This window comes from Telmatherina bonti, assembly GCF_933228915.1.
Source record: "Telmatherina bonti genome assembly, chromosome: 24".
Taxonomy (NCBI): Eukaryota; Metazoa; Chordata; class Actinopteri; order Atheriniformes; family Telmatherinidae; genus Telmatherina; species Telmatherina bonti.
In genome coordinates, this window is record NC_136633.1 from 22,004,474 (window position 1) to 22,135,822 (window position 131,349).

Here is a 131,349-nt window from a genome sequence, read left to right on the forward strand (position 1 = left end):
ATCAGACTCACCTGTTTGAACACACTGGTTAAAAAGTGGAGCTTCTTACCCAGGCTATGGGGACACATGACCATCAGAAAACCTTTAGAAAAAGAATATGGGACCTTTAACCATTAGACGACTCGGTGAAAATTGGACCAATCAGAGAAGATTACCTCAGTTCAAGTCATCTTTTTTTAAAAATCAGCCTGACTCTTCTTTGCTTCTCACTTATATAGTTTTATTTCCAGCTTTTCGTGACTTTAGGTCCACCTGTAGGAGCCGGTTTGCAATTATTCTGAGCCTGCACTTCCCCATAGTCTCCGTTTGCCTCCATGTTCTACTGGTTTGAAGTGATGAGTTCGTCCCTGTTCCCCCTCTTTCAGACGCAGCTTCGCCGTTTGTTGTTTTTCTGGAGCTCTATAAACAAATTAATCTTTAAAACAAAAGTGAATTCTCAAACTTTATAGACAATCCGTTGCAGGCAGTAAGACTTGATCCAGAAAAGGTTTTCTCCTGCTTGTTGCTTCGTGAAGCGTTGAAGTTGAGATCAGATGATACGACAGAACCTGAAAATGTGCTGGGCCGCTTTCAAAGTAGATTTGGGATCAACTTGGTTGGATTTGGCTTCAGGCAAAATGATGCAGAAGATTAAAATCCAGATGATTAATTTATCGTCAGTAGGGATGCACCGATCCACTTTGTGGGAGTTCCGATCCGTTACTGATATCTGACATTTGAATATCTGCCGATACTGATATTTGCCGATACCAAATCTGTTTATATGAACTTTATTGTGACTATGGTTATTATTGCTGTTATAACTGTGTAAGATTTCATTAGGTTGTAATAAATGACCCATCCTTTCTGAAGTTACCGCAACAATACAAATATAATAACATTACAGATCTGACTATTTCAACAAGTTTTATTTTGATTTGGTACATTTTAGCTAAATACAACTATAAATGTGTGGTTTTGAAACAAAGATCTAGTTTTTAGTGTAACAAAAAATGACACATTTTACCATTCAATGTATTTATTTCTTTTAAAACACGTCCGAAGCATGTCATCATACACATCTACACTAGCTTGCCTAGCGTGGTATCGGGTATCGGTTGTGGTATCGGTACTTTTATTAATACCAAGTACGAGTACACATGCTTGGTTTTGCACTGATACTAATATCGGTGTCGTTGCATCCCTATTTAGTAGTTTTACGTCTGTGCATGTGCAAAGAGCTGCAACATTTCAGTCCAAACACGTGGAGATGATGCCAAATTCACATTTTCAAAATAGCGCAGGTTGTTTCTGGACCTAAAACTATGAAATTCTAAAACAATTTCAACAAGTTTTATTTTGATTTGGTACATTTTAACTAAATACAACTATAAATGTGTGGTTTTGAAACAAGGATCTCGCTTTTAGTGTAACTAAAAATGTCACATTTTAACATTAAAAACATTTATTTATTTTAAAACGTGTCCGTAGCAAGTCATCAAACACATCTGGGCTAAACTGACTAGTGTGGTATCGGGTATCGGTACACTTTTATTAATACCAAGTACGAGTACACACGCTTGGTATTGAGCCGATACTGACATTGGTATCGGTCCATCCATAATCAAGTGCACTTAGACATGCTTACCCTGATTTTACACAACCTAACGACGGTTCATATAAGTTTTATCCTTTCCATCGTCCTTGTCCATAATCTCCTCCTTCTACTTGTATTTTGAAACTCCAATGTAGCATTTCCATGTCAAGCTGTATGTTTTTCCCCCTTGAGGGAGTTTTCTTTGTCACAAAAAGCATCCAACAATCAGCTGCTGTTTCCTGCAGATGTGGAGGACTCATGAGGTTTAGCATCTCCTCTGGTCTTCAGTCCAGTCTGCACCAGAGTGGATTTGTTTCTGCTGCTGATTTCTGACACATGTTCATTGGGAGCTCCTTACAAACTATATGGATTTGATTTCAAGCCTTTGGCACATTTTACACCAGAAGCTCTTTGCATTCATCCAGACTTGGGACGGGCCCTCAGAGAACACCCGTGTCCCCCTCGGCGCTGCAGCATTGGAGCAGGATTGTCACAAGACAAACAAGTTCCTTCACTTACAGTATAATTAGTAAATAAAACATATATTTTGTGACCTGTTTCAGTTGATAATGAAACTAAACTTTCCACAAAGTAGGAAATTTTTCTTCCCTTTAATCCCACCAGCTGGTGGTGTATTATAGTGAGATGCAACTTGTAAGGGTTTCTATGCAAGGAGGGAACACAGCTAGACGTGCTAGTAGAGCCTCTAAAAATATGCAAAAAACACGCTGGTCACATCCCACAGAAGCATCATCCTTGCGAGTTTTACCTCCTTGTAACACTGATGCATACTTTAACACCAACTGGTTTTATTAGAGGAAAGAAATAATTGCCCAAATACAAATCATTTTGCTTTTATTTACAACTATAAATCAGAAAAGATATACAAATAGGTACAATACTTCTATACATATATATATATATATATAAGTATTTACAAGAAAGTGTGGGACTTTGTCAACCCCTCGATGCCTCTGGTTGTAATTATTGGCAGGTTTTAGTTCTTATAAAAAAAAATTTTAAAAAAGGAAATTCCAATCTTGACCATAAAATGCTTTATATATATAAAAAAAAAAGCCTGGAAGAAACAAAAACCATGATGTCTTATGTTCCATGGCGTTTGCGTCCCCGCTCAGATGGGCATTTTGAGGAGGGCGCACTCTGTCAGCAGCGTCAGCGTGGTCGTCACATATCTGCTGCTGGAGATCTGAAATGAAGCCAGACAAACATTACTCCCCGCCGCTCCGTGTTCTCCTCTAAAACCTCAAAACGTCGGCTCGGTACCTTGATCCTTCCGTCTGATTTGGCGGACCCCAGCGCTGTGGAGACCTGCTTCAGGACCCCCGCCGACAGGTCCAGACGGAAGTGCCTGTAGAAGTGGCTTTTCAGCCCCTGAATGAATCTGGTCACCTCCTCGATATCAATGCAGCCCGCCTCCTCCTCCGGAGCATCCTTCCTCACGCTGCTCCACAGCGCCCAGGCGTCGTTGGGGTTAACAGTGTAGGTAACTTGTAGTGGGGGCTCCACTGGAAGACTCCACAGCATTTTAAGATGCTGGATGTTCGACTCTGCGTGGCAGTTGGTCCACAGCGCCGCCAGCCACTGCAGGCTGGTTTGATTGATTTCCAGAGGTCCGAAGCAGCAGTCGAAGCTCGTCTGGAGCCAGGACTTTACCAAAGCGGAGAGACCTTCAGCTCCTTTGCTCCCAAAAAGCGGCAGACAGGTGAAGTCCTTCGGAAGGGACCTCAAGTATTCTGGGTTCGCGTTGATGCAGGTCAGCAGACCGCACCAGAGCGACTTCTGTGGCTCAGAGGTCTCTTTAGAATGGATCTGCATCAGAGAGAGTCACACACACACACACACACACACACACACACGTGAAACACCGATATCTGGGAGTAATCAGATTACTGGAATTATCCTAGTATGTATGTGCATGCTGACATCACTTCCTGTTATTGCCAGATCATGTGTTCTATGATTACCATGGTGACGCTATCTGAATGTTAACTGTTGGTGTTTATATTAGATGTGTGAAGAAATGAGCCACAAAACAACATAGGTTGCCATAGCAACAGCGTTTAGTTCATTACTCCACGAGTAACCATTAAAAAAAAAAAAACTAAACTTTTGATGTCAACGCAGTGACATCATGTAGAAACAAAAGCTAAACAGACTTTAAGTTTACTCTGAACATCTGCAGTGAATAAATGTCAGTTTTCCAGTGAAGATTGTGGAAAATCAGAATCATGTCTGTGAGAGACGTTCATATAGGAATACAGGTGGCTTGTTAAAACAGTGAACTAATCCACCAGAAAACAGTTTCTCCTCCTTATTTTCTCACAGCTTTTAAGTCTTACTTTTAGAATTTCATCGTTTTAGGTCCAGAAACAACCTGCGCTATTTTAAAAATGAGAATTTAGCATCATCTCAACGCGTTTGGACTGAAATGTCGCAGCTCTTTGCACATGCACAGATATAAAAATACTAAATAGGGATGCACAGACACCCATATTAGTATCGGTGCAATACCAAGCATGTGTACTCGTACTTGGTATTTATAAAAGTACCGATACCACAACCGATACCCGATACCACGCTAGGCAAGCTAGCGCAGATGTGTATGATGACATGCTTCGGACATGTTTTAAAAGAAATAAATGCCTTGAATGTTAAAATGTGACTTTTTTTGTTACACTAAAAACTAGATCTTTGTTCCAAAACCACACATTTATAGTTGTATTTAGGTAAAATGTGCCAAATCAGAATAAAACTTGTTGAAATAGTTAGATCTGTAATGTTATTATATTTGTATTGGTGAGGTAACCTCAGAAAGGATGGGTCATTTATTACAACCTAATGAAATCTCACACAGTTATAACAGCAATAATAACCATAGTCACAATAAAGTTCATATAAACAGACTTGGTATCGGCAAATATCAGTATCGGCAGATATTCAAATGTCAGATATCAGTATCGGATCGAAACTCCCACAAAGTGGATCGATGCATCTCTAGTCAGATACATAGATCTACAATTATGAATACATAATGAGCGCTGTGGAGAAATGTGTGAGTTCATCTCTTTTCTCGTAATATAATAACGGCAGCTATCTGATAAATGATATCAGGTTTTGCTTTCTACTTGAATGATCTGGTAACTCCAGAAAAATCAGATAATAATCAGGTTTTTGGTTTGCGTGTAAACAGGCTCAAACACACTTAAAAGTCATGGATTCAGGTTTATACCTGTATGAAGACGGTCTCAGGGTCATCATCTGTGTCCGCCATCCCCTGCACCACAGAGAAGGAAACCTTGAAGCTGTTCTGCAGTCCCTCCACCTCCACTGCCAAACCCTGCTGCTTCTCTGCCGCAATGAACGCAGAAAGTTGCCTGGCGTAACTCTTTAGCTGCGTGTGACGGAAACGGTGGAGAGGAGTAACATACGACAGCTTCCACTCGGTTTTCACCAACAAGGCCAGGTGCTCCGCATCCACCTTCTCCTTTCATATGGATAGAGCACAACATATCAGCTCACCGAGTTTTCCACAACAGAAATAATTATTACAGAAATGACCCAAGTTCAACTTGCCTTTATATCATGTGACTTTGGGGCTTTTCTGCTGGTGTTGAGTCTCCGAGCCGTCAGCCGTGGAGTTAGGCCGAGCTTCGAAGCAGCTCCCAAGCAACTGCGGAATGACTGCCGGTAGCTCCTGCCTTTACTCCTCCTCTGCACCACAACGCCAGAAAGAGGAGTCCGTGCCAGACTGAAAATCATTAAAACCTCATCAGATCAGTTTCAGGAACATTTACTACTCTGGTCTGAGGTACGTGTGGAGGTCCACCTGCTTCACAACAGCTTTGCTCATAAAGTCAGGGGTGTGATAAAAAATTCTCATTATTATTTTGGATCTGATGGACAGAAAAGGGAGAAAAAACACACAATCCTATGGAGTTTTAACAGTAGAAGGGAGGTGTGTGTGTGTGTGCATATCTCAGGAGTTGCCCATCTAAGCGTAATTTGATGTCATTCACTTCATATGCATGGTAACATTATTTTATTATTAATTATTATATTTATTATTATTATTGTTGTTTATGGGGTGGGGAAATCAAATCTAAAAATCGGAAATTGGGATTTTTTTCTTCACAATTTTAATTTTTTTCTTTCAAATAAATAAAATGTACGCATTATAAAATTTTTGTCATTTTTATTGTTTTTTTAAAAAATATATCTTTTTACTTGTCTTCCTGGGCATTATAGCAGCACAATGATGGTCTGGCTACTGCATTGTTTTTCCAAATTGAAATCAAGAAAATTGACAAGGAAAAAAACAGTTTAATACTTTTTTTTTGTTTCTTTGTTTTTAATCTACAAAAATCAGCAATATTGGAGAATTGTGAAAATCGCAATTTAAATCAAATCAGCACCCAGTAAATCGGAATTAAATCGGAACAAAAACATATCATCACACCCCTAATTATTAATTATTTTTCTTTATTATTATTATTATTATTATCTACTACGACATTGAATTTCCCTTTGATGAGTAAAGTTTTTTTGGGTTTTTTTTTTTTTTCCCCATTTCATTCATTAACTGGTAATCCAAAAGAGCAGGGATGTACAATTCCAGTTTCTTAAGGGTTAATATTTTGCAGGTTTTATACATTTCCCTGCTCCAATACATCTGATTAAAATACAATTTATCTTCCCAACAGTTTGTCAAGTTCTGTACAAACCAATAGTTGCAAACAGGTGTGATGAAACAAAGTTCATCTTTATTCATTTAAAATAGAATTTAATATTTTAAAAAAATTATTTAGCCTCCAATCACCTCATGTAAATCATCACTGGAACTTTTAGTTTGTATCTATTCGGATGAAATATATTAACAAGCGGGTGGAAAACATGATACATTATATTTCATTTGATTTAGAGATTTAATGTTTATAAAAAAGCAAGCCGAATTATAAAGTAGAAGCCATCCCTTCGGAAAAGCCTTTCGTAGTATTAAATTAATCGTGCAAATGTCAAGAAGAACGCGGCGATTAAATGTATAATTTACTGAATGTTATCAGGCAGAGACGAAAACGGAGCAGCTCCATTACAAGCTACGGGAACCGTAGTTCCGTCTGGATAAAAAACGTGCTGCTTTTGGCTTCAGGAAGACAAAAATGTTTTAAAAACTACTTTTTTAGTATGAAAGAACACAAGTCAGAATTCTACCTTGTATGAGACTGATCCATGTTTAGCACAGCGACAGAAACTGGGGGAAAAAAACAAACAACAAAATTATCCGGAAGTAAATTTGAACATCGCGCTATCCCATGAGTCTGCGCGGTAAGAATCAGCCAATCACATTCATCCAAACAGGAAGTGGGAGTCTCGCCCCGCCCCCCTCAACCTTGGTCTTTCTTTCTTTTTCATTTGTTTCTATCGCTTTCTTTTTTCTTTCTTTCTTTCTCTTTCTTTTTTCTTTTCATCATTTTTTCTTTCTCTTTCTTTTTATCTTTTTCTTTCTTTCTCTTTCTTTTTTCTTTTATCATTCTTTTTTCTTTCTTTCTTTTTATCTTTTTTCTTTCTTTCTCTTTCTTTTTATATCTTTCTTTCTATTTATCTTTATATTTTTCTTTATTTTTTATATCTTTCGCTTTTCTTTTTCCTTTCTTTCTTTCTTTTTTTTATATCTTTCTTTCTCATTACAAGTTAAGACCAATTCTAAAAATGTGCTGAAATTGACTTTTAAAAGACAAATAAAAGGACAATAAAATAATTATAATAATGAACAATAAATTAACAATAATTAACAATAAAATAGTCTTTCACAGTGTAAATATAATAGAATACAAATGTATTTTACATTAAGATGTATTATTATTATTATTATTATTATTATTATTATTATTGTTGTTGTTGTTGTTGTTGTTTTTGTTGTTGTTGTTATCTTTTTTAAAAAATAAGAATATGCTGGTTAATATACCATACAATGTGTTAAATATGAAATGTTCTCCAGCAAGTTTTCACAATGCAATTTCTTTAATGGGAACTTTTGTAACATCTTGTAAACTGACATTTATCATTCTTATAACATAAAGATAAACCTGAGACAGGTTTCATTCTGAATAAAATAAAATGAAATTTCTACATAAAATGGTTTGGTTTACAGTAAAAAAAAATTGTCTGCTGCTATATAAAAATAATCCAAAATTGTCATGACAATCATACCATGTGAGGCACATTATGTGGATGTGTCGCCAAATGTATTTTTCTCGTGTGCATAGAACCGCTTGAGTAGCTGCCAGTCATTATTTGCGTGACTAAAACTGAGCATGGTGACTGTCCCACCGCATCTTTTTGAAATGTCATAATAATAACTTTAGGTTAAATCTAAATGTCAGATCACGTAGAATGACTGATTGGCAATACTGTAAGCTAGTATAACACTGGTTTGTTGATAAATCTCTATGACAAGGCAAAACATCTGACCAGAAGGATAGAAATTCCCTAACAGATAAAGGGGACGTTTTAAGTGATCTTGCTATGTCAAAACAAAAGTCTGGACAAATGAATTATAATCAGTCAGAACTGCTTCTGTGTGCTTGTGTGTACTGACATGTGCACATTTCACCAGTTGACAGATTCACGTTCTCCTCTGAGTTACCATGGAAACAGGGCTCTTTTCTTTTTTTCTATCCATGAATAAGGGTGTTCTCATTTTTTTTCTTTTAATTTTCTGTGCATGTTCCACCGTTGTTATGCATCGTAAATGCATGTGTTGTTTCAGGGCTCAGATTTGCTCTGTCTTGCCATTTGTGGGATCTTTTGTGCATGCGTGCACCTTTATGTGTTTTACAAGTGACTGTAAATTGAATGGAGGGCTGTTCAGTCGCAGACAGCATGATGACCACATCAACAGCCAATCAGATGATCAGTAGCAGCTGGTGGGCTTCAACCAATGGAAGTAGCTTGCAGATGATATGTGAGGAGAGGGGATGCAGCACCATGGAAACTGCTTAAGGGACCCTAGGAGAACAGCGCCCTCTTGTGGCATATTTTCAAACTTCCCTCTTTCCAAATGACAAAGTACATCCTTATGATTAAGAGGGGAAAAAAATAAGAGGAAATGCTGCATTTATTCTCTTTTGTCATTTATTTGCTTTAACAATTTTTAGTAAAACAATATAACAGCTGAAATTAAAAAGAGAATTAAAATATAATCCCTGAAGAAAACTGTTTGTATTGTTACTTTGGGTGGTTTTTAAATATGTTGGGGAGATAGAAATAAGCACATTGGCAAAGAAAATTCTAAATGATGCATTATATGTATATTTCGCCATTAAATATAAATATCAACTTTTTTTTATTTATGTATTTTTTCTATTAATTTTAATTTCACTTAAAAGTAAAATTTATTATCCAAATGGTTTATTTTTAATATTTTTATTTCATCACCAACAGCAAAATATTGATGATCAGCATTTACTTCTTTATCTATTTATTTATTTGTAATTTAATTTAGTCAACAACAACAGTAAAATTGATTATCCAAATTTATTTATTAATTTTGATTATGTCGATTGTTTTTCTATATGGCGAAACATTTTTATTTTTTAGTGTACTTTAACATGTAATAATATAATATATTGTCTATTCTCACTAACAGGCCACAGAAAGTGAGACTGCTCTCTCAGACGAAGAAGGAGGCAGCACTGATTCCTCCCAGGGATTCGTCAGGTCACCATTTTTGTTCACCCTGTATATGTGTTAGCCTTTAGTCCAATCAATAAATGTTAAAGTTTTCTGATGACACTGTCATCCTCAACTTCTCACTGGGCACTCCAGTGAATTCACCCACAAAACTGCCATGTAGAGGCTTGTGCTTGGTGTAAACATCACATTAACACGAGCAAAACTGTTCACATGCTGTCGAATCAGCTGGTGATTTTTTCATACATAATAACACAATTAGGTGACCTCAATCGTATATATATATATATATATATATATATATATATATATATATATATATATATATATATATATATATATATATATATATATATCTTACAAGGCTACAATCCAATCATTTTGATGTACAAAATGTAAAATTATAGAATCAGATTCATTAGATGTGGCTAATGAGGACAGCTGGTTAGATCACAGGACATACTCCCCCAAACCTCCAGCAGCTTTTTGATCAGGCAGTCATCTCACAGGCAAAAGAAGTATTTAATATGACAGCTCCAATGTTTTGCACATGTAATATACTTTGCTAAAGTCAGGGATGAGATACAGTATAAAACACAACAGGTCTAAACATTCGTTTGTCCCACTGCCCATGATGCTCACTAGTGAGCAAAGCTGCCATTAAATTTTATTTATTTGTGCACATGGACTCTGTCTGTTTTAATTGTGTTACTTTTGGGACTTAGCTGATGGTTTTTGTCTTTTTGTTGTTTTTTTATATTGTTTTTATTTTGTTTACAGTGCAGCGGTGCCTCTTAAGCCAAACTAAATTCCTACGAGGAGAGATACAGTTGTGCTCACATTTATTCATACCCTTTCATTAAAGAAGGAAAAAAACTGCTGCCTGTAAAATAAGCTGAAATTGACCAAAGTAATAATAAATAAAGATTTTATGGAAATCATTACATTATTTTCTAATTCTGGTTCAATAGAAATATTTTTTTAAAAAGCAAAAAAATAAGATAATTCATTACATATTATATCACTCATAAACTAATATTGTGTTGAACAATCCTTTAATGTTTCCGCTCCAGTCAGGTGTTTTCTGTTCCTCTCAGTCAGACTTCTGCACCTGTTGACAGGTATTTTGTCCCACTGTTCAACAGAAAAGTGCTCAAATATGATGAAAAAAAACAGTGTCTTCTATTACTAAATTATATTCTTGCAAATTTTTAGTTGTCTGTCTTTTGTGAATTCAGCCTTTTCTTTAATGAAAGGGGAAGAATACATATGAGCACAACTGTAAATATAGAAGTCTTGTATCTTGAATATGAGCTGCAGGATGGACATTATTCTAATACTCACCTCTAGGGGGCGTTACCAACCAATCTCCACCTTGTCCTTTACCTGAAAAAGTTCCACCTGCATCTTTGCACCTGTGCCCACAGAAAGGTTGGGTGACAGGCTGAATCCTAGAATTATCAAAGCATTATATGAAAATAAATTATTTGTCTTTGGTAAAAGGAAAATAATTACTATAGATAAAAGCCAACACCATCTATCTATATATAAGATCACAAATAATACTAGGGGTGGGAAAATCTAATAGAAAAATCAAATATCGGGATTTTTTGTTAAGACATCGATTTCTTTTTCAAATAAACAAAAATAATCTATAATAAAATGCTTGTCATTTTTAAATTGTTTTTATTGATCTTCTTACTTGTCTTCTTGGGTATTATCGCAGCAGGATGATTGTTTGGCTACTGTGTGGTTTTTTTCTTATTGAAATTTACGTTAAAAAAAAAAGAATAGCAAAAAAGTTTTGGACATTTTTTTTTTGTTTGTTTTTATTCAAGAAAAATCAGCAATATGGAATAATTTGAGAATTGCAACTTAAATCGAATCGACACAAAAAAAAAAAAAAAAAAAAAAAAAAAAAAAAAAGGGGAATCGAATCAAATCGGTACAAAAGCATATCGTCAGAGCCCTAATTAATACCATAGTACAGGAAGTCAGACCTCAGTCATTGTAATTAGAAACCTCCCTAAAGTCCCAGGGGAATATGAAAACCTCTGCTAACTGCACATCTCAACACTGAGTGCGCAATTTATTCCTTTATTGACAAGGCTGTCAGTCAATATATGGAGAATTAATTATCACAGAGAGCAGCTATGATTCAGATGAGAATAAAAAGCATGTATAAGTGATGGAGATAAGAGAGGAGGGGGAGCTGACGTAAGGTGAAGAGGTTCGGCTGGTCGGCGCCTGCGCGGGACATACTATACGCAATCATTGGGGGAGATTAGTAGGAAAAATTGCATATTCACAAATGTCGGTATACTAATCAAAACCCCATTTTCTCTATTTTTAATAATGAGGGCAAATAATATATTAATTCTAGTGTGCCACTAACATGAAAGCCATTAAGACTGCTGATTTGTGCACTCTTTTTTGTGAATTTATGTGACTAAGGAATTAATAACCTCCTGTCGTATGTATTGCTCAGTTTTGTACTTCTCTGTTTACACTGCATACTGCTTGTATAATAAAGAATGTAATAAAAAAAAATAAATAAATAAATAAAAAAAAGGAGAGAGAGAGAGATTAGTAGGAAACTACGCCTGGAGCGAAACCCCCACCCGACGCCATTTTGGCTCAAGCGCTGCTAAAAGACCCCGCTTCTCCGTGGCCATTTCGGCTCTAAGCGGACCAGTTTCCTGGACAGTAGAAGGAGGAGCCTGGCATTTCTGGAAGTCGGAGGGACAGCCAGTCAAAGCCAGCCAGCATCTGAACCAGAACTAGAGCAACGAGGACTCGTTTGTCTTAAAATACGATATCGTTTTACTCTTCTCTTGCACAGACGGTGTAAGCAGCGGAGCGGAGGTGGAAATGAGCCAGAAGGTCTTCCATTTGGGCTCGGGAAGCTGAAGCGCACCGCAGCCCGGACACATTCCGTTTTTTCAGCAGGATAAGCCATCTGTGATACACTGGGTGTGCACAGCGCGAGAGCGGCGCGAGCCCAACCGGTGATCCCATCGACAGCTCGCTCACATTAACCCAGCTAGGCTAACCCACCGTTAGCCTGCGGTGAAAGGAGCATCTCGGGTTAGTGCATGAAGTGTCCGTGGATGCTGCAGAGGGGAAAATCCACTGGAGAAATACAAACACCGGGGCATGCAAAGAGGGGCGTTTTTCTGCAAACGAGCGAGGAAATCTCCAATCTCCACGCCCTGGGGTCTGCTCCGTAGCTCGCTGGCTAGCCAGCCTAGCAGGAGAAGGTGGGGCCGCGGACTGACAGCTAATGTGGCTACCCGGCTAATTTAGGTCTCCTCTGTGACCACCGAACCCCTTGTTTCTAAACACTAGGAGGTTTAATTTACCAGGCGTCTGTAGTCTGCAACAATAGTGACCTCATTCTGCAAGAAAATACGTTGTCATTGATTACTTCAGAGCCCTTGTGGGTGGGATTTCTTGTGGAGAGCATCCTCCTCGCTTACCTGGATGACCATGGCGGACGACGACGTGTTGTTCGAGGATGTCTACGAGTTGTGTGAGGTGATTGGAAAGTGAGTATTGACACATGCCACTGGATGCTGCACAGTATTTATTTACACTATAGAATATAACCTTAAAGAATATATGTGTTGACTTGCTGACACATGCCAATGGATGCTGCACAGTATTTATTTACACTATAGAATATAACCTTAAAGAATATATGTGTTGACTTGCTGACACATGCCAATGGATGCTGCACAGTATTTATTTACACTATAAGAGTGTTTTTCAACCACTGTACCGTGGCACACTAGTGTGTCTGGAGAGATCATCAAGGGTGCCCTGAGAAATTATCCAATTTCACCTGATTTGTCTAAAAAGCAGCTTTATGTTCATCCATTTTCTTGTTTGTTTTTTTTTAAAATAATTTCTATTCAAGACACTTTGACAAGATGACTGTATATTAATAATATGAGCTTTAAAAAAAAAACAAACAACAAAACATTTTGGTCTGTGGTGTGCCTTTTGAGCTTTCAGTGAAAAAAAAGTGTGTATTGGCTCAAAAAAAGGTTTAAAAACACAGCTATAGAATATAACCTTAAAGAACTAAATACATGTGTTGACTTGCTGGCACATGCCACTGGATGCTGCACAGTATTTATTTACACTATAGAACAGTGTTTTTCAACCACTGTACCACTAGTGTGTCATGAGAAATCATCAAGGGTGCCCTGAGAATTGATCCAGTTTCACCTGATTTGTCTAAAAAGCGGCTTTATGTTCATCCAAAGAGGCCCAGGCAAAAGACAATAAGATTAATTTTTCTTGTGTTTATCTTATTTCTAAGCAAGACACTTTGACAAAATGACTTTATATTAATAATATGGACTTTAAAAAAAAAAAAAATGGTTTGTGGTGTGCCTTATGAGTTTTCAGTGGAAAAAAGTGTACCTTGGCTCAAAAAAGGTTGAAAAACACAGCTTTAGAATATAACTTTAAAGAACTAGGTAAATGTGTTGGTTTGCTGACACATGCCACTAGATGCTGCACAGTATTTATTTACACTATAGAATATAACCTTAAAGAAATATATGTGTTGGCTCGCAAGGGAAAAACCTCACGGGTGGGTTAAGTTGGGTTTGACTCGAAATAATCGTGTCATTTAACTTTAACTGATTTTAACAGTAAGTACACAGAAGCCAAGAGGCTAAGACTGTAACTTGACCCCATTACCCTCATTGCCTCCATGAAGGGAAGGGAGTTGACCAACCTGAGTTGCAGAATCACATGTTACGCATCATTTAGAATATTAAAGCAGTCTTTCTTGAAACAAACCTTTCATTTTCATTACTACATTTAAACAAGAAGGAATATAAAGTTATGTGCACATGAAATTAAAACAAGAATAACCATATTCATTTTAGACCAAGTTTAGTTTGTTTACTTTTCAAGTTGTTTTTAATCAGTCATTACAAGAAATGCTTATTATTTACAATAAGCATGTTAAATTTACAGTTACAGTAAGTTACAGTTTAATTAAGACATAAATAGTGTAATGTGTAGTCCAGGAATCACCAACTCTGGTGCTTGAGTCCTGGTGTCCTGCAGGTATCACACCTGATTTAAATGAATGGGTCATTGACAGACTTTTGCAGAACTTGACACCAAAGCTGTTTGGGATCCGTTTTATCTGAATCAGATGTGTTGCAGCAAGGAAACGTTCAATACCTGCAGGACACCGACCCTCGACGACAGACATTGTTGTTCCTTCATATAGTCTGTCGGATCTGGAGATTGAATAAAATCAGAGGCGTGCAATCAGAGCAGTGTTGTTGCACTAATGAGCAATTGTCTAATTCTTCCTTTGGTTCGATATTTCAGTCTTGCAAGTGGTGTTTAAATGCATTGTTTTGGAGCTCTGCTTGCAGTGCATTTTAGTGATGAGCATAAGGAGAATAAGAATTGGCTTTAAAACGCTGAGAGAAGTGAATGACACTCATGAAATCCATTTCAGTGACAAATGAAAAGTGAGTAATACTGCAGGTAAATCTTGCATCCTGGCTTTAAAAATTTCTACAAGCCGATCACTTCCTTATTAAAAAGAGATCAAAGAGCGCTACAAAACGTCTGAGGTGTTAATCTGACCCGCAGATACTCCTGATACTAATCTAACGAGTGTTGATTTGTTGGAAAAACAGCCCAGTCCACATACAGCTCATTACACAACCCAGGAGGACCCAGAGAATCTGTTATATTGGTCCCAGGACATCCTCAGATCTTTATCCTTACCCTGACTGATCAGAAGTATGATCTGTTTAATATTGGTTGCGGTGATCAGAATCTCATGGCTGATAGGCGTACGTAACGTTTTTACAAAACTCTTTGACGTATAAAAGCCTTTTGGTTTTCTCACCACATAAGCAGCTGTTATGATGCCAGAAGGAATCTGCCTCGTAGGTGGGCATGGCAGATTTGTTCATCCTGATGAGTGATGTTTAACCTGGCTGTGGTCTTCCTTCAGACACATGGTTGTGTGGAATAATTGACATTTATTCACCTGGACCAGCCTCATTATCTGGCAACCCTTCTCTTATGTTTGATCTTATAATTTGACTGGCTTTGTATATGATTTCTTAATGTTACAAGCCTTAGCTTTTGAGGGGTTTGGTCCTTTAAACTGACTCCTAGGCTTTAAAGGAGCCTGAGAGAGACCCCTGTCTTTAAGCTGAAAATGTGTTTCCTGTATCATTAGACTGTATTGAGTCTTTATTGTCAGTTTCATACATGTAGTTTGTATTTAGGTCTAAGAAACTAGATGTAAATCTGTTTTCACCTAGAAATCTGTAGCTTTAAGAGGTATCCTACCTATTACAGTACTAGTCTATGATTTATATATTAATCACATAATTTAAAGGGCTGTAATGATATGCTTTTGTCCCGATTTGAGTCAGATTTTTTTTGGGTGCCAATTTGATTTGAATTGCGATTGTCACAATTCTTTGATATTGCAGATTTTTGTAGATTAATAAAAAAAAAAAAAAGAAGTATAAAACTTTTTTTTGCTTGTCATTTTTCTTCATTTCAGTTTGGAAAAAATCAACACAGCAGCCAGATCATCATTCTGCTGCTATGATGCCCAAGAAGACAAGTAAAAGGATCAATAAAAACAGTAAAAATGACAGGAATTTTTTTTTTTTTTTTTATCAAGGATTACTTTTATTTATGAGAAACAAATAGGTTTTTTTTAACAAAAATATCAATGTTTAAAATTGTGAAGCAAAAAAAAAATCCCAATTTTTTTTTTAAAAATTCGATTTTCCCACCCCTAATTATTTTTACCTTTTTAAATGTCCTGTTGAGGGACATTTTACTCCGTTGAGTCTGAATATTTTTTAAGTTCAGATCTCAGATAAGATGTTCACTCATATTTAAGTCGCCTTGGATAAAAGCGTCTGCTAAATGACAGTAGAATAGAATAGAAAAGAGAAAAAGATGTTGATTTTAATAAAACCTACAAGTGTTGGACCAATTTTAAGACCCAATATGCCTCATAAACGACAACAGTGACAGTTTGATTCGGCTTGTCTGCTCTTCAGGGGAGAAGGGGTGGATTCGTTTGGTCCAAACCTAATCAGTAATGTCCCGGCTATTGATAATTGCTGATGGCTGCATGTTACGTTTGAATGGTCCGATGTGGATCTGTAAATCCTCTTGGAAGGAGGCGGGAAGAGCCCCTACTCTGTCCCCTCACCCCCTCTGCAAGCTTCCTTTGCTGAAGGTCTGAGGGTCCATTAAGTTTGTCAAAGGGAAAGAGACAGCTCTCTACCGACCCTCAGGCTCTGGTCTTTATCCAGAATCCTTGTTGCCGCGGTAACTAACTGATGTTTAGTCCAGGACTGCTAACTTTGGCTTCTTCTGCAGATCCAGTGTTTTAAGAAGCGAATATACTCAGGCAGGGTAATGATATCTCTACCTGCAGTCAAAAGTTATCACTAAATGACGATATCCTGCAGGTGTGGACACAAAGTCCAGACAAGGCGGTAGAAGAACAGGAAATGGGTCATTTTCACTGGCGCATATTTTAAGCTCATATTACAAAAAGTGAAATTTCTGGCAGAGAAAAGAGCAGAAAATCCGTCTCATCCAGCCACTTCTTTTGTAAAACTGCATTTGATGGATCAAGTGTTTTGAGCTCTGGCGTCTTGGGATGTGTTGCGGGAAGGCGGTGGGGATCATTTTTCCTCAGCTGGGATGTGGGAGGAGAAGGGAGGCTGAGGGAGATCAATGGAGACAAGTGGAGTTGGGAATGCGATGGCCCCGAGGCCGGGGATATAAATAATGCCAGGAGACACTCACTGCAGCACTCTGCCTTGTTTTTAACGTAGCGTAGTGGACAGTACAACGAAGATGTCGGTAATAAAACATTTTCATTTCAAATTTAAACAGAAAAGCAAAATGGGGGGGCGGGGAATGGTCTCAGTGCTGGAACAGACTCCAGGCTATTTAGTCACATTTATCCTTTAGCCTGTAAGCAGTTTGATAACTTACTACACAAACATCAATGAAATATTTAAATTTTTATTTCTAAATCTGCCTGAATGGAGCATAAACTGATGTAGGGCTGGGCGATGTGACGATATATGTCCTTTGGACGATCTTATCATTACGATAAGATGCTTCACTGCAGTATTTTACGTCACGATGCGCTTTACGGCATGCACGGTGCAATATATAAACAAACATGGAGAAAGACGTAGCAGATGTGTTTCAGAGCAGGATAATTTACTAAAAGATGACCAGCCAACTCAAACCGATGAGCTTGTTTAGGGCTTTTAGTAATATCCCAATATTTTTATGGCATGTCACGATATACGATATATATCTCGATACTTACCTTAGCCTTGAATTAATGCTTTGGTGCATACAGTCACATCAGTAAGATGATTTTGTGTCTACATTAAAATATAATTGTTCATACAGCATTAAGATATGCTGATTTTAAACATTCATGCCAAAAGGATGAAATTGTAATGAAGCAAAATGATCAAAACTGTATTTATTAGAAACATGTCATTTTAAATTTGTGCTACTACGACCTTTGCGACATACTTTGCATACAACAGTTTTTTGGTCAACATCCTCTCTCCGGTATCCAAACCACCGGCAAATGATGGATACTGTACTATTTTTCTTCGGAACAAATTCTTCCTCCATTTTTTGTAACTCGCGCTGCTACTGTTGCCGGAGTTCTCTGCTAGAAAAGCTGCTACACGCTGCCTCTCCGCTTGCTTTAACTCTCTGTGCAAAGCGGTGCAGAGAGTCGAGGACAAGGGAGAAAACCACAGCTAAAAACAACTGCGTGACAACAGGCTACTCAAATATGACAAATATAGACAGTTTCTATATCCCACAGGGGTCTAGCCACGATATCTCGAGTATATTTGATATAAGAGGACATTTCTGTCGTTTAGATGCGGTTTGGATATTAAAAGACCGACGTGGAACCTACAACAAACTAGCTCACTGTCCCAACAACGGACTCAGACACAACATCACCTGACAAGAATCAGGATAAAGAATAAAGTCAACGAGTCCTCCAGATGCAAACACTGCAACAGGCTTTTACCTCTAAAACGTCATATGGTCGTAGTTCCTGCAGATGGAAGGAGATCACTGCTGCCGTTGCACGTCTGACACATAACTGATGACTGACACAAAATTACACCATTTATATCGTTATGTATATCGTTATGGGGATATAAAATGAGCGATATCATGATATGAGGTTTTGGTCATGTCACCATGCCCTAAACTAAGCGGCTCAAGCTAATCCCTGATAACTTTCTTCTTTCCTCTTGCCTTTAAACGCGACGACTCATCGCCGTGCCGTGTCTTGTATCATCTAATATCATTGCTGTTGTACACACACGTCCCACCTTTGGCACCGACTCCATTCAAACTTGTTCATAAACCCTTTCATCCAGCTCGCCCCCTCCTTCACACTTCTATTCTTGTTCAGAGAAGTCGCCTGTTATTGTTACTGATCAGCTTGTGCCGGAGAGGAGCTGCCTGACCAGATGAGATTTAGAACTGTCCAATAATCATCTCATCAAGAGGCAGCCATGTTCAAAGTGATTTCTTCTGAGAGGAGCATAGTAAACGTACATGGAGAGCATGTTTCTCCTTGACCATAGACTTTTTAACCCAAGTCTTTTCTCTGATTTTTTTGTTTTTAATCACTGGTTTTTGTGTGATTGGCTTTTATCAAAACTTAACTGGTCTCAGATGACTCCAAGTCTTTGAGTTGAGATTGTGTTTTATGTGCAGCATGAATGCACACAGGAACCACCAGAGTGTGCCACATTGTCCAGCAGGAGTCTCTGCTTTCAATGTTGCCTCCTTATTAGTTTTGCTGGAATGATCTTGTCTAGCTTTAATGGCAGAACTGAGAGCGCACACACACACACACACACACACACACACACACACACACACACACACACACACACACACACAAAAAAAAGCTCTTACAGGAAATATCTGTCAGGGTTTATAGCTGCATGACAACTGCAGAGGAGAACAAACAAAAAATGGTACTTGGTAGCATTTCTTTTTTTTTTCAACAGTAATTAGATTATAACTTCAACATAAATATAAAATGACAAAGCAAACAAAATTAAGGGGTCACACATGTGATGCAAAAATAAAATATATACATATATATATAAAATATACAAGGGAACAATCTATATGTTCCAAAAGGAGTAGGAAGAAGTGTAAAACTTATTAAATCGTACCACTTTTTCTGATTGTCAATGTTGCACATCATATGATCACACTAACTACATAAACTGCATAAATCCACATGTAAATACAGAATAACAGCTTCAGAAATCAGACGTGCATATTAGCCGATATTACTTTGAGATATTGCTATTCAAGTAAAGAGTAGTCATACGAATAATTACTTCAGTAAAAGTGAAAATGGAAACGGTTACGTTTTGATTGTAACCTCTTTTTTTATTTTTTTATAAACATTTAAAGCAGACTGACAAAAATCTAAAATGATTAGTAAATTTTGCTGTTTTCAGACTAAATTATAACGTCTTTACAGAAAGAAAAACGAGTAAAAATCTTTTTGTCAATATTTTAACAATATTTTAGAGTATTGTTTCCCAAGCATTAGTGTTATATCTGTTGTTACTGATGTTTTAAACTAATCATGGCCAACTTGATTTGCCTCGTGTCGCGGTAGGACCAGTTACCCAGTGTTACATAGCATGACGTTTGCCCCTCATCAGTATCTTTACCGGAACGTCTTTTCAGCTTGTAAAATCTAAAGCAACCTATTAGCAGCTGCTCTTCTTCTCCGGACACGTAATAAGCTTGTCGGATGATCTCGGAAGTTTACCGTGCTCGTAGGCTTAACTAATGAAGTTTAATTAGACCCCACCTCTCTCCCCATCACCGCAGCCTGCATGCTGCGTTCACATGCAGAACAGATGTCCGACAGCAGAGTAGCCTCCCATTGGTGGCAATGCAGGTTCAGTTAAGAAATTATGACGACATTAATGTGAAATGATTTAATTCTTGGCCTTTTGAAGGAGTGGAGCTAACAATATAACCATGGCAACCCGCCACGGTTGAGTCGATGTAGGGGAAACACTGTGATAACATAAAACATTTGAACGTTGCCTACCTACAGAGAGCCAGTATGTTTCTGTGGTTCAGTCTTCCTGTTTTGTGTACTGTATGTTTTCATTTAGTTGTGGTGATTAGTTGTTGAGATAAACAGTGTGATCACAACATTTATGTAAATCCTTATTCAGCAGGACAAATTTCAGAAACTTGTGTTTTTTAGATGCTATCTTATCTGGTCATCCATTTTTTGTACAGCTTACTCCATTTTAGGATGATGGGGAAGCTGGATCCCAGTAATTAGCAGGTGAGAGGCAGAGTATGTCACCAGTCTATTGCAGGCCTCCAGGCTATAAGTTTATTATATTGCTATGCAATGCTACATTAAATAAACAGCTAAACAATGACATGACTTTGTTTTCTTAACAGCGACTTTAACAACATACCTGGAGCAGCATTTAACAAAATGTTTACAAACAATAAAACAGTAAACTAAGGCTCTTTAATTTACTGAAGGTTTGAAGGTTTTGAAGGTTGGGATTCTGTGACAAGAAGGGCCGTGACGATATGCTTTTGTCTGGGATTCGATTCAGATTTCTTTGGGTGCCGATTTGATTTAAATTGCGATTCTCACAGTTCTACGATTATAGCTGATTTTTTGTAATTAAAAACAACAAAAAAAAGTATAACACTTTATTGTTACTCATCGTTCTTAATTTCAATTCGGATAAAAACAACACAGTAGGCAGACCATCATTCTGCTGCTATAATGCCCAAGAACGTAAGTTTTGGGGGAAAAAAAAAAAAAAGACAAAAATTTTGGGAAGGATTACGTTTATTTATTTGGGGGAAAAAAAATCTTTTTTTTTTTTTTAAATTTTTTTTTTTAACCAAAAAATTTATTTTAAAATTGTGAAGCAAAAAATCCAGATATTTGATTTTTCTATTCAATTTTCCCACCTCTAATCATGAGACTAACATCCACCTGACCACAGCAAAAAAGGAAAAGGAAAGTTACTGCGATATGTTTCCACAGCCTAAATGTTTTTGTTTTTTTTTTGTTTTTTTAAATGCTGAAATGGGAGTGAAATATGAGTTTGTTTCACAGATGTCGTCACATTATAGCACAACGGTGTAATCAGAGTAGTCAGAATAACTGTAATTCATTACAATCCACCTCTAGTAACATCTTCATGACGTTACAATCTATGATTATTTTTTAATGCATGCCCTGCGGTCACGCCACACTAATTCAATTGGTAAAAGATAAAACAGCAGTTTCTTTTCACCTTCCAAGGACATTAACTAGTAAAAGATTACTCCAACAGACGCAGACCTTTCAGCACATGGTTAGTTTATATAAGAAATGAGCGAAGAACATGAGGCATTAGCCACATGCCTTTTTGAGATCTCAGCGAGAGTGTTGGCAAAGCACTGAAGTAATTTAATCAGTTCTGTCTGTAATGATTCTGTTTGAATGGGACTGGGGTTGTTGAGAAGCACTATTGCAGTTTTGCTGCTCTTTATTTCTGCCCTGGGGTGCTCATTACAGCCGATATTGTGCTGCGTGACTCACTCTAAAGCAATGAAGTGATCAGTCCTCTGGCTTATTCTTAGTTGGATAATTAAGTTTCTCGGGCAACATTTAGATCTTTGCTATTTTCAGTGATTGTTTTATCATTTTTTTTAGAGTGAAATGATGGTTATTCACCAAAAAGACGCGGCCTTCAGCATGCTAATGTTTGACAAATGCTTTGCTGAGGCAAATTATTCAGCTCCACTAGCGTTTTGCTTTAACTTCATGTAATTAAAGCCTAAGTTTAGTCTCTACTTTATAGATGATTTGTCAGTGTTTAATTTCTGTCACAGTGACTTGTGTCAAATGTAACACAATTGATTACTGTGCCATGTGGCTAATTATGCTTTGAGTCACTGTATTATTTGGTGCAGATCTATTGCAACAGGGCTGAAGACACTCGATTTGGAAAACTGTTCAGTTCCTTGTTTTGGGAAACACGCTTTTAAAAAAGAGCATGGCTGTAATTCCTGCACAGATCGATGAAAGGATCACTTTACTGGTTGAGCCATCTTGCCATTGGTTTTTCAGGGGATGATATCAAGTTTTTTCCCCCCCCCAGAAATAGAAAGTTGTCCACCATTTTTTTCATAGCCAAGTGCTAAATTAAAACATTTATTGAAATGAAATGTGAAATTATTGTTTGAATAGCTGATTTTGAACCAAACATACTTAATAAGGACGGGAAACTTCCTGCACTACAGATTCTTTTTTTCTCAGCTACTGCAAATGGAAGCACTACAGTTTTATAACACTCTGTGGTTTGTTTTTTTTTCCCAATTCATGCTGCAATTTCACCTATAGGATATTTTTATATCGCGTCCTATCATCATCTTGCATGATCGTGTCACAAGTGGAGTGCAAAGTAAGTGTAATCTGTACCTTCCTTCATGGGGACCCCCTGTTGTAACTGTCGCTACATCTTCAATGAGCAGCAGCTGCACCTCATCTTTAATGTATCCTTTTGTCATAAGCCTTTAATAACACATTCAGTGTGTTGGTCACAACATCTTTTGCTGCATGTGGACCAAGCTGGCTGTAAATAATACCAATCAGGTCAAGGCCCATTAAAAGGCAGGATCTGTCCTGTCCAGCACTGACAGGACAGATCTAGAGTTTTAGAGTTGGGCTTACTATTGCTTTACTCGCTATCCTCACAGGAGCAGCAGGTTTTCTGAGCTCAGTTCATCTCAGAGTTTGACAGCATTTTGCAGTGTATGTGTTAGGGATGGGAAAATCTAATCGAAAATCGTGGGTTTTTTTTTTTGCTCCACAGTTTTAAAATACATTATTTTTTTAAATAAATAAAACTAATCCATTATGAATTTTTAGTCATTTTTATTGTTTTGATTGATCTTTTTACTTGTCTTCTTGGGCGTTATAGCAGCAGAATGATGGTCTGGCTTCTGTGTTGTTTTTTCCTAAATGAAATCAAGAAAAAAGATGAGCAAAAAAAAAAAAAAAGTTTTATAATTTTTTTTTTTTGTTTTAATCTACAAAAATCAGCAAAATCGAAGAATTGTGGAAATTGCAATTTAAATCGAATCGGCACCCAAAAAAATCGGAATCGAATCAAATCGGGACAAAAGCATATCATCACAGCTTTAGTATTTGTCCAGGTAACTGGTAGAGTGAGAAAACATCCTGCTGGTCATTCTGTTTGTGTGGTGTCAGATCAGTAGGCAGTCTCAGCATGTTCTCGAGGTCATATTGTGTTTAAAATGATCACAAAATGGACGAAAATGTTCTGGACCATGTTGGAAACACCTATTTATTTTCATTTTTATATTTCAGTTGCAAATCGTAGATGCAATTTCTTTAAAACATTTTTTTTTTCTTTGACTATTTTAGATCTTGTCTCAACTCTGAACCTCCCTCTCCCTGCAGAGCATGATCTCCTTTTAGCTCTTTGCACGCAGCAGATCAATAATTGTGAATGGATGGTGTAAAGATGAGGCTTTCTCTCAGACTACAAGGCCGGACTCTACAGGGAGGCTTAAACGGGATCCGCCTCTCACTTACAGTACATTGAGAAAGGATTTTCCTCTAAAGCTTTAAAACCTCTTGAGGGTATCTCTGCTCTAAATTACTGTTTGCAACCCAAATGCAAATTTTCCTGCTAAAGCTAAAACGGTTGTTTCCCTAATTTGCATGAGGAAGCACTTCAGACTATTGTTGCTCAGACCCACGCAGACTGCAGTGGGACCGCATTGAACTTTGTTGAACTTGTTTAATTGAAAGCTTTGCATTGACAGGCAGTTGGTCAAAAGGGCAAATATCTAAATAAAAATTCTTCTATTGAATTGTGATTAACTTCAGGGGCATCAGCACACATTTGTGCTGATGTTAGCTCTTTCTTTCAACTGAAATACACATCATAACTTGGTATTTCTGTCCAGATTTTTTATTACAGTTGAGTTATGGTAGCTGCTGGTTATTGCTAAGCCACAAATAGCAGCTTTCAAGAGAGCAATTTTAGCAATGTGAGCTCTGCGTTAATGTTTGGTAAAGTAAGGGAGAAAAAGAAATGCATCTGATTGGAAATTTTGCTCGTGGCCTTTAAGGATGGTAAAAATGTATTTGATTGATTTACATGAAGAAGAAAAGTGCAGACGAGCCAAAGAATGGGCTGTGAAGGCTGCCACTTTCGGCTTGTGTTTGATGGCGGCTGCTGTCGGATGGGAACCATGCGTGGGTGTTTTCTATGAGCCCACTCAGCGCAGCTGTGGTGATGTCATTGTGGCATGTGACCTCTGCATCCTCACACTTGTACATACACAACTGAGGACACTTATTTACATCAAGCATTGCTGATGAAATGTTGAGAAGACAAAATGTGACAGAATCAGGCTGATAAATTTGAAAAAAAAAAAATAGGGAAAAAAAAATACAATTAAAAAAAGTAAATAAATACAAAAGGAGAATATATGGCAAGTTGTATGTCTGGGCGCAGGTTGCTTACCACCGTGCAAAGCCAAAGTTTGGTAAGTAGTGGAATACATCTACAAGTATTTTAGCAAAAATGAGCTTTAGCTCCAGAAGTCGCTGCCAGAGTTCTGCAAAGTGCCGGATGGTTGACCTGAAGCAAAACTGCTTCATCTGTTATAGAAGGACAGAAAAAACTTGATCAAAATTATGACCCGGTCACAGATGGGAATAGTCTAATATAATAATAATAATAATAATAATTCTTTTAAATATACTAAATAACAGCGTTGTGTTTTGGATATTTACATTTTAGTTTTCTAAATGATCTTTTCCAGTTTAAGCATCAGTTCCCCTCACATTTTCTCAATCCCATACACCCTCCCCAGTTTGAGAATCACTGCCGTAGCCCCTCAATTAAACATGGCAAAACATCAAAACTAGGGCTTGGACGATATATTTTTCTCTCGATTTGATTTGTAACAATTTTCTGGTTCACTGATCGGATTTAAACTGCGATTTCTCAGTATTGTAGATTTTTAATTTGCTTTTTAGACAGCAGACCATGTGAAAAAAGTTGCATGATGACCAAGTTTACAGACTATATTAAGAGCCAGACTTCCTAAATAGATTAAAAAAAAATGAACTGTGTGTCAGTTTTGAAGATTTATTCAGCACAAACAGCTGTTTGAACTTATACTCTTGTTTCAAAAGCTTGAACTGCATGTAAAAGTCTTGGTTTGAGTGTGTTGGCTACGTTTGGCTGTTAGCTCAGGATGGTGTCTTGGACAGTAACGTTACAGTCTTGTCACCGCGGTACGCGACATGTACAGAGTTTACAAACAGCTTTCCACATGTCTCGCTCTGCTTTTCCCTTCGAAACAAAAAAAAAAAATCCAAAATGTGTCCACACTTTTGACTTAAAATGTGATGCTGGAGGATTTGTATCTGCACATTTTTGCAGGTTGTCGTTCTCTGTCTGTCTCCGTCTGGATTTTTTATCAGCTTGATATTGAAAACATCCTGAAAAGACTGTTATTCTACGTTCACACTACAGGCTGAAGTGACTTAAATCCGATGTTTTTGCCCCTATGCGACCTGTAACCGATCTTTTCTTAACAGTCTGAACGACACAGATCTGATATTTTCGAATGCGACCCAGGCCGCTTGGATATGTGGTCCTGAATCCGACATGTATCTGATCTTTTGCCATGCGACTTCAGTCTGAACGCTCAGGTCAGGTCAGGGTGACACGCGACAAACGTCATTATTTTTCATTTGTTTACGAACTCTTTATCGGTAAATGCGCTCACATCACTCTCCCACCAGCCCTGACTGCGACTCCGAACCCAAACGTTTCTCTCTACAGTTGTTGCTGCCACAGCTCCACAAAAGGCCTTGACCAAAACTTCCGTCAACGTCTCCTTAAAACGAACCCATTCACAACGTTGTGGCTACGGTTGGACAAAACGTTTAAAATAGCAAATGCTCTGCAGCCATCCATATTTACTTCTGCAAACACAAAGACGTCACACGCACGCTCACTGCACGTCGCCGTGTCTTCTACGCATGCGGGACTCTTCTGGTCCGCATGAGGTTCATACAGGAGATCACATACAAGTCACATTTGATCGGAAATGAGAACGGACTTTCGGATTTCACAAAAACATCCGTTATGAGCAGCATGCCCTGTAGTCTGAACATAGCCTTAAAGACTGGCTGTGAGAGGCTCCATCAAGTTCTGAAGAAGCTTCCCGCACCTCTCTGCTAATGCTGGGTAAACACAGCTGCCGCAGCACGTAAACCTAATAGGACAAAGGTCATGGGGGTTGTCGGATCAGCCGCGGGATTCCTGTGGAATCTGAAGGGAGTCGTGTTGTTTTACAGTTCCCTCCGCCCAGCGAGTGCACATGCTACCCACGCTTGTTTGTGGGGGTAATCATTACAGCAGATGTGAGTAAATCAGCTGCAGCTCCCACACTCTCTACATGCACAGCTTTTACCATGCAGTCCTCTTAGTTTCATTGTTCTTCAGTCCAGTAAAGCTTATTAATTGCTATATTTGTGTGTTTGAGCCATCTGTTTCTGTGCCTGTTTTCTGTAGAGGTATACCTTGAGGGATTGTAAGCTTCAAAGATGTAGAGACAGCTATAACATGTCGTGGTTGTAGATGTCTGGATCACTTGCGGCTGGCTCTGAGACTGAAACGGTGCTGGAGAAAGAACTACAATATACAATGATGCATGTGCGAGACTAGAACACAGGAGATCCACGGCCATATACAGCTTTCTTTTCTGAGTTGGCATAGTAGGAGCTTATGTTGTTGTCAGCATTAGCTAAAAAAGATGTGATTTTGTTTACCTGGAGGCAGAATTTCCAGTTGCTGGGAAGTTTTGGAGACTGCGATGCATCTGGCAGACTTTTAGAATCAAAATGCTTGTGGAAAAGATATTACTTACATGCATTGTTGTTATTTACCTGCTTGCACTTTAACTTGTAACTCCTACAAGTCACAGCATCACTTATAGTTACAAGTCATCCTAAAAAAAGAAGCAGACTCTTATCTAAAACTAGTGTGTACATCATTTTGTGGTTATCTGTTTTTTTTTTCTCTTTTCTATACACCGGAAATCCTGTTTCAGAAAGCAGAAAATAAGATCAGATTGTTATCAACGGTGGTAAGTTCAAGTGTTTGTTTCCTAATCATGTATGAATGTGGCTAGGCCTGTCGCAATAAGTCAAGTAATTGCAGGATAAGAAAAAATGTGCGAAATAAGTTTGCCGGATGCAATAACTTTTATTTGACTTTCTTTTCTCGTTTTTCTCAAGTGCCTCATTTATTTAACTAAATAACTACTTAACTAAACACGGCAACACAACAAGCTTACATCTGCGCCTAAAACAAAATCGACTGTTTTCCCAGCTGGGAAAAAAGAACTCACAAACAGGCTAAGTCCATTTTCCAAACAGTCCACACTCACTGGGGCGTTTAACCGACAGAATAAATACTGACAGGACAGTGCAAACTGGTGCGCACTCAGATAGCGTAGTTGGTAAAGCCATGCTGCCCTTTAATATAGTTAAAAAGGTTGTACTTTTATTATTATGTTGAAAATAGTGTCAAAATGACAATAATTGCGCAATATTATCATTTATTGCAATAATTTCTGAGACAATTAATCGCATCGCAAAATTTGTTTCCGTGACATGCCTAAATGTGGTACAATATGTTATTTATGGAGATGTTAGAGATTATCGGCATGTCGATACTGTCAGTCGCTATCTGCATCAAAATGCAATATCGGAAATTATCGGTAAACTCATATGGAACATCTCTATTTATTTATGTGGTTTAAAATGAGAGTTGCACTGAGGATTTTGTTAGTTTTTTGTTTTTTTTTTAAAGGTTTCTAGTCAAAATTACTTTCTAAGAACTAAAAATATTTTAGAATAGTTGTGAGAAAAGGACTATAAACATTAAAAAGCATATATAATTTTAAAAAAAAAGGAGACTAATGTAAGTTTTATTTATTTATTTATTTATTATGCAAGCTATAATTATTATTTAGTAATTTTAATAATTATTATTATTTATTATCAAGCTATATTATTATTATTTTATTATTTTTATTATTATTTTTATAAGCTATCTTCAGGTTGTCAACATATGCAGGAGCCCTACTGCAATAACATTAATATTAATGTCAACATTTCTCTTGAAAACCAACGGTTTTTTTTCTTGTTTTATTTGCCACATTTCCAGCAAACCCTGTTTTCTCCCCACTAAACTTTTACAAATACCCATTTCTGGGTGGTCTTCACTCACTGGAAAACTCGTAGACATCTTTGCCAGGGAATGTCTAAATTGGCTGGTTGGAGCCAATGAAGCTGAAAATCGTCTGATTTCAGCATCTTGCTGATAAATAAAATAATCTCCATTAAAAAATAGCGTTCATTTCTGACAGTTTGCCATTTCTTGTCTTTCCTGCCTGAAATGCAGCATAAAACCCAAATCTAGCAAATGGTGCTGAACTACTTTCACATGCAAGGAATCAGGCATCAGCGAAGCTGTGTGTGAAAGACAACTTTTTAAATCTTATACCTTCTTTGCCTTGAAATAAAGTGTAGGGTAGGTCTCCTTTGCACAGGTCTCTATAATAAAGCTCCTTTTTTTTTTTAGACTTTACAGCTGCGCTGCACCACACAGCTCTGTAATTCCCACTGGCACGAGCAGGGAGGCTATGGAGCGTAGCTAACCACCCACAGTAAATCCAGAATACTCTCAGAACCAACACGACGTCTGCCCATTGCATCTGGCTGGTGCATTTCCATGTTTATGTGGTAAAAGGACGAACTGACCTGAGAGCTATTCCTGTGTTTGAATCTGAGAAGTCATGTACGACACACACACACACCATGTGCTTTTGGAGATTTCATTTCATTTTATTTCATTTTTACAAATCACATTAAAATACAGTGACACACCAATAAGTACATTGTATACTTGTAAATATTTGGACTCCCTAGAAACTATCTTTAGCTCATTAATGGGAGCCAAGACCTAACAGTTTATCATAGACATATAATAGAAAAACTATTTCCACCCCAACCCCCTAAAACTTAGATCCCCAGATTTCCTCAGTTCCACAGATATAAGACCTCAACACTTGGCACAAAGGAAACATTTGTACATATATATATAATATATACAATAGTTACACTAAAAGTGAGTTACGTCATTTAATCCTCAACCTGTTGTTTTTTGGGTTATAAAAGAAAGTGATAACACTAAACATAGTTTAATAGTAGATGCTTTAATCTCTTTTTAAAAATGGACAAAGAGATGTATGGTACTAAGTCAGTGTTTTTGTGTCTTTCAGGGGTCCCTTCAGTGTGGTGAGGCGCTGCATCAACAGAGACACGGGCCAGCAGTTTGCTGTAAAGATCGTAGACGTGGCCAGCTTCACGTCCAGCCCGGGCCTCAGCACAGAAGGTGAGGAACGCAGCGAACCTGGTTTGAACCATGGCTGCTGTGTGTCTGTCTTTATTGTCCGCTGAAAACACCGGCAGGGATGCGTTCAGTCACGTGCACGAGCACATCTAGAGTTAAAACAAAAGCAATAATCTGCAATGCCGTTTGGCTCTGACATCAAACACTAATGCAGAGAGAAAATCCATACTGTCACACATAAATGGATGAGGCATAATGTCATACACGCTGCACCCGGATGAGTAATATGTTGTAACTGCCTGTTTTTTTGTGTGTCTGGGTAGGTTATGATGGTAAATTTGCGCGAGGCGTGATTGCATGCTTTGTCTCACCATGTGGTATCGTGCTTTGTCCCGCTGAGGTCTGTGTGTGTTTGTCAAAGAGGCAGCAAATCATAGGTGTTTGTTGACGGTAGGGTTGGCATGCACAAAGTGCCATCTGTGATGTCTCAGTCAGAGATAAATTTGGCAGCCAATAACAGCAAGACAAGGAAGTGACCCAAAGGAAGTGAAATGGGGTTTCAACTAATAATGTTTCACAAACCAGAATCTACAGCCAAACTCATTTTGGTGCTAAATCTATTCACCTGAAAGAACAAAGCTCTGAAAACAGATGGTTGCTTTTACCACAGAAATATTGGTGTTAACTCTAAAAGCCAGCTTGTGTCAGCAGCATCCTTGTGTAGAGGTGTTTGTAAATCTTTAAATAGATGCTTGTGATTCTTCTCTAGGTAATTATGTCATGGAACTGGTTTCCAGGAATGCTAACAATGGCGGTTGTACTTAAACACGCAGGTTCTTGCTGCCAGATGGACAAGTCATTTGTCAAACTCCGTTCAGGCTCATGGTTTGGACTCCAGCAGGAGTTCTGGTCAGAGAGTTTAGCCAACAGCGAGTCAGAATGGGGCCACAGAGGATGTTCAGCTGAGTTGCATTAGTGGTGCCTGGCTTGTTGGTTACATAGCTGCTACCCGGCATGGTGCTACTTTTACAAAGATTTAAAAGTGTTTCCGTTCTTTATGGGTCTTAATTTGGTATTAAGTTCATTTAAATATAAGTAACAACTAATAGTTCGCCTGCATTGACCAGAAGATGAATGTTCTTCCTTTTATACTTACTCTGACAAATATCTGAAGCAAGAGAGGTGTGATTTGAACATTGTGGTTGGCTTCAGCCACAATGTGTACAAATAACTGAAAGGTTTGTGGCGCTTTAACTTGATTAAAACATTTAATGAACCGCAATGAAATCTTCTGACCTGTTCAATATGTTTTTGACTTGTTTTGATGGTACATAACACTTATCATGTGCATTCTTGGAGCTGTTGTTGCCCTCTATTGTTACACATAAGTTCTATATTATTAAAAATAACTTTATTCAAAGTAGGGATGCAACGACACCGATTTAGGTATCGGCTCAGTACCAAGCGTGTGTACTCGTACTTGGTATTAATAAAAGTGTACCGATACCACAACCGATACTACACTAATCAATCTAGCCCAGATGTGTATGATGACATGCTTCGGACATGTTTTAAAAGAAATAAATGCCTTGAATGTTAAAATGTGACATTTTTTATTACACTAAAAGATAGATCTTTTGGTTCAAAACCACACATTTATAGTTGTATTTAGCTAAAATGTACCAAATCCAAATAAAACTTGTTGAAATTGTTAGATCTGTAATGATATTATATTTGTATTGGTGAGGTAACCTCAGAAAGGATGGGTCATTTATTACAACGTAATGAAATCTACACAGTTATAACAGCAATAATAACCATAGTCACAATAATGTTCACATAAACAGATTTGGTATTGACAAATATTGGTATCTGCAGATATTCAAATTTCAGGTATTGGTGTTGGATAGAAACTCCCCAAAAATGGACTGGTGCATCCCTAATTCAAAGCAATAATATTATAATGACATATATTGTAGGATGTATGTCTGATTTCAATATCTGATATTGGATATCTGTCTTTAAGGGGTGGGGAATTGAATAGAAAAAATTGAAAATCTGGATTTTTTGCTTGACAATTTTAAAATTGTTATTGTTATTTTTTTTTAAAAAATCTATTTTTGTTAAATTAAAAAAATCCATTATACATTTTTTGTCATTTTTATTGTTTTTATTGATCTTTTTAATTGTCTTCTTGGGTATTATAGCAGCAGAATGATGGTCTGGCTACTGGGTTGTTTTTTTCCAAATTTAAATGACGAAAAATGTGAAAATTATGAATAATACACTGTGAAACAACATTTCTAACATCTCTCACCCAGTGGTACCAATAGCTATACACTAAACACAATCTGTCTTTTATGGACATTTTGTTTTATGTCCAAACTGCTGGTGTTTGTCCCAAATGGGCCCCATTTGGGCGTGGGGCCCTGGGCCCATACTCAAGTGACCAGAATGATGAATTGCTGTGAGCTAATCCGTCCAGTTGTCTGCTGGAAGTTTACTTTTCTGCTGGAAAGCTTCAGCGATTATCTCATGCACTGTTTTCACTTCTCTTTTTACCTGAATAAAGTTTTACCACCTCGGCTGTACTAGGGCTGTGACGATACGCTTTTGTCCCGATTCGATTCAATTCCGATTTTTTTGGGTGCCGATTCAATTTAAATTGCGATTCTCACAATCCTTCGATAATGCTGATTTTTGTAGGTTAAAAACAAAATAAATGTATTAAACTTTTTTTTTCCCACGTCATTTTTCTTGATTTCAATGAGGAAAAAAACAACCCAGCAGCCAGACCATCATTCTGCTGCTATAATGCCCAAGACGAAAAGTAAAAGGATCAATGAAAACAATAAAAATGACAAAAAATATATAATGGATTTTTTTAATTTAACAAAAATAGATTTTTTTAAAATTGTGAAGCAAAAAATCCTGATTTTCGATTTTTCAATTCGATTTTCCCACCCCTAGGCTGTACACACGTTACAAGTTGCCTTCCTGCTTTTTTTATGTTTCCAGGCAAAACTAAATCTAATTTAGCAACATGCTAAACTAGCAAAGACAGCTCATTTCCCATCAGACTTGTGTACGGTAATGGGTGTAAACTAGAAACTCGTCTGGTAAGCTGGTGCATTCATTTGTACCAAGCAGCCCAAAATGTGGCAAGAAAGTATCTATACCATCACATCAGCAGCTTCTTATGTTATTCATGCCAAATTCTGATCCCGCCATCTGATTGGTAGCTGAAATGGCGACTCATCCAGTCTTCGGCGAGTCTGTGTGAACTGTAGCCTCAGTTTTCTGTTCTTAGCTGACAGGAGTCGCACCCTGTGTGGTTTTCTGCCTCTGTAGCCCATCTGCCTCATGGCTGGACATGTTGTGCATTCATGTTGTGCTATTTTGTGTACCTTGGTTAAAACCTGCTTCCTTTTTACCACCTCCAACTAGGGCTGGGCGATATGACCAAAATCTCATATCCAGATATAGCTCATTTTATATTCCCATAACGATATCAAATTTTTTGTGTAATTTTGTGTCAGTCATCAGTTATGTGTCAGATGTGCTTGGCAACGGCAGCAGCGATCTTCTTCCATCTTCGGGAACTATAGTCGTATGGCGTTTCATGGAAAAATGCCTGTTGCAGCGTTTGCGTCTGGAGTATATTATGAACACTTTCGCCTCCACTTGACGCTGCTTTTGCTCGTTGACATTATTCTTTATTCTTTATCTTGATTTTTGCGCAGGTGATGTTGCGTCGGAGTCCGTTGTCGGGACTGTGAGCTCGTCTGATGTCTATTCCACGTCGGTATTTTTTATCTCCAAACCGCATCCATGCGACAGAAATTTCCTCTCTTTTATGAACAAGCCCATAAGTTTGGGTTGGCTGGTCATCTTTTAGTGAATTATCCTGCTCTGAAACACGTCTGCTACCATCTTCCTCCATGTTTATGTATTGCAGCGTGCATGCCGTAAAGCACATCATGACGTAAAATACTGCAGTAAAGCACCTAATTGAGGCGTAAACGATAGAGCCTCATATGAAACAATTGACATTTTCTATCGTCCAAACGATATATATCATCATATGGCCCAGTCCTACTTCCAGCCTGCCCGTTTTCCTCTGACTTCTGGCATTAACAATGCCTTTTTGCTGTCTTCACCATGTCTAGAAGTCTAAATGCATAGAGTTGCTGCCATCTGATTGGCTGATTAGCTGTTTGTGTTAATGAGCGACTGAACAAGTGTACCTAAAAGAGTGTCCGGAGAGTTTACATCAAAATAAAATATGATCAGATGGAAAATTTCCCATGAGCCTGGAAAGAGCCCCTTCAACTTTAACACCTAACTTAGGACATTTTTAAAAGTCACAAGCCGTAATAAGCTTGTCAGCCACTAGATCGAGGACTGGAGTACAGCCAGATTTGGAGAGCAGCTTTCCGGAGACCACATACCTTTTGCTTGTTAAGAAAAAAAAACCTGCGTCAGCAGAAATGAGAGTGGAAAAGAGCTGAACTGCAGGACGGGACTGAGCTGCATCCTGAGGAGCAAACATTGAGTTATATTCAAACGTATTTGTGAAAGCTAGAGGATCGATCATTTAGATTGATGCTTTAGACTTTGGGTGTTGCTTTAAGCTACAATCATAAATTAAGTTTTTTGAAGTTTTTATGATGATTTCTATTGCCTGGCTTTATCCTGGTTTGAAACTATCAAGAGAAAGGCTTCTGTTGTTAGATTTCAAAGTTTAATTTATGTCATTACATCACAGACTGGTGGAGAATCCATTAGGAATCGACCTGTAAATGGCATCAGTCTCATTCAGGGTGCTCCAGGCCTGTCGGAGTGGTTTCCTTGCTGCTGTGGGGACACTGGGAATCATTGTTTCTCAAGAACAGATACTCAATGAGAAGGGTGAGGATGAGTGTGAGGAGGAGAAGAGAGAAATAATGGAAGCAGAGGGGCCGGAGAATGGGGCCTCTGTAGTGTGGACACAGCGTCATTTCTCCGTGTTGCATAATGATACTGGTCTGTCACGACACAAAGATCAGTGGGCTTGCAAATGGGGAGCGGAGTGTGTAAATGAGGTTTTTATGAAGTGAAGAACTTAACAAGAGCACACTGTCAGCTCGCTGCAGCGGTCCTCCATCTGTTTTCATCACTTCCTGCCAGTTGTTCATGTCTTTTGTGTTGAATTTGCTTTTCTTTAAAATCATCTCGGGAGCAGTTTTTCCAGCTTAAACTAAAGGATTGCCCCCCCCCCCCCCCCCCCCCCCCGGGGTTATCGTGTCATTTTATAGGAAATATGATTTGAATTTAGTAACAGAAATGAAATAATGAGAGTGAACAAGATGGGAGGTTTAATAAGTGTTAGGGGTCTTTTTTCTGTCTATGTATTTGAAAACCATCTCTGTGCCACTCAGTATATAGTTGCTCTCTATCGCCCTCTTGTGGTTAAATACAGATATGTTTGCTGTGTTGAGCATGTTGTTGTTGACCCATCACTGAGAGACATGTAAGGACTTTACAAAGTGGCAACTAAATGGTGACTGTACATTTTGTAATGCTTTTAACTTTTATTAAAGATTGATTGAATTACCTGGCATATATAAAAATAAAATGTTTTAGTTTCCTTTTTATGTGTCCAGTTTTCCATTTCTGACTCCTTTGTTGCTCTCTGCAGCCGCTGTAACACCAGCATGCCGCGACTCTGAGATCCAACAGCTTCATATACAGCCTGTAATCATAACCACATACTTAAGATCCTGAACATCGTTTGGTTTATTTAAGTCATCTTTATCTGTTCATCTTAAAACTCCTTGTCAGTGTTTCTTGTTCTGTTACATTATTCTGTGCGAGATTGAATAACATACTCCTTTTTGAGGTATTCACTTATTTATTATTGTATTTAATTTTTGTCATCATTGTTGTAATGCTGTTCAACTTTAATCCCTAGTAATGTCATGACTTTGTGTAGTGGTGAAACAAATGTAAGTAAACAAGAAAAAAAAACCTAATTAATTAAAAAAAAAAAAAAAAAAAAAATGAGTAAACATAATTTATTCTCATATTGCTCTTTACATTATTGCCTTTTTTTTTTTTTTTTTTTTTCAATTTTGTGAGAAGTTCAATAATCCCTGATTCTGGCATCCCTAGCTGTGTCATTTTTGTGTCTTACATCTGTCTGAGTGTCTGAGGAGTGTGAAGAGGTGTAGCAGTGAGCAAGTTTGTCTTGTCTTGTTTTGTCTGTATCTTAAATATTGTTTTGCGTATAAGTTGTGTAATTGTTGATTATAATGTATTATTATTATTATTATTATTATTATTATTATTATGTGTTTTGGACCCCCTCGAAAACGAGATGGTACATCTCAAGGGGCATTCCATAAAATAAACTTCTCTATATTATGCCGGAGTGAAGCGTTAATTAAACATGAACCTCGTCTCTCCCTCTTCCAGATCTGAAGCGAGAGGCCAGTATCTGCCACATGCTGAAACACCCCCACATCGTGGAGTTGCTGGAGACCTACAGCTCTGATGGCATGCTTTACATGGTGTTTGAATTGTAAGCCAGCTCTACAAACAGTCTAAAGTGTCTCATTTATTCAAAGATGCGGTGCTGTGGGTCAAACATGAACATGTGCAGGTGCACCCAACATGCACACACATGCATAAATAATGCTGCTTTTGTTTCAAGGGTGAAAAATAGACTTATATTTATCACATCTTTCATCCCATATAATTATGCTGTTTCCTTCAAAGCATTACGTTGCACGCACTTGTATCTACACCTTCCACCAAACTACCAGCCAGCTCGAGCATGCAGTGGTCTCCCACAGACCCCAATGTTGGGAGCTGTGCAGGTTTATTTTTGCACATGTAAATGTTGTGTTTCGCCTTATTAATTGTGCTACAGCAGTTTAAAAAGTGACACCAGTAATGCTTGTATGTATCAATATGTAAATGAGCCATTGCTTTACACTGACAGGTGCGCTTGTGCAGCCCCACAGCCGCCTTGCAGCAGCAACATTGTCAGTATGACAACCTACAGCTTTGCACAAAAGCTTGGAAATGGCTGTTTTAATGCAGATATGCTTCACATTTTCATCCACATTATCCGCGGTATTTTTTCCCCCCTCTTAATATGAACAAAAAAGTAGCAGAGAGTGATGCTGTCCTGTGTTTTGCTGCACAGATGATACATAAATATATATATGAAGTGTGTATATTCGCTGTCACTGTGCCTGCCTAAGAAACTGCAACTTCTTCATAAAATCAAACACTAGTTTCAGCAGTTTCCAGATGGCTTTGGCTGATCATTTTTATACACTGAAGCTAATTACACCACTCCACCTCTCGTCTTTTTGGTTTCACACTTATTAACTTGCTTGGCAAGAGACTAATATAAACATGTAATAAGTAAAGACTTTTATATTTAATGTATGACTCAAGTGATAAGCTGGGAAGGACATAAACTGGTGTCTTAAATGAAATAAATTGATGATTTAATGCAAATTCATCTGATTAATTTCTGGAATTCACAACAAAATGATCCAAACTATGATAGATTTACATAAAAACAAACCTTTTGAAGGTTTTTCAGGGAATGTCTTGACCTCAGCTTCTGTTTTTCTGCATCAGGTTTCCTGTGTGAAAACTTTATCATGTGTATGTGCGTTTGGTTAAAAAGCACCTGGAGAATACAGATGATGAAAAGTACTGTAATAATGTGCTAATGCTTGCTCTATTCTCTGTTTTATTTGCTATGCTGTGAGTTGCCAGTTTGACCTTTTGTGTTATAACCTTTAATCTACAACAAATAGTTCTTTTTGTTCTTTTCCTCAGTATGGATGGAGCAGACCTGTGTTTTGAAATAGTCAAGAGAGCTGATGCTGGGTTTGTCTACAGCGAAGCTGTGGCCAGGTAGGGAACCAGGTTGAGGAAATAATAAATCCTGAAACTGAACAATGTGTTGAGGCCCTGCATGAGCTCTTTGTGTTTCTGTCCCTTTCAGTCACTATATGAGGCAGATTCTGGAGGCTCTGAGGTACTGCCATGACAACAATGTGATTCATCGTGATGTAAAGGTGAGTGTTTTCCTACCGCGTCACAGGCTTGGCTGCTAAAACCACAAAACAGGCTTAGATAAACCCAAAAGACATTAAAGCTACCGTTAAAATCACACTTTATTCACAGAATGTGTGTCTGTGTTTTGCTAGACAACTTGTGATGATATTTACGCTTTATGTTGCAGTAAAATTACCACAGAATGTACATTATGTTGGTTTATACACCTTAAAAGCAGAATGTTTGCAAACTAATACCTTTGCAAGCGTAATGCTAGTTGTACTATATGTTATATGTACATCAGAGTTAGTTGTTAGATTAGAATTAACCAGTGATTCCAGCAGGATTAGCTTTCAGGCCAGGGTTACGGAGCCACCCAGACCAGGTGGAGCAGCTCTGAAGCAGGCCTTTTCTTCCACTCTGCAGCTGTTTATCACTAAATATTTGTTGGCTTCTTCTATGTAGAGGCAGTCTGGCTGTTGTTAAATGAATTGACAGATACAGCGTGTTTGAACTAACCTGGTACTTGTTGTTTAGTCTAAAACGTCTCTTATCGAAGCACACCGAGCTCCTTTCCGTTCCATCTGTGTGTGCAGACAGGAAACGCTTATTCTGTTTATTCTGTTTGCATGTTTTTATACCCATTACAAGCTAATACAGTTCTGCTTTTTCAGCACAGTGCAGGAAAAATGGTTTTAGATAACTTAAATTTTTTTTTTTTTTTTTTAAATGAAATGGTGAAGCTCAAATGTAGATTTTAGGATACAAAGTTTCGGACTTTAATGCTTCAAACAGGGGGAAAAAAAATCTAAATAAAACCAACAGTCTGTTAAAAAACACTTCATTTTGTAGCTGGATTGTAAACCTCCTGGATGAGATATAAATATCTTAAAAAATTACCTAAAGATTAAACTTTTTTAAATCACAATTCATCCCACAGAGTTACACAATACTGTTCCTGAAAAGTGTAATAAAAATCTAAGCGATAGCGGCGCTCAGGAGGCGTTTAGAGGGTTACGCAGCTTCTAACAAGCAGAGTTATTCTAAAGGCAGTGCAGCCAAATCAACTTGGTAGATGAGTTATTTTTCATTTGAAACAAATAAATTTCTAAGCTTCGTAGTATTGAGCTGAGTTTTCCAGTCAGACCATTCACCTCCAGTTGGATCCGGTTGTGATCACTGCTGGACAGCTGGTTGGAGTGTGGTCACTCCTGTATAGTGGAGGGTGGAGGCGCAGATGCTGGCTCGGGGGGTCTGGGAAGGCGTGTTCTGGCTGTGGTCGGCTGCAGCAATCTGCATCGAGGGCCGTCTGGACTCCACCGTTGAGCTGAAGGACGACTGGTCGGTATGGAAGATGGAGCGGCCGCCAAGCCAGCTTCCGATGGCGTGCAGGGTGGTTTTGCGCACGGAGCCAGACAACAGAAAGTACATGACGGGGTCCAAGCAGCTATTAAAGGCAGATAACAACAGCATGATCTCGTTGGTGCGGTCCACCAGCTGTAGGTAGTCACATGATCTCACGTCACTGAGCTGGGAGTAGATATAGACGGGGCGAAAGGCGTGGTACGGTCCGAAGCAGACGGTGAAAAGAAACAGAACAAAGAACGACTTCTTGGCCGTACTTTTGTATTTGTTTGCGTTTGGAAGGTCCGGTTTGTCCCAGGAAACTTGCAACAATTGTGAGGCGATATTAGCGTAGGAGACCACGAGCATGAGGAAGACGAGCCAGAACAGGAAGACCAGCACTGCGTTGAAGTATGCCTTCCCTTGGGAGTGCTGTCGCTGCCTGTACTGGAAACATTTGCCGTTGTCTTCCACGTCCTCTGCTGTGGAGACCATGGCCACAGCCGCCATCAGCGATAGGCCCCACAGCGCTCCACACACCACCCAGCTCCACGGCTTCCTGCGCCCCCACACCACCAGCGTCATCCTCACCCTTTTCCGCCCTCTTCCTTTCCCCCTCAGCCTCAAGTATCTGTCCAGGCTGATGAGGCCCAGTAATAAGATGCTAATATACATGTTCATGTAGAATAGATTCCCCACCAGCTTGCAGGCCACAGGTCCCAGCATCCACTTGTCTCCGCTGACATGGTAGAACACCCTGAAGGGCAGACACGCCAGGAGCACCAGATCGGCCACGGCGCAGTTGATGAGGAACACCCGCACCGAGTTGCGGCTGGAGTGTAGGAAGAAGAAGACCCACAGAGCAAACAGGTTCCCCACGAGGCCAAAAATGAAGAACAAGGAGTAGAAAACAGCGAGCAGCAGACTGAGGGCTGAGTCATTAAATGTGCACTCCTGAGCGGCGGGTGTTGAAACGGAGGGAGCGACGGGGCTGACGGAAAGGAAGGATGAAGTCTGAACGGAGAGAGAAGAGTTAGAAGATGCTGAGGCCAAAGGAGTTGGTGTGAAAGCAGCAGTAGGGTGGATTGTGGTCATCGTGTCCGCTGGTTGACGATCTGGCTCTGCAAAAAAAACAAAAAAAAAAAAAATGCATCGATGCATAGAAGAAGAAGATGTTAGTCAGATCTAAAGGGCAAAAGAAAAGGTTTTTACTTTCAAACCACATTGTGCATTTTATGAGTAATATGCATGCGGGTGAGTAATATCTAGACTGTAGTTCACATTTCAGAGCTTTTATCTACGATCTTACTGGAACAGACTTTGCATAAAAATGCTTTTCTTTGTGTAAATTACAAATGAAACAAATCGTGATTATCTCGCTTCTTATTTGTGAATTCAAAGCTTAACACCAAACTTTGAAATTCAGCTGCATCATAGCGGAGCCTAATGGGCTTATTTTAGATGCACAAACACGCTTCTCTTGCATATGGACACTCGTATGAAGTAGCTGGTTATGAAAGCAGATAATGAAATGACTCACCACCAGCATTCCTTCCACAGGAGACTTGAAGCAGCTTTGGTTTTAAATGTGCAGAAATATTTTCGCCCAGCGATCCAGCTCGGGGTTCTCACCGATCAGACGTCTTTATGAAGGAAGCAGCTTGTTTAAAAATCATCTCCCAGTTCAGACAGAAGGGTGAAGCTGCTCCTGAACGCGTTTGCTCTCTTCAGCTGCAATCCTTGAATGAGTCATTTATGAAGTAGACTTGTGTTTTGTTGTGTCCTCCGCTCGGCTTGTCTTTCCTCAGTCCTTGTCCTTTTTTCTTCGAATCTGCGCTCCCATAAATGTAACTGTTGAGTCTGCTGCTGCTCTCGTCCCTTCCTTTGTGTTTTCTCTCACCCTTTCGCCGCCTCTCTTATCTTGCAAACTGTGTGAGCATCATCCACAGCCCCCAGTTCCTCCTTTACATGCAAAGGGAGGAAATGAACTCACAAACACATATATCTACATATCTCAGCTCTTTTCGTGTCAGTGCGGTCGTGAACGGTCCCTTTCATTTATGACAATAAGTGAACTATCAGGCTGAATTTCTTCTTCTTTTTTTCTTTTTTTTTTACTACAACATGCACAGATCACTGACATTTACCCCGACTATAAGGTACACTCATCCTTTCACAGTTATAAGAGCATCTTCTGTTGTTTTACTTTACACACCACAAAGGGTTCATGTTGGCTTGTGCTGACAGGTTGCATGGTTGTCTCACAGAATCAGTAGAGTGAAAGCAGAATTATTACTTTGTGCAGCTGCTTTATCATCTTATTAACACGTGATCATGAAACACTGGTATCAGCTGACTTAGCTGGTTCTTTTACACCTGATTTAGTTTTCTGTTTTGTGAGTCGTCAGGTTGAAAAATGAGACGTTATTTACAGTAATGTAAGAAGGTTTGGATTTCCTTTTTTTTTTTTAAATTTACATAATCTGATGGAATCCAGTCGAAGCCACGTTAAATGTAACTCGTCCTTGCTCTATAAGTTGATTAATAAAGCAGACGGTTTAGTAATTCAATTGAATCCCCTTTTCAGATCAATACTTTGTCGTCATTTCCATCTTCTTCTGCCATATTTGATTGATTAATCGAACAGGATTCAACATCTTGCTCCACAGTGTTCAAGTTTGAAGCCACATTTTGACCTTTTGTTCAGAAAAAAACCCCCATCTCACTAAAACACATTATCCAGAATGTTCTGATTGCTTCCTGTCTGTCTCAGCATCATATTTATGTGGTTACATTGGCATTTTAGATTTCTTGTCATTCTGAAACCAAAGTTCATTAACCAGAAATTGAACGCACAGAACTGTGCACTTTTGCACAGAAAATGAGAGGCAGTGCCCCACACAGCCAGCAAAAGTACCTGGAGGAAGGATTTGTGCATCTTTGAGATGATGAAGTGGATGTAATTGTCTGAAACCCGACTACAGTTTGACATGTCTGTGTTTTTTGTGCTTTTGCAGCCTCACTGTGTGCTTTTAGCCTCAAAAGAAAACTCTGCTCCAGTAAAGCTGGGAGGATTTGGAGTGGCGATCCAGCTGGGAGAGTCCGGTCTAGTAGCTGGAGGTAGGAACACTCGCATGTCCGCCGAGTATAAATACTCAGAATTAACCAAATAGGAACACGTGCGCTCATTTAATAAAGTCAAATCAGGATCTGAAATGAAATTATCTGGTCATCAACAGGTCTTAATATGATCAATAAAGCTGCTTAAAAGCAGCACCGTTTAACTTCTTACAGTGTAACGGCAGCAGGTTTTACAGTCACTTTTAGCAGCAGTTACAGACATCACCCCCCTTCTTTTGCATGATGTTAACGATGCATCACATCATCGTCGAGGAATTAAGCCGCTTTCCTTTACAACGTTACATCAGTTCTCTGAGGTTTCCTTATTTTTTATTCATGCACCCTTTGACAGAATCACTGAGTAGAGCTGGGCGATTAATCAGATTTTAATCTCAACTACGATCTGGGTTTTCAACGGTCATAAAAATAAAAGGGTGTGATTATTTTTCTCTTTCCAGTTTCCTCTCCTGCTGTCTTCAGCTGCTAATCGAGCGTCTCTGGCGTTGCAGCGCTGTAATGTAAACTCCTCCCACAGCCGCTTTGCTTTCATTCAGACACTGTTGCCAACTTGGCGACTTTTATTGTTAAAAGCGACAAATCTAGCAACTTTTACTGGAGTTATTAGAGACTTTTCTGGTGTTTTGGTGACTGACTTGAAGGCACATATTGTTCTGCAGTTACTGTAAGGAAGGAGCAGCGGGAGCCTCTCCCGTCCTAAAGCACTCCCAGGCGGCCAGTCTCAGTCGGCTCCGGCTGCAGGTCAATGTAGAATAACTGCAGTAGGTTGTGGAAGTTCACCTAAACATAGTTTATACTGGGCTGTGACGATATGCTTTTGTCCAGATTCGATTCCGATTTTTTTGGGTGCTGATTCGATTTAAATTGCGATTCTCAAAATTCTTCAATATTGATGATTTATGTAGATTAAAACCAAATAAAATTTCTAAAACTTCTTTTTGCTCGTAATTTTTCTCGATTTCAGTCAGGAGAAAAAAACACAATAAACCAGACCATCATTCTGCTGCTATAATGCTCAAGACCACCAGTAAAAAGATCAATAAAACCAATAAAAATGACAAAGATTTGATAGTGGATTAATTTTATTTGATTGAAAAGAAAATTTTAACCAAAAAAAAATCGATTTTTAAAATTGTGAAACAAAAAATCCTGATTTTCAATTTTTCAATACGATTTTCCCACCCCTAGTTTATACCATTATCTGTGACAACTGGCTGCATTATTTTTGTATAAACACACACGTAATTCCACGAGTTAAACACTGTAATATCCCTCCGTCATGGGGCGTCACCATAGCAACACGTTAATCAGCTGGTTCAGATCAGCTGTCTTTTAACAGGTGAATGAGAAAACCGCGCTGTAGCCTGACAGCGGTTGTTTGGTATAAAAACTACATCCAGGCCAACATGAAATAGTTTGTATGATTTAGTATATTTAGCAAACGTTGTAAAAAAGATTTGTCATAAAATGTTTAGTGTGGGACCATGGTAAAAGCGGATAAAATAACTCGGACCTGTGCATTAAGCGGTTGTAACGCCCGACGTGGAGTCCAGAACACCATGACACGCAGCGTTGTTTAATTCTTACTTATATTTATCTACTCAGTTTACATCAGCATTTGAACTTTGTCAAGACAAAGCTTCATGTTATTTGTTTGTCTTCTAAAATATGTGGAATCCAAAAGACATTGTTTAAAAGCCACGGTTTAATGTTAACTATATTCATGTTAAAGATAACAGATAATCGTGTTAAATAATCAAGATCTTAATTTCAGTCAAAAATAATGGTGATTATAATTTTTTGCCATAATCGAGCAGCCCTTCTCATTGCAACAGATGCTAGCTTACATTGAAGACTTCTGCTGAACTTTTACACATCAGTATGTGAACCCATCAGGAACTTCATACAACACCATTTGCTATATAAAAAACAAAACCGGATGTTTAGAAACCTCTGCACAATGCAGCGAGGTGACACTTCCTCCTAGAGCTATATCTGTCTCTTTTTCCTGTTTAGCTAAACATGACCGTTCCTCACTTGTAGCTTCAACCCAGCGTTACATTTTTCCAGCTGTTCTAATCTCTCACTCCGGGGATTTAAGGTATACACATCCCAGTCCTGCAGCAGCTGAAAGCAAATGCACAAATGCAGCATATGTTGCGGATGTGAAAGCAGAGTTGTGGTTCTGTGCAGAAGGAAGCAGATTGAAACTGCATCAATAAAAGCGGTAGCTTAAAACCGACCCTGAGCTGTATTAAAACGTATAAACAAACGCGGTGTGTTTAAAAAGAACTGAAAGACTGGTTCAGGATTACAACATCCCTCTAAAAACAATTACTTCAAGTTATTGCTGCTGAAGGTGGTTCTAAAATTTACTGAGTCATGGAGTTTTTCCACATATTTCTTCTGCATTTTGGTTTAGTTTTAGCTAAACGTGCAATATATGTTGTATTTGGGGTCATGTGAGGTGTCAATATAATCTATTTACTGTTTATTTTAACTGTATTTTATGTTATGTTATTGCCTTTTTCCACTACTTTCTATGTATTCTTCATCTTGTCTTTTGTACATTCAGCTTGAGTGACTTTAGATGTGCCTGTAAATAAAACTGATGATGATAAATTATCCATTAGTTTTCATACAGTTAAGAATAACTTGTAATGGTTGAACTTTACTGACCCATCCATTCACCAGTAACAATTTTGACCACAAAATTTACCGCCTGGCTTTTCTGCCTTCCTCAGGCATTTTGGTACAATTCTCTCAACTTTTTATTTTTAACAGCTTGTGGTGTCCATTTCTGCAAAAATTCCTCTGAGTCTTGTCTTACAGGTCTCTTTATTTGATACACTGATGATGCATGTTGCACAATCTGGACAAATCTGTGGTGGAAATTAATGCACTACAAAAAAACAGTATTATATATCATTTTATATCAGTTTCTTTTTGCTTTTTATTTTATTTTAAACAAAAGATTTGCTCAAAACCACCAAACATTCAGTTTCTTTTTCTTTTTATTTCCAGCCTCTACATGCCAGTTTATTTATTTTCCAGAGTCATTAGTTTAAAAAAAAAAAAAAGAAATCTTGTAATAAACTGTAGAGGATGAGCTATTGATGGTAAATAGAGCCTTTCGTATAACAAAGATTTGCAAAAAAATTTATTTGATTAATTTTTATTTTTATTCAGTGCCAGTCACCAGGTCCTGAACCAGCAAAATGTGGGACGAAAGTGTGCGTGTGAATCTGTAAACACACACCGATCATTTCAGGAGGTTAAAAAGAAGGATGTTTGTTTTTTATTCATGCTTTAGTTAAAGCGCGTCCTTCTGCCTTTAGCTGAACTCAAAAACAATCGTCTCTTTGTTTATGCATCTGTGCGTTCACATCTGTGCCATGCATCTTAGCATGGCTGCATAGCTCAGTCAGCAGGGAGGGTGTGTGCTGGTCGCGTACAGGCCTAAAAACAGGCGTTCTCACACCTTCACCAAGAATTACCAGTAAATCTGTAAGGAGCACCAGGTCACGAGCTGCTGGATCTGCTGGTTTGCTGCTGGAAATGTAGAAAACTTTACACACATCTGGTGGAATGCGTTTATAAATAATCGTGACTTATTGATTATTATTTAAAATAAGTCATGAATAATAATGCAAATATATATATATATATATATATATTTGTAAAAACAAAATAAAATTCTATAAAAATATATAAAAATTATATATTAAATATAAAAAAATTATATATAAAAAATTTATATATTTTTTTTACTAACCAAACAAAATTGAATTATATAAATATATGGATGGATAAACTGGTATTTAAAGGGTTAAAATCCTTAAATTGAGTGAATGTTTGGTAGTTTTGAGCAAGTCTGAAATTCTTTGTGATGTACGAAACAAGCAGGAAGAGAAAGCTCACACAATGAATTCATGATGGTTTCCAGATTAACACATTCGTACATTTCTTTCAATTTTATCTTGATAATTGATGAAGATTTAGATCATAAATGAGTTAAAAATACCAAAGTGCTGCTGCTAAACTTGGCTGCATGATTGGAAGTGTGGCCTGCGTGCACTGCCTGAGTCTGACAACAAGCATAAGTCCTCGTCTGGACCACATACAGGAAGGGGCGCCTAAAAACCTTTCAGTAATTTATCTGATCAGTCATGGGAGCAACATGTGTTTCCTCCTGGTGTGATGTGTATCAGCTGTTTTTGATAAAAAGGCAGAAATGAGTTCAAACTAGTGTGAAAATGAAAATAAAAACCATCATAAAAACATATCAGTCGTCGCTCATGTCAGTCGGTTTCTGTGAAACTTTATGGCATTTGCTAAATAAACCAAAATATCAGGCCTTTCTTTTTTTTCATACCAGCTTTTCACTATTTTATCCATTTTCATTTCCCAGTAGCTACTCATTCACAATTTCACCTCCCTGCCTGCTGCCTTCAGGTCGAGTCGGCACCCCTCACTTCATGGCCCCAGAGGTTGTTAAGCGGGAGCCATACGGGAAACCAGTGGATGTGTGGGGATGTGGAGTGATCCTCTTCATCCTCCTGTCTGGCTGCCTGCCTTTTTATGGCACAAAGGAGCGCTTGTTTGAAGCCATCATCAAGGGAAAATACAAGGTTTACAAGCTTTACCTGGCTCACCATAGCAACAGCTACATGTGTATGTTAACTTCTGGTCCCCTGTGTGCATATTTATCCAGATGAATCCACGCCAGTGGGCCCACATCTCTGAAAGCGCCAAGGACCTGGTGAGACGGATGCTGATGCTGGACCCTGCAGAGAGAATCACAGTCTACGAGGCCCTGAACCACCCCTGGCTGAAGGCAAGATCGCTCATACGGACTTATAATGTTAAAAATGTTTTAATCGCAGGATTTAATTCACAAAAAACGCAAGTAATTTAAGTCATTTAACTACAGGAGAGGGATCGGTACGCCTACAAGATCCATCTGCCCGAAACGGTGGAACAGCTGAGGAAGTTCAACGCCAGGAGGAAGCTGAAGGTAAGTTCAGCAGAATTATCTGATGGTCGATGAAGCAAAGTTTGCTTCTGTGTTTATCAGCAGAAAGAGGAAATGACACTTTTCTTGCACTGTGCAGCTGTTTATAATGACCCAGATGTATATCTGCGAAAATGTTTTCAGAGTGTTACCAGGTCACCACGATCACACTGATTACTGGGGCTTCGACATGTAAAAGTTATGGACGTACAAAAGGTTTGGCAGCGACTCAAACTCACTCTGCTGCTTCAGCCTGTAAAAAACAAACTTATTTGCTTTAAAATCAATCAGAAACTTTTCTTGTTTTTAAATATTTTTACTGACAAAATACTTCAATGATTGCAAAAGTCAGGACATTCCAACTTCTTCCTCAGATAAGCTATCAGCTTTAGAGGCAAATGCTGACTTAAGGCGATCACTTCTACAGATGTAACAAGAACTTTAATTCACAATTATTCTGTTTTAAAAGGCACAAACAATTCATTGCAAAAAATGACTCGATATTGTCACTTTCCACAAAGAAATGTGTCTGAAGCACATCAGCGCAGCTTGCGCACGTAACAAAACAAAGTTGCACAATGCCTGCGTGTTACCACTTTGTCGTTCCATGCCAGTGTCGGAGGAGGCGTGTTGGATTGGGAAGAGTTTAGTGACTGACAGATTAAGTCATTCATGTCAAATTTCCTTTATTTAGTGAAAATCAGGACTGCGGTGTCATTATGTCCGATAGCATGTAAAGTCGCTAGAAAAAAGGTGCAGTAAAAGGACAAAATGGGTAAAAATTACGCTAAATTAAAAGGTAAACACGCAGTAATTGGGTTTGATTAACCTTCATATTCATCTAACGTAACACTGGTGTGATTATTATACCATTTGCAGTTTTATACTCATCAACGTGTTTTACTAAATGTTGTCTAACTATTTACATGTAGCTAACATGTAGGATTTAGTTATTGTTCACAGAGGAGAGGCTCAGGTTTGGCTTTTCTTTGCATGTTTTTCTCTTTGCACCAAAAGATAGAAATAAAGTTTAGCAACCTATAAAAAACTGTTCATATGGTTTTACATAATAAAGTGAAAATTAATCCATAACAACTGTGATTACTGGAATTTTGCGATTAATTCATTTACAATAATTATGTCAAGAAAGTCTATAATCGTGACATCCGTAATCCGTTCTCACGGTGTGTTCAGACCAAACGCGTTTTGAGCGTCAAGAGCGGCAGGTTTCTATGTAAAGTCCATGGGGAGGCGCGGCAAGGGGGTGTCGAGCTTTCTTGCGTTTTGGGTGTCGGCGTCAAAAGCCAGAGATGGACAAAGCTGAACTTTGTACGCTCAACGCGGGGCGTCAACCAATCAGAGCGATCAGCTCGCAGCTCCTGGAGGATTCCTGTGGTGAACCCAGACACGGGGCTGAGACGCCATTACTCCGTGCAATATTTAGGATAACCATTTCTTGCTAAAAAGCGGAATGTTACTGATTTGGCAACGTAGCAGGATACGTTGCCTAGCAACGCTTTGTTGGATTAACACTGACTATTACTGCCCTACGACAACGTCCTCTAACTTTATTTATTAAATAAAACCATGCCATCTCTCTACTGAATCCGCCATCATTCAAACTGACTGAAAGGAAAGCTCCGCCTCCCTCCTCTCTTTTCCACTGTGTCTGCCGCTCACTCCAGACCAGCGGCAGACGCGGCAGGAGGGAGCATTTTGGGCGTCGGACACAAAAGTGGCAGTTCAGTGACCAGCGTCGAGCGTTCAGCGTTTTGAGTGTTTTCGACGCTCAAAACGTGTTTGGTCTGAACACACCGTTAGTGCCTCAAACTGATCCCAGATTGCAGATTTTCTGTTTGTCCACCAGCCTTTTGAGAATCAGCCTTAAGTTATTGATCAGATGAAGATCTATTCAATTCAACTTTATTCACATAGCGTCAAATCACGGCAATGCCAACTCAACACGCTTTACAGACAGGGAAAAAAAACATAATGAAAGCCAGTTCATAATAGCCTGTATAAGGAAACCAACAGATTGAGTTAGAGGATCCAACTTTTGAGCAAGCACAGGGCTACTCTATTAGATATTCAGGTGGGCCATATTTACATTTTGAAAAATAAGCAGTTTATTAATTTTTCTATTCTAAATTCAGTCCCACATGACAAGGGCAAATGCACAAAATAAAATAATGGAAATTCCAGTCAGAGCCCATTTTTCTCCTAACTTTTAACATTAAAAGATCATATCAAACTAAACTTCTCAATATGGTGCCTCCTCACATTATAATCTTTAAACACCGCCACACGCTCATTGGATATTAAACACATCGGTTTGGCGCTTGAATGTGACGGTAAAATAAACAAATTCTTATCAGTCCAAGCGGGGCTAAATCTGCGGTTTTCGTTGTCACTTTTGCGTTTTGGGACAGAGAGCGACTTGCTTGCTAGCGCTACTCTTACAAATTTAAAACACAACAAAACGCGCTGGGTTAATGTTGCTAGGCAACCAAGTGTTGCATTCATGGTCTTCACAACTGTAGTATTGTTGGCTACTTAATCAGCATAGGAATAATATTGATTAATATCTTTATTCTTTTACATGAGCTGGGCCACATAGAAGTTGGTTCCATTTGAAGAGGCCTGGTTTATACTAAATATGGAAATGCAGCTTTTGTCCTCTTATGTTTCCCAGTGAAGCCATTTTAAAGCAAAGCAGCGATGGCTGTACAGGTTTCTTTTTAAGGAACCCCTACCAACAGAATAAGAGGATGTTTCAACACGGATTAAGATGTTCAGTATTATTTAAAGTGGTCATGTGATTTCAGCCGTCTCGTATGCGTTCTGTGCTGATGATATACCCAAGTGATTTGTTTAACTTGAGTAAAACTGTGAACAACAGCCTTCTCCTCTTCATCTCTGTCTCTACCCAGGGTGCCGTGCTGGCCGCCGTTTCTAGCCACAAGTTTAATTCCTACTATGGTGACCCTCCTGAGGAGCTCCATGATTTCTCAGATGATCCAACCTCCTCAGGTAAAGCTGGATCCTGTTACTTACTGGCCACCAGATGCACCAACACCTCATCACATTATTTCTCCACTACTGCTGTAACATACCTGATCATGGCACCCATACCGCAATGAAAGGTTGAGTTCTGCCTCACTGTAAATACTCACAGCGACTTAAAGTGAAACACAACATCAATTATCTGCAAAAAAAGAAACACAACGCTGAGGGTGTCCACCCGCAGTTTCTGAGCTCGCGGTTTCTATAGTTGTATGTCATTGCGAGAGGCAGCTGTCTGTGGGGAACTTCCCCTCTTCGTATAAACACAGATGTTGCTCAACAACCTCACTTCCCTGTCTCATCCCCAAACTTTCACTTCCTGTGATAAGAAGGCTGCCACACTTATCAGCACACCCAAGCCACATTTCTTCCTGCTTTCAAAAGAAGGAAAATGTTGCAGCATGTTTCAGCACTGAGCGGCTCAGATTTTCCTGCTTGATGCGGATGGAGTGAAGGTCTGTTCTGCTGAGGCTGGCGATCTGCTGCAGTCATGCTGCCTGGTTTATTTTTGCAGCTCAGCTCCAGACGGGTTGTCGGTCATTGACTTGTCAGATAATTCACAGATTTAGCTGTTTTCTTTATTTTTACCCCCTGTCACCTCTGCCCCTCCCCCTCTATTTCTGACTCCTTGTTCTCCCCTTCACATCGCACTTTGCGGGATGAAACTCTATTTCCTCTGAACTTCCTATAATCTCATTTTCTCTCTCTTTTGTGGTGTTTTTCTGCCGCTCTGCCGCCTCTAGGACTGCTAGCTGCTGAAAGTACGTATCCCCTTCCCCACCCATCATGACCTCCTTTGCTTTGTAGCGGCTTTTTTTTTCTTTTTACTTGTTACTGAATGATGCAAGTCTAATCTCCCTCTGTCTTCTCTCCTGTCTCCTTTTTGTGAAATATAACCTGATTTGATGCATTTACCTGTATTCCCAATAAGCCTCACGTTGCATTACACACCTCTGTAAATGGGACTGTTTTCTCTATATTCATGTCGTTTGTTTTTTTTCAGAGTTTCTGTCTTTAGTTTAGTTGGAAGTTGTGCAAAGCAGTGGTTAAAGCAGAGCATTCTCACCTTTTTTTTTAAATGAAAAGTTTCCGTTCAACAATAACTAAAAAAAAAAAACCTGTACTTTCTAAATTTAGCCTAACCTTACTAGTTGACTTTAATAAGAGACAGAAACCCTGACTTGGTTTGGCTGTGAAGACAATGGAACATTAACACACACCCTCCATCCCTGCCGTCACACTACTAATATTTGATGTTGAGTGCTGGCCAACAATTACAACTAATGATCTCACTGCTGGTTGTTGAATTAAATTAGGGCTACCCAAAAAAATATTTTTCATAATGGACTTGTCACCAATTATTTTTGTGATTAGTCGACTCATTGGATTATATGTAGATTGTAGCTTATAGCACCACCTCATATACAACCATCATTACATTATAGAGTGAAGTGTTATCTCTGTGTTACGTGTCTAGATGTAAACAATTACAATTACAACTTTTTAAAAAAAAATGTATTTTAATTTAATTTTTTACAGTGAACATAGTTACATCATACATAATAATCATGCCTCACTTAAAATTACATATGAGAGTTACAAAATGAAAAGTGAATGTCAGGGGTATGAAAAATCAAATATTAGCAAAACAAAAAAACAATGACAAACATAACAGATTAAATAAAATAAAAAATAAAACAAATCAAGAATAAGAGGATTATTTAAATATTTTTGTAGAGTTAAAAAAAAAAAGATTTTACACAAACACATAAACTTAGATCGCATAGTAGATGTTAAATTCTAAAAAAGGTTTCCTTCAACAACTTTGAATGAACTTTGCAGCTTGTAGTAAAATAAGGAAAGCGAGGCACTGGGCTGAAGGAAACACTTTAAAACACGGCTACATTTTCAGGTTGGACGGTGCAACAGAAATAAACTCTGTCGGCACCTGAAACCAAAAATAAATCACCCACAAAAAAAGTTTTAGCTCAGCACTAGCGTTAATTTTAGCTGCTAAATATGCACTTAGCTTACCAAGATGACTAGTGTTCCTCTTTGACAGGAACTGAATCAGTCACAACGTTCTTCCTTTTAACAAGCTCGTGCATCGCCGTCGTACCGCCATGAAATGAAGTTCAGCCTTGCAGATACTGCATTGCATATGCTTCTCTTGAATTTTTATAAAATGTTCCCGAACTCCGAACTCCGCAGCCGGCTCGCCATGATACCCATGTTTGGGCGTAACTTTCCTGGTGATGTCACGTCTGACCCCGGTTGCTATGAAACTAACCATAGCAGCCCTAAATTCAACAACATTCCTTTAAAGCACATCCATATGGTGGAAGCAAATCATCAAGTTGTTGCACACTAGCAGGTCATTTTAATCTCAAATGACAAACTAATTTAATAAGTCTCATTATCCAAGATGGATGAAAATTTTAGGATTTATATACTTTTCATCGTCATGCTGCGTCACAGGAACTAAAACAAGACTGAAAACATGCCCACAACCTGTTAAAATGAAGGAGTCTAGTTAAAACTTAAGAGGACTTTTGTTAGTTGAATAACCAAAAACTCGTACTACAGGAGAACATCACTGTGTTGTGGTGAAAGGACGAAACATCTGGAACAGCTGTCCTGATGATGGAAAATCACCATCATGTAGTTTTATGAGACTTTATAAAAACAAATTGACTTTGTGTTATAGTACAGAAATTAAGTTGTGTGTTTTCTGGTGCCGATTCGATTTAAATTGCGATTCTCACGATTCTTCGATATTGCTGATTTTTGTAGATTAAAAACAAATTTTAAAAAAATGTGTAAAATTTTTTTTTTGCTCGTCATTTTTCTTGATTTTAATTGGGGAAAAAACAACCCAGTAGCCAGACCATCATTCTGCTGCTATAATGCCCAAGAAGACAAGTAAAAAGATCAATAAAAATGAAAAAATGACTAAAATTTTATTATGGATTTTTTTTTTTTTTTTTTTTTAAAAAAGATTTTAACAAAAAAAAAAAAATTATTTTAAAATTGTGAAGCAAACAATACCGATACTTGAATGATTCGATTTTCCCACCCCTAGTAATTATTAGTATTTTTGGAATTGTAGGTTATTCTTGTTTAGTTAAAATAAAATAAAAAAAAACTACAACCTTCCAGTTTGCTTTTTCTGCAATGTAAACTTGTTCCTTGCCGCTCCGGTTTTACAGAATTATTTAGGAAAGTTCAAAGGCAAAAACATTATTGCAACATTTTTGTTTAAACCTTTACAAAGTCATAAAATAACAGAATAAACATGTCGTCGCATTGTTATTGATCACACATCAGTTTTTCTCCTGAACAAATTAGAAAAGTAAACATAATTGAATTTCCCTTTGGGGATTAATAAAGTTTTTTTCAATTAATTTAATTTAATTTCAAATGTTAGATTAAGAGATTTGCACAATTTTAATGTATATATCTTTAGTTTTGACTGAAAACACCACTCCCCCTTCGCAGTCCTGAAGTACTGAGATCCTCATCCTGCTTTTTGTCGCTTCAGCAGCGTAACACACCTGCTGGCTGGAAATCAATCACACACTTTGTAACAAACATCCCAGAATTTTCATCCTTCTTTTTTGTATTTTGTTATTTAGATGTTTGAGATTTATATGAAACTTTTACTGCTTGTGTGTAAAGAAAGTACTGCTGTTAAAAGCAGCTTGTTGTCAGAAATGATTCAGTTCATATAAACTCGGAGCCCTCCGTCATATTAACGTTCGCAATTTGTAACTTTTAATGACAATTGAACAATTAAATTTGTGAGATCAATTGCAATTAATCACAGTTTTCTGCTTTTAATTGCAACTATTAATTTTGCCCATCACTATTTTTAACCAATAATCTGCTTCTAAATTTAAAGCCATCACTTCTTCAGAAAACGACGACGTCATCAGTGCAAGGAAACGTGACAATGTAACAGAACCACACAGCTCTCTCTGTTAGACTTTTGCAGCCTGTTATCACTCAGAATCTCTAAAGTCTTGCAGGCTTTACCAACACGTGTCCTAAGCAACGCAATATTTAAGATTTTATCTCTTTTTCTTGTCTTGTTTTCATTCTTCTTGGTTTATTTCCTGTGTGTATAACCTGTCATCCACACTGTGACTTTCTGAAGTGACTTTCCTCTGATGTACTGCTATTTCTCTGGTTTTGCTGCATGTGTGGGCGATGCAGCAGGTACTTGGGGTTAAATAGTTCTGTATGTGTTTCTGTCTTGTTTTTTCTGTTGTGATTTTTTTTTTTTTTTTTATTGGTGTTTTTTTTGTTTTGTCTTTTTTTTTTTTTTTTTTTTTTTTTTGCCTGTTTATGGATGTGTCACAGATTGCGTCTGTGGAAAAGTGCGTGTCACGTTCAGTGTTTGCATTTTGCGGTGAATGCTTGCAGGGATTGCTTGGTGTACTTTGTGTTTCTGTCAATCAGCCTGGATTTGTAGGTGATGCATGTGTAACTGTGTTTGCACAGGGGCAGTGTCACAGGTTTTGGACAGTTTAGAGGAGATTCATGCCTTGACGGACTGCAGTGAGAAAGACATGGATTTCCTGCACAGTGTCTTCCAGGATCAGCACCTCCACACCCTCTTAGATGTGAGTTCACAAGACGAGTAGCTCTTCCTCTGTAATACCCAACTCATCCAGGAGGTGTCAGAACCTTGCATTGTTGGGGTTTTGCATCATGCTCATTGCAGCTGATCACATGTTTGTTTGTTGTTTCAGCTTTATGATAAAATCAACACCAGGTCGTCCCCTCAGATAAGAAATCCTCCAAGTGATGGAGTGCAGCGAGCCAAAGAGGTGAGAAAATGAATGACGATTGTGGTTTTTTTTGCCTTCTACCTGAAATGAAACACCTAAATTAAACAGTTAAGTCACATTTATTTATAAAGCAGATTTAAAAAATACTTTGATAAAAATAAAATGAAATAAAATAAGGTATCTTCACAGCTACAGGGCCGGGTTTAAAATAAACCAAATGCATGATTACTACAGAGGTGTTAAAATCAACCAATGTGTTACTGTGTCACAGTTAATTCACCTGGAACAGGGTAGAAAATGCAACGTTATCTCCTCCTAACAGAGAGCCACATTACTGTCAGTAAAAAGCAGAGGATCACAGTCTCATTCATCTCAATGATTAAAGTGTCTGATGCTAACCTGAGCAGTTTTGTCTTAAGAGTGACGCTACGTAGGTAAATATCTCAGAAGCCGTCGGCTGATGTTGAGAATCAACACCTAGAATGAAGAAATAGCACCGAAATTCACCTTGGAAACTACCAGACAGAAGCAAACCCCCTACCATCAGAACAGTGAATACTTCCAGGTTTTTTTATGAATAAGTTCAAACAAAGACAGAATTATAGGACAACTCAGAAGCAGAGTATTATTTTAAAAGATAGAACAAAGATTTAGAGTTTTCACCCAGCAGTGATGAGAAACACACCTCTAATTGTCAGAATTTGTACTTTCATATGACACATTGTTTGTGTGGTTTGCTTGAAGGGAAGCAATTAGCAGAAGCTTTTGAGATGACTGTGCCGTTCTCATGTTTTTCTTCCATTTCTACAGAACTGCTTGTGTGTAGTTTGGGTGTCAATGCGTAAAACAGACCTTCAGTTTCTCACCATGATTTTTGTTCAATTCAATTTAGATTTTAACTATGTAGCACATTTAACACAACCTCCGTTGACCAAAGTACTGAACAAAATTAAAATCAAATTAAAATATGCATTTCAGTGGTATTAATTAAAACTGTCTTTGGTTTAAAAGGAAAATACCACGAGGACAGCAGGTCAAACACAGTAAAACAGGTATAAACAACAATAAAACCCAAGTAAGAGAAAAATATAAAGTCAGTAGACATTAAAATAAAAATAAAAATAGCCAAAATATCCTGTTAGCCAAGTTTTGTACGCAACGTTTCCAGCGTGTGCAAAGATCTTCTGTACTGCGCATTCATAATGAATGAATGAATGAATGAAAAATGAAAATACTTTATTATGAAAAATGAAAAATACTTTATTAATCCCCAAAGGGAAATTAAATATTGAATTTTAATATTCAATGTAAGCATATTAATTGTGCTTGTCAAGAAGAGGTTAATAGTCCAAAATAAGATGGAAAGGTGAGTTTATTTACATAGCACAGGGGAAATGTGTTCTACCGGCCATCTGAAATCATTTTTGGACTTCATGTATGATGTTTTCACAGTGTTTAGTGAGGTGTTTAGTTCTCACACACACTACCAGTCAAAAGTTTGGATGCGCGTTTCCATTAAATTCAGTTGAAAAGTATTTTCAAACTTTTGATTGGTAGTGTACATACAGCTGGAATTGTACTGACTCTAGGATGAGGTGTGGTTGGGATGTACTCCTTCTCTCTATTACCACCCTTCCCTGTCCTATAAAGGTCCCAGTCATCAACTAACAAACATTTTCTATCATATAACACCTCCAGAGAAGGTCAGAAATGCGTGTTTATTAAAACATGACGGCGTTTAGGCAAGGTGCAGATAGCATTAAAAACAAACAAACAAGAAACATAAACAAAAACGATTAAATAAAAACAGAAGGAATGAAAATACTTTGAATAAAAAAAGACAGGATGAGGAATTAACACTAACTTTTTCCTCTTCAGGTGCTGGAAACCATCTCCTGTTACCCAGAGAACATGGAGGCCAAGGAGCTCAGGAGGATCCTCACACAGCCACACTTCATGGTGGGATGTTACACACACACACACACACACACACACACACACACACACACACACACACACACACACACTTCCTCATTTATGGGGATAATGCTGCTTTTCGGGGCAGATGGAGCAGTCTTATTGGTTGCAGCCCACTGTGTCAGAAGTAGGGCTCTTTTGACAATCCACACAATTCCCTCGGCCACAAAGCTGCTTAGCACCTGAGCTTGTCGAGCGCCCTGGCAGGGATAGACACATCCAGAGGAACGCAAGCGGAGACAGAAGTGTTAGAGCGGCAGCAAAAGCCAAAAGGCTCCAACGTAGAGAGTCTGGATGCGTTTTTATACTGCATGTTCGTCAGCTGATAGAGGCTGAAACGGACTGGAGACAAACAGAAAAGGACATGCTTGGAAACAAGAAACTCAGACGGAAGAGTTCAGTGTCTTAAAAAGGTATGAATCAAAGCTAGCATCTTTTGTTTTATTTATTTATTTACTCTTGCTACAGACACTCATTTGATTTGTGTTTGTAGTTTCTCCACACAGCAGCGACATGAACGCCGATGTGGACGCTTTGTAGCCAACTGAGAGGCACAAGGTGTTTGTCTTTGCTGATTCAGTGTGTGACACTTACCGGAGCTGTCTTTCCTAAGATTTGGTTCAATCCAATTAGCCAGCTCTGCTCTCTGACCTGTCTGTCTGGGTTTTTAAAGCTGCCACAGACATTTTAACCAGCACGGCTAACAAGATGAGCGTGAGGGGATTTAGTGCGCTAGCACATGGCGAGAAATGTCTTATTTTGACGTTTGAAGTGTTTCCATTTTCTACTGAAAAATTACATGTGAAGATGTTCCATTGTGCACGTCTGCCGCTAGAAATAAAGCTGCGGACGAGCTTTTGTGCATTTTGAAAGCATCATAAGTAGGTCTATGGTAATACTGCACAGGATTTTAGACTTAGACACTTTCCAGGTCACCGTTTTTGTCTCATAAAATGACATTACAACCATCTCCTTTTAACAGTTGAGCTGCTCTAACGTTCACCATTAGTCAAAAGCCTCTAGTAGCCAGCTGTTCAGTCTCCGCCGGTCATGCAGCATGAGTATGTGATGTTGCTCAGAGCAGATGTGATCATTTGGTAAGCGCAGTCAGTGGGACATGTTTTGTAAAAACAGTGTCAGTGACATGATCAGTACCCAAAGAGGTTTAGTGTAAGCCTTTCTCTTTCTGACACTAGCATCATCAGCACGCACACAGTGCCAGCGTGTGTGGAACCACATGTACCTTCTATTATTCACAGATTAAGTCATTTTCTGGGTCACCACTGATTCCAGTTATAAGGGTCTGATTTTGTGTTTCAGTACAGCAACAATGGCTGCGCCCAAACTGTGGCGCAATGTCTTCAGCATTAACGTTGACAAAGTTCATTTAAAAATTTCTCGCTTGCTGTGTTTGGCCGTTTGAAAAGCTTCAAGTTCTACAAAATGAAAATGAATTTATACAATTTTAAAATCAAGCCAATAAATGAAAAAAACAGACTAAGTGTTTATCTCAAACTCTTACACCAGAAAAACCCGATTGCCAGAAGTCGGGTATCGCTCTAGTTAGGGCCGTGACGATGTGCTTTTGTCCCGATTCGATTCCGATTTTTTTGAGGTGCCGATTTGATTTAAATTACGATTCTCACAATTCTTCAATATTGCTGATTTTTGTAGATTAAAAACAACAAAAATGTTTAAAACTTTTTTTTTTGCTCGTCATTTTTTCTTGATTTCAATGAGGAAAAAACAACACAGTAGCCAGACCGTCGTCCTGCTGCTTTAATATCCAAGAAGAAAAGTAAAAAGATCAATAAAAACAAATAACAAAAAATTTATAATGGATTATTTGTATTCATTTGAAAAAAAAAAAATCAACATTTTTTAACAAAAAAATTTATTTTAAAATTGTGAAGCAAAATATCCCGATTAATTTTGGGAACATAAAAAAATAAGTGCTCAGTATGTGTGAGGTTATATGAGGACCCAAATGGGATTAGAAACTGTTTTAAATATAATGGATAACTAAGGTAGTGACATTTGAAAATTAATTGAAGCCACAAAGCTATCTCATAATCAGATTTATTGTCATTGAACCAGCATCCTGTCACAATCCAGTACAACCCATTCAAGAGTAAAAAAAAAAAAAACAACATATATTGACATAAACAGGAGCAGGTAGACTGAGGCAGCAGCCACAGAGTGGCGCAACTTTTTACACAGTTTGAGGAAGGATTACATGTGGAAGGGTTCTCATGTAATGATTCTCAGCATTCTTAGACTAGGCAAAAACCCAGGGGTTTGTTTGGTCCAACAAGGTCTGCAATCCAGCTGCTTTTGCATGTATTCCTGCTTCAACACATCCGAATCCATTTAAATAGATCTATCAGCCTGTCAGGTTCTGCACAGTGACTCATTTGAGTCAGCTGTGTTGAAGCAAGATTAAACTGAAATCCTGCTTAAAATAGGTAGGACTGAAATGAGTGCTAAAACCCGATCCAAACACTCATCAAATACATTGATAAAGTTAAAGGCTGGATGTGCCAGAACTTATTCTATGAATGAAGACAAAGCAGAAATGGTAGTTTTATGGTCAACTGCTTCAAATAGTAGTGTTAAAAGTACCTAAGCCAGGAATCTGGGAGCAGTCCTGGACTCAGACCTGAATTTCAGCAGTCGCATTAGGACAGTTGTGACGTCAGCTTTTTGTCACTTTAAGAACGTATCGAGGATTAAAGGACTGATGTCTCCCCAGGATTTAGAAAAGAACTTGTCCATGTAATTGTATTTGGTATTGTAGTACTGTTCCTATAAGTCTCCCTAAAAAGTCCATCACACAGCTGCAAGAAGTCCAACATGCTGTTGCTCAAGTCCTTACTAAGACCAAGGAAGTAGATCACATGACTCCAGTCTCAACGGCTGTGTCCTAATGTCCACACTAACCCGACAGTTCTGCACTACATAGTGCGCTCATTTTGTTGCTGATTCAGACACAAAGCTGGTTTTTTCCTCCTCGTCCCAGATCATGTGACTACCGGCTGTCACCACAGCAACCGCCACACGGGGGGGGGGGGGGGGGGGGGGGGGGGGGGGGGGGAGGGAAAGTATTTTCTTAGATTGTATTTTATTGTCTTTGTTGCCTAATAAATCAACAAGATATAAAATTAATGATCTATAGTTTTTTCTAAACCAGCTTTAATGTTTGTATCACTTTGAGCTCCTGCCCGCAATGCATTGTGGTCTATATTGACCCATCTAGTGACCATCGTGCTCACTACTTTAAGTTGCCTTGTGATTAATTTTGGGTGCACTACTTTTTTTCTTTCTGGACATTCGGGGACACCTGTAAAACGTGTGACCACTATATAGGACACTATGTAAGGAATAGGATGGACATTGAGACACAGCCAATGTCTTTAGATGGGCTTCCTGTTTGTCAAAGAATTAACTTCAAAATCCTGCTGTAAGTTTACGAAGCACTGAATGGTTTAAATCCATTCAGGATCTACTGGTTCATTATAAACCAATCAGATCTCAGGTCATCAGGGTCAACTCTCTTTTCTGTTTGCTGCTTTTCAGCAAAGCAACTTTTAATTGTTCACAATGTAACCTTGATTTCTTGTGTCCTTTAATTTATGTTTTAACTTTCTCAGTTTTGTTTTATTCTCTTTAAGTTTGTCATTTAATGCTTCTTCTGGAAGCTGTATTACAGAGCTGCAATGCTTTTAATGCGCTCTGGTTACATGTACTTTACAAATAAGCCTGCCTTGCCTTGCTAACAAGTCCTCCGTTTTCCGGAAAATTGTATCCTTTCCAGGCTCTGCTGCAAACCCACGATGTAGTGGCTCATGAAGTGTACAGCGACGAGGCACTGAGGGTGACTCCGCCTCCTACTTCACCATATCTAAACGGAGACTCCCCAGACAGTACCAACGGAGACATGGACCTGGAGAATGTGACCAGGGTCCGGCTGGTCCAGTTTCAGAAGAACACTGACGAACCCATGGTGTGTAGATGGAAAGCGTTACACTGAAAGTCCACTCCTGCAGCCTAGGATGGAGCAGTATTGTTAGTTATTTTCAAACTGAAGCCGACTGCAACAAACAGCTGGGAAATAAACACCATACCCTCAAATATTTTCATGCAGTATTACAATATCTTTTTTTAATAATCTTTCACACTTTTTCTTGTAGGGCATAACTCTTAAAATGAATGACCTCAACCACTGTATCGTGGCCCGCATCATGCACGGTGGAATGATTCATCGACAAGGTATCTGGTGATCAGTTATATTAAGCTTTAAAGCTGGGGTAGGTAATGTTGGGGAGCAGGTAAGATGTGAAAGTGGAACCCTGTCTTGGCTCCTCCCACTCTGGTTTTGCTCCTTGCGTGATCCAAGACTTTTTTATTCGCAGCTTTTTCCACCAACAATTTTGTTTTTCTCTGCTGTTTTGCGGTAGGAGGGAAATAAACCGAGCCGGGTCGGGAAATCCTTCCTGCATTTTCTCAGCCTTGTTTGCTTTCCGAGTTTCTTCTTCACTACTTTGTATTTTCATCCTAACACGCTATTATTTATATGCAGGGTGTGGCTATCAGGTATGCGCTGCGGGAGGGGGAAGAGAGGAGCCGGGAGAAGAAACTTACGAAATATAAGAAATGAAAAACTTAATTTTGGTCCGAACGTTTGGATTGGTCAGTTTTAACAGATTTACTGGAAACTGGGGGGTCTAACTATATTTCTTATTATTCATGATGACAAAGTGTATAGACTACGATCAGGACAAGGAACCACTTCACCCAGAGTTTAAAAAAAAAAAAAAAAAAAAAAAAGTAGGGTTGGGTCATGTGACCAAAGTCTCATATCCCAATATAGCTCATTTTATATCCCCATAACAATATACATAACGATATAAAATTGTGTCATTTTGTGTCAGTCATCAGTTATGTGTCAGATGTGCTTGGCAACAGCAGCAGTGATCTCCTTCCATCTGGGGGAACTATGGCCATATGATGTTTCACAGGTAAAAGCCTGTTTAAAGTGGAACTATTATGTGCATTTCAGGCTAATTTATTTTTATTTCTGAGACCAGAAGGGCTGGGATTGATCGAGCTATTGTCACAAATCACTTTACTTACTTCAGACCGACCCTCTCCGTAGGCTGTCAGAGGCTTGGGCAAAACGAGTGGATTGAGACTCTTCTGCATTAAGCCCCGCCTCCCGCCAGATATAAGTTGCCACTGATTGGTCAGCTGCCACATTGGTCCCGCTACATCGGGAGCGCGCACCGCAACTGCTTTCACCGTCATTGTAACATCTCATAAACAGGATTAGGCTAACATGAACTCAATAAAAAAACAAAATACAGTGTCAACATAGCATACAGCCCTACATGTTGGAACCTGAATCAGACCCTGAAAACGAAGTGGAAAACAGCAACCCACAGCAACGAATGCAGCAGGATGTCTCTCTTTGGTAAACTCACCAGCCATCGTTGGAAATAACTTTATCCCACGTTTTCCACCCGCCTGATGTATTTGTACATGCCCTTGTTAACCAGTAGAAGGTAACCAATCACCAAACCTTATCCCCCGGGACGTCACAAGGATTTCCAAGTAGAAAAAACTCTCTAAAACGACGCATTTTTCGTCGCCATGGAAAGTGCTGGAACTCAAACTCAAACATTAGGTGATAAAAAACAGTGCCGTTCACATGTCTGATGAGGATTCAACACTGTAACACTGTAGAAAGCTCAGAAAACTCCAAATACCATAATAGGACCCCTTTAAGCGTTTGCGTCTGGAGTTTATAATGAGCGCTTTCGCCACCACTTGATGCTGCTTTTGCTCGTTGACTCTATTCTGTATTCTTTATCCTGATTCTTGCACAGGTGATAAAATGAGTTAGTTGTGCCGGAGTCCGTTGTTGGGACTGTGAGCTAGTCTGTTGTCGATTCCACGTCTGTTTTTTTTTTATATATCCAAACCACATCCATGCAACAGAAATTTTCCCTCTTTTATGAACAAGCTCATCCATTTGGGTTTGCTGGTCATCTTTTAGAGAATAATCCTGCTCTAAAACATGTCTGTAACGATCTTTCTCCATGTTTGTTTATATGTGGCAGCGTGCATGCCGTAAAGCGCATCTTGACGTAAAATACTGCAGTAAAGCACCTTATCGTGGTGTAAACAATAGAACCTCATATAAAACGATGGGCATTTTCTATCGTCTAAACCAGTGATTCCCAAACTGGAGGGCGGGCTCCCCAGGGGGGATCCAGAGTTATCACGGGGGGGGGGGCGTGGCAAGGCTAAATAAAACTTGGGAGTTTTTACACTGGATGAATTTGTAATAGTACTCATAGGAAATTATGATAAATTAACAAGAGAGACTTCAAGTAGTAAAACAAAAAAAGAGAGAACAAACTATGATGGAACATATCTGTCCCTGCTTGACCAGTAATAATAATAATCAATGGTGGGTAATAATGAGAATGCAGTCTTTTGCGTGTACCAAAATATTATCACCTAATATAATGAAGTATGAAGCCAAACAAGTTACAACACCACTTGGGTACATTTCATACTGAACACAAAGAAAAGCCTGCAAGTTACTTTAGAAATAAACTATCACATATATATAGAAAAGTTGTTTTACTAAAGCAGCATCGTCTCATAGTAAACTTCACTCACCTAAAGTCGTTTGCAGAGATTCCTGGTTTATACTTCCACAGAAGAATGGATAATTGTACTGACACAGTTTTAATTATAGATACCTACAATACAGCCACTAAAACTAAAGAGGCATTTCTTAGTATGTTTCTGTGGTCCATGTGACGAGTGGGGAGGCTCGACGTTATTGTCGTTGATGAAAAGGGGGCCCTGCAGAAAAAGTCTGGGAACCACTGGTCTAAACGATATATATCGTCATATTGCCCAGCTCTACCTCTGAGCAAGATTACCTACCCCAGCTTTAACTAGTTGGGACTTCATCATATAGATCAGAGTAACTATTAGCAACAAGATGTGAAGTTACTTATGGCAATGGAAGTCTTTTTACGGTAGTTAGACTTCCTCTGGAGTTTGTCTTGGCATCTGCTTTGTGAAGTGTTTATGTTTCCACACCGCAGGTGTTCATTTGTAGCCTCCATTGATTTGTTATTTCTCCACCTCAGGGACTCTGCATGTAGGAGATGAGATCCGAGAGATCAATGGCATCAGTGTTGCTAATCAGACGGTTGAACAGCTCCAGAAGATGCTGGTAAGTCATACAAGTCAGACTCCCCCTCTTCTTTGATTGTGAAAATGATCCATTTCTTTTGCTTAAGAGCAGCTCTTATTTATTGATTGATTGATTGTCATGACACTTATTAATTCCTGCAACTGTAACTTCACAGAGGGAGATGAGGGGTAGCATCACTTTCAAGATTGTACCCAGTTACCGGTCCCAGTCCATGTCCTGTGAGGTACTGTGTCAATACACTGCTGCTTTTTTTCCCAGAACCTGTTGGAAAAGTAAACCTTTCTGTTCTTTGTTGCAGAAAGAGTCACCGGATTTGTCTCGACAGTCACCTGCAAACGGTCACGCTAGTGTCACCAGTTCCATCCTGGTATGTTTGTTTCTCACTGCGACACACACACACACACACACACACACACACACACACACACACACACACACACACACACGCTTTCACGAAAATAGCTGAAAATTTGTAAATCATGTTAAATATGGTTTCATTTTATTACATTTTAACACACAATGACGACACATGGATAAGTCATAAATGCAAATTCTCCATGTAATTGTCATCACAATGAACACATTAATTGTCTCACAGGACCCACAGAAACTAACTGTCACTTCCCTTCAGGACCTGCCATCAACAATCCAGCCAAAAGGCCGTCAGGTGAGGTTTGATTGTCCTTAAAACACAACTGCACTCCAGTTGCCAGTCTTTCAAATTGCTAAATGCATCTCAGCATGTGTGTACTGTATGTAAAAGCTCACCTGTTCTTCCTTTCCCATTCATTCTTGTTTCCATCAAGTATGGCTTCCCATGGTGGGGCCTTATTGCCCACTTCAAAGGGATATTCTGTGTTTTCTTTCTATATTTTTGAAGTGGGGGTTGTGTGAAGTACATACGAGTAGTTGGTGTGATAGCTGTAGTATGTAGCAGTCAACATATTCTCAGTTTTAAGAATCTGAGAGAAACTTTTACACCCCACAGCCTTGGAGTTAGCTTCTATAGCTAAGACCTGGACTGCCAAGGTCCTTACTTTGGACTGCTTTATGCCCCCCCTCAGCCTTTGAAGTTAGCTCCTATAGCTGAGACTTGGACTGCCAAGGTCCATACTTAGGACTGCTATCTGCCCTCCACGGGAGTTAGCTTCTATAGCTGAGACTTGGACTACCAAGGTCCTTACTTAGGACTGCTATCTGCCCTCCACGGGAGTTAGCTTCTATAGCTGAGACTTGGACTGCCAAGGTCCCTACTTTGAACTGCTATATACCCTCCACAGCCTTGGAGTTAGCTTCTATAGCTGAGACTTGGACTACCAAGGTCCATACTTTGAACTGCTATATGCCCTCCACGGGAGTTAGCTTCTATAGCTAAGACTTGGACTGCCAAGGTCCTTACTTTGGACTGCTATATGCCCTCCACAGCCTTGGAGTTAGCTTCTATAGCTAAGACCTGGACTGCCAAGGTCCTTACTTTGGACTGACATATGCCCCCCACAGCCTTGGAGTTAGCTTCTTTAGCTGAGACTTGGACTGCCAAGGTCCTTACTTTGGACTGCTTTTTGCCCCACACCCACCCGCACTACACCTGACTTCATTGACCACTCCATGGGAAGGTTGGCCCGCCTTGCCTTCCCAGGTGCCAGAAGCCTGGCTCCAAAGGAGAGGCACATGACCCACATCCATGTAAAATAACCCTCTTTGGCAGGGTGTTGGTACCCTTTAGACATACGGTGAGAAGCTCAGTCCTCTGGGAGGGCCTTAAAGTAGAGCCAGATGAGATGGCCTGGACCTCTGGTCAGGATGAGTCCTGGGTGTCTCAACTGGTGTGTTATTCCAGGCATGTCCAACCAGAGGGAAGCCACGGAGAAGACCCAGGACATGCTGGAGAGACTGTGTCTCTCAGAAGGCCTGGAAAATCCTTGGTATCCCCTGAACCTTTATAAACTGGGCTACTGCATTTAACACACTGATAACTCATTACTGTACACATCCCCACTTTAAAAAAAAAAAAACTGGAATATACCTTTAATAACTGGTGGATTCCCACATGTATCTGAGGTTAGAAGCATTGATAGTTGTATTCTTGTGCCACATCATCACACAAACACAGTTATAAAGTGCAGTGCAGACATTTCACATAAGAATGCCATCAATTTATTGGTTCCTCATCACTCGTCCTTTGTTTATACACCCCTACATTTTCTACTGCATGATGTGTGTGTGTGTGTGTGTGATGCTTTAAACCCCATAGATCTCCAGACCAGCTATCAAGGACAAATTGTCCATCAAGGTAAGATGTATCTAAGTGGAACACTTTGTAGAAGTAGATCCTGAATCCTGCCATTCCACACTGCAGTTTGGTTCCTCATCGTAGTGTTGTTTAGACCCCATGTTGGCTTTTAAAAATGACTCTTCATGCTCTGGTTGGTGGACATAAACACACACATTTATTTAGAATAGATGCACCTGTAGGAAAAAAGTATTTTGCTCAATCATTGCTTTCCTGCTTTTCATCTGCATTTTCTGCTTCGACTTATTTAACTTACCACTTTAATGACAAAAGAGCAACACTGTTTTTTAATAACCAGGCTTATCAAACTTGAGCTTGGAACTTCTCTTTGCTTTCATATTATCTCTTTTTTAATTTGTATTTTTGTAACTGTCCTGCACCAACAGATTTACGTGCGTGCTCAGTTTGAGTACAACCCAGCAAAAGACGACCTCATTCCTTGCAAAGAGGCAGGCATCCACTTCCGGGTAGGTGACATAATCCAGATCATCTCCAAGGATGACCACAACTGGTGGCAGGGAAAGCTGGAGAATACCAAGAACGGCACCGCGGGACTCATACCCTCTCCTGAGCTGCAAGAATGGTAAAAACAAAACCATTCATCAGTTTCTTAAAGAAAAACTAGCTGAAAAATAATCCTTTTTGAGTTGATTAGTCCAACATATGAAGTTGCTTATTAAAGTTAAATTTCCAGCCTTTTTTATTTCCCACATACAGTTACATTGGTGTCTAATAATGTGCGGTAAACGTTTGCATCGGAGCAATAAAACAAACAGAAGAAAAAAACAACTTCTGCTATACGCTTGGCATGCTTCCCCCTTCTTTCACTAAGCTCTGAGCCGGATTTCCCGCCACTAAGACGATCCATTCAAGGAGCACTGGTAAAAATGTCCATCTCACCTTGCATCATCTGAAAGGAACCTGCTCGAAGACCAGCATGCAAACGTCACCAGTCTGATGCTGATTTTAGAGCTCTCCTTCCCATTTCTAATCAAGGGTTGTTTTACCAGGCTGTGTAATGTTACACAAGTTCCTTGTGGTCCCTTCAAAAACTTTACAAACTTTAGTGGACCTAGGAACTAACTTGCCTTGAACAAATAAACATATTAATCAAACTGGTAAAGATATTGATTTTTAAAACCTGAAGATTGACTGGGAAACTTGAAACGATGCACTGAAACCAATCCCTACGTTAAACTGCTCTGTTTTAGGCCGTCTCGGGTTAAGTATGGTCATTGCCCCAGCTCTCTGGAACTCCCTCCCACAATACAGCCAAGACACCACAGATACCTGCTACCTTCAAACTCAAACTAAAATCTCCCCTGTTTCGTTTTGCTTAACACTTTTTAAAAATGTATTATTCTGTATTCTAGCTGCTTTTTTATGTGCTTATTGTAATTTTTTGCTTTGTTTTTATTGTATAAAGGGTCTCTTGAGTTCTTGAAAAAGCACTATATAAATAAAAATTATTATTATTATTATTATTATTATTATAAGACTATTCTGGCAGTCTGCAGTTAACTAGCATGAGTTTTAGCATTTGATTGTGAAGCTGCCTGAATATTTTAAAATATTACCCAAGACATCGTTGCTGAGATGTTGCCGATTCCTGCAGTAAAACATTACATGTATATTTATATGGTGTTTTTCAGGCGTGTGGCATGTATAGCAATGGAGAAGACCAAGCAGGAACAGCAGGCCAGTTGTACCTGGTTTGGCAAGAAGAAGAAACAGTACAAAGACAAATACCTAGCCAAGCACAATGCAGGTAAGCTGGCAAACATAAGCTAAGGATGTAAAGGAAGATGGTTGGAAAAACAGTGCTGAGAAAGTTTAGTATTTTTATCATATGGAAGAAAAGACTGATGTGAAAATATACTTTGAGAAAAGCAGGAGACGAGCTTGACTTAATAACCAGCCAAACGTTTTCTAGTTGCCCTCCTGTTCTGTGAATCCCTTGTGGTTCTGCAGTAAACGTAGCTGATCCTGTAACATTAACGTTGCATGTTTGTTGTTTTCCCTCCGATTGCCCTTTTCTACTACTGTCACAACTTGTTTTTCAGTGACTAACAGCTTTTTGCTGTTTGACAAGTTTCATTCTGGTGTTTTTAGTTGAACTTGTCTTGTTTTATGGTATTTTTTATTAACCCTTCCGCTCCCACCCTTTGTCCATATTTCATGCTGTCTCTTACCCAATGACATGGCTGCATGTAAGTAACTCAAAGCTGGCACCCAGCTTCTCTGTTTTCTTCCCTCTTATTAATACTTCATCCTCTCCCTAATGTCTCCTTGACTTTTGGATTCTGACTGCTTGCTATGAGCTGCTCTGCTCTGGTTTGTTATTAGTTGTAATGTAATTCAGATTGAAGAGAGGGTAACCAGATTGATCTGTTTGACCAAGGTTAGAGTCAATAGGTGGTTTTTTTTGTAGTCTCAAAGCATTCGGCCATCAGGTCTGGTTGATGCTTGATTGAACCAGCGGTTGGTGTCCATTTAAGCTACAGGGACACAGCTCTGGAGCTCTTATGTTATATATTTACAAGTATACTTTTTATTCACACTGTTCTGAAGCTTGTACTAGTTTACCAGAGTTATTTTACCCAAATTTCTTGTTTCACAACCGCTCCAAACGTTGATGCTACTTTAAATGTAATTTGCAGCCATTTAATTTGACCTTTAAACCTGAGCTGACCAGTGCTTTCCCTGTGCTGCACAGTGTTTGATCAACTAGACCTAGTGACATACGAGGAAGTGGTCAAACTACCGTCGTTCAAGAGAAAAACGCTGGTTTTACTTGGTAAGTACGCAGCACCCTGTTACTTCTCATGGGCTGTAGCTCTTTGGTTGTTTTCTCAACATTCATGCCTGGTCAACTTCTTGGAAAATATCAACTCTAGATGAATATAGAACAGCCAAATAATCAGGAGCACCCACAGGAAGACCTGGTGCTTTTAAAGTTAACTGGATGTGATGTAAACTATGCTTCATCTTGCAGAAATTGCCTTTACTAACTGGCAAACCACACTAAAATCAAATCAAAGATACTTTATTCATCCCCGAGGGGAATTTCAGAGTTCAAGCCAGCTCGTCCAAGGTTTGACATACAGGCATGTAACATTAATGACGGTTAAAAGGATGTATATGTCACAGCTGATATTCAACAGTGCGTCAACTGAATCGTCCTCGGTCAGAAGGAACAGGCAAACTCCAGCAGTGCAGTGCAGATCAGTTTACTGAAGGTTCAGCAAGGAGGTACAAGCATACAACAGGTTGTTAATGGCCAGCATAACCATATATGTGTACGGGGGTGTATATGGGTAAATGTATGTGTGGTTATCTGCAACAGAAAGAACAAATGGATACATAAATAACTGGAGATTAGCAATCCCATACACATCAATATGACAGAAAATGACCCGCAGTACTACAGAAATCCTACAGAGGGAGCTCCAACCCAACAAATGAAATGTAATGAATCATTTCTCTAAACAATTAAACATAACAGAACCGACAGATTGCCAATGAAATGATCATTTACAGGTTTAAGGTTATAACTGGAACTGTAGTCGATGTGACTGATTATTTTAGCCGACAACTAACATGCACACATGCAGTTTAGCTGTGAGGTGTAGCAGAAACTAAAATGAGGCTTATGATCACGCCAGGTTATAGCTGAAATAAACACACGTTTCATTCAAACCCTGTACTTACATAGAAAGAACGCACACGGAACTCACACCCACAATAACACAGGATGCAACACGGATGGCACTTAATATGCTACAGGCGTGCTGCCGAGTCACAAGACAAACTTATGTGGCGACACTACAAAAAGCCCCGGTGCACTATGGGTGATGCAGTCTCTGTCAGAGCACGGACTTTTAACAATGACAGAAGAGTAATACAGAACCAAGCTTAAGCTCAGGCCATGCAGCCAGTTTTACCAGCGCAGCCTTATAACAAATAAGAACAGAGATACATTAGGATAATGGGGGGGGGGGGTCGAGGAAAAAAGGTCATGTAACTCCAGGCCACGCCGGAATGATGAAATTTTGGATACATATTTGAAATTGTTTTTTGTCTCTTGTTTTTAGACTGTCAGACACCCCTGTACATGTTTGTTACTGCCAAAATGTTTGTTTTGGTTTTTTTTAAATCACATTTCATAATATCTCCCGAGTAATATACACTCAGCGTAACAAATGTTACTGGTGAGTTTGACAGAAACATGGATACATAGAATTTGGTGTCAGATTGGCAGCTGTTTGCCTCACAGTGGCTGTCAACCACCGACAGTCCTTCAGTCATTTCTTTTTCCAGAAAAGTTTTCCACTACTGCGAATGCCCTTCCAGGTTCCCGCGATATCATTAAGACAATTTTAGCTTAAGTTCTTAAATATAACACCCTTAAATATAAGCATTAAGCTTCAGCTTGCACCTTTTAGTCACTATATAATGTTTGTATTAAATACATTTGTTGTATATTCTGTGATTTAATTATGTGACTAAATAAAACCTGCTAAACAATAGTATGATTTTTTTTTTTCTGACATGCACAGAAATGCAACCATAGTAATGTCAGTACTCAGAATTGTTGTCTAAAAAAACCAACAGTGGCAAATGAACCATCTATAAAAGGTTGTTGGAAGAATTTCCTTTTTAATATGCGACTCGTTAATGGATCTCGCATATTTCTCCAAGCATCTTTTACAAACTCAGCAGAGCTTCTGTTTCTATTAGCAGGTTATTTATTCATCTCTACTTTTTCTTCTCTTTCAGGTGCACATGGAGTCGGCAGGAGGCACATCAAGAACACACTCATTGCTAAACATCCTGACCGCTTTGCCTATCCCATTCCTCGTAAGCCCTCACATATCCCTCCCTAAACGCAGCGTCGGGTTCTGACATTGTTGTTGGACCGGACAGTAAATTAGAAAGCGAGGAATCTTAGAAAACCAACAAGCTTTATAAAAGAAATCAAACACTATCTTTAAGATTGTGTCTTTCTATCTGTCTCCTTTCTCAGATACAACTCGGCCTCCCAAGAAGGACGAAGAGAATGGAAAGAACTACTACTTTGTGTCTCATGACCAGATGATGCAGGACATCAGCAACAATGATTACCTGGAGTACGGCAGCCATGAAGATGCCATGTATGGAACCAGGTTGGAGACCATCAGACAGATTCATGCCCAGGGAATGATCTCCATCCTGGATGTTGAGCCACAGGTAATGACACAAGTATGCGCAGTCTTCCAGAAACCTGACAACAGAGTCCAAAACGGACACAGTTTTCATTCAGTTAGCTTCACTCAGAGGCCAGTTAACATGTCTGAGACTGCCTGTAAGAGGCAGCAGAAATATTTCTAGAGCCAATAGGAGTTTAAAGCTGGACAGGTTACAGAAGGTCACATTAACAACGCTGTTGTGTCTTTAATGTTAGTTGTGTTGATTCAACTTTTATTAGTGATGTACAAATTTTAAAAAAAATGAAACTAAGAGATGAGTCAATCGCACTTGATGATCTCTGTTTTTACAGAGAAAGGCACATATCTGATGTAATCATGAGATATGTGCCGGCCCAATGTCTTCCTGATATCAATGTAAAGTATGCTGAAGTTAACCCTGTAGCTGATAAAGGCAGGTTCTTTTATCAGGCTGCAAATTTAGACAAATAAAGTCACCATTAAGCCATAACCTGAAGAATATAAAGGATTCACTCCATCTAAGTGGAGATAATGGCTTAAAAAATTATGTTTAGTCAGCTAAAAGTAGTCAAAATTTAGTCTCAATGCTTGAAAACTAAAGCACAAGTACTGAATAGTTTTTGTCACAGCACCAGCGTTTGGTGAACGATGTATTCAAGGTGCTTTTTTTCACCCGGCTCTTCCAACAGGCACTAAAGATCCTCAGGACTGCAGAATTTGCTCCCTATGTTGTGTTTATCGCAGCTCCCACCATCACCCCTGGCATAACCGAGGTAAAATCATGTATTTTCACTGATTGATTTCACTTTATCTGCTTTTACTAACAGACTCCATCTGAACTGGCTTGAAAGTCTGAATTCAGGCATTTCACCAAGTATTGGCATCGAAACAACATGAACATTGATGCTTTAGTGTTTCCTCACATTTAATAAAAGAAAACTGACTTCAAACAAGCAAAGCCAGCATGAAAGCTGTCTTATTTCCTTCTCTACTCATTGTCTTTCTAACTGCACGTCTCGTTTGCTTCATGCATGTTTGTATTTTCTTTGGCATGCCTATTTTCATTTGCACCTAAGATTCCAAGGTGGTGCAGGAAACTGCCTGTAAGTACATGGATTAAATGCTTTGAGTTTTGCACATTTATCCCCCGAGCTTCCTAGCCGTCTCCAGTCCTTTTACATCTTACTCATCCTTTCTGAATCTCTTAACATTGTGGGGCAAATATTACAGATTTGTGATAACTACCAGAGAAAATGTTTAAGTAAAATCACTCAATGGTAGACGTAAACATGGAACTAGTCCACCAATAAAGTCCTAACCTTTTGTTTCCTGTCACTGAAAGCCAGTCATTAAATGTCATTTCTCATCTTTTGCCATCCATACCACCAGGATGACTCTCTTCAGCGACTCCAGAAGGAATCAGAGATGCTACAGTGCACCTACGCTCACTATTTTGATCAAACCATCATCAACAATGAGATCGACGACACCATCCGCCTGCTGGAGGAGGCCGTGGACCTGGTGTCCAACACTCCTCAGTGGGTTCCCGTCTCCTGGGTCTACTGACATACAGCCAACGGCAATTAGCTGATCGCTCCTGAACATTCCCATCGCCGATCCAACGTGAAATTTAGACTTTTTCAAACCCTCAAGTCTCTCATTAAGGTCACATTTCTGTAGATAAACTGTTGACAAAGAGGGAAATGAAGAAATAATGACTGACGCCTCATTACAGACTTCATCCTCCCCCCGACCCATGTTTTCTCAAAAGCCTCAAAGGCTCATTGTTGTGTACATATATACATATACATGTATATATAAAAGATTAAAAAAACAAAACACTAAGTGAATATAGTTCTGTCCTCATGTAGTTGAAGGGTGGGGAGTGGCGCGGCAGTGTAGTAGATTTTGTAATTTTCCTTTTTGTAATTGATGGATGGCTGAAAATAATGGAAAGGCAATAGCAAACATGACCATAAAACAGTCTTACGGGGTTGCTTGTGTGTGTGTTGACCTTTCAAAGGCACTTCTTGTGGTACTCTGTCCTCCTCTCCAGCGCCCTCGGGTCTCGTCGGCCCCTGTGAAAAACAAGCCGAGTTTTAAAGCACATCAGAAGCTGCTACGGTGACAAGTTAACTCCCTCAGCCCTTTATTTCTCCACTCCTCTGTGCCTTTCAGTTTGTTGAAGGAGCACATTGAATCCCTGTGTTGCTGTTGCCTGCTGTTCTAAGCCCCCCCTCCCCCCCCCCCAACCAACCACTGACGGTCTCTGTTTACATTTCAGTTTGCACAAAATGGACAATGAAGAAAATGTATGGCATTTTTGTTATTTCTCATCATGTCTTGCCTACTTTCTCTGGTTGTCTTCACTCCCCCGCCCCCCCCATAAACACACTAATCAGCAGGTACTAAAAACATTGTTTCTGGGACACAATCAGCTATGGAAATAAAGCACTGATATCAACTACTAAACGTGGTTCCTGGATTGAAAATCACGTAGAGAAAAAGAAGAAAAACTGCCTTTTCAGAGCCTCTGGGGAAGAAGTCCATAACACCTATGCACACCCCTGGTTTCTGCCAGGCAGACCACCACGACCATGTTTTCTTCTTTCCCAACAGTGAGCCATGTTGGTATGGAAGGGTAGGGCTTCGTGTAGGAGGGATAACTCCAACTCTACAGCCACCGTTTCCGAACTGTTAACTGTTGTCTTTAAACAAAAAAATATATCTATATAAAAAGAATATTCTTGTTTTGGGGGAGAGAAAATAAACGTGTGTAAATGTTTCAATGGTGCGTACGTCATGAGTGAATTTTACCAAGAGCCAGTGTATATTAACCCTTAAAAGAAGCTCAGTATGTGGCATAATCTTCTCATCCTTTACCAGAAGTGGCACAACACTCCCAGCTACAGTTGGGTTGAAGGCCTGGGGAGGGAAAAGATTTTAAAAAAAAAAGTTTTAAACTGATGTAGTGGCTGTTATGCTACTTTGAGTAACAGTCTCTTAATTTCAAGTCCTGTGTAAATTACCTCTGCAATGACAAAAGCAGCTCTTCTGTATGAAATGTTGTTCTTTTTTGTTATTTCATTTGTAAAGAAAATATATTTCCTTTTACGTGTTTAAAGTAAATGGACTGGTCTTCCCTTTCCTTTTAAATGTGTGAATGTGTTAACGTGTGGGAGTCATCTCTGCATGCAGTGATCATTTGGTAGGTTTTTAAATCAGTGTAGGGTTGTATGTATGGGGGAGGGTAGGGGTGCATGTGTGCGAAGGTTAGGGTTATGTATGTAGTGAGTATGATGGTGTGTGCGGAGGGGTAGGAATGTGTGTATGGGGAAGTAAGGCGGAGACAGGGGTGTTTGTGTGTGGGGGGTGGGGGTGTGTAGGGGAGAGTGATGGTGCATAAGTGCGTGGCAGGGTAGGGGTATGTCTATGGAGGAGTATCAGGTGTAGACATGTGGGGGATAGGGAGCGAGCTGACCCTGGCTTGTCCTGGTCCTTCGGGGTCCTGGGAATGAGGGCCGTGCGCTTCATGCTGCTGGCAGCTCATCTTCTGGAGGAAAACTCACTTCCCTCTGGACAAAAATCCCCGGTCTCTTCTCCTTCGCTCTCCATCACACACATGTAGGACGTTGGGAGGTTGGCATGTTGTGCTGGGTGGTGAGGAAGGCAATCAAGGTGGTCTTGATGGGAGGGGGCGCTGCTGCCCATGGGGGGTGCCGGGTCGGCTGCATCTGTTGGGGGTGGGCGATGGTCATGGGGGCCTTGGTTGGGGTCCACCGGCCCCCTGCTCCTACGCCACGTCTCACACGGCATGGTGGGAAGTAGAGATGAGGTATGTAAGTAAGTATGAGCGAATGAAGTTGCAAATGGAAGGTGTGTGTGTGTGTGTGTGTTTGGATGGTGGGGCGGTAAGGGGAGCCATCAGGGTGAAATAATACAGGTAAGTGAGTGGACAATGGGAAGTGAATGAGGATGGCTGGGGTATGGAAAGGAGTATGTAAGGGGGGGCACGATATAGGTGTGTGTATAATGGAGTGTGCTTATGTATAAGGAGAATGAGGCCAGAGGGAAGGGGAGCTAGGGGGTGTGTACGTGTGTGTCGGAGGTGTGGGCATGTAAAGGGGGCAGTGTAGAAGGGGAGGTGGGGTAGGGTGTGTGTAAAGCAGAGGAGTGTGTGAATAGAAACTGGGTAGGGGGTGTGTGTTGAGTGTGAGGGTGTGTCAAGGGGGAGTGTGTGGTGTGTGAGGGGGGGATGTTATGTGTGTGTGCATGGAGGGGGGGGGGGGGGGTCTTGGTGCCCGGGGAGTGTGGCCAGTGCACTGGGGCGCCGCTCAGTGTCCTGGCTCTCCACTGGTGCGGGCTGTACCCTCTGCCTGCAGGGGTGGGGGGTTGCCTTCGGGCTCTTGGGGCCCTGAGCCCCGCGCTCTGTCTGCCCTGGATGGCCTGCACCCGGCGGAGCTGGGCTTTGCCGGTCCAGGCCCGCTGGGGCCTGTTCCCCCTGACCATGGGGGGCTCTGGCTCAAGCCCCCCCCCTCTGCTGCCTCCTGGGTGGGTGCGTGGCTGACTCCAGAGTGGGGCGGTTGGGGTGTGTGCTTGGGGACGGCCGCCAGTTGCCCGGGCCCCGGGTCTTTCCTGGCCTTCCTCTTGCCTTTGTGTGGGCGGGGCCACATTGGCATGATCACTCTTCTCTGAACACGTTCCACTCTGTATGTTCTGCATGTGACACAGTCACTGAGGCGTCTGCAGGTTTATTTACTAACAACGGCTGGATTTCTTTCTGTGTGATCTGTCTGATTTAGCTTGTGAGTTCTAGGTTCTCCTGATAGTTGATGGCTTCATCCTCACGCAGGGGGAACGCGACTCCAATGTGTATGTATATATGTATATATAAGTGGGTGTGTATGTGTGCTCATGTATATGCATATGCATGTAGGGAGTTCTCTGTTTCCTTTTTTCCTCTTTCTCTCTCTTTTACTCTCTACAAGGTGTTTTTCTGTTTTCTCTTCTTCTCGATTCTCTTTCTTTCCTTTTGTCCTCTCCAGTCCGGTCTGGTCCAGCAGTACAAACTTTTTAATGCAAAACATCATGCAAAATAAATAGAAAAATAGAATAAGAATCCAGAATATCAAGGGGGGGGGGGGCATTATATCTATCATGATTCCCTTAGCAAAGTAAATTTGCCCAGGAGAACACAGCACCCAGAAAATCATTCCACCTGCTTAAATGCTGGACAAAATAAACAAATAAATAAATAAAAATCTGTTGTACACACCCACTATTGAATGTTTATTTTTTACCAAAGGTATGATCAATTGTGTGAGTTGTTACCTGATGTGGACTTTCATTCCGCTTCAGAAACCAAACCACTGAAAATGCTGTAGTACATATGCCAGGCCTGTGAGTGGCGCTGTCGTACTGCTGAAGAACATGCATGGATTAAGGGAGAAAGCAATAGTAGCCCCTGCTCTGGAAAGAAGTAGTTTTATTATAAAGACAGAAGAAAAACTTATCATGTACTCAGGTTTATTCACATTTATGAAATAAGTGTTTTAATCTTTTTAATGTCCAAATAATACTAAAAAGATGCACCTAACGGATAAAGAAGCAGTGAGTAGTCTAACAGAAGTGTTTGTGTGTATACCATAGCCTTTCATCACTATTGATAGGAAAAACAGAGTGTGGTCGAGCTCCCCCCCCCTTACTAGTACTCAGTTGATTCTTGATGGTATTACACCACTCAGACCGACGGCTCTGGGTGTAGAAAATTTCCATTTTCACCAAACGTTTGTAGACGCGACAGCATCGGGCACATGCTTCAACAACCATTTTTCTCAACTCTTCACACTTCTTTCTTTATCTTTACAGTAATAGTCACAAAACTGCTTTCTCTGCCTGCTAGCGGTAACATTGTTAGACCACATAACTAATAGTGGTTTGAAGCAGATTACTGAGTGCAGCAAACAGAAATATTTCTTAATAGGTGCTCCAATGGCATGACCACAGGTTGCACATTCACATGTGCATGCCCATTACACATTTCACCTTTCCACCTACTTACGACTAAATGTTGCCGATGTTTATCTGTCAAGTCTCTCTGCAGGTATGTTTGATAACAATTGTGTGCATTTACATTTTTTCTCATTGCATATTGTTATGACTCCACTTTTTACATCTTGTACTGTAATACTGTCGTAGTTTTTATTGTTTTTGTGAATACTGTATTTTTAGCAGCTTAGACACTCTTTTCTCTCTTTTTCTTTTCTCTCATTTCCTTTTCTTTTCCCCTGTCAGGTCCAGCGCTGCCATATCAAGTCTGATGATGATTTCAATAAAAAATAATTTTAAAAAAACATTCAGAATATCAAGGGCAGCCATATACATGACATGGCTTCCTTTACAGAACAAATCTGTGTGGCAAAAATATGACAGCCAGTTTGCTGTACTGTATGATGTGATGCTGGACAGGACAGGTTAAAAAAAAAAAAAAAAAAAAAAAAAAAAAGTATGTTGAGGGTTGCCAAAAGTGGAATCATTCTCAGCATAAAGAACCATATACAACCATGTGGGCCACACCTACAGCAGTCCATGTGTAGGAAAGTTCCACATGGTACAACCTAAAATCACTGTGTGGGCCGCAGCTGCAAAAGCACCCAAGGAAAGCCCTAACCATGACCACCTTCATTCACTCAAAGGTTTTTGATCCAGAGTTTTAACACTGAATCTCCTTCTGATGTTTCTTTCAGGGAGCCGCGGTGTCACTTGTTATGTTGGTCCGGTGAACATAAGAAACTGTGACGAACATCAACCACAACATCTGACCACGACAACAGTTGGGGCGACAACGCCAATGACAGAGGAAAGTACGGTTTGGCCACTCTTACACAGGCACCACACAGGTCACTTGCCAGTGTTTCCTGCCAAGTGCACCCACATAGTAGCACCTTGTCCCATGCACCTGATGGTTCTTTTACAGCAACTACACAGGGGGCGGGACCGGTGGGTGGGGGGCCTTGGGGACAATGCTGGCGAGGGACACTGGGGGATGAATTTATAAAGAGATCCTTGTTCTTGATAGTCATGGTGCTGGTTTTTTGTTGGCTTGTTGTGTGTTCCCTGCCTTTAAGAGACTGTGGCTGAAGAGTTTCAACGCACAAGTGCCTTGTGTCATCTGCTCACCTGGCTCGGAAACACCTGAGAATGAAGGAGTCTCATCTGTGGTCCTGGATCAAGACGGGTCAAGAAAGACGACCAGTGCATGGTTTTCAGCAAAACATGCTCTCTCTCTCTCTCTCTCTCACCACAGCTTTGACTAGCCAGGCCTTGTTGAATCTGTTTAAGACAATGAGGAGGTTTGGTTATTTGATGCCGTATAGATCGATGGCATCAGGTGATGTGCTGTAAAAGTGCACCGTGTCGTTACACTATGGCCGTGTTCAAGTTAAGGCACAGGCTTACCTGGGCTGAAGCCCAGGGTCCCCTCGGAGTTTAGGGGCCTATCATTTTGGGAACAAATTTACCTAAAAAGTCTAATTGTTATGTAACTTGGTAAGTCAATCAACATCTTATGCACATTTGAGAGTACTGATTGATCCTAATGAACCTGTTGTTGCCAAATCCAGATGCCAAATCCTGCCCCCTGTGTGCAAACTCAAAATGCAAAGGCCAGCTCTTTCACATGGACGCGCAATGGCGCATATAGTCACACGGGCACAGCTAAAGCTGGATCTGTTATGTTCCCAGTCTGCGTGATATCGAGAATTTTCTGTGGGGCTAGTTTGTGGGTGACTTAGCGATCGTGAAAAAGGTGCAAACGTGTTGCAGACTGTTTAAAAAAGGGTTTGAAAACATAATCTAGCAAAGAAATCTGACACACAAATGAAGGCTGTAAAAGGCTGTCGGTTAAGTGCGAACAGGGGAGGATGTATAAAGACGGACTAAAGACATTAGAAGGTGAATAAAAGAAAAATAGACAAAAAAAATACAGCTACTGGGATTAAAAAAAACCCTTTTTAATTTCAGTTACTGATTACCGCGTGCGTGGAAACCTAATAACCATAACCATTCAGCGACACATAACATTTAGGACTTGGACAGCACATCTGGAGGACCCAAGTTGCGACACGCAACATCTGTCATCTGCAAGTGTGCGTGATTCCTCTCCACATTAATCACAAGTTCTAAAAGTTCAAAAATGCTGGACACGCCATTTGTTTTGATGATTGTTTCCTCGTGTATCCCACAGATCTTCACAGAGGGTGAAGAACACGTTTTCTGCGTCTCTTTGCTTTGTTTCAGTGTCTCCTTGTGACGCTAACAGCCATGTACGCAATAACACAGACTGTCTGCACGTCCTTCTGACACTTATTAAATATTGACTAAGTTTCTATCCCCAACATTGCTCTCAGGTTTAATAAATCACATTGAGGGTGTCTAATTAATATATTTATACTTTCTCCTCCCAACACACACAGAACAGGCCATGAACGCCCCATATTAAACATTACAGTGGACGTCCAACAGTCGCGCTGTTTTTGTGCACCAACAAAGACACAATTCTCAATGCATGCTGTTAATAAATCAGTTTGTAATTTTTTTATTGTGTGTGCAATTACTTTGCAGACGTTTTAGTTCGTGCAAACCTTTAGTTGATCCAGGCATAAGAGTTTCACTGCACACAAAACCCTACTGCGTTTTTATCAAGTAGAAATGTCAGTAGTCGGTGTCAGCTATATGACTTTGATATTCATTTTACAAAAGAAAGGAGGAGGAGGGGGGGGGGGCAGTCTGTGCATGGTGTTGCATCAAGTCAGCTCTATCTTGCCATGTTGACGCTGAAAACATCCAGTTTATGGTACTTTTCAATCATATGTTCATTTTCATTCGAATGGGCCTCTGGGGGATGACTTAGACTGGTCCAGTAAGCGCTTACTGGGCAGAAATGATCTGTTGCTGCTGTTATTTATTTATTCATTATTGTATTAAATATTGTTCATTATGGTCATGTTATTAATATGTCAATACAACTAAATAAAGAAAACCTCAGTGTAAACCTGAATGTTATTTTCTGTAATGAGACTTGGTACATTTGGAGGGCGGGACAGGGCCTACAGAACTTCTCATCCCAGGGGCCCAACAGTAAAGGTGGCCCTGGCTGTGTTGGCTTTATTAGATCCAGTCATGTATAATAGGAATATCTGGTTGATGCTGTGTAAATAAACGGCATCTGGTCACATATGCCAAGGAGGTGCATTTAAGATAGTTAACATTTGGTTGATGCCGTGTAAATATCAGCATTTGGACACATGCGCCAAAGAAGTACATGATAATGGGTCTGATAACAGATCATGCTGTATAAGATGTAGTATAGAATGTGTCAAAACATGTCATTTTATATAATGACACAGGGGATAGTAATTGCTGAGCAATACTTTTTTTCTATTGTAACAAATTGTCTGAAAATTCCATTGCTGACGACGAAAAGATGGTTGCAACTTGGTTTAGTGTTCGCTCAAAGACAAGGGGCGTAAAAGAATTTTCCCTGAAAATGGCAGAAATTACAGTGGAATGTCAAGGATGGGGCAATATGATAGGATTTGATGGATTGTTTAAATGTTTGATTATTCTGTTAAATGAAGTGGTATTATCAGAAGGAGGATATGTGGAAGTTAGAAGAGTTGATCCAAGGTCATTGCTAACTCCTGTGTTGTGTTAAACAACTGTATTCATAACAAAGGCAACAGATGTGTAACCATGGACACTGCATAATTAGTAACGTGTCAGATGAGACATGATATTCCATGTAAGGAAATGTCACACTGCAGAACCTATATAACAATGGGGGCTTCTTCTGAGGGAAGCCTCCCTTGTCCCACAAAAAAAATTGTCAGTCTGTGTAATAAAGTAATCTCTTCTGCCAGCTGCTGTGTCCTGTCTGTTGCATCCAGATAGTATAGTATTGTGGAATATTTTATATAAACATTTTTGACACATATACTGACATTTTTTAACACTATAGTTTTTACGACATACTATACCATGATCATTTTTGACAAATTATATAAAATGACATGTTTTTTTTCAACACGTCATTTTTTTACCACATACTATACTATGACATTTTTTGATACACACAATGACATTCATTATTCTAACCGCTTAGTCCGATGAAGGGTCATGGGGAAGCTATACTATAACAGTTTTACACATAGTGTACTATGATATTCTTTTATACATACTATCATATGTCGTGATATATACTATACTGTGACATTTTCGATGCATACTAATAATTGATATTTGCTATGACAGTTTTTTTTTTTTACTTATACTATAATGTGAATGTTTTTTAACACGTGCCTTACTATGACATTTCTTAACACGCACTATACTGACATTGTTTACACATACTACACAAAGGAACTTTTTGACATGGAATACCATGATTTTTTCACAGGTACCTATGGCATTTTTTGACACATACTATACTGTGAAATTTTTGACATAGTACACTATGACATTTTTTACATAGTTGTCACATAATATACTATGACATTTTTTGCACATACTATACTATGGCACTCTATGACATAGAATGCCATGATTTTTTTCAGTGGTACTAGACTATGACTTTTTTCAACTCATACTATACTGTAATAGTTTTTGACATATACTGGCATTTTTGACATAGTAGGACATTTTTTTACACGTTAGTATGACAGTTTTTGACATAACATACTATGACATTTTTAACACATACTATAGTATGACAGTATTATAATATACTATACTGACATTTTTTACATACTATGACTTTTTAGACATAAAATAGTATGACATTTTTTAAACATAATGTACAATGACTTTTTAAAAAAAAAAAAAAAAAAACATACTATACCATGATATTTGTTGACACATAATATACTAAGACACATACTATGCTATGCTGTGACATGTCTGATGACAGTTTTAACACATACTGTACTATCACATTTTTTACATGTACTATAAGATATTTTTACACATACTATACTATGAAATTTCTTTTGACATTCTATATTGTGAATTTTTTTTTTTTTTTTTTTTTTTTTTTTTTTACATACTATCATATAGCATTTTTAAACAAATAATATACCATATACATACTATAGTATGGCATTTTATGGCATTTTAACACATACTATACTGTTTGACAATTTCTGACGTACAATACAAAACAATTTGGTTACATACTATACTGACATTTTAACATTCTATACTATGAAATTTGTTAGACAATATAGTATGATAGTTTTTGACATACTATGCTATGACATTTTTGACAAATATTTACGATGTCATGACATACTATACTGACATATCTTGACAATATCATGAAATTTTTGACAATATGCCATGACTTTTTTTTGACACATACTGTAAAATGAAAATTTTTGATACACACTATATATGGCTTTTTTTTTTTACAACATACTATACTGTGACTTATATAACATAATAAGACATTTTTGTACAAATATTTTACCCACATTTTTATACATGCTATACCATGACATTTTTAACACATACTATACTGCTACCATTTTTGACATACTATAACATTGACATACTATCATGACATTATTTGACACATACTATACTACGAAATTTTTTTTCACACACTATGACGTTTTTTAAAATATACTATACGATGATGTGATATATGGTATACTGACATTTTTTTTTTTTTTTTTTTTTAAACATACTATGACATTTTTTAACATACCATACCATGAAATTTGTTGACCTGTGAAATGCTAAGACATTTTTTACATAGTTAACACATAATATAACATTTTTTGCACATACTATACTATGGCATAAAACACAAATTATACTATGGCATTTTTTAAACACAGAGTATACTGTAAAAAATTCCATACTATGATAATTTTTAAATAGAATCCCATGATTTTTTTTATAGGGACTATACTATGACATTTTTTGACACATGCTATACTATGACATTTCTTTACATACTATACTATGGCATTTCTCAACACATACCATACCATTAAATCTTTTAAAAACATACTATACTCTGAAGTTTTTTATATACTATACTATGGCATTTTTACAACACATACTGTACCATTTTTTTTTTACATACTATACCATTATATTTTCCTACATAGTTGTCACAGGATATACTATGGCATTTTTATACATACTATACGATGACACTGACACAGAATCCCATGTTTTTGTCACATATACTATGACTTTTTTGACACATACTATGACATTTTTTACATACATCCTATACTATGGCATTTTTAAAACATACTATAGTCGGACTTTTTTGACATACTATATTATGACATTTTTGATACATACTGCAGTATAACATTTTTTATACAAATAATATACCCACATTTTTATACATGCTATACTATGACATTTTTAACACATACTATACTGTGACCATTTTTGACATACGAAATGATGACATTTGTTGACATACTATGTTATGACCTTTTTTGACACATACTGATCGACTACCTTTTTGACAAACTATACTATGACATTTTTTTACACATACTATACTATGATAGTTTTTGACACATACAATACTATTCCATGACATATACTATACTGACATTTTTTTTTTTTACATACTATAAAAATTTTGTGACATACTATACCATGATATTTGTGGACACATGATATACTAAGACATCTTTTACGTAGTTGTCACATAATATACTATGATATATATTTTTTACACATAAAATACTATGACATTTTTTGACACAAACTATACAATGAAATTTTTTGACACATACTATACAATGGCATGTTTCAACAGATCCTATACTGACAGGTTTTGACACATACTATATTGACATTTTTGACATACTATGTTGACATTTTTTGACATTCCATACTATGAATTTTTTTTTACCTAATATAGAATGACAGTTTTTGACATACTACGCTATGCCATTTTGATACATACTATACTATGTCATGACATACTATACTGACATTTCTTGACATACAATATGACATTTTTGACACAATATACTATGACTTTTTGGACACATACGATACTATGAAAATGTTTGATGCATCATATACTATAGTATTTTTTAACATACTGTACTGTGACCATTTTTGACATACGGAATGATGACACTTCTTGACATACTACGTGTATGTCCTTTTATGGCATACTATACTACTACCTTTTTGACACATAATATACTATGACCTTTTTCTAAAACATACTATACTATGTCGTGACATATGCTATTTTGACATTTTTTGACACACTATGAAATTTTTTCACATATTATACCATGAAATTTGTGGACACAATAAACTAAGACATTTTTTACACAGTTGTCACATACTATACTATGAAATCTTTTGACATACTATATTATGACATTTTTAAACACATATGAGACTGACATTTTTTGACACATACTATACAGATATTTTTTGACTAAACTATGACATTTTTTAACTCATACTATACTGACTCTTTTTAACACGTACAATATCATGACAGTTTTGACACAATATACTATGACGCATACTATACTATGAAAATGTTTGATCCATCATATTCAATGACATTTTTAAAACATAATAAACTGGGGCATTTTTGAAATACTATATTATGCCATCTTGACACATACTATACTATGTGATGACATACTATACTGACTTTTCTTGACACATATGACATTTTTTACATAATATACTATGACTTTTTGGACACATACTATACTATAAAAATGTTTGATACATCATATACTATGGCATTTTTAAAACATACTATACTGGGACATTTTTAAAATACTATATTATGACACTTTTGATACATGCTATACTGTGACATTTTAAACACATACTATACTGTGACAATTTTTGACATACAGAATAATGACATTTCTTTTTTAACTTTTTTGATACATACTTTACCTTTTTGACACATAGTATACTATGACATTTTCTAAAACATACTATACTATCATAATTTTTGACACCTACTATACTATGTCGTGACATATGCTATACTGACATTTTTTGACATACTATAAATTTTTTGACATACTATACCATGACATTTGTGGACACATAATATAATAAGACATTTTTTTTACGTAGTTGTCACATAATATACTTTTTTTTAACATAATATAGCATGAACGTTTTTGACATACTATGTCATGACATACTATACTGACATTTCTTGACACATTCAATATGACATTTTTGAAAATATACTATGACTTTTTGGACACATACTATAATATAAAAATGTTTGATACATCGTATACTATGGCATTTTTAACACATACTATACTGGGACATTTTTGGAATGATGACATTTCTTGACATACTATGTTATGACCTTTATTTGACACATACTATACTACTACCTTTTTTTACACATACTATACTATGATGGTTTTTTACACATACTATACTGGCATTTTTTGACATGCCATTAAATTTTTTTTTACATATTTTACCATGAAATTTGTGGACACACAATAAACTACAACATTTTTTACGTAGTTGTCACATAATATACTATGACATTTTTTACACATACTATACTATGACATTTTTTGACACATACTATGCTATGAAATCTTTTGACATACTATGCTGTGGCATTTTTCAACACATACTATACTGTGACAGTTTTTGACACACTATGTTGACATTTTTTGACATTCTATACCAGGGGTCGGCAACCTGCGGCTCTTTAGCGCTGCCCCAGTTGCTCCCTGGAGCTTTTTCAAAAATGTTTGAAAATGTAAAAAGATGGGGGAGGGATATATATTTATGTATACTATATTCACATGCTATACTATGGCATTTTTTGACACATACTAAACTATGAAATCTTTTGACATACTAGACTATGGCATTTTTCAACACATACTATACAGTATTCTGACATTTTCTACATTTCTATTGCGACATTTTGTACACATACTATGCTACATTTTTTGACACATCGTATGGCATTTTTTGACATGCTGTACGATAACACATACTATACAATGAATTTTTTTTACATATTGTACTACGATATTTTTTGACATATGCCATGAGTTTCTTTTACATATACTATATGATAAATCATGTATTATGACTTTTTTTTTTTTTTTTTTTTTTACATAGAATACCATGACATTTTTGACAAATACTTTACGATGACACTTTTTACACATAATATACAATGACTTTTTTTTTTTTAACATGGAATACCATAAAATTTTTTACACATACAATTTTATGACATTTTTTGACACAATACTATGTTGTGACTCATACAATACTATGACATCTTTTGACACATGCAATACTATGCTATGACACATGCAATACTTTTTTGAGACAAAGGACACTAACATTTTGACACATACTATACTATCACGTACTGTGACACATACAATACTATGGCACATTATCACACAAACTATACTATTACATATTATGAGACATACTATACAATGGCATAGTATGACACATACTATGCTACGATATATTATGGCACAAATTATACTATGACATATTGTGACACATACGGTACTATCCTATGGCACAATATGACATAATGTACTATGATGTGTTATATCACTTAATGTACTATGACATAATATGTCATAGTATAGTATGACATACACGATCTATATGACTTACATGACATGACACATACTGTACTATAATAAACTGTTCATAAATTACATTATTGCACATACTATACTATGACATGTTATGACAGAAGATAGTATTCCACATTATGATATACTTTGACAAACTATTGAACATACTTACATCCTTACATACATACATACATGCATAGTAATGTATGTATGTACGTACGTACGTATGTGCGTATGTATTGTCTATATCACTGGGCTATCCTCTCAGACAGCCCTGCTCTGTCAGTCTTTTATTTTCTATCAGACGGTTTAATCCCCCTCAAGGCTCCAGCAGTCTGGACTGCCAAGCTGGATTTTCTCTGATTCAGGTAATAGAGGCACTACTTCCTGACCAATCTGTTCTCTTGAAAAGGCCCCGCCCATTTACTTACTACATTGAGAGACATTTCGGAGAGAAAGTAAGAAAACCCCAAAATAATGCTACACAGCAACCTTGCAAAGGCTGCAAATCTCATCAAATTTCATCACCTGCAGCTTATGCACTAAATACCGTACAGTAGAAAACCTGCAAATCGCAGTTGTTGGTTGAAATTTTACAAATATTGCTTTTATTTTTTATGTTAAGGAAATAAAGGTAGAGTATGTAAGATTTTCAAAATAAATTAACTAAAAAAATAACTACAATCATAATTAGATTGTCTTTTAAACATGTAGGTTCCAGTCTGTCCATATTTGATGCGTTATTAAATTACAAGTTTAATTAAAGACAAAGACCCTTCTTGAATGTTTTCTGACCAGTAAAAAGAAAAGTACTTGAGTATAAGCCCATTTATTGCATAGCGGCTCTGAGCTTCAGCTCAGGAGGAGGGGTGAGGGGTGAGTTTTGCTCATTACTGCCAACCTGTGGTCGTTTGTGGCGGTTGCAGTTTTGTGGTTTTGCTCACGACCTGGTGTTTGCCACCTGGTGGTGGAAAGAATCACCTTGAACTCTTACATACTCTGCCTTTAAACTACTGTTGTGAAGTAGTGCTAAACAAATAAAGCTGAACTGAAGTGAACAGGAAGTGCTATAATCCACCCACCTGTACTCATAGATCTGACAGTTCTTTCTAAAGCTGATTCTCTCAAAAGAAGTATAACTGCAATTTTATCAGGCTTCATTTCACCAACACTTTTAGCTGTTATCCGATTGTTTCATCCTAGAGATTTTCTAGAGTAATGAATTAAAATGACTGATCTTTTAATGCCTTTCAGATGCTTATTATTAAATGTTAAGCTTCAGGGAGGGGGCACTGTTTCAGTCGACTTTTTACTTTCTCATATTATCACTGCAAGGCCAGAAAGAATGGCTCAGTTACTGAAGAGAAGTTTTTTTCATTACTCCACCAAAGCATGGAATTCTAAGACCAAATGACTTCTTTTAACTCAGAAAAAAAACACCTAAAATGGAAAGTTTCCATCTGACTTTATCATCTTTTTCTATGCTTATCTTAAGGTGGAGAATATTCCAGTATTTCAGACACTTTTTCTTGCCCTGCTGATAATCTAGATGCAACAACCTGACTAATTAAAAATGCATTCATCATCTGAGTGTTTTTGTTGATTCGTTTTTCCTTGCCGGTCTCATGTGCCTCTTTGTCTCAGGAGATGAAGGTAACTTAAGCTATAAAAATTTTCATTCAGCTATTCACAAAAGGATTCAGAAACACACCAACTCCCCACCAGATGATTGATTTAATCAAATTCCTTTTTCTGTCTGTAGATGCTGATTTATTTATGAGGCCTCCTTCAAAGAGATGCAGACTTAACATGACGTGAAGACTCCAGCTTTCTGAGCCGGAGTCGACTGGAAATATGAATCCACGTTAAATAAGCTTTACTGGCGCTCAGAAGTACAAAACAGGCCTTTAACTTAGAAATGCTTCCTTTCATTCAGCCTTTTGAGCTCTGCTGCCAGTGGAGGAGTGACAGAAAGAGGTTTTTAACTCAAGACACTTTTACTTCCTACCTGAAATTTATTTTACTACAGAAGTCAGAAACATGTGCTGAAGCGTTACCTGCTCTAAAACTTTTCTTAACTTGTAGTTCATCATAAGAAGATTTTCCACGAGTGACTTGATGACAGCACTTAATCCATTTTAGTTTAGACTCATAAACACTGAATGAAAACTAAAATGCAAAAGACAAATGGACAAAACTACTTCTACAAAAGAAAAAAACAAAAACGTTAATGGTTCGATACAGAGAAAAGGGGAAAAAAAACTGGTTTCCTTGTTCTTTCTTCTTTTTCCAGCTTTATAAACTTTTGGATCAGTGTCCATTCTTTAAATCATGCTTTCTTTATTTACTGAGATCACTTCTTCTGAGATGATTAAAAATAATGCAACTCTATGCTGCATTCAAACCCAACTCTTGCGAGACAGTGCCCTCTAGTGGCCACGAAACACCGCAGACTTGAGGAATATATTAGTATGTATCTATGTATGTATATTCAGCTTTAAAAAAAAAAAAAAAAAAAAACTAGTAACGTTAACGTTGGTAATGTTCTGACTTAGTAACCCTGCTGCTCTGCTGTTGAAAAAAATTCTTACATACTGATAAAAACTGAAAATCTCACATACTCTGCCTTTAAGATCTTGATTTTCATCATTAATTCATCAAGCTGTTTATTTGACCTTGTCCATTGAGAACTTTATAAAATCTTTACAATTGTTCTGTTGTTGATGGAGTTCAGCAAAGTGCTCTTTTTGTACTTGAAGCATGTCTTGAACTTGGATCAGAGTAACATATCCCTCTTCCTCAGATTTAAGATCAAAATTATTACCTTTGCGGTTCGTCATGACAAGCCCGGTGGTAGCCTATGGAGTGTGAGATGAGCCTCCAAAGCCTGAGGCTAAAATAGCCTCTGTAGCTTGTGCCAGGACACTATTCCTTTTTGTCCTGCTAAGAGTACCTTGAGCCTCGCAGCAACTAGGCCTGGTGGATCTGGTGGATCCTGGGCTTGGGACGAGTGGAAGCTTGGTAGATTCTTGGCCAGGTGGCTGCTCAGCTCTGCTGCTGCTGCTGTATGTATGCATCTATATATGTGTGCATTTATGTGCGTACATATGTGTGTATGTATATATTGAACTACCAACCCTCCACCTTGTGGAGAACCCACTCTGCCAGTGGAACTGTTGCTACCAACCACACCACATGCACCCCCGCTATGCTACCATCTCATTTTAAGCTGCTCTTGTTTTATAATGTTTTCTCTCAAAATGACTGAAACGCTGAAACACTTCTCATAAATTCTCCCACTTCATTAATGAAACTGTTTAGCTTTGATTTGATAACTGAGTTGTGTCCAAGTTACCTGCTTCTGTCTGGTGACTCACCAGGAGGATAGACTGAGCTGCTCTGAGCTGAATTACCTTCTGTTGAATCTGCACTATTTACCACCTCTTTCCTGCTTTTATCCGTTTGTTCTTGTCAGACATAAAACTTCTCTTTATTTAGATCATCCTGCTCTCTGTTTGTTTACATCAGAGGTGGAGGACTTAGAGATTTCTGCACCAGGCGATCATTGCAAACTCTCCACATGGTTTTCAGCCCTCAGCAAACTCCTTCTGGCTCAGGGACTTAAACGTTTGACTTGTAGTTTATCTGTGGTCAGAATTAATGTGATATTAACTGATTACTTTATCGCACCATAACAACTGATTTATGGTGTGATAAAGTAGTCAACCCTTACTGTTTTAGCACAATAATATTTTAACCATAACACAATAATATTACAACAATAATAATGTAATAACACAATAATAATACAATAACACTAATAATGTAATATTAACACAAGTGTATTAAAGTAACAATTATGCAATGATATTATATTTCAATGCAATATTAAAGCAATAACAAAACAATAAGGCAAACATTAATAATAACACAATAACAATCCAATAATTATCGTAAAGTAGCCAGACCAAATAGGTCTAGAAAATGGTACTTTTGCATTACTTAGTTTGTAGTAAAGCTGATACAGACATTCATTAAAAAGGTTTAAAGTGGTCGAAACTCACTGCAGTAAATATAAATTTGCATATAATTGTCTGTTAACATGTCAAATCAAAGTGTACTGTTTCCATGGTTACAGCGAGTTGCAAAGTGGTGATATGTTGCTCCTATTTTTTTGTCAATATCTTTTACAGTGAAACACGAGCTTTTAATGTTTGTTTTAATTCTTTCTATTTCTGCTGTTTCTTTTATTTCTGGCGAGTGTTTTATTCATACCTGCTGTAAAACTGAGTAAAATGCTGTTTTAATGAAGGAGAAAAAAACATCATGCTTTAAAGTTTCACAGAATAATACAAAAAGTGGAATCTGAGACTTTAAATTAGACTTCTTTTCAGAATTTAGCTTTTCATCTGCTTCTCACTTGACTGCTTTCTGCTTTGCTTCAGCTCACTGGCTTAATATAATACAGTAGGCTTTTGCCAAAGATGCAAAGAAAATCAGTTGAACCGATACTGAAATGCTTTGCAGCACAAGAAAAAGAGGTAGAAAGCAGCAAACTGCTGCTTTGAAGCTTTGAAGGGAACATGCAATAAATATACACATGCTTTTTCTGTACTGGTGGGCAAATATTTAGGAGGCCACCAGCAAATAAAAAAACACAACCCTGGCTCCGTGTTTTAGATACAAGTACTACAGATTTATGGTGGATTTCTACATCTCAAACAGGGGGAAGCACAGTTTCAACAATTTACAGACTGCTGAACACAATAAGATGTTGGCTTTTGAAGAAGAGGATAACGTGTTGTCAGGATAGAGAAGAGATCCTTTCAGATTTACAGACTCAAATACAGACCTGGATCTGGCTTTAAAGACACATTCTGTAAATTTCAGACTTTAAAACACTATCAAACTTTTACATTCGGGGCATGATGTGATGTTTCACTTCACGGCATAATAAGGACATGTCTGTCAATGTGAGCCATCCGATACTAGCTTTTGCTTTTGTCAGCCTTATTTGCACTGTTGCCTTTTGTCTCAATCAAATGTGTGCAATAAAAGGAAAAATAAAACAATTATTTTGTTGTGTTGTTTACGAACACAAACAACTTACTTTTTTTTTTTTTTGTCTTGTCCAGCATTTAAGCAAGCAGAATAATGGTTTGGAATAATGGTTCTGTGTTCTGCTGAGCAAATTTACTTAACCAAGGGGAGCTTTATAGATATAATGATCCTGGATTCTTATGTATGTTTGCATTTATTAGTATAATTGTTTGTATCACAGAGTTAGCATAATACTACTGGACCGAACTGGAAAGGATAAAGACAGAAAGAGAACCGAAAACACAGAAAAACACCTCGTAGAGAGAGAAGAGAGACATTTATACATATACAGATGCAGCAACACACACCTATAAATGTATGTACACACACACACACACAAGCCAATCACAAATATGTGGTCTCTCTGCAGAAGGACAAAGCCAACAACTGTCAGGAGCACCAGTAGCACTACATTTCCCATGCTCCTTTGCAAGGTGCTGACCAATTAGTGAACTCCAAAGTCTCAGGTGATCACTTCACTTCCTGTTAGCTACTTCATGATAGTGAAAAATGTAATGGCTATATCGCAAAGGCCGTGGAGGGTAATCAATTCTGAATCGGCATTTGCGATACGGCCTTTACGTTTTTCACTATCACAAAGTAGCTAACAGGATTCCAAAACTGAATTTTATTGATTATTTAGAATGTTAAACATCTCATGACACCTGTATTGTTGTGTTCACACCTTGTAGCAGCATTTACAGCGGGTGAGTGCCACAGATCAGGCGCAGTCTGCAAAGAGAGACCCACTCATTGTCTCAACGGTGTGTGAAACTGTGACCCTGATAGCTTACCTGTGAAAAAAACAGTTTATGTTGGAAAATATGACGAGCGACAAGCTATAATCCATAGACTGCTAAATGGCTGTGATAGCTGCCCAATACTCTACTATGGATGATAGTGATGGGTCTAGTAACACCGAAGCATCGGCGCACGTGTGGCACTCACAGAGCGATTGATTTTATTATTTACTCTATTCATTCTGTTCTTCTGAGTTCCTGATTGATCTTTAAGAACTCAAATCCATCTTAAAGTAATAAATTATTATATTTTTTCTTTAGTTTAAATGTCACATTGATGAAACAGAGCTATCATATATAAATAAAAGCACATCCTCCATGTTAAGGCATTACAGGGCAAAGCATGAGAATGAGGTCACAAGTACACCTGGAATCAACGCAGGTAAGCAGACCTTTCACAATGTCCTCACGGTCACTTTATTAATGATGAATACATAGTTTTTATTATTTCATTTTTGACCACCAAGCTTCCAGAAAGCAGGCGTTGGACCAGGCAGTCCTGAACTTCATTATCAAGGACCGTTAACCACTCAGCATTGTTGAGAGTGAGCGGTTCAGGCATGGGCGTAGCAGACATGGGGTACACGTGGACATGTCCCTCGCACTTACCGCATCTCTGTCCTCTGTCCCCCGCACTTTTTACAGCTATTATAACCACTTGATTACTTTTTTTACATGTTGAAACGTGTTTTTCCGAGCCGCACCTAAACGCATCACGAGCAGGCGAAGCTACGGCGGCTAATAACAAACACTGTGTGGTAACAGAGAACTGTCTTTGGTGTTCCCATCTTCAAACATGTTCACCAAACCAGCTAAGAGACAAAAAGACTAAGACAGTTTCTTCCAAACAGATGATTCCTGCTGCTGAATGTATACACTGTTTAGTTGAAACAGAGACATTCTGTAATGTTTATGTCACCATGTGGATTTTAAAGATGACACATAGATGTCAATTAACTTAGCTAAGATAGATAGTTAAGGCAGAGGTAGTAGTATCTACATTTACTTGAATAACTTTTTGGATAAATAGTATTCTTGGGAGTTATTTTGTTGTAAAAAATGTTTTTACTAGAGTATTATTCTAAAGTAATAATAAGCTACTCTTACTGAAGTAAAGTCAAGCTACTATTTAGGCTGCTCTGAGATGACTCACTTCTGGGTAGAAAATAATATAAATTTATTTGTCTTCCCTTTGACTGTAATATTTGCAAAGATTTAATTAAGTTTTGTGGTAGTTAAAGTTTAAAGTAAACGAGTTTCATGACTGCTGGTTATTATTTTGATTGATTACATTAATGTTATTTGATGAATAAAATACGATGTTAGACTACTCTGCATTTCGGTAGTTTTTTTTTTTCTAGATCATTTTTTACTCTTACTCAAGTAAATATTTGGATGGGTACTTTTTACTTCTATGGAAGCAACATTGTTCTAAAGAAGCAATACCCTTGTTGAATTTTTGCTAATTTACCCCCCCAGGAATTAATCCATTCCTTCTTCATTTCTGCACAGAATATCTTTTTTTTTTTTTAATCTTTATACAACAGAAGGAGCAGGGTGAGGGTGGAGACAGTGGTCCAGAGACCACTAGCAGGGATGGACATGGATGGTCTTCACAGGAGGAGAAATTCTAACTAAAGTCCTGCCTTAGAATGACTCTGTTATAACTAAGAGGAAATATTTATAGCATCAAAAGGATTTTGGGATTAAGTTCTACAACAATTTCACTTTTACTACTGTATATATAGTTAATTTTAATTTATTTATGTATAGCCCCCACTCAAACATTAACACAAAATGTTATTTATTTTGATCATACTACTGTTTCTGCTTAAGTGTAAAATGAAATTTAGAGCTCATGATATTATTTTGGAATATACAGGAGAACCTGTTGTCTTTGCTTCCCTTAGTTCAATAAGGAAATACACAGATGTAGTTTAATAATACTTGTTTATTATTCATTTATTTGCAAATATAATTTGACTGCTGTATCAGGCAGCAGACATTGGTCAAAATATTCTGTTTAACTGATTAATTTTACACTGATATATTTAAACAATAATGGTGTTTTACCAAACTTTTTGTTTTCTGTGTCGTCATTTGGCACATATTAATCTGACTACTCTTCCTGTAAAGGCTCCTGAGTTCTTCTCTGTCAACTCAACCAGTTTAGCAGCTTTAGATTTTAGATTTTGACTTTAGAGTTTGATAGTATATCATCCTAAAGACATAAAGTTGGTTTCTGGGTCCTGTGCTGTTTGTATTTATGTAGTTCTGTAGCCGCTAAGGATAGATGCAATTAAAGTCTCTTTTAAAAACTCTTGTTTTTATGTTGACTTTTAACTCCAGAGAGCAGGACCACAAGGTCTTTTCTGTCTTTTGAACTATTTTATTGTCTTTCAACTGTTTTTATTTTTATGCTATTCATGTTGATTTATTTTACCTGTACAGCACTTTGGTCACCTCATGGTATGTGAAAGTGCTGCAAGAATAAGGTTTTGATTGATTGATTGAAAGCGAGAGGAGATAAATAATTTTATAGATCTAAGCAATTTGTCCCCCTCACTTCTAAAATGATGGCTACGCCTTTGGGTTCAGGGAACTGCTTCAGGTCCTTGAGTCATCACATGTATTGCCAACGAGGAAGATTTGTATAGCAAATGTCTAGAAATGTATTCCATATATTCATTTAATATTAGATTAAAACATAATGATTCTCTTTTGGTTTGCTTGTCAGACTGTCAAACAACCGTTGGTCAAAAAATATGAGGAGGAACAAGAACGTGTGAAAATGGAAGTGCAGCAAGCTGTGGCAGTGACAGTGACACAACAGCTGACGTGTGGACATCTGTGAACACGGAAGCTTACCTGGCTCTTACCTGTCACTACATTAATGTGAATATGCAGTTGTGTACATCTGTTTTTGGAGTGCAACACTTTCCACAAAGTCACACTTCTGACAATCTGGCCCAAGTCAAAATGCGGATGATGGATGACTGGTCCATAACTAATAAAGTGTCTCGTGACCAACGCAGTACCAAGCATGATTTCATCAGCAAGAAGTCTACAAATTCGGCATTCAATTTGCATTGCATACACTATTAATCTAATCGTGAAGAAGTCATGTGATTAAATCCCTATACTTAGCTCAATCAGACACAAATCCAGGCAAATCATGACATACTTCAGATCAAACACCACAGCTAAAGAGAAGCTTGCTCAAGTACAGCAACAGATGGGACAACCAACCCTGTAACTCATCAATGAAGTAACAACACATAAAATGCTGAAAAGACTAAACGATGAGATGGAACCAGTGTGGGTATCGCTTGCCTCACTGAAACCAGACATAACTCCACTAACAGCTGATGAGCTAACAATCATAGGAGAAACACTTCTTGTGCTTACTTCGTTCCAACAAGCTACTGTGTGGAGTTGTCTGAGGAGAAGAGAGTTTCAGGTTCAAAGAAAAAAAATTTGCACACCCAGGCAGCAGTACACCTCTATGAACACCTGAAGCGACGAGTCAAAGACACTGCTTCCAGTCTGGAGTCATTAACCGTGGTCATCCCGTGGTCATCCTGTCAACTCTTCTGGACCCCAGATTTTAGTCAGTTGTAGTTCCTCCAACTGCTTCCGCACTGAAGCAGTGAACAGACTGAAACTGTAGTGTGCAGTCGTATCTGGGCACACATCTATTGAACCACAACCTGGACCTTCTTCACAACTGACATCAGCACCCACTTCAGGCATGTGATTTGGTCTCGTCAATTCATATGTGCATTTATTTATAAATAATATACCCATTTGTAGGTGATCTCAAACTAAAATGTCTGGGTTTTTTTTTTTTTGGTTTTTTTTTTAAGATAACATCTGGCAGCAGCTGGATAAAGAAGTTGACAGGAAGACCACCAACGCTACAACCACTTCAAAACAACATTCTGGATGTTACCATTCTGAGCAGGATAAACATTCTGGATACAGCCATCCAGAACAGGAACACCATTCTAGATACAGCCATCCAGAACAGGAACACCATTCTAGATACAGCCATCCAGAACAGGAACACCATTCTAGATACTGCCATCTAGAACAGGAACACCATTCTAGATACTGCCATCTAGAACAGGAACACCATTCTAGATACTGCCATCTAGAACAGGAACACCATTCCAGATACTACCATCTAGAACAGGAACACCATTCCAGATACAGCCATCTAGAACAGGAACACCATTCCAGATACAGCCATCTAGAACAGGAACACCATTCTAGATACAGCCATCTAGAACAGGAACACCATTCTAGATACAGCCATCCAGAACAGGAACACCATTCTAGATACAGCCATCCAGAACAGGAACACCATTCTAGATACAGCCATCTAGAACAGGAACACCATTCTAGATACTACCATCTAGAACAGGAACACCGTTCTAGATACTACCATCTAGAACAGGAACACCGTTCTAGACGCTACCATCTAGAACAGGAACACTATTCTAGACGCTACCATCTAGAACAGGAACACTATTCTAGACGCTACCATCCAGAACAGGAACACCATTCTAGATACTACCATCTAGAACAGGAACACTATTCTAGATGCTACCATCTAGAACAGGAACACCGTTCTAGACGCTACCATCCAGAACAGGAACACCATTCTAGATACTACCATCTAGAACAGGAACACCGTTCTAGACACTACCATCTAGAACAGGAACACTATTCTAGATGCTACCATCCAGAACAGGAACACCATTCTAGATACTACCATCTAGAACAGGTAGGAACTAGTAGAACTAGTTGCACCATTCTAGACACTACCATCTAGAACAGGAACACCATTCTAGACACTACCATCCAGAACAGGAACACCATTCTAGATACTACCATCCAGAACAGGAACACCATTCTAGATACTACCATCCAGAACAGGAACACCATTCTAGATACAGCCATTCAGAACAGGAACACCATTCTAGATACTACCATCCAGAACAGGAACACCATTCTAGATACTACCATCCAGAACAGGAACACCATTCTAGATACAGCCATCCAGAACAGGAACACCATTCTAGATACTGCCATCCAGAACAGGAACACCATTCTAGATACTACCATCCAGAACAGGAACACCATTCTAGATACAGCCATCCAGAACAGGAACACCATTCTAGATACAGCCATCTAGAACAGGAACACCATTCTAGACACTACCATCTAGAACAGGAACACCATTCTAGATACTACCATCTAGAACAGGTAGGAACTAGTAGAACTAGTTGCACCATTCTAGACGCTACCATCTAGAACAGGAACACCATTCTAGACACTACCATCTAGAACAGGAACACCATTCTACATACTACCATCTAGAACAGGAACACCATTCTACATACTACCATCTAGAACAGGAACACCATTCTAGATACTACCATCAGGAACAACATTCTGGATTCTACTGTTCAGAACACGAACAATGCTTTGGATACTACCATCCAGAACCAGTTTACAAGCTTACATGGAAATAATAATTCTGAATAGAGATTTACAGAAAACACATCCTTACTTAATTCCACTCTACATCGGTGGAATGAGAAGAGTTCTGATTGGACAGGGGCGGACATAACATCTACCGGCAGCATTGACATCTACTGGAAATAAACAAAGTTCGCTCCCTGCTTGTTGTCTTTTTGGTCATAACATGGAAAACCACATAAGTACCAGTTTTGCCGTGATTTTGATTATAATTTTGAAGTAGCAGCTCAACACGAGCATGCTTCTTCACTTTTTTCAGCAGTTGAGAAGGAGAAAGAGGATAAACTACTGAAAACAGGGCAACATGCACAATATGTGTGTCATCGGGACGGGACAAGGTAAAGAGCATGTCTAGAATGATCAGAATGAACTTATAACGAAGGTTTACATGACAATAACTCAAGCGGCTCCCGTCTACCTTCACTCCCTAATCCAGGCCTACACTCCCTCTCGACAGCTACGTTCCACCAGTGAAAAACACCTCATGTTACCGCCACTACGTGGGACTAAATCACTAGCCAGACTCTTTTCCTCTCTTGTGCCACGATGGTGGAATGATCTCCCAAACTCCATCTGCTCTGCAGAGTCCCTGTCTACTTTTAAGAGCAAGCTGAAGACTCAGCTCGTCAAGGAGCACTTCAACACTTAGTATAGCTGTATTTATTGGAAAGTTGGAGAACTTAGCCCAGTTCTTTGCAACAAACTTTGATATTAATTCTTTATATTGTAACATAATTGATATTATATGGTGGGAAGGGAGTAAACAAAAAAAAAAAAAAAAAAAAAAAAGCCTGAAGCACTTCATGCAAGGATCTGCATCTAAGTGGACAGTCCACTAGCATCTTCCTACGATATCCTCTACTGTTTGATTTTGTGCTTGTGTTCTCACTCATATGTAAGTCGCTTTGGATAAAAGCTTCTGCCAAATGACTGTAGAACAGAATAGAATAGAATAGAATGACAGGAATTATATAGTTTGGATTTAAACTGCAAATAAACCAGCCACTTCAGGATTAAGCTTAATTTGGTTTTAGGTGTTAATTAGGTATTTACATGGTCATTTTTCACCAGTTTAAAGCAGAATTTGGAATTAAAACTCTCATGTAAACGTGGCCAGTGTGGCTGAACTATGTTACAGAATAACAACCAAAGCCACTCAAATCTTCCCCCTTCTTCATTCTGATGCTCTGCCTCTGACCTTGTCTGCATGGCTAAATGGCTCTCAAATTGCTGCCATGTGATTGGCTGATTAGGCATCCAATAAAGTAGCTGCTTTTGCCATTTTGCAATAATTTGCAAACGAGTCATAGTTCATGATATTATAGAGAAATAATCAGCTCAGCTATCCCGGTTTATATCACGGAAGAAACATGGATCCAAACCAGATCCATTCAGTCAGCTGGTGTTTCAGGTGCTGAGAACCCACTAAGCCCTCTACCTTTTGCTCCTGCGACTCCTCCTCACTTTCCATCCCAGGAGCCCAGTGTCCGTCAGGATGATTGACAGTACACTGCCAGGCAGCTCCAGTCAAAGCGTCTCTGCTGGATCAGTCTCAGAAGGATATTTATTCCACTGGAGATAAATTATGTGCTGTATTCAATGTGACATTGTGGAAAAAATGTGACTAAAACCTCCTACTGCTTTTGTCAAAACGCCACATTCAAGACATTTAAGCTTTGAGAAATGAAGGTGGGTAAAAATATTGACTTAAGTGTATTAGATAACTAAACAGCAGCTCATCATGGGCCCACACAGGCTGTCAAATCACGCTCACTTCCATTTAAAAGACTTATTTTGCTCAGGAATATACAGTAGTTTCAGGTGCCTTCTGTTTGTTTGCTTGCTTTTTGTTACTTTTTTTTTTTTTTAAAGATATCACATCTCAAAACACTCATTTTCATTAAGTAATGACAATAATTTTATACTAAACCCACACAAACAGAATATATACACATATATGGAAAATATATATATATATCACCCAAGAAACCCTGTTAAGTATTAGAGGGAAAAATATTAAGTCTAATTTATTAAATTAGTATATCAGTTAATTTCTAGTATGAGACAGTAGGTCTTGTCCATCTTGTGGCCCCTCCATGTATTTCAGTCTAGCTTCACCACTGATCCAACCCGTGATAATCTGATTATAATCTAGTTATAGAATAAGTATTAAATTATCTAAATTAATCCAGTTGATAATTGCATTTGTATAATGTTTTTCGGGATTTTCCTTTTTGGCTGTGTCTTTGATATCTAACATACAAATTTTGTCCAACTCTTAATTTCCAATATTGATATCAACTGATAGATACTTTTGGAATGAGTTGCACCAAACAAAGTAAATTATCTGGAAAACTATACATGACATATCTTGTGTTTTGTCATTTTGAGTTCAAGGAGACGTAGCTGAATAGTTGTGTAAAGTTGTGTCATTAAAAAGGTAACAACCCATGCCGATAATTTCCAGTATTGCATTTTAATGCTGATATCGGCCAATAATATTGGTTGGCTGATAATATCGGACATCTCTAAGGATCTGATATTATGTCTGATCTGCTCATTGGCTGAAGATTTGACCTGCTCATCCATATTTTACCTCTTATCCAGTGTTAGGTCACAGGGCAGCTCTAATCTGAGCAGGAATGGAAGCAGACACTGAGAATACTTTATCTGAGGTTCCTATAACCAAAAACATGAGTTTGAACTTCAATATTAGGAGGTTAAGAAAAAAACTGTTAATTTTAAGTAAAGATGGACAAACGAGGAGATGGAAATATTTTAAAAAGAATTAAGTATAAAAAATAAAACCTTCATCACTGCTGATGGCAAACAGTGAAATGCAGAGTTTTACAGGGAATTAGAAGGAAATGAGGGAGCAGGGCTTTGAAAAGCCTCAACGGCAAGTGGAGACACAGACACAATGCTACCAAGCAACCTGACAAAAGCTGCAACTCTCAAAGTTTTATTATGTTTTATAGGCTGAACTCCATTCAGTGGAAACACCCAGTTGTACTGTGTAAATATTTCAGAAATAGCATTTTTATTTTGTGAGGCTACTTCAACTACTGAAGGTCATATGCTGGTGTGCATCACAAAACAGCAGTTTTTATCTTACAATATCGAAGCCGGGATAGAAACTACATGTTACAATGAGACGAAAGGTTTTTATCTCACAGCTCCAGGTGGGACCGGACCACCGTTGCAGCAGTAAGATCTGTAAACCGCTGAACTCCTGGTCCCATTTTCAGAAATAACACTAAAAAATTAATCTTTAAAAAAATGCATATTTGTGTTTGTGGAGGCTAGGGACATCAGGAAAAATCTTTCCAGTGTCAGCAATGGTTTTTGTTGCTATGTGTGAATAAGTTGCTATGAAACTGCATTTTTGTGTTGTTAAACACACAGAGGAAATTATCAAGGTATCTGATAATGATCATTGCTCTTTTTGATTCACTAATGAGCCATAAATGAAGCATAAATGTAGTCATTGTATAACCTTTTATACCATACTGAAATTCTAATTTAGCAGACTTGTCGAGTGTTCATTAGATTTGCCAGGCGGTTCGTTCCGGTAATCACTGACATGGAAGTTCTGTTTCTCTCTCCGTGCTTTCAGATGGGAAACTGGCCTCATTCATTTGAAACAACTGCACAGCCCTGTATCTAATATGGCCTCTGTGCTGTCGAGCTTATCCAAAGGGACTTTGCAGACAGAAGCTTGTATGAAATTAGTACTCAGCCAAGGCTGCAAACTCTATTTTCTTAAGCAGTGGAGAGCAAAATCCTGCACAATTATACTGGAGCAGACAAGACCAAGCAGCACAGTAGTGAGCTATTTTAACCAATCACAGTAAAGTAAGCAACTTACACAAATCCACCCCCCCCTACACACGCAAACTACTCAGTAACCTCAGAACTTCTTCAGAGATCAAACGTTAATGATTAAATATTCATCAACCTTTTCGTCTTGCAGCAAGGTTGCGATTCCATCATCGTCTTCATAAGACGTCTTACACACCTCATCAAGTTGTTTGGAGTTGGGAAGATTGGAAGCAAGTAGCTCATCAAATGTTAATATGCCACAAGGAAACTGGCCTTTCAGCCAAACCTGCAGAGTCCTGCCTCATAATCACTCTGCTAACAGGGAAACATCCTGGTGCAGGGCTGTTGCACACCACACCGAGGTGGTTGGCTCAACCATATCTGGTCTGATGTCAGTTGATGGTGGTGGCAGGCTAAGCAGAGAGGCCCAGGCTGTTTCCCCGCCTGGCTACATCTTACAGCTCACCCCAGGGAATTCCAAGTCATTCCCAGATAGACCAGGATGGAAGTTTTCCCCATTCAGGAAGCATGATTCGTCAACTATGTACGTCATAGTGGTGCATCAAGTCCTGTCCAATTTGGCAGGCTCCTCTATATCAACCCTACAAACCTGCACTTGGTTTAGCATGTAACATATAGGCGGATTGCAGTGGATCCTTCACGACATCTTTGCTTCCAGAAGGGATTTTAAACAAAATGGGAAGAAACAAGCAGCAGTTAAATGCAGAGAAGTGCATTCAGTTAATCTATATCGCTATCAATCTGACATTCAGCTTTGCATAGACAAAATTAGCTTGGTGTATGAATCTGTCAGCATCAAGACCACAGTATGAGAGCAGCATAGGTCTACGAGGAGAGCTTGTCTCCATCGCCTCCTCAACATGTTTCAGTTTCAACCCGCAGGTAAATGAAAAACATAAAATAAAAATTTTTGGCTCCATTTTCTTGAGATTTTGTTATATTGTTGTGGTTTTGGTTAGCAGAATGGGCAGTTGCTAGGCAACAGGGGACCTCAGCACTATGGGTTATTTTCATCACAAGGTAGGGTGTCTCATTTCACTAACGGTAAACAGCTTCGGATGGTGACTACATAGGACACCTAGCCTGTGTAGTCTCCACACTCCAAAGTGTGTAGACCCTGAATTGGGACACAGCTTAAGTCCCACCAGTGTGTCCCAGAGAGCCATATACTGGGGGTGGGGGGGATGAACACTTCACCAGGGCGCCCAGTGTATCGCCAAACGGGAAAAACTGCTCAAAATCCTGTTATACACAATCTGCTATTTGTTTTCTTCCCTCTAATAGACACCAGGAAGAAGCAGGTTACACGTTCATCATTATGACCTATCTAGTAGTAATAAGTAGTATAATATTACTGCACTTAGGTAGAGGTCCCGGGGAAATGAATAAGGAGGCAAAAAGGTAATACGAACACAACCTTTATTTTGTACAGTTCATAAGGCAACCAGTCTCAGACCTGTATGGGATTCGATAGTCAGATAGCAGTTTGTATTTGAGCCAGTCACTTGCTCCCTTTAGTGCACGGCCACAGTGGGAGGAGCCACAAGGCAACGCCTCAAACCCACCCACTCCACAACACAGCACTACAACAGAAGGTCCCCACTTTTACACCCACACAGCAAACTCACCAATACAGAGGGAACTCTTTGGACCCACCCATCCCTGGTCTCACCGTAGGGCAAGCAGCGGCAGCATCCAACTCCTAATTTAACAACTCCTACACGGTCCAATACTGGGTGCAAGCAACACCATTGAAACTTTCCTACACTCACACAGCACATTCATACAATTTATAGAATTAAAAAGACTACTTAGCTTTCCCCTGGGTCGAGACCCTCCCACGGGGTCTGAGTTTTGGCGCTGGTCCGACGCAATTAGCTGTCATGGGCAGATGCCGGCCCAGCGCAATGAGGCCTCCACTGACGGCAGGAATACCTCTCCTCTGGCTGGGGAGTGGAAGAGCGTGCTCCTATGTATTCCCCTGACTCCTCCTGTCCCTGCCTGGATGGTGAACGCACCCTACAGTCCCCCTAACTGTCTTCGCCGCCGGCAGCCCTATACAGCTGCGATCGGCACCCTCCCACCAGGCCCACTGAGCACTAGACGGTTGCTTGGCTGGGTAATCACCCGATAGCAGTCACTAAGTTCCTCTCCCCAGAACACCTCACACACACTGACTCAGTCCTTTTGTCACCTCTGCTTGCTCCACCCCAGGTGCTGCCACTCGCCTAATCAACAGAGCTGCTCCAACTCACCTAATCACCAGAGCAGCTCCCACTCACTACAGTAGTAAATATCCCACAAAATATTGTTAACTGATTAAATAAATTTGTTTAAGGGCCAAGTAAATACATTAAAAATTTTTTAAAAAATTGGAGTTTTCTTACCATTTTTTCATGGGTTGGGCTTCATCTGGTTCTACTGTGATCTCCTCCTGGATGGTCAAGCTTCTCATCCCGTCTTTCAAGACGCTCTCAGTAACTCTCCAACCTTGAAAGTTACATGAAGATCTCTTTCATCACATTTTAGTGATGACTTTAGCTGATTGGAAAGGCTCTAAAGACAGTGCAAGATGGTAGCTTGGGTTTGCGATGCCATGAGTTTTAGTTCAAGCGGCAAACTCTGGCGGTTAAATAGTAAAGCCAAAACATGAAGTTCCACCCTCATACACTAGGGGCTCTAAAAGGGGGTCAAACCCATTGACTGTATATAAAAGATGCACGGAGCCTCCATGACATCACCTTTAGGTTTCTGAAGAGCTGAATTGAAGCTCATTGGGCGGTTTCTACCATCATCATTGTGACAGCATCACGCGTGTCATCTCTTCTGAAAAATGTTAAAATGGGAAAAGAGGTGGCGATAAGAGGGGGCTGTCAGCGTGGGGGTGGATGATTGACATATTGCGAACTCCAACCTGCCTGTTGCTAAGCGCTAACCCAGAGCTAACAGGAGCTAACCAGCTAACAGAGGTAGGCATGCTAAAGCCAAATCAAACAGTTAACTGGCTAAAAAACCACAATTAAAATGGCACGTCCCTAAATGTACCAAATTTTGAGAAGAAATTACTTCTAAATGGAGTTATAAAAAATATTCCCTCCCCCTTGTCATGAAGGTAAACCTGACCTATTAAACTGAAAATTGATTTTTGTACCAGATTGTAAACATGTTTATTTCTGCTGTGAAGTTGGTCTTTTTTAACATGAGAGTCTATGCGGATTCGCTCTGTTTTGCAGCCCCTAGTGGATGAAGGGGGAACTGCAGTTTTTAGCACTTTCACATAGGCTTTACTTTTAACTACCTGAGGTTGTGACATCGTCAAACCCCATAGACTCATGCATTCAATCATTCATTTTCTGAAACCGCTTGTAGTATGTAGGCAGGGAGCTGGAGCCTATACCAGCAGCCTTCGGGCGAGAGGCAGGGTACACCCTGGACTGGTCACCAGCCCATCACAGGGCACCCCACAGACTCCCATGTTGAAATGACCAACTTCACAGCAGAAATAAACATGTTTACAGCCTGGTACAAAAATCATTTTAGCTTTAATAGGTCAGTTAACCTTCATGACAACTGTGGGGGGGAGGGAATATTATTTTTTATAACTCCTCGATTTAGAAGTAATTTTACCTCAAAATTTGGCGAATTGATTTTTGTTTACAAGTAATTTGTTTACATTTTATGTAATCTCAAATTCTGCAAAATTCGGGGAGTGTCCTTTTGATTTAAAGGTGTCTGATATCTGGCAGCAAGAAGGCAGAGTGTAGCACAACCCTGCTTTTAAACCGGCTATCAGTGTGCCTTAGCTTACACCCACCTACCTCCAGTTAGGTCCTGTTAGCTCAGTTAACTCTAAGCTACAGGTAGCTCAGAGTTTTATAGGTGTCAATCATCCACCCTCACACTCACTGCCCCCCTCTCCGCCAATCTTTTATGTACAGTCTGGTTTGGTTGGGAAACACTGCGTAGCTAGCAAAGTAGTAATGTGGACCAAGGAAGAAGACACAAACAAACACAGATTTAAAGATAAAGCCCCCTTCCCCTTCTCAGTTCTTCTTGTTCGTTACAACTAGCCGGCATTTTCATGAACGACACATCGCTAGTTTCTACATCACATTTCATACACAGTCAAGACTTTCTAACTTCTGCAAACTGGACACAGATGTGAATGAGTTATATCGGTCATGGCGAGGCTCTTTCTCTGCGTTTCTGTATCCTAGAAACTGTTTGTCTAGTCATCCTCTACCGCGGTCTAAAAATCTACTTATATATCATAATTGGTTTGTGTTTTCTGCAGATGAAACTTAATTTTCATGGCTTTTTAATTTCACGTTTGAATTCAAATGCCTTGAATTCACCAGATGTTTTAAAACCAGAGGATTTTTTGGACTAGAAGTGAAATGAGAAGACATGTAGTCGCCTTGTATTTAATCTCTTAGTATTCAGGAAAAGTACTGCTTTGCTCTACTCTTAATTTTGCCCTGTTTGATGAATGGAAATGTTTGCTGTAAAAAAAAAAAAGAAAAAAAAGAACTCTTATGAGAGGAAGAGACTTTAAGATGGATTATTGAAGTTAATGTGACGATAGATTCACCACCACAGATAAAACACCGCCTGTAATTATGCATTATTAATTACACTGCCTCATATTAGATGGTATTTATTATTAAATTTTAATTCAGCTGCTCAGGAATGAAATTGTTGCCTTGATAGTTCAGACTGTAGTAAAAATCAGCAGTTCAGATCACCTTAGTATCTTTCTTTAATAATCTTTATAAAAATCACTTTTTTCCTGTGTTATTAATTTGCTTTAAACCTCCAAATATACATCCCAGGACTAAAATTCCAAGATTCACCAAGATTCAGCGAAACAGGTTCTCGGGATGTGTCTTCAGGTCGTCTTTAACGTCCAGCAACATAAAGAACCATGTGAAAAGCCTTCATTGCTTTATATCTTGCTTTCAAAGGACCAGACGTTCTTGAAAGTCATTTTGAGGAAGAGTTCTTCAGACTTTCCGATGGTTGTTTACATAAAAACAACAAAGCAAACAGCAAACAATCAGCAGCAGGATTTTAGCAGCAACATGGTTCTCAGCATGGAGGCAGAAACTGGACTAAACACCAGCAAAGACCTGAACCAGGACCGGAGAAATACATCTGGCCCATCTACTGTTGGCAAAAGCCTCATCAGAAACGGTCTCCATGGAAACGAGGCTGTCAATAAGCCAGAAAAAGCTGATTCTTACTCTTAAACATCCATCCTTCATGTATTTGTCCATCCACACCCCCCTCATCCATTCATTCCCCATCCTTTCCTACCAGATATTTATCTTTCCTCCCCTTCACTCCACCGTGGATCCATCTTTCCTCCATTCATCCTTTCTTCCCCTATTCTATTCATCCTCCTTGTCCATTAATCCCTCCTTTTCTCTTATCTGTTAATCCATCTTTCCCTCCCTTATCATCCATCCATCCATACATCCATCCATCCCGTTCACCATGCTTCTTTCCCCATCCATCTTTCCCTCCCTTATAAACATTTATCCCATCTTCCTTCCCATCCTTCCATCTTTTTCCTAATCTATTGATTTACCTTCTCTACATCCATCTTTCCCTTATTATCATCTTTTGTCTCTTCATCTATTTCTCCCTTCATCCTTTAATCATCCCATCCATGCTTTTGGGTCACTGGCATCTCGAGATGGTGCCTCTATCCTGAGTGTCCTCCTCGAACCCATGAGACAAAACCCACCAGATTAACCAATCTTCACCGATACCTTTCATTACACCACAAAACACTCAGTAAACGTTAATTAAACCAGTAAACATTCAGTAAACCAGTGAAGACACACATGTGAGGTATGCTTCTTTCCAGTGAAGTAAAGAAAAGCTCTGGACAGTCCGAAGAAGCCTGAGAACTGCCCCTTTAGACTGGCTAAAAACAGGAAGAGTCTCGGAGAGGGTTCAGACTCTAGCTGGTTTCAGTTATTGAAACGGGTTTTACTTCGTTTCTATTTCCATATTTTTACACAAATTTTTCAATAAACAATATTATCCTGGAGAGGATGAGAATGTGTCTGGAGTTTTGTGAGCAGATTCTTCATTCAGAATAAAAATGACACAAAGTGTTTTATCATCTCTGGTTCAACAACAAGTTTTGAGTCTTCTTTCCCTGTAAAAATGTAAAACCAGCATGTGGTTTCAGTGTCTTCTTAAACAATATTCAGCCTCTAAAAGACACCTGAACCACTAATATGTTCTCATCAGAGGGAAAAGAGGCATCTGATGTGCTGAAAGTGCAGCTTCTTCCTGTTTCATGTCATCAACACCTCATTCAGCTGCTTTGATGTTCCACAGAGCGGAGCGTCCCGCATTCATCTCCAGGGAAAAACGTAAACAGTCTCAACCAGACGAGCTACATTACTTCATCTGAGAAACCTTTCAGAGTCGCATATGCTGCTTGCACCCAAACCCACGTCATTTCAACCTAATTTGTAGTTTAAGAGCATGTTTACGGTTTATTTGCCTGTTTCCTTGCATTTCCAACGTGTGGACAGTGTCCTCTCTGACCAGAGCCAACACCAGGCGGCATCGAGCCACCGTGCCATGTGGCGTGGTCTCACAGAAAACCATTATCATAACTGCATGCCAGCAAGGATGACAGATGATTTCTTCCTCAGTGTGAACTCCAAGATGCAGAATCCTGGCAAACGAGGAGGAAATGTGGGAGATGTGAGCAGCACGTTTCTCATCTCTATTACTGGAGGTACCAGATGTAACACAGGTTGCCTATTACTGCCAGAACCTTCTGATCTGCTCATTGATTTGACCAAAATAACGTGATTCCCTCAGAGTTGTTGATGTTTGTTGAACAGTCATAAAAATTCTGATCTAGTTCTTTATGTAAAGCTTATTTATTTACATATTTGTTCTTAAAAAAAAGACTTTCTTGCTGCCTTTCTGTGCTGCGCTAATTGTTATAACTGATTTTAATGTTGCCTGTGTGATACTGCAAGATTTGGTATCAATTCGATACCAAATAAGTAGAGGGTTAGTGTTAGGGTTAATACCAATACTGACAGGACTGAATTATGCTTATAATGTTGATGCAAATTAATTAATCTGTATAATTTATATATTAGTTTTTTAACACATGAACAACAAAGTTATCGCATCAAAATCTAAATTTTGCATTATCTCGGCAAGTGAAGCTGATTTTGGGCATTTAGGCACCTCGTCAACCACGTCAACCAAATCCTCCATATTTATGAAGTCTGTGATAGTTTTCAAGTCTTACATTTAAAATATTTTGAAACAGGTATCCATAAATGAAACTATTCCATTTTAAAAATCAGACTTGGCAACATCGGGGCAAAAGGAGGTGACTTTGGGCCTTGTTTCTCTATATCTCTCTACCTCACTGGTGTCCAAAGGCGGCCTCACAGAAGGCTTTGGACATGTCCTTCTGCCGGACAGAGACATACTTTAGAGAAATTTGAAACAGGTACATTGGCACCTGTTGTCCTGGCGCTCTCCAGAGACTGAGCTGTTCTCGGTGTGAGCCGCTTGTGTCGCTTTAACTGGCCTCCGTCTCTCAGTCAATGAAGCTGGAAGTGCAGCTGTGTTGAGTAATTACTTTATCCAGTCAACTATACCCAATTAGATCATCTGATGTCCCGGTGGGAATGATTTTCATGGATTAGAAGACTTTCTGGTGAAAACCAGCCCATGCACCTTGCAGACGAGGTATGAACACATTAGACAAGGTATCGCTGCAGAAATAAGCCTCCTGATGTTTCTTGTTATGACTTATAATTACTGGTGCTGTGATGATCCAGTTAATGAAGATCCTGATGACAGGACTCATTACCAGTGATTGAGAAAATCATCTCTTAATGTGCTGCAGTGACTTTTAGACACTTCCATCTGTCCATCATCAGTACTAATTTATTTGTTGCTCATGAATTTTTCCTTCATGGTCATTCACTCTGTGGTGAGAGGTTACACATGCCGTGTGTTACTTTACAATATCAGTCTGACCCAAGTGTACTGAAGACAGCAGGTAGTATCAGAGTCTGGCTGCCATTTGCACATTTTTATTAATTTAATTTTGTCAAACAGCCTTTTCAAGGTTTTGAATCCACTTTATCTTCAAGTAACAAAGCAAAAGAAATGACATGGTGCCAAAATGGAGAAAAAACTTGTCATAAGACTTCCCTCTACTGCAGGAAATTTATGCAGAACTCCCGCCAAGCACCGCAAGCTGCTGGTCCTGGCTTAGAGAACACCAGACCAGTTCAGTCCCTTTTCTGCCGGGTCCCACAACACAGATCAAGGGATGATTTACTGGGGTTTGATCAAGTTCCATTGGAAAATATAAAATTATTTGAAGATATTCTGAGCTAGTTGTTCTAAAGGGACTTTGTCGTTTACCAGCCAGAATGGACGTCGGCATTTCTGTGTGTTACCACTGGTGTATTGTGAGCTCCATTGATAATCTGACACTTATAAACAAAAAAATTTAATTTGTTTCTACATATGATAGGTAAGCCGGTAGGGAAGCGCCAGGATAGTCTGCCATTTTTAAACTACTGCTGCCGTTAAGGGACAAATGTGGAATGGGTAGAGTTTTCCCTGCGAGCAGCGGACAGTGATTGAGATGTCCGAGGAGAAGCTCAGCGAGAAGGTTACTACCCCAACAAGATGGAAAATCTGTTTGTCATTTACAGAAATGCAGGAGCTGTTTTCACCATTGCAAAGAAAGCAGAAAGGGAACTGAGGGTGCATTTACATCAGGATAGTCCACTAGACTCGGTCCGATTGGAGACTCGGCTCAGTTGACTTTTCTCCCCCCAGCCACATTTGCCTACTCTGCGAGGGGGATCCCAAGGCATTCCCAGGCCACCCGAGAGATATAATCCCTCCAGTGTGTCCTGGGTCTCCCAAAGGGTCTCCTCCTGGAGGGACGTGCCTGGAGCACCTCACCAGGGAGGTCCAGGAGGCATCCTGACCAGATGCCCTAGCCACTTCAACTGGCTCCTCCTAAGAGGAGTAGTGGTTCTACTCTGAGCCACTCCTAAATAACTGAGCTCCTCACCCTATCTGTAAGGGAGAGCCCGGCCACCCTGCGGAGGAAACTCATTTCAGCCGCCTGTATATGAGCCAAACCATTAGAATAATATATCCCCATTCCCACCAAAGGTGGTGCTGCACTAGTATTTAGCAAAAAGGACAAAACCCGCGTGAAGAAGAAAACTCAAGTTAAACTTATAGACTATAGTATTTAGCAAAAGAGAGGACAAAACCCGCGTGAAGAAGAAAACTCAAGTTAAACTTATAGACAAAACTATTGCTGTTTTCGGTTTTTTATTGTGTCTTGTGCAAGTATACTGCAGAAATACACTGCAACAATGACCGCAGTATGAACAACAGACGAGGCAGAAGACTCTTAAAGCCATTGCTATGTATTTACCCACAATGCAACACTATGCCAAGTAGTCCACTTCCTGTATTTGATCCGCTTAAAACAGGCTCAAACCTACGTTGTAGGTGGACCGAGTCCGCTTCTTTGGTCCAAATCAGAATGCGTCTGGCGCATTAGCATTTCCCCAAACGAAGCGGACTTTTTGAGCAAATGAACTCGGATTCGAATCAAAAAGGTTGATCTGAAAGTGCCCTTTAAAGAGAGCGTGAGGATCAACATGGAGCTAGCGTTCCCCAGGTGGAAGGAGCTCAAGACGGAGATGGATTGTTAAGCATGCTGAAGTTGCAACTTTCTCCTCCACACGACAGCTAAATTAGCCTAATGCTAACTGTTTTCACTGGGCTTCGTTCGACGTCGCTGCTTGTTAGCGTAACAGTAAATTCTGCTAAACCAAACCAGTTTGTTGCTATAGAAGCGAATATTTACTGGCAGACTCACCATCATGGCTAGCAGCAACAGATTAAAGTTAACGGTTTAATGCTGATGTGGATACTAGCAGGTTAGAGTGATCAAGACAACAGAGAAACAGGTTGGTGATATTTTCCAGCAGATCAAGTTTTTTTTTTTTTTTTTTTTTTTTTTTTTTAAAAAAGGAGGTTGGTTACACATTACCAGGAATGTCCAGTAAGGTAACTGCTCAGACTGCAAGCAGAGCTGAGGAGGAGACAGAATAGGTAAGAGTCGAGGAGGCTGGGTCAATGTCTGCTATGGAACACAACCCAGGCAACACTCCGCTGTGAGACAAAGCCAGGGTGTCAAACTGGACCCAGAGTGAACTGAGACAGAACTGAGGGAATAGCCAATGCAGACATTCAACAGGATTCCAAAATCCAAAAGGTGTACTTACGAAACAAGTCCAAGGTCAAAACTGGTAATGCAAGTCAAGTCCACAGTCCTAATCAGAAACAGATAAAACTCACATATCCAAAAGGGCCAGAGGCAGGAGCCTGAGTCGGGTTGGGTCGGGTGCAGAAACCAGGAGGCTTGAATGTCACCAGCTGACAAGCAGGTTGTCAGACAACCTGGTAAAGAGTTAGCGTGATGCCCCTGCTTATAAGGAGAGAGGAACAGTGGAACCAGATCAGAGGAATCAGGAACTGATTGACATGAGCTGAAAGCATAGGATGGAACAACAATCCTGACCATATCGGGTGAACACAGGAATTGTGACAGTTTACATGATTTCAGTAGCTTTCAGTCGCTTTAAATGTTAACAAGCTTCCCAACAGCTTTTAGTCCAACTTTAGCACGGCTATGAAAGCTACTGAAACCACGTAAACGTACAGCTCCACCAGAGGAGGAGAACCGGACCAGAAGTTGGACAGTAGAGGTTGGAGTTCCAGCAGGTCAACTAGTTGAGCTCCTGCTGTGAACCAGGTGATTCCAACCAGAACGTGAATGAACTTGATTCAGCCGCTGAGTGGAACAAACATGCAGGACGGAGACAACTTGTTGACATGTTGTCAAGGCTTTTTGGTCCATGGTGGCTCCCGTTGTTGCAACACCTGCTGGAAAAGATGAAGAACTACAATTCACTATTCGTCTGAATGCGATACAACATTTTAACGTTTGACAGGAATCATTCTGACACAATGCCCCTTTAAACCAGGTTGGTCCAGCTCCGATCCTCGAGGTCCACAATCCTGCAGGGTTTTCAATGTTTCCTGCTCCAACACACCTGACTCAATTTAATAAGTCATTCTGCAGAACTTCATAGGCTGTTGAATCAATCTGATTTGAGTCAGGTGAGGTGTGTTGGAGCAGGGACGCATTGAAATCCCTCCCTCGAGACCCGACTCTCAACACTCCTGCTTTAAACCTTATCAGATGCATCCAGCTCTACAGAGGCCTGTTAACACATTCATTCGGCATTTCAGCTTGCTGTCCTGCAGCTAGCTGTTATCAAACACATACCATCAAGGACACATGTTTTTGACATCTTTAGCCATTTAAACCAGTGACATACTATCTGCACAGAAGGATGATGAGTTTGTTCCCTAAACGGAAGACCTAAAAATAAAACTGAAAGAAAAAAAAAAAAAAATGTATATTTTACCTTAAGACATATACACCACATTTTGAGCAATCCATCTCTATTCCCTACACTGATTTTATCCTTTTTTAAGAGAAACATTTAAAAAAAATTGGAGTTATTTTCACTTTGGTTCCTTAGCAACCAGATGACATATTATGCAGAGAAAAAGGCCAAACTCTAAGCCATGAGAAAAACATAAAAACAGAAGGACATCGCTGAATGTTTTCATGAATCTGTTGCCTTCAATCCAGCACTCGTACCAAGAGGGAGGTTTTCCTCCCACGCTGAGCCATCGGGCTGTTAGCACATCTCTTCATGGTAATTGGAGTCATTAAAAGCACCTGAGCTAAAAGTTGCAGAATGAGAATGACAGGTGGGATCTCTCATCTTCACTTTGGGATCTGGATAAAGACAACAAAGTTGACCTGGTGTTTTCTTATCTTATTAGCCGTTTTAAAAAAGGTACTTCTGGTATTAGAAGTGGGAAAGATCTGGTTTTTCTGGTAGATCCTTGTAATTTACTACCTCAGAAACTAACTGAAGGACTTCACAGCCAACAGGACGAATTTATTTGATTAGCACACTGTATTTTGAGCTTCAACGTATTTCTAAAAGTTCTGTTGATGGTCTAAAGCTCTGAATATAATAAAATACCTCAGAGACTTCTTGAACCTACCAGACCCATCAGGTCATCTGGATCTGGTCTTTTATCAGTTCCCAGAGACTCTCCTTTAAGCTTTAATGCTGGTTTATAAAGGTGCTGGTTTATACTCATGCAGTGTCTGCGTCAGTTTGGTTACACCATAACCGTCGTAGCCTCTGTGCAGGTCTGCAGAGGCTGGATGTGCACCTCTGTGGGCCTGACGTGCATCCCAGTTACCCAAACTCAACTACTGTACGTAGAAGTACTCCCTTGTGATTAGTCAGAGTGGGATAGTGTTGTGGATGTTTGGGTCTTGTAGCTGAATATATAACATGTAAATACACACATTTATAAAAGTCTCTGGCTGAATGAATGTCATTAGTTGTTAGTGTTCTAAAACAGTAAATACTCGCCGGAACTGAACGAACCATTAAAAAACTCTGTGGAGTTTACTGGCTGATACCAACAGACAATATACTCAAGTGTAAATACACACTCCATCTGTGTCAGCTACACGGATCGAACAGATGCAGATGCTGCAGGAGGAAATGTTTATTTTAGCATTGGCATGTCACTGGACATGACGTAGGGCACCATGAGACCTGTTCGTTTAGCGTAAAGATGGCTTCTGGGTGACTTTTTACATCTTCTGATGAGGACAGCAGCAACAGTGGAACTGAAATATCTGTTGTAAAATGCAAAATATTTCATATTTCCATCCTGCTCAAAGTGGAGTCTCTGCGGGACAAGATTTTACGAGAACTACAGCTTTTGCGCTAAACACCATTCAGTTGAAACACCTGCTTTGTACTTATTCAAAATTTTAGAAATATCACTTTTATTTACAGTTTAGCAAACAACTGCAATGGAAACGTCCCTCCATCCATCCATCCATCTTCTGCCGCTTATCCGGGGTCGGGTCGCGGGGGCAGCAGCCTAAGCAGGGAAGCCAAGACTTCCTCCGACGTCGCCGTTTGCTTGTGACTCAGATGTCTCAGCTTGGAGTCTAACTCTGAACTCTGTGTTGCCCTCTGGTGGCTGTACTGACTAACAACCATGACAACTCGAAGTATGAAGGCAATGACATTTGAAATGGGCTTAACTATTTACATATGTAAACGGTTAAGCCCGTTGGCATAAACAAGCCTTAAGACACCATCCCCACTATGAAACATGGCAGTGGCAGAACCCTGCTGTGGGGATGCAGTGATGGGGAAGCTATATGGAGCTTCATGAAGGGCAATTGTGTAAATATACCTGTTTAGAAGCTTCAAAAGACTTGAGACTAGGGCGAAGGATCCCTTTCCAGCAGGGAAAACCAGCCTTAACCAGCCAGAGCTGTGATGGAGCAGCTTAGTTTGGAGCATGTTCAGAACTAAATCCAGATGAAAATATGTGAACAGATGTATTTCTTCCCATCCAATCTGTCCAAGACTGATATTACTAGAAAAAGTCTGTTGGTCACAAAATAAATTTTATTCCATTATTCAACAGTGAGACTATGAACATCATGCATGTCGTCAATACTATACTTTTTTGGTAATTTTTCTGTCCTGCAGGAGTCTCTGTCAGCATCTCTACCTTCAGTCTGGTGGCCATTGCCATCGAGAGGTACAGCGCCATCTGCAACCCACTGAAGTCCCGCGCCTGGCAGACACGTTCCCATGCTTACCGCGTCATAGCTGCCACCTGGGTGGTGTCGCTGCTAATCATGGTGCCATACCCGGTCTTCAGTGTGCTCAAACCATTCCCAAAGACCAACAATACCATGGGTCACATGTGCCGCCTGGACTGGCCCAGTCAGCAAGCCGAGCAGGCATGGTAAGCATCAGGGAGACCCATTTTCTGATCAAAACAAATGTGGAATCCATCAGTTTATCAAAGATTGCTATTGTAAGATCAGCTTTTTTGTTTTTTTAGATAAAGCTTGAACTTAAGTGGAAGTAATGGTATTTGCCAATCAAAATATCTTCATGTTTATCTTCTGCCGCTTATCCGGGGTCGGGTCACGGGGGCAGCAGCCTAAGCAGGGAAGCCCAGACTTCCCTCTCCCCAGCCACATTTGCCAACTCTGCGGGGGGGATCCCGAGGCGTTCCCAGGCCAGCCGAGAGATATAATCCCTCCAGCGTGTGCTGGGTCTTCCCCGGGGTCTCCTCCCAGAGGGACGTGCCTGGAACACCTCACCAGGGAGGCGTCCAGGAGGCATCCTGACCAGATGCCTGAGCCACCTCAACTGGTTCCTCTCGATGCGGAGGAGCAGCGGCTCTACTCTGAGCCCCTCCCGGATGACCGAGCTCCTCAACATATCTCTAAGGGTGAGCCCGGCCACCCTGCGGAGGAAACTCATTTCAGCCGCCTGTATACGAGATCTCGTTCTTTCGGTCACGACCCACAGCTCATGACCATAGATGAGGGTAGGAACGTAGATCAACTGGTAAATCAAGAGCTTCGCCTTCTGGCTCAGCTCCTTCTTCACCACGACAGACCGGCGCAGAGTCCGCATTACTGCAGACGCCGCACCGATCCGTCTGTCGATCTCGCGCTCCATCCTTCCCTCACTCGTGAATAAGACCCCGAGTTATTTAAACTCCTCCACTTGAGGCAGGACCTCACTCCCGACCCGGAGAGGGCAATCCACCCTATTCCGGCTGAGGACCATGGTCTCAGATTTGGAGGTGCTGATTCTCATCCCAGCCGCTTCACACTCGGCCGCGAATCGCTCAAGCGAGAGCTGGAGATCATGACCAGATGAAGCCAACAGGACCACGTCATCTGCAAAAAGCAGGGATCCAATCCTGAGGCCACCAAGTCGGATCCCCTCAACACCTCGGCTGCGCCTAGAAATTCTGTCCATATAAGTTATGAACAGAATCTGTGATAAAGGGCAGCCTTGGCAGAGTCCAACCATCACCGGAAACGAATCCGACTTACTACCGGCATTGTGGACCAAGCTCTCACACCTGTCGTACAGGGACTGGACAGCTCGTACAAGGGGGTCCGGTACCCTATACTCCTGGAGTACCCCCCACAGGAGCCCCCAGGGGACACGGTCGAATGCCTTCTCCAGGTCCACAAAGCACATGTAGACTGGTTGGGCAAACTCCCATGCCCCCTCTAGGACCCCAAAGAGGGTATAGAGCTGGTCCACTGTTCCGCGACCAGGACGAAAACCACACTACTTCTCCTCAATCTGGGATTCGACTATCCGGTGGACCCTCCTCTCCAGGACCCCTGAATAGACCTTACCAGGGAGGCTGAGGAGTGTGATTCCCCTGTAATTGGAACACACCCTCCGGTCCCCCTTCTTAAAAAGAGGGACCACCACCCCAGTCTGCCAATCCAGCGGTACTGCCCCTGATGTCCACGCAATGCTGCAGAGGCGTGTCAGCCAGGACAGCCCCACAGCATCCAGAGGCTTAAGGAACTCCGGGCGGATCTCATCCACCCCCGGGGCCTTGCCGCCAAGGAGCTTTTTGACCACCTCAGCGACTTCAGCCCCAGAGATAGGAGAGTCCACCCCTGAGTCCACCAGCTCTGCTTCCTCATCGGAAGACGTGTTGGTAGGATTGAGGAGGTCTTCGAAGTATTCCTTCCACCGACCCACAACGTCCCGAGTTGAGGTCAGCAGCTCCCCACCTCCACTGTACACAGTATTGATGGAGCACTGCTTCCCCCTCCTGAGCCACCGGATGATGGACCAGAATCTCCTCGAAGCCGTCCGGAAGTATTTCTCCATGGCCTCGCCGAACTCCTCCCATGCCCGAGTTTTTGCCTCGGCAACAGCCGAAGCCGCATGCCGCTTAGCCCGCTGGTACCCATCAGCTGACTCCAGAGTCCCACAGGCCAAGAAGGCCCGATAGGACTCCTTCTTCATCTTGACGGCATGCCTCACTGTTGGTGTCCACCAACGAGTCCTGGGATTACCGCCACGACAGGCACCAACGACCTTACAGCCACAGCTCCGACTGGCCGCCTCAGCAATAGAGGCACGGAACACAGCCCATTCGGACTCAATGTCCCCCGCCTCACTCGGGACATGGTCGAAGCTCTGCTGAAGGTGGGAGTTGAAGCTCGCTCTGACGGGGGACTCAGCCAGACGTTCCCAGCAGACCCTCACAACACGTTTAGGCCTGCCAGATCTGACCGGCTTCCTCCCCCACCACCTGAGCCAACTCACCACCAGGTGGTGATCAGTTGACAGCTCCGCCCCCCTCTTCACCCGAGTGTCCAAGGCATGTGGCCGCAGGTCCGACGATACGACTACAAAATCGATCATCGAACTGCGGCTCAGGGAATCCTGATGCCAGGTGTACATATGGACACTCTTATGTTGGAACATGGTGTTCGTTATGGACAATCCATGACGAGCACAGAAGTCCAATAACAAAACACCATTTGGGTTCAGAGGGGGGGGACCATGCCTCCCAATCACTCCCCTCCAGGTCTCACTGTCATTGCCCACGTGAGCATTGAAGTTCCCCAGCAGAACAATAGAGTCCCCAAAAGGAGCACCCTCCAGCACTCTCTCCAAGGACTCCAGAAAGGGTGGGTACTCTGAACTGCTGTTCGGCGCATAAGCACAGACAACAGTCAGGACCCGTCCCCCCACCCGGAGGCGGAGGGAAACTACCCTTTCATCCACCGGGGTAAACCCCAACGTGCAGTCACCGAGCTGGGGGCTGATGAGAATGCCCACACCTGCTCGGCGCCTCCCACCATGAGCAACTCCAGAATGGAAGAAAGTCCAGCCCCTTTTGAGGGTACTGGTTCCAGAGCCCAAGCCATGCGTCGAGGTGAGTCCAACTATATCTAGCCGGAACCGCTCAACCTCGCACACAAGCTCAGGCTCCTTCCCCACCAGAGAGGTGACGTTCCACGTCCCTAGAGCCAGCTTCTGCAGCCGGAGATCGGCCCGCCAGGGTCCCCGCCCCTTGCTGCCGCCCAGCTCACATTGCACCCGACCCCTACGGCTCCTCCCGCAGATGGTGAGCCCACCAGAGGTGGGGTCCATGTAACCCTTTCGGGCTGAGCCCGACCGGGCCCCATGACCCGGCCACCAGACGCTCGCTCTCGTACCCCACCTCCAGGCCTGGCTCCAGAGGGGGGTCCCGGTAACCCGCGTCCGGGCAAGGGAACATTCATGCCCAGGTTGGTCGTCATCGTAGAGGTTGATGAGCTGTGCTTGGTCTGGTCCCTCCCCTAGACACCTGTTTGCCATGGGTGACCCTACCAGGGGCATAAAGCCCCGACAACATAGCTGCTAGGATCTTCGGGACGCACAAACCCCTCCACCACGATAAGGTGACGGCTCAGGGAGGGGCAATGGAAACGTGGATAAATCAATCTATTTTATGATGTATAATCAAATGTAAAAATAGACTTTTCCCCTGTAGGATGTACATGATAGTCTAATACTTCTGTTTTATATTCTCTCTCTGATAAGCTCTGTTTCAGGCCTTTTGTATGATGAAAAACACAATTTCTGTTTGTTTACTTCTTGTTTGGCAATGAACCACTGAATGAGGGAAGCTCAGAGGAAGAAGAGATAAATACCAACGGCAAGGCTAGGTTGTTAGCAATCCCAAGTCCAGGGCTGGAAAGAAGACAAATGATCTGTCCGTGTTTCTCAGTGGAAAGTAAGGTAGGCAGGGCAGGGTGAAACAGAGAAGCTGTGTCCATTTACTACACAGGCTGCTGCTGACTTTCATTACGGAGCCCTGTGGCGAAAGGCAACCATGACAAATAATGTAACAATTGGTATTTAATGGCATACAGAAAACAGAATGTGTAGAAGACGCTTGCAGGTCTTAAGAAGCACATTTTGGGCTAGAATTACTGATGAGTTAATGGCAGTACGGAGCTCTGCAGCCTTGCAGCTCTTGGATAGGTACCAGAGCCTGAAACCAATCGGAGATGCTGTCACTATGAGTAGTGAGATTCTAAACCCTATCTTATCTTCTCAAAGTTTTCTCAGTCACAAAGAGGTGTAAATATACTGCAGAAAAATAGTTTATGCTGCATAATGCTAAAGCAGTAATGATGTTGTTCATGTTTTAGCTACTCAAAGCAGTTGCTTAGAATAATACATGTCTTATGAACAGAATGGAAAGTTAAAGCGAGGACGGAGAGAGAAACATGAGACAGAAAAAGACCCCAACTGTGCAAACAAAACCTAAACAGAGAAGACAATCAGCTGCTACACCTGTAAAAAAAAAAAAGAAAAAAAAGTAAATATCCTGAGGCCTTTGAGAAAACAAAGACCCTGATCAGGAAAACCTGTTGAAAAAAAAAATACTAAAACAAAATGGCTTGCTAGCTTCATACTACTATTTGATAGCTTTACACGGTTTACTAGCATCATAGCACTATCTGCTAGCCTTATGCTGCTGTTTAATAGCTTTATGCTACTTTCCTTCTGGGATCACACTGCTATTTACAAGCTTCATTCCTATGTGTGCCAGCTTCGTTCCTGTTTGCTATCTTCATGTTGCATTTGGCAGCTTCACACTGCTATTTAGTAGCACCAAGCTACTTTTTCTAGCTTCATGCAGCTGTCTGCTAGCTTTATGCTAGTGTTTGATAGCTTTACACGGTTTACTAGCATCATAGCATTATCTGCTAGCCTTATGCTGCTGATTAATAGCTTTATGCTGCTTTCTTTCTAGCATCACACTATTTACTAGCTTCATTTCTGTGTTTGCTAGCTTCATGTTGCACTTGGCAGCTTCACACTGCTATTTAGTAGCACCATGCTACTTTTTCTAGCTTTATGATGCTGTCTGCTAGCTTTATGCTAGTGTTTGCTAGCTTTATACAGCTGTTTAGTAGCTTCTCACATCTTTATTTCTAGCTTCAAGGAGCCGTTTTCTAGCTGTTCTTTGCTTGGCTCTCTTAACCCTAAGTCCACCTCTTTAACCTTGAGGTCATCACTGTATGTTCACTATATTTGCAAAAAATACATCGTATTAGTTGTTAAAGAAACATTTATTTTGTTGCAGAAACCCATTTTTATACAAAATGGGGTTGCTAACAAGTAAAAAGGACAACTTATGGCTAAAAGACTTTGACCATGACTGACTTATCTAGTCACACACAGAAACAGAATAATCACTTTGAGCTAGATTGCAAATTGTTGAACCCAGAGGCTACTGCTAAATATTTAACAGCTGTTTGGTCACTTATAGGTTCCTGGTATTTTTGGACATATTTTATTTATTTGACAGAAAATAAAACAGAGGAGGAAAAAGCAGACACTGGACAATATGAATAAAATTAATCATTAAATTCAAATTTACATTTATCCTTTAAGGTAATTTCAGGCTTCTAAACACAAGTCATTTCTATCACTGACCTCTGCAGTGCCTGTGGAAAAACAAGGAATGTTTGTGTTTTGTCAGAGGTCAAGATTCACAAAGACAATTTACATTGCCATTGTTTTCTGCCCCAAAACAACACATTTAGCTGTGGCTTAACATGTTGCTATAGAGACAACTCTGGAGCTTTCATCCTCTTCCTCGTTCCGGTCAGTGAAATGCTACTGCAAGCTGTCTGAGTGTTCATCATACCCCTGTGGACATTGATTCATGTTGAAGTGTATTCACCAAGGAAGCTGCCTTTCTGCCGTTTGCTGCTATTTTATTGTTTGAAGTCTCAAATACTCAGTCAATAGTTTTAAAGCCCGGAAAACACAACATCGGTGTCTATTTTTGTTTGAAAATGATCACTTAAACAGCATCATTATAACAGCATGATGGTGGTGATACTGAGAGAAAAAGCATGACATGCATCAATAACCACGACTTCAGATTCACCTCTTGTCTCATCTTCTTGTAAGTTAGATTTTCAGGCGACCACACAGCCTAGAATTCAAGATGTGAAGAAAAAAACGTAAAAAAGCCATGAGAGCAGATTCTTTGACAACTTTGAACACTAGGGTGCAGAACCAGATGAAGAGAAATATTTCATCCTGTGCCTGAGGTGGAAAGCCCATAAAAACAGCTTTTTGCTTTTCAAAATAACTCTGCAGGGAAAGACAAATGATACACCCAACAAAAGATTTGTTTTACTTGCAGCCGTCCTCCAGGAAGTCATTATGAATAATTGAGAAACAGCTTTTTCTAATTTACTCATGGCTGAACTGCAAGTCACTGGTAAACTTTTTAATAAATAACATTTTTTAACGAGTTTCTTGTGAGATTAAGTACAAAGTTTCCTGTGAGCAAGTAATGTCTCCATTTAGATCAAAATAGTCTTTTGAATTAAAGCTCAAGGTAAAATCATTATGAAGAGTTTGTGAAACAAATTAACCATCATGTTTACCTCATCATTTTTTTAAGCTTTTGTGCCAGAAGAGTGATGCAGAAGTTTATTTTTTACTCTCCAGACATGATCTAAATGAGTTGCACGTATACTGTGCAGAGCTAAAGAGACAAATGAAGTTTTTGTTTTTTCTTCCTTGTGTCGCCTGCACCTAATAGTTTTTTTTGCAAGAAAATGTGGAGATAAGAAAGAAACAAACTGTGCACATCCTGTTCCTTGCTTTCATTTAAATCTCAATTTGCAGTCGCTGCTGGTCTCACAAAAGGATTTCTTTTACTCCACATGGGAGGAATAAGACCTTGCTTTTTAGTAAGCCTTTAATATTCCATCTTTTTTGTGACTTACTTCATGTTACATTAGACATTCACACCTAAAAACACCCTTCATGTGCTGAACTCCACATCAACTGTGGATTTTAATGCTACTGCAGGCTACAGCAGGGGCAGACTGGACCAGACCCGTTCATATACGATCACATACACCACCGCAGGCTAAAGCTAACGCTCTGCAAAAATCCTTCAGCTAAATACCGTCTTGCAGCTGGATATTGGATACCTGTCAATCAAAAGAACAAACCCCTGATTATGCTGAATTTAGAGCACATGCGTATATTTATGCAAATGTCTGTTTTTTTTCTTTTTTCTCTCTATTTTCCTCTCTCTCGATGAGGTGTTTTCTTTCTCTTTCCTTTTGTCTTTCTGTCGCTCCTATCTTCTCCAGTCTGGTCCAGCAGTAGAAACTCTGTATTACAATTATACAAAATAAATAAAGAAATAAAATAAGAATCCAGAAAATCAAGGGGATCATCATACCAGTAATGCTCCCCTTGGCAAAGTAAATTTGCTCAGCAGAACACAACATCCAGATCATCATTCAGCTTGCTTAAATGCTGGACAAGACACGACCAAAAAAAAAAACCCCCAAAAAAACCAAACCAAAGATTACATTATTTTTAAATGGATCAGTTGAAATAAAAAATTAACACCCCACCACCACAATTGTCATGAAGGTAAACCTGACCTATTAAACCTAAAAGGTTTTTGTACTAGACTGTAAAAATGTTTTTTCTGCTGTGAAGTTTGTCTATTTAACAGAGTCTACGGGGATTTGCTCTGTTTTGGAGCCCCCAGTGGATGAGGGGGGAACTGCAGTTTATGGCACTTCTGGATAGGCTTCACTTCTGACAGATGTTGCCGCTTGGTCTGACCTCAGAATTGCCCACTAGGTGATGAAATGGCCTAACAACATAAAAGATGCATGGCAATGTCTGAAATGGACGTCCGCGTTTACGTACGCAAGGAAGCAGAAATGGGTCTTTACTCTCCACTACTGGGCACAAATCAAATGCAACTTAATTGAAAAGTAAATTTTTACTCAATGAAAACTCTTTGCATTTCATTTCTCTGCAGCCAACGACATGAAACACATTGTTTCCAGCCTTAATTACTAAGCAAGTGAGTGAAAGCTGTCAGATGGAGTGTTTACAAGTAAAGCTCTGTTGGATTTCTGGGAGCCAATTGTCCGCCTGAGAGCCAAACTTGCTGCCACCTCTGCCTGTAAACTGCTCTCAGACTGTTCTTGTGCCTGCAAATCTCAGCTGTCACCCACACGCTTTTGTCATTCATGTATTCATACGCCTCTGCCGTGAAAAGGATAAAAGCCGGATGGTGGGCGGGTGGGTGGCTAAGGGGGAGCTGCAGGAACAGACAATGTACAATAGGAGGACACGAAAAAGGACCAAAGTTGAGCAACAGGCATTGACGGCACGAAGCTGTCACCACAAACTGCATGTAAGACGAGATCAGATCAAACTGTCAAACACAAATCCAATTATTTAAGTGTTTCCATGGTCAAACAATACAACTTGGGATCTTCAAATGTCTTAATGCAGAGTTAAATTATTCACTTCAACAACATCATATCCATATTTTAGTATCGATTGAATGGAGTCATGGAAATCTCTATGCAAATATGATTTGTTAATGAACAGCTGCGGCTTGTTGTCGAGACTGTTAATCATCAAGATGTTTGTTTTGTCTTACGAGTCATATCACAGATAATATATTTCAGGAGAAAGGTAGCTTTTGTGCGCAGAATAAAGCACTTATTGTCGGCTCTACGTTGAAAGTCACAGGAAATGCAGTGATATAAGCTAAATAATGAGAACACAAAACTTTGTGACAAAGTCAGTCGTAAAAGCAACATGTCTGGGTTGTCAGTTGTCCTGTTTGGAGCTTCTTTCGGCCTCTTGTAACCTTGAGCCCTGGTATGAAAGGATCCCCAGGATATTGTTTCCTCATAGTGTGCCAATCCAGATGTTATCTCCTTTATGTTTATTCTTTTACTGTTATTATCGATTAAAGAGACAGAAGAATCCTTGAGACGCTTTATCATCCAACATGGGATTGGGGGTGTGTCAGTATGTGTGTGGGAATGATTTTGTGTCTCTTTGTGAAAAAGAAGATCTGAATGGTATCATGGAAAATAGGGATGGGACTTCAGTTTTAATGGGCACATCTTGTAGCCAGTCCCATGCATGGACAGACATGGATGATAGAGAACCAAGTGGCAACCTCCGGCGGTTAAAAGTGAAGCCTATGTGGAAGTGCATAAAACTGCAGTTTCCCCTTCGTCCACTAGGGGCTCCAAAACAGAGCAAATCCCCATAGACTACCATGTTAAAAAGATCAACTTCACAGCAGAAATAAACATGTTTACAGCCTGGTTCAAAAATCCATTTTAGGTTTAATAGGTCAGGTTTACCTTCATGACAACTGTGGGGGTGGGTGAATTTTTTTTAATATCTCTTCTATTTAGAAGTAATTTAATCTAGAAACTCAGCATAATTAGGGGTGTGTCCTTTGATTGACAGGCACCCAATATCCTGCTTCGGTGTAGTACAGTTGCAGTGTTTAGTCGTTTAACAGTGTGATTTAGCTTTTGCCTCCTTATCTACATTAGCTGGTTAGCTCCAATTAGCTCCTGTTAGCTTGGTTAGCTCTTAGCTACAGCCAGGTAGGAGTTTGATAAATGTCAATCATCCACCCCCATGTTCACATCCCCCCTCTCAGCTCAACCTCTTTGCCCATTTTATTCATTTTCTGAAAGAGACGACACGCGTGACGCTGTCAAGATGGTGACGGTGGGAACCACCCAATGAGCTTTAATTCAGCTCTTCAGAAAACAACGGGTGGTGACACAAAGGCTACGTCCATCTTTTATATACAGTCTATGTACCATACATACATCGTGTTTGGAAAAAGATGAAGGCAGGAAAAATGTATAAAGAAGCAGCATTTGGCTGCATTTCAATCAATCAATCAGTCATTCTGTTGACTGCAAAGCAAAGCCTTGTCCAATGCATACAGACATTCTCCCATTTATCTAAATCATTAGCGATGGTGAGTCCTTTACAGTCTATGCAACTTTGTGAAATGTGCGTGCATTTTACTAAAATCGTTCCAGAACTTTTTGATGCAGTATTTCTGAGATTGATGAAGCTCTGTCCATTTTTCTATCTAAGAAACTCTGCCTCTGAAAAGCTCCTTTTACACCCAGTCATGTTTCTGACTTGCTGCTAAATAACCTAGTTGTCAAAAGCCTGATATTTTTCCAGCTTTTTCTTGCTTCTGTTCCAACTCTTTACAGATGTTTTGCTGCATCAGATGCCCAATCAGCTCATATTCTATGTCTCAGTCTGACATTTTGTTGTCGGGAATAAAACGTGGTTGATAAGATTTATAAATAATTGGAATTTATTTTTATATCCTCACATTTTTTTAAATATGTTTTATTGTTTTCCATTATGCATTTAAAAAACTGTGAATTTGATTTATATACATTCATTCATTCATTTTCCGAACCGCTTATTCCAATTCAGGGTCGCGGGGAAGCTGGAGCCTATCCCAGCTGGCTTTGGGCGACAGGCAGGGTACACCCTGGACAGCTCGCCAGTCCATCGCAGGATTTATATACATTCCAACAAAATGTTTGTCGCATTAAATTAAACTGAGCAATACAACTTAAAATAGTAACTCGAGGATGTTTCCCTCACTCAGTTCTTGCTATCTAACTGGTTGTTGCAATCACACACAATCCAAACTAAGAACTGAAACCAAATTCTGCATTTCTTTCCAATTTTTGCTTCTGTTTTCATTCTGGTAAGACACTTTACATGCAGTATATGAGTGTGGTAGAAAGTTGAATCCTTCAATAATGATAAAGTCAACCAGAATGGCTCGTTTGTGGTGTTTTAGCGGAGCCATTTTTTGTCAATTTTACAAAGTGAAAAGGCATGGCGGCGCAGCAGGAAAAGGTCCAGCAGAAAACATCTTGTTAGTTAAAGCTTAGAAATGGGAGCTTTGTACTTAGGTACAGCTTAGAGTAATTGGCAGTGCAGAGGTGGAAGGGAGTACATGAAAGACACAGCAACAAAAGAGCAGAACAGATAACGCTTGTAGCAAAGACCCGACTGGAGCAACGAACAGGAGCAAATCAAGCTTTCTTGGACTATCTGCACATCTTCTTCCAAGTCACATCCCAGTCATAGTCTGCATCAGTATTCAGCACACACATGGAATTACCGACTGCAGACAGAATTCCCTTAACACAGACCGTCAGATCCTAGTTTGTTATCCAGTAAAGTGGAGCATCAGAACAAAAGAGCTTGATTCAATACTCGAGGCTTAATTTGTCCTTGGAAATCAAGTGAAACTGCACTCCTGTTTATGAAGTGATGGAGCTGCCTGATCAGAGGACAGAACTGCATGAAAATCAAAGACATATCAAATGAACGATAACTGCGGGAAATCTAAGTGAATAAATGTTAATATTTAACTCCCATAAGGAGGTTCTGCTTTTTGTCTGTTAGCAACTTGACACAAAAGCTACAGGGTGGATATTTGTGATATTTACGGTCATCACAATATGGGTGGAAATGCGCTGTTTGGCAGAGGTTTGCGCCCTGCGAGGGCTTTTCTAGTTCTGATAGGGATGGAAAGTTCAGTTCTTTTTAAAGATTCAGTTTTTTTGACTCAGCTCTCTCAGAAGAATTTGTTCTTATGGCTCCCAAATCTTTTTAAATTTAGTTTCATTCAGCGCTTCTACTTTTGTCAGATTCAGCAATTATGAGTAGTTTGGATTTTATATAACTTATACACTGGAGACTTGGCAGCCTGGTCTCCAATATCATCAAAAAAAAAATCTACACTTAAGTTTTTTCTTTACTGAATCACAAGAAGGGTCTGAATTTGATAATATAGCGCCAAAGTTGCAAGTTATTAGTGGAGGTCTAATGTGTGCATTAGTGTAATAATTATTCCAGGAACTTGTGCACTGACAAATGTCCACATTTACATGCATACATTTAACACAAAATTTTTTCTAGAATTCATTGTAATTAGTTAAAGTGTGTATATATGCTTAATTGAACTGAGTGACCACATTTAAACAAATAGTAACAGCTATAAACAAATAAATGTGCAGAGGCAAATAATTCTGTCCACTGTCCCACCTACATTTAGCAGTTTTTAATAAATTTGTCTGCCAATCCATTTCTTGCATTAAATTTACAATTGAGGTCTTGAATTTTATTGCTGTTTGAAGCCACCAATGAAATTCTGGTCATGTAACCTCACTGACACATTAAAGTATCAGTTTTAACTTCTGTTTTGCAATAAGTGTAGCGAGGCAGGAAAATAAGCAAAAAACAGTTCATTTTACACCACTTTAGATTTATTGTTTACCTGTGGACACAACAGCTTGAGTACACACAAATACAACACTGAACAACCACCGTCTGGACAATTACATTTTCCATGTTATCTAGAGTTTTACATTTACTTTCAATTTTATGCTTCATGCTTATTGGTAATGACCCACCTTCCCGGCACATTTTACACATTTTACGTTATCATTTAACAAAACAAACCATAGCTAGAATGTAACAACTGTGAAAAACTAAGCACAGCCCAAGAGTCAGTTGTGTGTACAACAAATTTTAGCAGAAAGCTTGATTTGTTTTTGGTATGATACACTGTCAGCCACGTTTTAGCATTGACAGATCAACTCACATTTGACTCTACAATACTTCAGTAACCAGAAGAGTTCATGGTCCACTCAATGACTACAAGATGTCCATGTTCGACCCAGATCATCACTTTTCCACCTCCGTGCTTGACAGCTGAGGCTTTTGTGCTGGTCAGCTGTGCTGCTGTAGATCATAACCTAACATCGTCCCTATGGTCTGGTCTGCTCATTGTTCCAAAGTCCTGCGTTTGTTATGAAGCAACTTTCTCTTTAAATCTTTCCACAATGGTTCAGTCTTTTCCTAACTGAACCATCATAAACTTCAAAGCAACACTATATTGGTTTCAAACCTTCATTTTGGTAGTACATTTACATTCATTATCCATTTCACCCAGCAGTGTCCCGAGGATAAGAAACCCTACTTTATATCTTCACAGGACATCATGTGACAGCTATGTTTTTCTTTCCGACATCACAGTATATCAAAACACCAGCTGTTTTTTTTAACACACCATGGCTGACTCTGCAAAGATACCGAAGATGACATTATGGAAGGAAGAGAGCAACAACATAAAGCAACAAAGACTCAACATTTGACTGACTTTTACTGGCTGGAAGGTGCCCAGAGAAGAGACAGGATGCAAGATGGATGGTGATTAGCCACTGATGGGGTAGAACAATCTGGAAAATAAGTAGCGTTGCTTTAACATCTGACATGCCATCTGAAGCTTGGAGGGTCTGAGATGTAGCTATTGGGTATTTCCCAGATTCACTGAGCAATACGTAGTCTGATCTAGAACTGAACTTGCTACGACGTTCACTCAGGGAAGCTTGACATTAGTCTCAAAAGTTCTCCACAAGTGAACAACATATCTCTCTGTAAAGTGATAGACTTCATATAGTTTGGAAATTACCTTCTACCTGGACCTGGTGGAAACTGCTCTGGGTCCTGCTCCAGGTGAAAGAGTTGAAGTATTTTGGGGTCTTGTTCACGAATGAGTGAAGAATGGAGCGTGAGATCGACAGGTGGATTGGTGCGGTGTCCGCAGGAATGCAGACTTCGCGCAGGTCTGTCGTGGTGAAAAACGTTCCTACCCTCCCCTATGGTCATGAGCTTTGAGTTGTGACCAAAACAATGTAATGGCAAATACAGGCGGCTAAAATGAGTTTCCTCCGCAGGGTGGCCGGGCTCTCCCTTAGAGATAGGGTAAGAAGCTCGGTCATCCAGGAGCGTCTCAGAGTAGAGCCGCTGCTCCTCTGCATCGAGAAGAGCCAGTTAAGGTGGCTCGGGCATATGGTGAAGATGGCTCCTGGACGCCTCCCTGGTGAGGTGTCCAGAAGGGTACGTCCTTGTGGGAGGAGACCCCGGGGAAGACCCAGGACAACCTGGAGGGATTACATCTCTCGGCTGGCCTGGGAATGCCCCCAATCTGAGTTGGAGAGGGGAGGCAGGGGAGAGGAAAGTCTGGGCTTACCTACTTAGACTGCTGCTGCACAACCAACACTGAATAAGCAGAATAAAATGGATGGATGGCGGGTGGACTCATCACTTCTGTATTTTGTTTTTGCTTTTGTTTAATAACTATATAAAAATGTGCTGTTCATCTGTGGATGTATTTACCAAATTTAAGACCTGGTATCAACCAGAGGTTTTTATGACCTGATACATAAAAGCATGAAAATGAGAAGTTTTTTTCTTCTTTACATGACTGATATTATTCTGATATCAGGCAAAGAAAATGTCCAGTTTTTGTCATCAATGTCAGCGCTACGTCTCGTCTCTAGCAGCACATCCTATTTGCACACTTGACATAAAGACAGTATATATTTACACAGGATTCATATTTCCTACATATGTTAACACAAGAATGTACATCCCAGTAAGTAAACAAAGAC

The 131,349-nt window shown here is 39.6% G+C and overlaps 3 protein-coding genes across 9 annotated transcripts; 1 reads left to right on the forward strand and 2 right to left on the reverse strand.

Moving 5' to 3' along the window:
* Nucleotides 1-2,708: 2,708 nt before the first annotated feature.
* Nucleotides 2,709-12,219, reverse strand: cenpl (centromere protein L; the record flags this gene model as incomplete). The annotated part of the gene is made up of 5 exons (XM_079264127.1): nt 2,709-2,783; nt 2,861-3,406; nt 4,827-5,081; nt 5,171-5,345; nt 12,101-12,219. The coding sequence occupies 5 exons, from the start codon at nt 12,217-12,219 to the stop codon at nt 2,709-2,711; spliced, it is 1,170 nt and encodes a 389-aa protein (XP_079120253.1).
* LOC306773848 (peripheral plasma membrane protein CASK) lies at nt 12,070-75,016 on the forward strand. Of its 7 annotated transcripts, XM_079263784.1 has the most exons (28): nt 12,070-12,834; nt 29,786-29,898; nt 36,313-36,418; nt 37,699-37,776; nt 37,868-37,940; nt 42,282-42,384; nt 46,858-47,033; nt 47,117-47,239; nt 47,336-47,419; nt 50,347-50,446; nt 51,223-51,240; nt 54,983-55,104; nt 55,234-55,311; nt 57,151-57,231; nt 61,064-61,252; nt 61,440-61,518; nt 64,419-64,504; nt 64,641-64,709; nt 64,785-64,853; nt 65,118-65,153; nt 66,741-66,779; nt 67,166-67,362; nt 68,432-68,547; nt 69,496-69,576; nt 71,559-71,639; nt 71,806-72,008; nt 72,676-72,759; nt 73,376-75,016. In XM_079263784.1, exons 1-28 carry the CDS (start codon nt 12,770-12,772, stop codon nt 73,550-73,552), a joined length of 2,826 nt encoding a protein of 941 aa, XP_079119910.1. In that variant the 5' UTR covers nt 12,070-12,769; the 3' UTR covers nt 73,553-75,016. The 7 variants fall into 7 exon arrangements, with proteins under 7 accessions (XP_079119910.1, XP_079119907.1, XP_079119912.1 ...); XM_079263781.1 differs by having other exon boundaries at nt 64,641-64,853; XM_079263786.1 differs by lacking the exon at nt 66,741-66,779.
* gpr34a (G protein-coupled receptor 34a) lies at nt 39,097-40,359 on the reverse strand (the record flags this gene model as incomplete). The annotated part of the gene is made up of 1 exon (XM_079263813.1): nt 39,097-40,359. One exon carries the CDS (start codon nt 40,357-40,359, stop codon nt 39,097-39,099), a length of 1,263 nt encoding a protein of 420 aa, XP_079119939.1.
* Nucleotides 75,017-131,349: the final 56,333 nt, after the last annotated feature.

Bases quoted from the DNA above. Each gene is read 5' to 3' on its own strand.
- LOC306773848 (XM_079263781.1), top strand. From the start codon at position 12,770: ATGACCATGGCGGACGACGACGTGTTGTTCGAGGATGTCTACGAGTTG. The intron at 29,899-36,312 runs GTGAGGAACGCA...TCCCTCTTCCAG, and splicing joins CCCGGGCCTCAGCACAGAAG to ATCTGAAGCGAGAGGCCAGT. The intron at 72,760-73,375 runs GTAAAATCATGT...CCATACCACCAG, and splicing joins TCACCCCTGGCATAACCGAG to GATGACTCTCTTCAGCGACT.